Raw genomic sequence first — 117,170 nt, 5'->3', positions numbered from 1 at the left:
ATATCTCTCTTTGCTTCCTCTTCTTCTCTTAGTCTTTCCTCTTATGTTGCATGAAGTCTTGCCTATTCCTTAGCCTTGAGCCTTGCCATGGCTTCAACAACAGCTTTCTTTTGTTCTTCTAGCTGTCATAAAACTTCTTCCTTCCTTTGCTCTTCCGCGCCTCTCTGCCTCAATCACTTTTTGTCTTCTCAACTCCTCTTTGGCTTTAGCCTCAGCTTCTCTTCTCAGGGCATCAACAACTACCTTTGCTTTCTTTTTTCTACCCGCCTTTTGCAGCTCCATTCGCATGTCTTTACTTCTTCCAAAATGATATTTCTCCATCTCTAATCTACCTTTCTTTTGAGCCATTGTCTAGATGACTTCTTGTTTTCAATTCTTTGATACTGCAAATGTTGTGTTCATCTTCCTTTTGCCCATCTTTCTAGTTTTGCTTGTAGGTGATTTGTAGACTCATCCTCGTTAGTTGTTCCATGATCTATTTCTTCATTTATAGAGTAAGAGGTGTAACTTTGTAGCAAGTTAGGTCTTTGGTGACAAAGCCTTTCTTTGTTCTTTTCCTCTAGATGTAACAAAGCACTTTCCTCTAGAGATGGCAATTTTGTTAACCTGTCATGAACCTACTTGGCAAAATTAACCTAATTTCTACGGCTAGTGCTCAATTGATAAGTGATGGTTATAGCCATAGCATGATTGGGATTGGTATCTCTTGTGGGTCCGGTCTTTGCAAAGTTGAGGTATTGCTGATAAAATTTGAGGGGTAGTTCTGTTTCTAACTTAGCAAAAGTCCCCAAATGTGGCTGATGACTTGACTTTTCTCTTGTTTTGATTGCTTATCCAATTGATGGTAACTTAAAGGCTTCTGATACAGCATTCCAGAATTCTCAAAGTGAGAAAAGAAGTGTTCTAGTTAAAAGCTTATTTAAACCTCATTGCAAAGTGGCAAAACTAAAGTCCTTCCTCATCACAAAGTCCCCTCCTGTCTTCCTGTCCTAGCAATCCTGATGCCTCAGAGATACTAGTTTGAGACACATTCACATGGAAGTTTAGTACATTCAAATAATGTGAATGGCCTATATTGCTGATGCACACTATTTATCGCCACGCTTGCAGATTACCAACTTATTATAGATACACATGTTTTGTTTACAAGGGTTAACATTTGTACAAGATTCCAGTGACTTTTGAAATGCTTTCAAGCGCATAGCCTGTGCAAGCGAATTCAACTAGTTGGGGGCTTACTCTCTCCAAACCAGCGCGGAGGATCAAATCCAGATGGACCTGAAATGATTCAAGATAGGTTGAAGAAGATACCCTACAGCCTGTACAAACAACTGCTCTCTCTCTCTCTCTCTCTCTCTCTCTCTCTCTCTCTCTGCCAGCAAAGGGGCTGTATCGTGTACATAAAGACCTCTGGAGATGCACAGTGGCCTATCACCAAGAGGAAGTACAAAAGTGGGCCAACAAGGTGTGAACTATTGTTAGGTGCAGCGGAATGAATGTTTGCGCTTTGCTCAAGATGAGTGCTCCGAACTGTGCTCAAGGTTCCTTTTGTTCTTATGGAAGGGAGAGCCTTCCGTTCTTAATGGAAAGTGCTATGATCACAAACAAAGTGAATGGACACTGTGTGTGCAAGTGTATGAGACTGAGAGATAGAGAGAGAAGAGAGATACGACACCATAGACGTCGTAAAACCCTCCTCCGAAGGCCCCACTCTCGTTAGCAAGAATGGTCTACTATTGATTGCACACTCTGGTACAAATGAATGCAAGTGACTGATGCAAGTCTAGGCTATGTCGACGATGACGATGGGGATGACGAAGTCGACCTAAGGGCTGAAATCTACGATCTTTCTACTACTGTCCAAAAACGCTATGGGCTGAAATCTGCAAATCTTGTATCTGCTGAATTCTGACTGTTATGTCGATGACGATGATGCGATGACGACGCGCTGAAAACGCAGATGCTGAAATCTGCTTTTCCGGGCTGAAACTGTAAACCTTGCGGAAACTGACCATGCGGCGAGGAACTTCTGCGGGAAGGTGAGATCTGCGAGGTTCGGGACTTGATCTGCGATGTCTAACTGCTGAAAACTGAAAACGCTGGTCCTAGGGCCGATTCTGTCGCGATAGATCTGCAAAACGCTGAGGTTGCTTGCAGATGCAAAAACGCTAGGGCTGAAAATGGTGTTTCTGTCGCCGCGCTTCTGCAAATGCAAAAACGCTAGGCTGATCTGCTGGGGTCTTGCCGCCAGGGATCTGCAAGGCAAAACGCAGGCTGATCTGCTGTGCGTTGTCCAAAAACACTAGCCAAGCTGCTGTGGAGCAAAAACGCTAGAAGCCTTTGGGGTCCTGCTGAGAAGGTGCCTGTTGAGCGGTGCTCCTGCTGCCTCTTCTGCCATTGAGTGCTAACTTGGGTTTGCTTATATATTTTCTTAGCAAAATTGCCCTACCTACTTTTGTTGGAAAGTCACTTAAAAATAATAAGTGAAAAATACCAAAAATAGGGAAAATAGGCTAAATGCACTGGAAAATTCCCCTGACTAAATCTGATGGATTCTGAAGGGAATACTGATGATCATGCTGTGTGCAACCAGAGGATATGCATCTATGCTAAGTGACTGGGCTTGCACAGTCTACGAATAGACTCACAAAAAGTGCCAAATCACTTCTAATCTAGACTGACTGGATTGATTGAACCCTGTTATGCTGTAGCTTATCCACAGACACATAGGGCTGGATGTGTCACGTGACAACTATATAAACATCAAGGTGGCCTATATGAGGAATGTAAAAGGAACCACTGTGGGGGTGCATAATGCCATGTCATCTGGCCATGATCTCGACAAAAAAGAACTGACGATCTTGCCCATCTGTGAAGAAAGACGCATTGACGCTGCTCTGCTGCCCTGGAGGAGCCGACTGAAGAATCCCACTGACTATGACGAGTATGCAGCAGCTCTGTCCAAATGGCTGTCAAAACGGTGGACGTAGGGGAGGACTGAGAGCCCAGAATGTGGACGCATCGAGCCTTCCGCATGGTCCAAAGCGTGATGCTGCATATCGTGGTGAAAACCGTGTTTCGGTGGCAGAAATCCAACTCATGACCTGCATTTGGTATCATTTGTAGAGTACCTGGTCTATATCCTAAGGGGGTAAGCAGGAAGACCGGATCTGGCAGCAACCCTTGAAAAGAGGTGTGTGACCCCGAAAATTGCAAAAGCCATGCAACTGCCCCCCACTTCACAAACCCATCTTGGATGCCCACTCTAATCAACAAGCAACAAACTGTCATCCACATTGGCTGCGCATATGGAAAAACCCAGAAATAGTGCCTCAAAGACTCGTGCTCCAAAGTACATCTCGGACAAGTCGGATCACGACCAATGACTGTTGACCAAGTGCCTACAGGCAATCTAGCATGTGCTATCATCCACATAAAAAACATATCTTGCGGCTGATCCAGAAGGTCCAGATGCACGACCAAAACTGTCGTTGGAAAGCTGGAAGGATGCGCTGATCCTGCCACACCTTGGACTGGCGAGGACGATGAGGTGGATGCCAGATTCGTAAAAGAAGCATCCTCCCTAGTGAGACTATGTACTCAAAAAAGGATAGAGGAGCATGATCGTCGCTCAACGAAGGCCAGAGCCACTCTCCAAGATCCCAGGCTAACTGAAGAAGGGGTTTGCCTTGCCAAATCCATAGTCTCCAAATTGGAGCCTCCTAAACAATGAAAACATGGTTGACAAATGATCTCCTTTGGAAAAACCAACTACTCTAACAGGCTGCCAATGGGCAGCTAGCCTCTGATCAAGTGAAACCTCACCCTGAAAGTCCAATATGATGTGACGTCCATGATGGCAAGTCGCAACGATGCTGAAGACTAGAGTCCCCTGTTGAGCAACGATCGGGTCTCTCTTGAGATGGGGTCGAAATACACCCACCATCCTCGATGGGAAGGTAAAGTTGCCTGTCCCTCAATCAAGGCATGCCAATCAGGTGGAATCGCCTCATCAATCTCTCTCATACCGGCACAAACCCCTCGGTGAATCCCGTAGGTTGCTCCAATAACCTGCGCCCCAACCAAGGAAGCATCTGACCAATGGCGGAAAGAGCTTGTCGGCTTGTTATCCCATCTAGCCCAATCAATGTGAGTCCTCTCACCTAGTTGACAGCCTTCTGCATCTATCACATATGCATTCCATACAAGTGGCTGCCTCACTACCTCCTCGATAGGAGAAGACAGGTGTCTGATCAAAGCAAGACGAAAGTCCTTCCAAATCCGTAGTAAGCAGCGCAAAGATGGTGACAAATGGGACATATCCAAGGGTGCATCTGTGAAGATGAATCTCATGGTCGAGCACCAAACACCGGCAGCATCTAGAGATCCAAAACGAGGAGAGGTATGTGACAAAGCATGATACAAAAACTGTTTCCAAGGCTCTGCCGCTGGAAACAATCCACGTACTATGAGCTTCAGAAGCAATGCCTTGCTCTGCATCTCTGGATCAATAATCCCCAATCCTCCTTCCTCTCTAGGCAAAATGACTGTGGCCAATGGACTCGTGGTCAAGCGTCAATAGAGCCATCCATGCCACCCCAACAAAAGTTGCAAACAAGGCGCCTTAAACGCGCCATGATGCACGAGTGAAGAGTCATGCAGGATGTGGTGAGCCAAACTGTCGCAGGAAGAACCTGATTCACCACGAGGACTCTTCCAACTAAAGATAAATGCAACGATGACCAATGACAAAGTTTCTTCCTGATGGACTCGAGCACGGGTGCAAACTGCTGCTCAACGGATACATCAATCCCGACATGGAAACCCAAATATCTTCAAGTTTGCCCTTTAAGTAGCCAAGTGAAATTATCATGTACACCCCAATGACAATCTCTCTCTCTCTCTCTCTCTCTCTCTCTCTCTCTCTCTCTCTCTCAAGACGTTAATATAACATTTCATTTCATTTCATTTCTCTCTCTCGGGTTTGTGTGGGTGTGTGAGTGTGTTGATCAAAAGGCGAAAATGGTACAACCTTTCTATCACCCAAGGGTGGTCGATTGGTTATGCCATTTCCCTCTTGAATAACAAGTCTGGAGTTCAACTGGATAGATCTTTGAGGTCTCTTGGGATAGTTTCCCACAACGTTAAAAATTCTCTTCTCTTTCGCCAATATGTAAGCCCCATACGAAGGCAACCTTTGTGCTTACAAACAAGTGGATAACACAAATGGAAAGGGAGATGAAAGAATGGAAAGTGGAGACGGAGGGATGGTGGAAAGAGAAGGCCAACCTTCTTCAAATGTTTCTCAATGAAGGCGCGCAATGGAAGAAGGAGAAAGAGGACTTGCACGCAGAGCTACAAGCACTTAAGGCAGATTCACAAGCACTTAGAGAAGAGGTCACAGCCCTCAAGCGAGAGCTTGCGAATAGAGTAAGCAGTGGACTGAAGAAGGGGAATTCCAGCCCTCGGTGATAGAGGAGATCAAGGTCATCAAGGAGCATGTACGGATGATCACAGAGGAGGAGAAACAGGTGGTAAAGACGTCTTCGTGGATGGATGTGATCACGAAGACGCAGAAGAAGGCGGATGAGACCGAGAAATGGATAGAAGTCGCTAAGAAAGGAAAAGGGAAAGAAACCACATCCGTCCCCACTCCTACAATCATCAACATGACTCTAGAAGAAGAGCAACGAAGGAAAACTAGAGCCTTGCATATAAGAGTAACCGGTCTAAAAGACCGAGATGATGTGGAAGGGGAAGTCGAAGAACTTCTCCGCATGATGGGTAGTAAGGCTACTCATACAAAGGCATGGAAGGTAGGGAAGAAGACACAAGGACTTCAAAAGGGAGAGCTTTAATCATCCGTTTCCCATCCGTGGAGGCAAAGAAGGACTTCTTGAAGAAGCGCCCTACACTAAAGAAAACGGGCAAATTCCTTGGAGATGACCTCACTCTCACACAGCTTGCACATATGAGAGAGGTAATGCCAGAGATTCAAGCCGCAAGGGAGAAGGGAAAAACGGCTTTCTACAGAGATGGCCGGGTGGTGATTGTAGAGCGACGCTCCACATGACGGTGCGAGACCTATGGGACCACACTCAAAGTTGCCACTTGGAATTGTAATGGATCTATGCGCCTTGATGTGGGTGCTTTTGAGGATAGTTTTACGGGAAGAGACATCGTCTTCTACTCTGAGACACATCAAGCCCCGAGGCAATCTATGCCTCACATTAATGGATATAGATGGGAGACAGCCTGTAGAAAGGAGACACGATCAGAGCACAGAGGGCGGGGCTCAGGAGGAGTGCCAGTGTTATTCAAGGAGGAGTTGCAGCCATTGATACATATAGCTTGGAGGGATGAGCAAGCTAGGTACATGTGGGTGAGATTGAGAGAAGACTCCAGAGACAGGCATATATCTTTACATTGCTATTTGCTACTTTCCCCCGAGTACGTCAGTTTATGCACCACCTAGAGGACAACCCCCCTTCTCTATTTTGGATGATGACATATGGGAGTTCTCTAGAGATGGTGACATCATCATTCTAGGGGATTTCAATGCTAGGACTGCCCATCATCAGACAATATTTTATGATACTTCAAAGGAGATGCCGAGAGAGTTGGATGTTGCAGAGACGGGCCTATCCAGACTATCACAGGATGGAGAACACACTGAGTATGGACGACACTTGATAGCCATGGGGACTGCACATGGATTGGCCATCTTGAATGGCCTACAGAGATTTCCCGCTGCGGGGGGTTTTACATGGTTTCCACATAGACATGGAGCCAGCATAGTGGATTATGTCATGGCACAGCCAAGCCTCATCTCTAGTATCCAGGATCTCACGGTTGCTCTTGTGTCGTTGACCATCTCTTTTTAGTTTAGTGTAGCACACAGGCTACGCGCAGCAGCCCCTACTCGCTACACCTTCACGCGGGAGACGGACTTTGTATACATAGATGGGATCTACAGACGCCTGTGCACAGAGGAGCCAGGGCGACCTCTGGAGGAGCTTACTACTATACAGACACTACATGATGCAGCAGCAGAGGCATACCCACATACCCAGCGTCAGCAGAGACGTCGTTCGGGGAGCATGCCCCAGAACAGTTGGTATGATGAGGAATGCCGGGACACTAGAGCTAGACTTTAGAAGGAGGTGCTTTTGGGGGACATCACTCACAGACAAACACAAATTGACTTCGGACGCCTAGTGCGGCGAAAGAAGAGGGCATTTGTGGCTCACCTAGAGCAGGATCTATACCAGCTATTCTTGAGTCACGACTCACGTGAGGCACGGCAGCTCTTCATGAGCACTCCCCCCCCCCCCCCCCCCCCCCTGCCATCACTTCTACAGAGGCCTGGGGCCAGTATGCCTCATCTCTGTACACAGTTCCTGAGCAGACCCCCCTTCCCGAACCCCCCGATCCATGCCCACACACATGTGCCTTTTTCACCGCTGAGATGGTGAGGAAGGCCATTGACAGGATGAGGACTGGGAGAGCATATGATCATGATGGCTTAGTGGCTAAGAATTTCATGCATGCGAGAGATTTACTAGCAGAGCTTCTAGCAATTATGTTTAACCGTGCCATGTGTGAGGGCTTGCCTGATACTTGGAGCCTATCTACTATTGTACCTATCTTCAAGTTGGGAGACCCTATAGAGCCTAGGAACTATCGCACTATCATGATTGGACACACATTGGCACAGTTGTACGCATCTATTCTTGAGCAACAGTTGAGTAGATGGCCAGAGAGGGAGGGGATACGTGCAGCCGGGCAGGCAGGTTTCAAGAGGGGTTTTTCTACTCTTGACCATATCTTGACACTCAGAGCCATCATTGAGGAGGGCAGATCGCGTGGAAGACGGATCTATTGTAGCTTTGTGGATTTCTGCAAAGCATTTGACATAGTGCCCAGAGCTAGTACCCATAGAGCTCATTTTGGGGGCATGGCATTATACAGGTCAGTAGTGGGGCATGTACGCACCCCAGAGGGTCTATCCACACCGGTTTACTCCACTATTGGGGTGAAGCAGGGCTGCCCGCTCTCTCCTACTCTATTTGGTATGTATGTGGAAGAGGTTTCTGACTACATTGAGAGAGATGGTGATAGAGGTGCACAGCTGGCAGGGACATGAATTCTACTACTGTTATATACTGATGATATTGTGTTGATCTCCGACTCTCCAGAGGGGATGCAACGTCACTTGGATGCTTTGCATAGGTTTGCCCAGGAAAGTGATTTGTCCGTCAACCTTGGTAAAACCAAGGTCATGGTATTTAATACCACCCCACAGTGGATCAGGAGGTCAGCGCCCGCATTCACATACGGCCAGGAGAAGGCGGAGTATACAGATGCTTACACTTACCTTGGAGTGGTTTTTAGTGGGCCAGCATTTTCATTGAGGAGGGCAGTAGAGACTAGATTGACCAGAGCCCAGGCAGCATTGGGTAGATTGGAAAGGATGTGTTCACAGGTTCAATTTCAGGAGCCTCGGACGAAGCTCTGGCTCTTTGACACTTTGGTGGCTTCTGCATTGCTTTATGGAGCTGAGATTTGGGGACCTTCACTCCATCATCACGGAAGGACAGGCCGCATGATGGATGGGGGACATGGAAAAGCCTCTGGTCTCTATGATCTCACGGCTCATTAGAGCCAAGGCTTCAATACCACATGCTATTGTACGAGCAGAGCTAGCTGCCCCCCAACTAGTAGTTGAGGCGCTCACCAGATCTGTCTCCTTCATACACCGCATGTGGGAACTTCCTAGAGACAGATATGCACGCCTTGCACTTGAGTCCTCCGACAGTTAGCCATGCAGGGAGATACAACATGCTGGTATGGGGAGATGACATCATGGTTTCAGGCGCATGGGTTCAGCATAGACAGATTGCCTCCCTTCCAGTACTCACTGGATGCGCCCTCTCTGACTCTTACACAGTCTGAGATCACCACGCTCATTCGCCAGGACTTGACTCAGCTAGACACCAAGAGGACATGGATACAGCCAGCACAGGAGTTGGGCACGAAGATGGCTTTCTACAGAGAGCATCTCCTCCAGCTTACGAAGGATGGTTTTGTGACGAGGCCTAGATACATGGACACCCACTTGTCTCATGGGATACGATGTGCTATTGGCCAAATATGCACATCTTCACACCAGCTGCGGTGTAGCAGGCTACAGTGTCACTTTCACAACACACTTAGTTAGTACAGTTGGTCTGGTCTGGTTCACACTGGACGGACTCTCTGGGCTGGGCAGTGACACGTGGCAGGATACGGACAGTGGTCTAGTGGACATCGTGGCTAGGTCACCACCACCACTCACTTTGGAGATTGGCTTAGGTGGCTGACATTTATGGGTCGTGGGGTCATCGGATCATCTTCTAGATATATGGTCCAGTATAGTCGTCTAGTGTGAGTCTATACACAGAGCACTTATTCACCATCCCTGCACATCTGAGCCTCGACACCCCATTGTACCTATGAGTCCTGGGCTGCAGCTAAGTGTGCTGCCACGCCAGAGTCTGTATCAGTTCTTTGAGATAGTTGAGTCATATGTTCTGGTCTGCTGTTGTGTCTTTGTGAGCTCAATTGATGTCTATCGTTTCCTTTCTTTTTAGTCTGTTTGAGTGAGATTGTCACGCACATTGCATTGAGGACCACCCACTGTAGAGAGCACGGCACATTATCCTCGCTACAGGTGCTCTCATTTTGGCGATCACGATGGGACCTCAACTGAAATCTCACTCTGTGAGGTGCAAATCTTGAAGCTATTTGGGTCTATCTAGCTTCGCCTACCTTGCCTTGCACTGTTCTCCTCTCGCATGGTCCAACTGGTCTAGTCCTCTCTCGCCCTGGTCCAACCTGTCCTCGTCCCTCGTCTAGACCGCCTCGACCCTGGTCTAGTCCTTCTCATTCCTGGTCTAGACCTCCTCGACCCTGGTCTAGTCCTCCTGGTCCCTGGTCCAGCCTGGTCTAGTCACTTACCTGGTCAAGTAGAGTCTAGACCAGTCTTCAGCCAGTTTGAGGTTTTCTTGCCCAAAGCTTGGTTGGATTGGTGGTCGCTGCATGACACATACAAGGCGGTCAGTCAAGCGTCAAAGCGCACTACTAAGTCCTTTGAAGTACTGAAGTACTACAACAGAAGACAACCCTTGGTACCTGTTAGAAGTCCATCAACCTCATCACCCATACCTCCACACGGGACATCCCCCATTCCTCCATCCGGTTCCACATCTTCCAGATCACCTTCTCAAGTAAAGCTCTCTCCTATTCTGCTACACCAAGCTATTGAGCAACAGGCTCAGCAAGGAGCCATGGAGGCGTTGGCTAGTGTGTTGGCCAAGGTAAACATCAAGTTCCCCACCTTCAAAGGACTCTCTTCAGAAGATGTTGACGACCATACAAGGAGGTTCGTATCTCTCTATAGGGACGTGGTCTTAACAGAGAAGATGCTTATTTGGTACTTTTTCCATCCACCTTGGACAACTTAGCAGACAAATGGTACAACCACTTTGCAGAGAACCATTTTGCAACTTGGGCAGCCTTAAGACAACAGTTCTGTGCAGCTTTCAGGCCAGGTGATTACCAAGAGAAAGTGTTGGATGAGTTGGCCAACATGGTGCTCCAGCCAGAGGAGACTTTTGCAGAGCTTATGACTAAAACCAAGACCCTGGTTGCCAAGCTTCCCCAACAACCCGGTGAATTCATGGTTAAGAAGTGGATGGAGAAGGCGCTTCCCAAAACCTCTCAACAAAAACTCCGAGAGAGCCTACGACCCAATGCCACTTTGGAGGAATTCATCGCAGCTGCTACTAGGATAGAGGGGGCTAGGAAGTTGTTCACCAACTCCCCTCAGGTAGAGACCACCTCAGTGTTTTCGGAAAGTCCTTCTGATCCGATAACTTCTTTACGTAGGGAACTAGAAGCCCTAAAGTTACAGAGAGCTCTTCAAGAGGAGACGTCAATCTCCCTCAGACAGGAGAAGCCCCCACATCACGACGCTTTGGATCAAATAAAGAGAGAGCTAGAAGAGCTTAGGTCTCAACAGGAGACTAAGGCTATGGTATCGTGCAACTCATGCTGCTCTCTAGGACACCCTCCACAGGATTGTCCCCTTCGGGTTTACTGTCAATTCTGTGAAAAGTCTGGTCATGAGGACAAGGATTGCTACTACCTCAAGGGATTGTGACAAATACAGCAAAGCCTTGGTCATACTCTTCAACAAGGGGCAGCTCCGGCATCCAATATGGTTTCTCTCTGTGGCCATCCACACCACATGCCACATTTATTGGCAGCCCCTCCTATGCAAGGTATGCAGAGCACTTTTCCCTCTCAGAGCTTTTATCATACCCATGCTCCCTATGCTTCCACCTCCAACTCCATGCACCACGAGCAAGGACCACCTCACCGTTCGACTTGCCCATTGAATCAGCCCATTTTGTGCTACAGATGCGGGGAATATGGGCATTACCAAAGCAAATGCCCCCTGCCAGAAGGGTGACCTCCCTGCCGTCATTGCCCTGAAACGAAGGATCACTACAGTAAGGATTGCCCTGAAGTTCGTGCATCCACGGCTTCGAACCCGAGTCAAAGCCAGAATGAGTTTGCCTTTCCCAAGCTCAATTTGATAGCAGTTAGCATTGTTTCTCAACCGCCCCCTTCTACCCACGTGGTTACCCCTCAAAAGCAGTTGGCACAGGAGCCATTGGGCATCCTCACCCGGGCCAAGAGAGCTTCTCTCGGTCTTAGCATTCCAGCAAGTTCAACTCCACCACACATTCTCACACCAATGGATACCCTGCCTGCAGCTGTTAACAAGCCATCCCCCAGTGCCATGAAGGAATCCAAATCTTTGCTCTCCGATATTGATGAAGCTTTTTTGGAAGCAGTTTCAGATCTACAAAAGATCAAGGTACCAGAGAAACCACTGGTAGAACAAGAAAAGCTTATAGCAGAGACAGTCTTGAAGAACACTTTCCAACAAGTGTCCCTCTATGACATGTTGCGGCTAGATGCGAGTTTCAGAAGTGACACCCTTGCAGTTATTCAGTCACTTTACCCTGGAGCAGGTCCTAGTGGCGGGCACCTTCCAGTGCAACCGTCAGAGTCCTATATGTATTATGATATCCAATCCCGCTGCTCCACTCACTGATTATAGAAGCCCTCGCCTGATAGTGTCCGTTTTGGGTCGGCAATTCTCAGGAGTGATAGTGGATGGTGGATCTGGCATCAACCTGATGCCCGAGTTCACTATGTTAGCTCTAGGTCTACAGCCTACTCACCCTGCTCCCTTCACAATTACATTGGCCGACCAACGGACAGTATACCCAATGGGCATCGTGGACAAAGTGCCTCTTCAGGTACAAGACTTTACTTTTAACTTGGATTTTGTTGTGGTTCGTCTTCCCCAGGTTGAGGGCGGATTTCCTTTGCTCATTGGAAGACCATGGCTACGACAAACTAAAGCACTTCATGATTGGGGAAATGATGCAATGTGGATACATACTTATGGCTCCCCGATGCAACCCATTCTCTTAGAAGGAGGTATGGATCCCGTGGTGAAGCAAGTTTCTTTGTCAATGGAAACCAACCCTGAACAAAAACAGCCTACTACACCAAGGGTCAGATGAAGATCTGTTGGAGTGGTTGGATGCTACCAAATCTAATTATCTATGCCTTGTTATGGAGTCTCTATTCACTCTTTGCCGGAAGGTACACCCTCTTCCAATGTTTCCTTGGTGAACGCCTTTGAATTTGGTACGCCTATGAAGAATCATAGAAGTGGGAAGAAATCACCACTACAAGAGTTCACCCCCCTTCAAACATCAGCCTCAGTGGTGTTTGCTTCTACGACCAGAACGAAGCTCTCCTCTGGGTCTGGCAAACTCCCTTCACAGAGCCCGGCCTGCTTGATGAATTCCTTGCTCATGGTACCTCCTCTTGCTCTCCATCAACTACCGCGCTCTGTAGCCTCTCAACTTTCAATTAGTGGACCATGGAATTCGTCTGCAACGGAACACGGACTCTTCCGGCCATACTTTGCATGGGTGATTAATAATTGCTATCTGCCACCCCCTCACACCCTACATTTTTTCCCCTCGCCCCTAGTCCCCATGCCCACTCACCCTCGCCCCTAAGTCCCTTGCCCTCGCCCCTAGTCCAAATGCCACTCACCCTCGCCCTAGTCCCTTGCCCTCGCCCCTAGTCCCCATGCCACTCACCCTCGCCCTAGTCCCTTGCCCTCGCCCCTAGTCCCCATGCCACTCACCCTCGCCCTAGTCCCTTGCCCTCGCCCCTACCCAGTCCCACCCCTCACCTCTCGCCCCTACCATCTCTCTCCCTCGCCCCTACCCAATCCCACCCCCTCACCTCTCACCCCTACCCACCCCCTAGTCCCCTCTCATTTGCCCTCGCCCCTACCCTCTCTCTCCCTCGCCCCTACCCAATCCCACCCCTCTCATCAGCCCTTGCCCCTATCTAGTGCTATCTCGCCCTAGTCCCTTGCCCTCGCCCCTACCCACCCCCTCACCTCTTGCCCTTACCCTCTCTCTCCCTCGCCCCTACCCAATCCCACCCCCTCACCCCTCGCCCCCCCTCATCAACCCTCGCCCCTATCTAGTGCTATCTCGCCCCCTACCCACCCCTAGTCCCCTCTTATCAGCCCTTGCCCCTACCTAGTGCCACCTCGTCCCTGCCCACGACTCTCACCCCCCTACCTGCCCTTGCCACACATAGCCCAAAAAAATCCTTTACTGCTTCTCATCACCCTATCCCTCGGGTACTTTCACAGTGTCTAACCTCTTGTCTTCAGCTTGAGCCTTGAGAAGACACACCTTCTATAATTTAAAAATCAAGCGGCCCTCTGGCGTTGTTTCCTTGTTCACAGAAGCAGGAGAGCAACACAAAGGGGGAGAGCAAGTTTTCTGTATTTCCTTGTGGCTTTCAAGCATTCACCTCGCGGTCATCTTGTTGCTGTTAATGCTTTTTGTTCCGCAATCATTATGGAGCTTAACCTTAATTGCGGCGGTACTCGGGCTTATGGTCATCCCTCTTTTGGAGAAGAGTGTTGTTGCAATAAGATGCAAGGTTCATCTATAAGCATGGACCAGGTCATCTTTCTATCAGTATGGTTATGGAGGCTAAAGATGCGTTGGATCCAAACCAAGCATATCTCTTTGCTGTGGAGCGTCATTCTGTTTTGCTGATAGGGATTCTTGGACTATGCAATCATACTGGGTTCTGGCCTATGCAAAGGCTTAAGGCGTTGGCAAGCAGTGCAATGTTTTAACTCCACTTTTGAGGCATGTAAGGTTAGGGTTGGGCCTAAAACCTGCTTCACGAAAGATGTACGGACGCGGTACCTAGTGCTTCTCTTTCACAGTTTCAGTATTCCTCTCACCGAGACGGTGAGCAGTCTTGTGGCAGGCAACCTGTAGCAGGCTACAGTGTCACTTTCACAAGACACTCAGTTAGTACAGTTGGTCTGGTTTGGTTCACACTGGACGGACTCTTTGGGCTGGGCAGTGACACATGACAGGATACGGACGGTGGTCTAGTGGACATCGTGGCCAGGTCACCACCACCACTCACTTTGGAGATTGGCTTAGGTGGCTAACATTTATGGGCCGTGGGGCCATCGGATCATCTTCTAGATATATGGTCCAGCATAGTCGTCTAGTGTGAGTCTATACACAGAGCACTTATTCACCATCCCTGCACATCTGAGCCTCGACACTCCATTGTACCTGTGAGTCCTGGCTGGAGCTGAGTGTGCTGCCACGCCAGAGTCTGTATCAGTTCTTTGAGATAGTCGAGTCATATGTTCTGGTTTGCTGTTGTGTCTTTGTGAGCTCAATTGATGTCTATCGTTTCCTTTCTTTTCAGTCTGTTTGAGTGAGATTGTCACGCACATTGCACCGAGGACCACCCACTGTAGAGAGCACGACACATTATCCTCGCTACATGCGGATCGAGACTGGGAGATACAGCGGAGTACCAGTAGAGGCCAGGACATGCCCCTTGTGTGACATCGAGCCTGAGATAGAGTTGCACTACACATGCCACTGCCCCGTCTACTACGAGATACGAGGCCGCTTCCATTACTTGTTCAGAGAGGGCTTTGGACCATTCTCTAGAGTCATGCAGTACGAGGATCAGAGATGCCTGGGTTTGTTTTTGCTCGAGCTGCGCAGACACAGAGAGAGCCTGATGAGAGGAGAGGCTAGCTAGTCTCATAGACAGATCACAGACTTCTTTAGAGCTGCCACTGGACACCCAGAGGAGTTACTACCACAGCAGAGCTCGTTGCTTTACACCAGAGGCATACTGATCGACCGAGCGACTGAGCTTGGGAGATCCAGACGCCCACGACTGCGGAGGACTACACAACATTGACGGAGGCTGCATCAGAGGATTCGGATCACTTTGGCTTGACATGCACGACGCCCGGTCAGACTACTGACCATGGAGGAGATTGATGAGATCCGCCAGCGACCAATGTTGGATCTCCTGTGATCTATCTATCCCAGCTAGCTGTTTAGCTGCTTAGTTCATACCTAGCAGTTTAGGATTTTATTTTGTCATTCTGTCATTTTGTTACTCTGACTTTGTATCAGATCCACCACTTGTAACTTTCTGGTCTCATAGGTCACTTTGGCCTTTTGAAGACGTTAATATAACATTTCATTTCATTTCATCTCTCTCTCTCTCTCTCTCTCTCTCTCTCTCTCTCTAGCGGGCTGCTGTCTGAGCGCGAGGGTCTCTCTGTAGCGAGGAGGACAGCTCTCTCTATGGCGGGCTGCTGAGCGCGAGGCTGAAGGGGTCCCTACAGACAGACAACAACGAATCCTAGCGTATGACATGGTCTGCGCCTAGGGTTCTCTCTCTCTCTCTCTCTCTCTCTCTCTGGCGGGCTGCTGTCTGTCTTGGCGCGAGTAGTCCTGTGGAGGGAACGACCTGCTGCTGTTGAGGTGACGGGTTGCGTGCCAAGGAGGTAACGACCTGCTGCTGCTGATTGGGGATGAGTTGTGCGCTGGGGAGGTGACGACCTACAGTGGAGAGCAACGCGCTGGGCCTATGGGGCAACAAAACAAACCCCTCCCCCCCCCCCCCCCCCCCCCCTCTCTCTCTCTCTCTCTCGCGCGCGCGCGCAGGTCTGCAGGACGAAAATGGCGGGCTGCTGAGCACGCAGCCCTCTCTGTCTTAGCGCGAGCAAGCCTGCAGGAGGAAAATGGCGGGCGACTGAGCACGCAGGTGTGCAGAAACGCAGGGGGAGCAGATCGCGCAGGACTGGACTAGCAGCAGCGCGTGACTGCACAGGGGAAGAGAGGCTTTCAGTGCCAAGGGAACTCAGCCCCCTGCAGTGCCAAGGGGACCAACAGGTCACGCTCACAATCTGCAGCAGGTGGTGCCCGCTAGTGAATAGAGAGGGCACGTTCTCAAGCCGCTTGGGAGCAGGTTTGCATGCTGGCAAGTTTACGCAAAGTAGCTCTCACCACCAGGTTCAAATAGGGTGCGTCGACAAGCAGCAAACCAACAACTGTGCAGCACGCCCTCACGGTAAAAGCAAAGGAAGGGGGACTCGCGTAGACTTAACGCTTGTAGAAATAGAAAACAGTGGCCGTTACGATGGAGGTCATGAGCGCTTTACCAGTCTGCAAGTCCCGCACGAAGGCAACCTTCATGCTTACAAAGAAGCAGATAACACAAGTGGAAAGGGAGATGAAGGAGTGGAAAGCAAAGATGGAAGGATGGTGGAAGGAGAAGGCAAACCTTCTTCAAATGTTCCTCACCGAAGGCACGCAATGGAAGAAGGAGAAAGAGGACCTACACGTAGAGATACAAGCACTTAAGGCGGATTCACAAGCACTCAAAGAAGAGGTCTCAGCCCTCAAGCGAGAACTTGCAGATAGAGCAAGCAATGGACTAGAGGAAGGTGAATTCCAGCCCTCGGTGATAAGAGGAAATCAAGGTCATCAAGGAACAAGTACGGATGATCAAAGAGGAAGAGAAACAGAGTGGGGCAAAGATGTCCTCGTGGGTGGATGTAATCACGAAGACACAGAAGAAGGCGGATGAGGCCGAAAAATGTATAGAAGTCACTAAGAAAGGGAAAGGGAAAGAAACCACATCTATCTCCACTCCTACAATCATCAGCATGACTTTAGAAGAAGAGCAGCGAAGGAACACTAGAGCTTTGCACATACGAATAACCAGTCTAAAAGACCGAGATGATGTGGAAGGGTAAGTCAAAGAACTTCTCCGCATGATGGGTAGTGAGGCTACTCATACAAAGGCATGGAGGGTAGGGAAGAAGACACAAGGAAGAAGACATGGAGGGTAGGGAAGAAGGCACAAGGAAATGGGGACACTTCAAAAGAAAGAGCTCTAAACATGCGCTTCCCATCCATGGAGGTAAAGGACTTCTTGAAGAAGCGTCTTGCACTAAAGAAAACGGGCATATTCCTTGGAGACGACCTCACACTCGCAAAACTTGCTCATATGAAAGAAGTTATACCCGAGATAATGACAGCTCGAGAGAAGGGGAAAGTGGCCTTCTACAGGGATGGACGAGTGGTTATTCTGGAGAAGCGTCCCGCATGACGGTGCGAGACCTATGGGACCACACTCAGAATGGCTACATGGAATTGTAATGGATCTTTGCGCCTTGATGTAGGGGCCTTCGAGAGTAGTTTCAGAGGGAGAGACATCATTTTCTACCTTGAGATGCATCAGGCCCCGGGGCAGTCAATGCCCCATGTGAGCAGATACAGTTTGGAGATAACTTACACACAAGACTCGATCAGAGCGCAGAGGACGAGGTTCAGGAGGAGTGGCAGTCTTATTCAAGAAGGAGCTACAGTCTCTGATACATATAGCTCGTAGGGATGAGCATTCTAGGTGCATGTGGGTGAGACTCAAGGTAGAGACATGCAGATATCTCTACATCGCTATTTGCTATTTCCCTCCTAGTACGTCAGTTTATGCATCACCTAGAGGACACTCCCCCTTCTCTATTTTAGATGATGATATATGGGAGTTTTCCAGAGATGGCGACATTATTACCTTCGGGGATTTCAATGCTAGGACTGCCCATCACCAAACAGTATTCTATGATACCTCAGAGGAGTTGATGCGAGAGCTTGATATTATAGAAATGGGCCTGTCTAGATTATCACAGGATGAAGAGCACACGGAGTATGGCAGATACTCGACTGATATGGGAACTGCACATGGATTGGCCATTTTGAATGGCTTACAGAGATTCCCTGCAGCAGCTGGTGGTTTTACATGCTTTCCACACAGACATGGCGCTAGTACAATGGATTATGTTATGGCTCCGCCAAGACTCATTCCTTCCTTTCATGATTTTGTGGTGGGAACTAGGCCGGTTGGGATAGCAATCAATCATGCTATCTTGTCTTTCACCTTATCGTTCCAGTTTAGCACAGCTCCATCGGGAGAGGCCTCCACACATACTCAGTATACCTTCACGAGGGAGACGGATCACGTGTACACTGATGAGATATACAAGCAGCTATGCACTCAGGTGCCAGGACAACCATTAGATGAGCTCACCCAGATTCTGACAGAGACGCTACATGATGCAGCCTCAGAGGCATATCCCCACAGCCAACCTACACGCAGACAATCTGGGAGCATGCCTCAGAACAGTTGCTATGATGAGGAGTGTAGAGAGAGGAGGACCAGATTACAGAGAGAGATGCTCATGGGTACTACTACGCATAGACAGTCACGGATTTTCTTCCGCCGCCTAGTGCGACGAACGAAGAGGACTTACCTATCTCAATTAGAGCGTGATCTGTACCAGTTGTTTATGAGTCAGGACTCTAGCGAAGCATGGAGGCTTTTCAATGAGCACTCTCGATCGCCAGCCATCACTTCCACAGAGACATGGGGGGAATATGCTACATCTCTCTACACAGCATCAGGGTAGCCACCTTTGCCTGACCCTGCAGAGGCATGCCCAGAAACATGTACTTTCTTTACTGCTGAGAGCGTAAGGAAAGCCATTGACAAGATGAAGACAGGAAGAGCACAGGATCATGATGGTCTAGTAGCAGAGCACTTCATCCATGCCAGTGATATGCTTGCAGAGCCTCTTGCTATGATGTTTAATAGAGCCATGTATGAGGGTTTCCCTAAGACCTGGAGTATGTCCACTATCGTGCCTATCTTCAAGTCGGGTGATCCTATGCTTCCCGGGAATTACCGAACCATCATGGTTGGTCACACTCTGGCTAGGCTATATGCATCAATTCTTGAGCACGAGCTGAGTGGATGGGCAGAGAGGGACGGCATACGGGCAACAAGACAGGTAGGGTTCAGGAGAGGTTTCTCTTGAACCCTGCCTGTCCAGATTTTGACACTCACAACCATTATTGAGGAGGGTAGACACCATGGCAGGAGGATATATTGTAGCTTTGTGGATTTCCCCAAAGCCTTTGATACAATGCCAACGAGCCAGACTCATACGCAGATTGCAGGACATGGGGGTGCCCACAGAGCTGATCTAGGGGATCTTAGCTTTATACAAGACAGTGGTAGGACAGGTACGCACTACTCAGGGCATGTTTGCCATGGTTCACTCCACCATTGGGGTGAAGCAGGGTTGTCCCCTATCTCCAACTCTCTTTGCGATATATGTAGATGAGTTTTCAGGTTATGTACATACGAAGGGTGATAGAGATGCCCAGCTTGCAAGGACATGGATTCCGTTGCTATTATATGCTGATAATATTGTGTTGATCTCCGATTCTCCAGAGGGGATGCGGTGTCATTTGGATGCATTGCATGGATTTGCACGGGACAGTGGATTGTCTGTGAACCTTGGTAAGACCAAGGTAATGGTGTTTTAACACCACGGCGCAGTGGGTAAAGAGGTCTACCCCTACTTTTTTATATGGTCGAGAGACTGTGGAGTATGCAAATACATACACTTATCTTGGGGCGGTTTTTAGTGGTCCAGTATTTTCCCTGAGCCGTGCACCAGATACGCGATTGACCAGAGCCTATGCAGCATTGGGGAGACTTGAGAGGATATGTTCGCAGGTTCAATTCCAGGAACCTCGGACAAATCTTTGGCTCTTTGACACTTTGGTCACTTCGGCCATGTTGTACGGAGTGGAGATATGGGGCCCCTCAATTGATCACCATAGCAGAGCGGGCGGTACTGATGGACGGAGATGTATGGAGAAGCCCTTGATGTCTATGATTTCTCGGATGATTCGTGCCAAGGCCTCAGTACCACATGACATTGTTAGGGCGGAGCTCGCTGCTCCTCCATTGGTAGTGGAGGCACTCACTCGATCAGTTTCATCTATGCATAGCACTTGGGCTCTCCCTAGAGACATATATGCTCGATTAGCACTAGAATCTTCGTGACAGCAAACATTGCAGGGAGATAGATCATGTTGGTATGCAGAGATGGCATCTTGGTTTCAGTTACATGGCTTTCATATGGATCGGCCACCCCCATTTCAGTACTCTCTGGATGCACCCTCCATCTCCCTCACTAGGGCAGAGATTACTAGGCTCATCAGACAGGACTTTATTCAACTGGATACGAAGAGGACATGGATACAACCTACACATGAGCTAGGTAAGCAGATGACTTTCTATAGAGAGCATCTTCTCCAACTCACGGAGGATGGTTTTATGATCAGACCAGGATACATGGACACTCATCTATCCCATGGGATCCGATGTGCTATTGATACGCACATCCTCACATCAGCTAGAGATTGAGACAGGTAGATATAGAGAAGAACCCGTTGAGTCCAAGATTTGTCAGGTGTGCCAGATAGAGCCAGAGACAGAGCTACATTATATATGTCACTGCCCAGTATCCTATGAGATACGACGCCGCTTTCACTGTCTATTCAGAGAGGGTTTTGGGCCACTTTCTAGAGTCATGAGATACCAGGATCAGAGATGCCTCGGATTATACTTACTGGAGATTCGCAAACACAGAGAGGACCTCTTGACGAGGGGCACAATGAGAGAGATCCAGCAACAATGGAAGATTACAGATTTCTTTCAGTCACAGACAGAGGAGTCTGAGCAACCCCAACAGCATAACAACACCAGAGGCATACTGCTTGATTAGGCGATAGAGTTGGGGCGGTCCCATCGCCCACGGATGAGGGGGCCCTCTCGACATCGACACAGACTGCGACAGAGGATCCATAACATACTGGCGCGACTTAGGAGCCGTCCCGACAGAGTGCCTACCTTGGAGGACATTGAAGCGTTTTGGATTGATGTATATGTATATGATGCCTCGACTGTCAGAGAGCTCCATTGTATCAGCTCACCCCTTTGTATTCCACTTGTATCAGCTTTCACCCCACCCCTACCCACTATTTTCTTTTCAGCTCTTTGTACTTTTTGTACCCAAACCTGGTATTAGATTCACCACATGTAACCTTTTGGTCTCATAGGTCATTTTGGCCTATTGAAGACGTTAATATTACATTTCATTTGATTTCATCTCTCTCTCTCTCTCTCTCTCTCTCTCTCTCTCTCTCTCTCTCTCTCTCTCTCTCTCTCTCTCTCTCTCTCTCTCTCTCTCTCTCTCTCTCTCTCTCTCTCTCTCTCTCTCTCTCTCTCTCTCTCTCTCTCTCGTGTGTGTGTGTGTGTGTGTGTGTGTGTGCGCGCTAATGAAAAGAGGAAAATGGTATAACCCTTCTATCACCCAAGTGTGGTAGATTGGTTATGCCATTTCCCTCTTGAATAACAGGTCTTGAGTTCAACTCTCCTCGTCGGCTAGATCTTTAAGGTCTCTTGGGATAGTTTCCTACGACATTAAAACTCTCTTCTTCTCGGGTGTGTGTGTGTGTGTGCGCACGCGCTAATAAAAAGAGGAAAATGGTATAACCTATCACCCAAGTGTGGTAGATTGGTTATGCCATCTCTCTCTCTCTCTCTCCCCTGGTGTCCAAACTGGGTCAGGTCCTAGCAAATGAGTAGTAATCTCCACCCGTGTAAGAGAGAGCGATGGTGCATCAAGGGAGTACTGGAAGGGAGGCAAGTTCTCCATGCTAAAGCCATGTATCTTGAACCATGATGACATCTGTGCATACCAGTATGATGTGTCCCCTTGTAAAGCTAACTGGAGGACTCAAGGGCCAATCTGGCATACCTGTCTCTCGTAGTATCCCATAAGTTGTGCATAAAGGAGACTGATCTGGTAAGCGCCTTTATCTCCATCGGCGGGGCTGCTAACTCCGCTCTAACAATCTCGTGTGACATGGAGGCCTTGGCTCTAATCAGCCGAGAGATCATAGATACGAAGGGCCTCTCCATACCTCTCCATCGATCTGACCCACAGGAGCCAAAGCTTTGTTCGACGCTTCCTAGAATTGAACCTGTGAACACATCCTCTCCAATCCTCCCAAAGCCGCATATGCTCTGATCAATCCAATCTCTGCTGCTTTTTCAAAGAAAATCTTGGCCCAGTGAAAATTTTATATACCTTCATAAGTTCAGAATAGTCTGAACTCACGAATTATAAGAGGGAATAAAGCGCTCATAAAACTATATAAGCAAGGGACACAAGAAAAGAAAAGAAAAACAAAAACAAAAACAAACAAACAAACAAAATCACTTAGTTTGCTACGAAACAAAACTAGATAAAACAAAACATTATAAACTTAAAAATGTTTTTAGAAAAGGCATGTGTAAAATAAGTTGACGCAACTTACTTGGCTTAAAACAAGTACTCAACTTTAAGCAAAAAAGGATAAGACATCTTAAAAACTTAAGCCTAGAAATCAAACATTCCCCAAGATAAGTGTATGCATCTGTGTACTCCATTGTCTCCTGATCATAGGTGAATGTAGGTGTTGATCTCCTTGCGGTGTGGTGTTAAACACCATAACCTTGGTTTTACCAAGGTTTAGAGACGATCCACTATCCTCCGCAAATATATGTAATGCATCCAAATGTCGCTGCATACCCTCACGTGAGTCAGAGATCTCCACAATATCATCAGCATATAGCAACAATGAAATCCATGTCCCTACCAGCTGGGCAACTTTGTCACCCTCTCTGTCAATATAATCAAAAACCTCATCCATATACATACCGAATAGAATAGGAGACAATGGACAACCTTGTTTCACTCCAATAGTGGATTGAACTAAAACAGATATCCCTCTGGAGTGCGTACATGTCCCACCACTGATCTGTACAAAGCCATGATACTCCAAATCAACTCAATGGGCACTCCCATCTCCTGTAGTCTGCGCATCAATCTAGCTCTGGGCACCATGTTAAATGCTTTGCAATTGCCGGATCTATGAGTTGTAAATTTCAGCCTATGATGGCTTTGCAAAAATTCTTGGAGAGTCTGAGGGTTGGCAAAACAACGAGTAGCAGCAGAAGAGTAAGAAGGCCATTGTACTAGAGAGTGGCAGATCGTGGTCACACAGTCAGAAAACTTGCAAGAGACGAGCCTCCTTCATTATATAATCCAAGTAACAATTTGGGGAAAAAAGGGCCAGGGGGGGGGGGAGGATCACTGGCCATGGCTATTCCAATCCTCGGTGTTGTGTCAAGATCTTTATTGTGCTCTTTCTAGTCTTTTAATCACTATCACCCCCTTCCTTTATTTGAGTGTGAGGCTACTATCATTGGACACAACATGATGCAAACAGCAAGGAGCCCATCTCCCACACATTGTCTACTCACTTTTTTGCATTGTGTTCATACTAGTTTAGTGCATTGTGAAACATCATGTAGAACAATCTAAGTACTCACACACAAACAAAATTGTACTAAATAAAAGCTTCCACAAAGCATTTCATCTTGATAACCTCCATGGCTTACCTAAAGGGTTGCATTTCAACAACCTCCATGCAGTCAAGATAGTTCCTTTCAAAACGCCATACTTCTTATATGCTTGCATTGAATACTCACTACAAGTTGGAATGAAACGGCAACTGCTCGGCAAGAATGGTGAGATTTGACCTACATACATAACAGGGACAAAAATACAGTTAGGATCTCTGATCAAGTGAAGTTATATGAACACATTAGTATGATTTATTTACCAAACTAGAAAAGACGACCAAAAAATAATAAGCACAACAAATATAACAAAATCCATTAAGCCTTCATAAAGTCAGAAACGTCTGCCCATAGTTACCCGGAACGGGGAACGGGAACGGCAACATGCATGAAATGCCATTCCTTGTTTCGGATACTCACGTCTAGAACACGGAACGGGAATCTGGAACAGGAAATTGAGATGGGAACACGGAACGGAGACATGAAAATGGCCATTCCTTGTAACTATGACGTCTGGATCTACAAACTAATTTTCACAACAAGGAGGAGCTCACTGCTGGTTGCTGCTCTCTTGGGGCTAATTGGGTGCTGTTTTGGGCTGATTTGCAAAACCCTCTTCATTTCAACCGGTCCTATCCGATTCACGTGCCCAAGTTTTCTTCAACATGGAGACGGGGTAGAGGTTCCGAGAAGAATTCAGTTTATGATGATGTGATGAGGTTTAAAGATGTAATTTTGGACGTTGGTCCTCAACATGTGGTGCAAGTATGCATGGGCTATGCCTCAAAAAAGTTGATTGACCGGGAATGGCCAAACATTTTCTATACTAGATGCACTTGTCACTGCCTTGATTTGTTGCTTGAAGATAATGGTAGTCTTCCATGGGTTTCTCCTTTCATTGCTAACGCAACAAAGATTGTGACTTTTATTACACGAAAGCACACTATTTAGGCTTTGTATCGTCAATTTAGTAGCAAAGAATTGTTAAAGCCATCTACTACTTGCTTTGCATACTCTTTCATAATGCTGGTGAATTTGTTGGATGAAAGCTGCTACGATGGGTTACGAGCCATGGTCGTAAGTGAAGCTTGAACAAGGAAGAGAGATTGTTGAGAATCGCAATAGAAAACATCATTAAATACCTGAAAAATTGAGATAGCATCCATCATTTAATGATTTAAGACAAAGAACAAGCTCCATGTGACGCATTTTATAGCTGGGGCATGCACACGTGCATTAGGAGCTAGGGGCATGGCTTTCCGTGTGAACTGCTGCTCGCCACTTAATAATAATAAGGGCCAATACCAGGGCCAGGTGTCGAGAAAGGGAGTGATATCCCCATGCATGAGGGCGGCGCAAAAGAATGTGACTTTTATATCCCCATGCATGTGGGCGGCGCGAAAGATTGTGACTTTTATTACACGAAAGAACACTATTTAGGCTTTGCATCGTCAATTTAGTAGCAAAGAATTGTTAAGGCCATCTACTAGTTGCTTTGCATACTCTTTCATAATGCTTGTGAATTTGTTAGATGAAAGATGCTACGATGGGTTACAAGGCATGGCCGTAAGTGAAGCTTGGACAAGGAAGAGAGATTGTTGCCAATCACAATAGAAAACTTCATTAAATACCTAAAAACTGAGATAGCATCGATCATTTAATTCAAAAAAGATGCTTATTTCCATCAAGTACCAAGCTCCATGTGACGCGTCTTATAGTTGGGGCATGCACATGTGCATTAGGAGCTAGGGGCATGGCTTTCCGTGGAAACTGCCGCTCGCCACTTAATAATAATAAGGACCAATACCAGGGCTAGGTGTCGAGAAAGGGAGTTATATCCCCATGCACGAGGGCGGCGCGAAAGGAACCATGAAAAGGGGGGGCGGCGGTGCTCCCGGTGTGTGTGTGTGGGGGGGGGGGGGGGGAGGTCGAGCCTGAGCGCATTAGACATCACTTCATTGGTATTAGAGCGATGCTTGCAACCACTTTGCGCAGAGAGAGAGAAGCAGGCAAAGCGTTTCCTTTCTTACGTCCGCTGCTCTGTGTTGCTAAATTGGCTTTATCTGACAGGAAAATAATTTTAAATGAATTATTGGATTTATAAGTGAGGGTTTTTTGGCTTGGGACACTAGGAAAAAATAATTCTAAATGAATTATTGGAATTTTAAGTGACAGGGTTTTTCTTACTAGAGACATCCGAGTACAGTGTATTCCTAGTGCGTCATTCAAAATAATGACAAGAGCACTAAGAACGGGAATATCTGTAAGACCACCAAGAACGGGTACTTCTGATGCGTCACATCAAATGGGTGACAGGGAGCATCGGGAAGAAGTATCCGACCATCTGGGAAGACATCTCTGATGCGTCACAAGGTGGGTGACGGGTGCATCGGAAAAGGAATATCCATAGTCGAGAAGAAATTCTGAACTATGTTAGAATTGTGCACAAGGAAAAGCAAGCACTTGAATGAAGATGGGTTCAGAGAAAACTTTGAGGTGCTTTCTGAGAAAGCAGGTTGCTTTTCGTGAAAGCAGATGCTTTCCCACGAGGAAGTCTATGTCTGCATTGTAACTGTGCATGTGATTGCATCCAGGGACGCCTGGGAAGTGCTATGAAAGCATTGTTTTTAACTTGTAAGGTTTTATTGAGTTTTTGGGCAGATTCATACCATTTTTAACAGTGACCGGCCGGCCACTTAATAAGTGGGCAGCCACCTGGAAAATAAAGCAATAAAAACCAGCTAGCGATTTTTCTCTCTTTTTCTAGCAGAAGAGCAAAAAAAGAAAAAACCGACCGCGATCTCTATGCGGGCAGCTAGCGCTCAGTTATTCTTGTTGTGGCCATGGAGCTATATGATGAGCGCGGAGCGGTGTGTGCAAGTAACAGAGCACGCGAAGAAGTGCAGGGCTTGTGATTTGGAGAGGGGCGAAGTCTTGCAGAGTAGGGGACGCTACAGATCGAAGAAGGAGAGAGAGAGAGCGCTACACGATAGTTGAAGGGAATGACTTAGTGAGTAAAATGACTCATCTTCTTTCTATTAAAAGTATAGGACCAATTTTAAAGTTAGTGGCCAAGTTCAATGTGAACTTGGCCAAAGGTTAATAACCTTTAAACTATACACAAAAGGAGGCCATTTGGGCCTTTAACCCAACAACCTCCCACTTAAAGGAATAAATGGCGCCTTTAAACTACGTGACTCCCACCATCTGTATGCATAGCTGATGTTGTGCTTTGGATAAGCACTTAGTGAGAGCATCTGCTGGATTTTGTGATCTATGGACCTTAACCAATGTAATAAGGCCATCCTCAAGCACTTCTCGAATGAAGTGATACCGCACATCAATATGCTTTGTGCGTGCATGAAACATGGCATTCTTTGCCAAACATATGGCACTCTGGCTATCACAACCAAGCATAGGTGCCTTGGTAGGCAAACCAAACTCACTGAGTAGACGTGCTAACCAAATAGCTTCTTTAGAAGCCTCAGTGGTGGCTGAAATATATTCAACCTCTATAGTAGACAATGCAACGATCTTTTGCAATCTAGAACACCATGAAACAGCACCTCCCGCAAGAGTAAACACATAGCCACTTGTGGATTTCCGTGTGTCCACATCACCAACCATGTCAGAGTCACAAAATCCCTTCAACTCCAATGGTCCTTTACCATAGCAGAGGCATTTGTTTTTAGTCCCTTTCAACTACCTCATAATGGACTTCACTGCATCCCAATGCAACCTACCTGGATTAGCCATAAACCGGCTCACAGCTCCCACTGCATGGGCTATGTCAGGTCTAGTAGCAACCATAGCATACATAAGTGAACCACAAGCTGAAGCATAAGGCACACTTTGCATGTCATTGGCTTCTTCCTTTGATTTGGGACAATCATCCTTGGAGATTTTGACATATGGTTGTAATGGCACACCGAGAGGCTTTGCTTCAGCCATGTTAAATTTGTCCAACACCTTTTCAATGTACTTTTCTTGCGACAAATACAATATGCGCTGGTCTCTTTGCCTTCTAACACGCACTCCAAGTATATGTTCAGCTGCCCCAAGGTCTTTCATTGAAAATGCAGATTTCAGCTTCCCTTTAAGAGCATCAACAGTGCTTCTTTTCTTTGCAGCTATCAACATATCATCAACATAGAGCACAAGAATGATAGGGCTGCCATCCTCATCACGTTTGGTATACAAACAATGGTCTGTATGGCTTCTTTTGTAACTATGTTTGAGCATGAAGCGGTCAAACTTCTTGTACCATTGTCTACATGATTGTTTTAGTCCATACAAGCTTCTATTGAGCATACATACCAAATGTTCCTTGCCAGGAATAGCAAAGCATAGTTACCCGGAACGGGGAACGGGGAACGGCAACATGCATAAAATGCCATTCTTTGTTTTGGATACTCACGTTTGAAACATGAAATGGGGATTCGAAACGGGAAATTAGGATGGGAACGGGGAACGGGGACCTGAAAATGGCCATTCCCTGTCACTATGTCTAAGCAAAGCCCTCGGGTTGCTTCATGTAAAGCTCTTCCTCCACATCACCATGCAAGAAAGCGGTATGTACATCCATTTGGTCCATTTCCAAATCAAGAGCAGCCACTATGGCAAACAATACACGCAAAGTGGTCATCTTCACTACAGAAGAGAACACTTCCTGAATGTCTATGCCCTTGGTTTGAACATATCCCTTTGCAACTAGCCTTGCCTTATACTTGGGTTTTGCATCAACTGTCTTGATTTTATACACCCATTTGTTAGGAATAGCCTGCCTTCCTTTGGGCAATTCCACCAAATCCCAAGTATGATTAGCATGCAAAGCTTTAATCTCTTCCTGCATAGCAAGCTCCCACTTGTCGCTGTGCTCATATCTCTTTGCCTCTTTATACGTAACAGGCTCTCCCTCATCTGTCAACATAATGTAATGCAAAGAGGGATCATATCTGCTCACAGGCCGTCTTTGACGAGTAGACCGCCTCACCCAATGATCCACATTATCCGGCAATGGGTTTACATCAGGTGGCATGATAAAATCATCAACAATGGGCTGCTGTACATCATTTTCAGCACCATTTTCAGCATTGTTTCGTGGCTGCAAATACCCTTAAGGAGCCTCAATTTGCTGTCCAATATCATCTGGCTCAAACACCACTGGATCATCTACATTTTCAACCATATATGGTGCATCCTGAGGGTCAAAAATAGGCCTAACAGGTGGCTGGTCATGCTGAAATTTGATCCTTTTATGGTCATGCTTTGAGGCACAATTGTTTTGAAGCAGCCTTGCCTCATTAAAAACAACATCCCGACTGCGTATAACCCTTTTGAGCTAAGGTAACCAAATCCTATAACCCATTTCGCCTTCTTCACCATATCCCATGAAAAGGCCTTTAATGGATTTGGCATCTACTTTACTCCTCAACTCGGGTCTAACATGCACAAAAGCCTCGCAACCAAAAATGCGTAAGTGATCATATGAAGCAGGCTTGCCAGACCAAACCTCTTCAGGGATGTCACCTTTCAAACACATGCGAGGGGATCGATTGCATATATGGACTGCAGTTTTCAAAGCTTCTCCCCAAAATCCATGAGAGAGATTAGTTGTGGACAGCATGCATCTCACCCTCTCACAAAGTGTCCTATTGAATCTTTCAGCCACAGCCATTAGAATAGGGGTTGTATGGCACAGTAAGCTCCATCTTAATGCCCAAATTTTCACAAAATTTGTTAAATTCAGCACTTGTGAACTCCCCCCCATTGTCCGTACGCAAGCATTTTAGTTTTCTACCTGTTTGGATGGTCACAAATGCACGAAATTTCTTAAACGCAACAAAGGCTTTATCCTTAGACTTAAGCAAATAAACCCAAATTTTCCTAGAATAATCATCAACAAAGGAGACAAAATAGCATGCACCTCCCATAGGCTTAGTAGGCATGCTACATACATCAGAATGTACAAGATCAAGCACACAAGATTTACGAGAGACACCAGAGTAATAAGAACGCTTTACTTGCTTGCCATATTGACATTCATTACAAAAGTCAAGCTTTGTGCCCTTAGCATCAAGCTTGTTCAAAGTACAAAGTTTAGAGAGGCCCTTTTGGCTCATATGGCCAAGCCTCTTGTGCCACAACTCCATGTGAGAGTCAATTTCAGCCAATGCAATAAACTTGCCCAACACGGCCTTTCCATGCATGCAGTAAAGTGTCCCTTTCTTTGTGCCCTTTACAATCAGCCTTGAGCCTTTAGTCATTTTCCATGATCCTCTCTCAAACAAGATGTTGTAACCATGCATATCCATCTGACCAACAGAAAGCAGCCTCTTCTTGATTCCTTGCACGTATCTAACATCATGCAAGACAAGCTCATTTGTGTCATCTATGGAGAGATGCACAGTGCCAATACCCTCAATGGAACATGCATGATTCCAAGGTATACACGGCCATGCTGGCCTGCATCAAAAGTAGAGAAACACTCCTTGATAGGAGTCACATGAAATGAAGCACCGGAATCAACAATCCAAGTTAGAGATTATGCATCATTGACAGTCAACAAAGCATCAATAAGATCACTCTTGGTGATCTGCATGTCCTGTGAATGAACATTAAGAGAGGCATCAAGGTCATAAGCATCATCATCTGACAAGTGGCACACAAGATGTCCTCTACATCTGACAGCTCCTCAATCACAACACTAGAAGCCACATTGGCCTTCTCTTTGTCCTTTGAGCTATCCTGTGCATCTATCTTGACTTCCTTCTTCTCTTTCTTTTTGTCTCCGCCATTCTTTTTCCGTTCTAACTCGACTTTATATTACCTGCAATCGGGTTTCTTGTGACCTTTCCTGCCACACTGATAGCAAGTCACATCACCCTTGCCTTTGCTGGCATTTCCCCTTTCCTTACTCTTACTCTTACTCCTTTGTGCATAGACATTCTTCTTCTCTATCCTGCCTCTAACCATGTTGGCAGAGCTGCCTCCCTCTCCACTTGCTTTCCTCCTGATTTCCTCATTTAAGATAGAACCCCTATCACCATCAAAGGTCAAATTGGGGTTATTGGACAATGAAACCACCAATGTTTCCCATGACTCAGGTAAGGTCATAAGCAAGAAGATAGCTTTCAGCTTATCATCAAAAGGAGGCAAGCCTGAATCCTGTAACTGCGACAAAGTACCTGCGAACAACGACAAGTGCTCTGCAACGCTCTTTGACTCATTTAGTTGCATGCCAACAAGTTTTCGCATCAAATGCACTTGGTTGACAGGCGGCGTATTCTCATACATTCCCTATAACTTCTCCCACACATCAAAAGCACTTGTGAGACCTTTCACACCAATGACTGTCTCATCGGTCATGGCCATTTTAATGTATGTAACAGCCTTCCTGTTCAGGCTAACCCATGCTTCATCCGTCATATTCTTTGGCTTTACCTGTTCAAGTGCCCCTTCACAATCCTTAAGAAATAGGATTCCCTGGATCATGTCTTTCCAAAGGTCGAAACCTGTTCTATCAAACCTCCTAATCTCAAAGAGATTCTTCACATCCGAAGAAGATGAGGCCATAGTTGCACGAATAAGAGGGCTAATACGCTGAATTTTTGGGCAAAATGCACAAAAAACCGGAGTGTAGCCTCACAGAGGTGTGCACTACAGGTCCAAATGGTCACAGGAGCAACTTGGGGCAAAATAGGTCGATTTAGACACAAAAAACAATTTCTGAAATTTATGCGCAGGAAATTTCAGCGAGTGAATTTGTGCTAAAAAACAACAATTTTAGTTGTTTTTAGCCTCACAGAACATACATAAGACTAATGCACAACCTTTAGAAGCATGTATGAGCAAAAGCCCCAATTTGTAGCATCAAATTGCACAAAAATGAGCCACAAATGGTCATACATAGCCAAAACTTGTCAAATGTGCGTAGATTGCATCAATTTGCACTTTCCCCAATGTAGCCGCATCATAAAAACACTTGCAAAAACCTGCATAAATCTGAAATTTGCTGAAAACACCTGTTTTTTGGCAATTTCAGTGTTTTCGAGTAGTGGGGACCTAGCAAAGATGTTCCCACACCTTAATACATGATTTGTAAAACCTGTATTTTGCTGTCATAACCTATAATTTGCTGATTTTGACCTAATTTCAGCCTGTTTTAGGTCAATTTGGCTTGCTAGGAGCTCTATAGTGTCCGAGGACGAGTCCTTTGGTGATGAAATTGCAAAATCTCGCGTGAAAGTTGACCTCCTTGGCTGAAAATCAGCGTTTGCAGGTTTGGGAGCAAACCCTAATTTGGCTCTGATACCGGTTAATGAGCGCGGAGCGGTGTGTGCAAGTAACAGAGCACGCGAAGAAGTGCAAGGCTTGTGCTTTGGAGAGGGGCGAAGTCTTGCAGAGTAGGGGGCGCTACAGATCGAAGAAGGAGAGATAGAGAGAGAGAGAGAGAGAGAGAGAGAGAGAGAGAGAGAGAGAGAGAGTGCTACACGATAGTTGAAGGGAATGACTTAGTGAGTAAAATGACTCACCTTCCCTTTATTAAAAGTAAAGCACCAATTTTAAAGTTAGTGGCCAAGTTCAATGTGAACTTGGCCAAAGGTTAATAACCTTTGAACAATACACAAAAGGGGGCCATTTGGGCCTTTAACCCAACACTATAAAGCATCACACGCCCTCACTCAAAGAAGGAGTTGCCAGCATCAGCAAGAGACGACTCTGCCCGCCAGAAGACGCAAGAGATCGCAAGACTACGAAGCATAGAGGTCATTTTCCCCGGTCAAAGAGCGAGAGGTATCAATTGTGGATTCGCCATACGAGTGTGTTTGCAGGTGTACTTCCTCTTCACGAGGGAGTAGGAGCAGAGGAAGGCATGAGCCTTTGCAGGAGAAAGCGCTCTAAGGAACTAGAGCCAGGTCAGCCCAAAGGTTCGAACCCGAGTTTGGGAAGTAGATCAACGGATCGGAGAGAGGTAGTCTCTCGAGTTGTGATCCAGAAGTGGGGATTCCCAAGTAAGGACTCCGTGTCCGGGACAGCATAGTTGTTCTGCAAGAAGAGGACTCTAGGAACAGAGTCGAAAAAGTGTTGCAGGGATGCCATACCCTGAGTCTGGAAGGTGAGATCCAGAGGCGAGAACCTAGGCTCTCAAGGATTTGGAATAAGGAACGGAAGTTCCTTGGAATAGGGTTTTTCCCTAGGAATAGGAAGCCGAGGCTTCCAGGAACCATCAAGTCTTATTCTAGAACTAACGTGGTAATATGTTCGGTTCAAGTGCTTGTATAGACGTCTCCTCATTAATAAAAATACTATTACGGGGGGGAGGGAGGGAGGGGGAACCAACCCATCTTTTGGTCCCCAGTACTGTGTCGATCTTCTCTCTCTCTCTCTCTCTCTCTCTCTCTCTCTCTCTCTATATATATATATATATATATATATATATATATATATATATATATATTCTCTGGCTTCAGTATTAAGTGATAAATTCTATTTATTCGAATATATTTTATATTGCTATGCGCTCCTGTTTGTGTCACTCTGCCCATAGAGAGAGTGTCACGTACACATGGTTCTGTGTGCCACGTGGACATGCTTCATCAACTTTCAGAGCCAGATTTCCCCTTCTTCGTAGATAGGAGTGTCTAGAATCCTAGGAGGATTAGTACTGGCAATTTTGTGAGCCTGTTCGCAGGACTAGTATGTCCAGACGAGTCCATTAGATTAGGTTTTCCAGTTTTGGAACCCTCCTGCATAAATGGTTTGTACACGCGTTTTGACGGATGTTATTACACTACGGTGGGCATCTCACATGACATGCATGTAGTTTTAGGTTAGAGGAATCCAACAAGCCATTCCCCGCCTCGATCGGATTCCCAAGTGGGTAGATGTGCGACAATTTCACCCAAACTGGAACCCCTTGACCTTACTTATTAATAAATCAATTTATTAACTTATTTGTTGGGTTTGGTTGGGTTTGGTGGATGGATTGCCCTACCTAAGCCTAAATAAATTCTTAAGGCCTATTCCTCACCTATAAAGGGAGCAAGAGATCCCTCACTTGGAGAAAGTTGCAGAAGAAGCAAATAGCGCCAGTGGATGCAAAACAAAGCCTTGCGTTTTTGCATCACAGTTCCTAGCGTTTTCAGCTATCAGCAGAAGGAGTTAGCGTTTTTGCATGGCCTTGTTAGCGTTTTTGCATGGCAAGGCCAGATCAGCCCTAGCGCTACCTTCCCCTGCAGACCCAACCAGCGTTTTGCAATTTTCAGCCTGCAGACCAGCCTAGCATTTTCAGCTTTCAGCCCCTTCGATGCCGGGTGGTGCGAGATTTGCTAACGCTAGCCTTTGCAGATGCGGTCCGGTCCTTCGGCAGCCCATTGAGCCCTCCCCTCGGCCATTCCCTCGCCGGCATTGAGTGCTACATTGTTGTCCATCATCAGCATCGTCGAGATCTGCATTTTCACTCATTCCTCTCACATCGGGAGAGCAATCCAGCTCAGATCTACCCTTTAGTAGCCATCCGCAATCCCACATCGAGAAGGATCCAAAGGTGCATCAAATCAACTTCGGAGGTGCCTCGTCTTGAGGCGTTACCGCCGCGACAGTCATCATTTGAGTCAGTACAATGTGCACTTCAGGTATTGCATGTGTGTACATTCCATTTACGCAATCAAAAGCAAATACCACATCGGCAACGGTGTGGGGGGCCCTTGAGAGGGTTGGTTGGGACCCCATCGAGTGTCATTCTCCTCCTCTCTCTCTTTCTCTCTCCCTCTACACATCTCTACCGCACTCTCTCATTCCCTGTCTTCAGGGACAAGTAAAAGGAATCACTAACACAAGGAAAAGAAGTAAAGGATTGTGGTAGTGTAAAACCTAGATCTTCACCATTTCAATTCCGTTGCATTTGACACACACAAAGAGAGAGAGAGAGAGAGGGGTGGCGCCGCAATCCCCTGCCCTTTTCTCTTCTTTCCTTGTCAGCTACTTCTGTATCTGCTCCTAGGAGGAAGGGCTGCCTACGAGAGCCGTTGCAGACAATGCAACGACTCTTGCCGCAATTGAAGTACGTTGCAATGATTTACTCGGCGCTTGTTGTAGCCGACACACAATCTGTTGATAAGCTATTTAAAATTCACGAAGGGCTTCCCATGTCGTTGAAGACATATGAGGTGGGCACTCCAAGCACAGTAGCTTATCAAACCAAGCACAACAGCTTGTTAAGCTTCACAATTGACAAAGCATAAAGAGTACGTAGAACATTAAAGCTAATTCATCGACATCGACACTTCCAAGACGCGCCATATAGTTGCAATTCCTGAACAAACTAGACCCTACACCCTCGAGATCAGTAACATTTGGGCATTCAGTGTGTTCATTGGGAAATTGTAATCGTCACCAACACGCTCCATCAAAGCATCTTTGGCACCCCTCATAAGGTGTATATTTGTGCATAGCCTTGTTGGCATACTTTTTCGCCTTTTTTCAAAGCTTTAATTTCAAAACACAAAACAACAAGGAAAAAGACCAAAATCAAAAGCATCCTAAGACCGACCCTAATCAAGACCAAAATATGTATGGGATTGAGGACATAGGAGAAGAGTGGAATGTGCCATCCCGTAGGTAGCATGAACTGATAGTACATAGGGAAGAATATTAATGTACAATTGCAGACGCTCCTTGCTGCTCTAGATGGAATCAAGGAGCAAACGACTAAATTGAGTGAGTACATGCAAACGGGAAAGCAGCCAATGACGCATATTTGTGCCGTCTAATCAAAATATGCCTTCCACGTCTAGGGACGGTGGAACCATATATAGAGAGAGGCTACTATAGCTTCTCTTGAAATTTGATACCCAGTCGAGACCTAGAGAAAACCCTCGCCTCAAAGACATGAAACCTCTTCAATTTAATGGTGAAGAAAAGGATAGAAATAAAGATGCTATCTATACTTTCCTACACAAATGGCAAGAACTTTGTAAGTTCAAAAATACCCCATCCAAGTGTCTGTGCAAGCCCTTGGTGCACCAGTAGAAGCCAGAGGAGCAGTGAAGGTGCCTCGCAAGAACCAAGTAGTACCAAGCACCTAGGATGTCATCTTCTCCAACGTTTTCCAAGATCAGCCATCAGCGTTTTCAGCCTTGATCATCAGCGTTTTTGTAGCAGGCTACAGTGTCACTTTCACAGGACAGTTAGTACAGTTTGGACTTTATAGTTGGTCTTTGGTCTGGTCGGTTCACACTAGACGGACTCGCTGGGCAGCGACACGTGGCAGGGATACGGTGCTTTAGTGGACATCGTGGCCAGGTCACCACCGCCACCCAGTGGAGATAGACTTAGGTGCTGTCATTTATGAGCCGTTGGTGGCTCTTTATGGTTGTATATATCAGTACTAGCGTTTTGGTTAGGTCTATCTGGACGTAGTCGTCTAGAGTGAGTCTATACACAGAGCACGTCTTCACCATCCCGGCACATCTGAGCCTCCACACCCCCATTGTACCTGTGAGTCCTGGGCTGGAGCTGAGCGTGCTGCCACGCCAGAGTCTGCATCAGTTCTTTAGGATAGTTGAGTCATATGTTCTGGTCTGTTGTTGTGTCTTTGTGAGCTCAGTTGATGTCTATTGTTTCCTTTCTTTTCAGTATGTTTGAGTGAGATTGTCACGCACATTGCACTGAGGACCACCCACTGTAGAGAGCACGACACATTATCCACGCTACAGGTGCTCTCATTTTGGCGATCATGGTGGGACCTCAAATGAAGTCTCACTCTTTGTTGAGACACAAATCGTGAAGCTAGTTGGTTGTTACCTAGCTTCGCCCACTTGCTTGCATTGGTAGATAGTCTGCTGATCTGGTCCTCTCTCGCCCTAGTCCAACCAGTCCTCGTCCTCATCCCGGGTCCTGGTCTAGTCCCTGCTAGTCCTGGTCCAGTCCTCCTCGCCCTGGTCGAGGAGTCCTCGTCCTGGTCCAGCTAGGCGGTCTAGTCACTGGTCCTGGACCAGGTGGTCTAGTCACTATCCTCACTTGACTTGGTCTAGACCTGTGTTGTTCAGCCCACAGTTAAGGGTCTTCTTGCCCAAAGCTTGGTTGGATTGGTGGTCACTGCATGACACATACAAGGCGGTCAGTCGAGCGTCAAAGCGCACTACTGAGCCCTCTGAAGTACTATAACAGAAGACGACCTTTGGTACCTAGTAGAAGTCCATTAACCTCATCACCCATACCTCCATATACGACATCCCCCATTCCTTCATCGGGTTCCACATCTTCCAGATCAACCTTCTCCAGGAAAGCTCTCTCCTATTCTGCTACACCAGGCTATTGAGCAACAGGCTCAACAAGGAGCCATGGAGGCGTTGGCTAGTGTGTTGGCCAAGGTAAACATCAAGTTCCCCACCTTCAAAGGACTCTCTTCAGAAGATGCTGACGACCATGCAAGGAGGTTCGTATCTCTCTGTAGGGGTCGTGGTCTTTATAGAGAAGATGCTTATTTGGTACTTTTTCCATCCACCTTGGACGGCTTAGCAGACAAATGGTACAGCCAGTTTGCAGAGAACCATTTTGCAACTTGGGCAGCCTTAAGATAACAGTTCTCTGCAGCTTTCAAGACAGGTGACTATCAAGAGAAAGTGTTGGATGAGTTGGCCAACATGGTGCTCCAACCAGAGGAGACTTTTGCAGAGCTTATGACTAAAACCAAGTCTCTGGTTGCCAAGCTTCCCCAGCAACCCAGTGAATTCATGGTTGAGAAGTGGGTGGAGAAGGCGCTCCCCAAAACCTCTCAGCAAAAACTCTGAGAGAGCCTCCGACCCGACGCCACTCTGGAGGAATTCATCGCAGCTGCTACTAGGATAGAGGGGGCTAGGAAGCTGTTCAACAACTCCCCTCACATAGAGACTCCCTCTATGTTCTCGGAAAGTAGTCCTGCTGATCCATTGACTTCTTTGCACAGAGAACTTGAAGCCCTAAAACTACAACGCGCTCTACAAGAAGAGAAATCAATCTCTCTTAGACAAGAGAAACCATCGCATCTTGAGGCTTTGGATTAAATCAAGAGAGAGCTAGAAGAGCTTCGGTCTCAGCAGGAGACTAAAGCTATGGTATGGTGCAGCTCTTGTCGCTCTCCAGGACATCCTCCACAGGACTGTCAGTCTGTCCCCTCCGGGCTTATTGCCACTTCTGCGAAAAATCTGGGCACGAAGACAAGGATTGTTACGATATCAAAGGATTGCGGCAAATACAACAAAGTCTAGGTCCTTCTCTCCAACAAGGGCTAGCACCTGCATCCAACATGGTCTCACCCTATGGCCATCAAAACCCGTTGCCACCTCTGCTGACAACACCTCCTATGCAGCAAGGTATGCACAATAACTTTCCATCCCCCAGCTTTTATCATGCTAGTACTCCCTCAGTTCCCCAAAGCTTCTACACCTCAACCTCCAGCTCCATGCAGCAACAAGAGCAGCGACCACCTCTTCCCCCTTTTCGTCCGTCTAATCGGCTAATCTTATGCTACAGATGCGGTGAATATGGGCATTACCAAAGTAAGTGTCCTTTACCTGAAGGGTCTCCTCCTTGCAGACATTGTCCGGAGTCTAAGGACCACTACAGTAAGGATTGTCCCAAGCAAAGGGTATCCTCATCTTCAGGCCCGAATCAAAACCAACAGGAGTTCACATTCCCGAAGATCAATCTAATCACAGTGAACACTACCCCTCAGCCAGCACCTGCTACACATACAGTCTGGCCACAACAAGTGGAAGAGCCCGCTGGCGTGCTCACTCGGGCACAAAGAGCAGCCCTGGGCTTGCCAACAGGACCATCTCGTCCATCACTTCCGCAACCTGATCAAACTGTCGACCCCTTAAGTGGTGAAAAGAATAGGCCAATCTCTATGCTTTCAGACATTGATGGAGCCTTCCTCGCAGCAGTGGCTGACTTGCAACAAGTCAAAGTTTCCGAGGAGGCCCAGATTGTAGGAGCTAAGCCCACAGTCGAAGCAATCTTGAAGAACACCTTTCAACAAGTGTCCCTTTATGAGATGCTCCGGCTAGATGCAACCCTCAAAAGCGACACCCTCTCAATAATTCAGTCTCTGTACCCTGGTACAAGGCCTAGTGGCGGACACCTACCTGTGCAGCCCTTGGAGTCCTACATGATTTCATATCCAGCTGCTCCCCTCACCGACTACAAAAGTCCTTGTCTCACTGTATCTATTCTTGGGCATCAATTCTCACGCGTCATAGTGGGTGGTGGATCTCGAATCAATCTAATGCCAGAATTTACTATGTCGACCTCAGGTCTGTAGCATACCCACCCTGCTCCATTCACTGTTACATTGGCAGACCAGAGGACAATCTACCATGTGGAGTAGAGAAGGTGCCTCTGAGGGTACAAGACTTCACATTTAGCTTGGATTTTGTGGTTGTCAATCTTCCTCACGTGGAGGGAGGATTTCCTTTGCTGATTGGTAGACCATGATTGCGGCATACTAAGGCACTTCATGATTGGGGAAACGACGCCATGTGGATACATACTCCTGGCTCCCAAATGCAACCAATCCGGCTCGAAGGAGGGATGGATCCAGTGGCTCATCTCAGCTCACTGTCAGTACAGTCCAACCCCGACCCTAAGCAGCCCATCCCACCAGACGGGTCTGACGAGGACATGTTACATTGGTTGGAAGCTACCACATCGATGCCATGCTATGTGGTCTCTATTCAAAAGTCACCTGTGCCGCCGGTAACACTCTCTCTTCCGACTCCTCAGGAGGACACAAATGTCCCAAGTCCTAAGCAGACAGTGGACCAGTCGAAGAAGTAACTGTGTCAACCCCAAATTCTCATGATTCAAATGATCCTCCAATGGAAGCCCTCGGCCTCGGGGAACCTATAACACATCACCGAAGGGGGAAGAAATCTCCTCTGCATGAACTCGCCAAAGATCTCTCCCTTCCTCTAACATCTCCCAGGTCGGACGTCCCACCACTTCAAAAGCACTCTATTATGTCTGGGTTTGAAGATTTAACCTTCGAGGAGCTTCCACCAGGATGGTTACAAGAAGAGTATGCGGAGTTTCCAATCGATCAAACACCAGCACATGATGTCTCGAAGCTCCAAGAGGCAGCTCACTTCTCATCTTCGGAAGCACCCTCTCCAGCTACACCTCCTGACCTGGTCAAAGAAGTCAACCTAGGAGATCCTGATAACCCTCAGCACGTACTCTTAGCAGCTTGGTTATGGGAGCATCCCGCGTTACTCAATCAGGTAGTCTCTTTTATACACTCTTTTAAAGATGTTTTTGCTTGGTCATTTGTGTCCTCCTCAGGAGGACACAAGGATTTGGAGGGGATCCCACCAGAATTGGGTGTCCACACTATACCTCTGGTTGAAGGGGCTAAGCTGGTAAGAGGCCGAGCTTACAAGCTCAACCCGAAGTATGCCGAGGCGGTCAAGTCAGAGTTAGAAAAAAATGCAAGAGGCAGGGATCATTGTACCTGTGGAGCACTCTGAGACCCACGGTGATAGCTCCTAAGAAGCAGTCCAATAAAATCCGTGTGTGCGTAGATTACCGCGCTCTGAATAAGGTAACTATCCCAGATGGTTTCCCCACACCTTTCACTGAGCGTGTGCTTGAAGATGTAGCAAGGCATGTATTGTACAGTTTCATGGATGGATTTAGTGGATACAATCAGTTGGGCATCCATCCAGGTGATCAGTTGAAAATGGCCTTTGTGACTCCCTCGGGTACTTTTATTTACACTAGAATGTCTTTTGGGTTGAAAAACGCTCCACCTTCTTTCAATCGGGCGGTATATCTCATCTTTTGTCCTCTGCTTACGGATCATCTTCGCATCTTCATGGACGATTTTTCGACCTTCTCAGCTGCTCAATGTTCAACCCCAGTGGAAAATCTAGAGGAACACCTTGCTCTGCTGTCTTCCTCAGATGCAGAGAGGCATGCCTAAAGCTAAATCCTAACAAATGTCATTTTTTGGTCACTGAGGGCACACTTCTAGGCCATGTGGTGTCTGCTAAAGGCTTAGCGCCTGACCAAGAGAAAATCGTGGCAATCTTAAAGTTACCACCTCCCATCAGCCCAAAAGGGGTGCAGAGCTTTGTAGGCCATACAGGCTATCATCGCCGGTTTATACGCATATATGCACACGTGGCTCAACCCCTAACCCGCCTAACCAGTGATACTGTTCCCTTTCAATGGTCGAATGCAGAGGCTAAAGCTTTTGCATACCTCAAAAAACGCCTCACTGAAGCGCCTATCCTAGTGGCTCCAAATTGGTCTCTCCCTTTTCATGTGCATACTGATGCCAATCAACTGGCTATGGTGGCTGTGCTGACTCAGCCTAGTAAGGAGTACAACCTGGATCGCCCTGTTCACTATACAAGTCGTCTACTCACCAAGGCAGAGCGCAACTATAGCACCACAGAAAAGGAAGATTTGGCTATTGTATATGCTCTGCAAAAATTTCGGCATTACTTATTAGGGGTCCACTTCACAGTTATTACTGATCACCATGCCCTACGCTATCTGCTCAACAAGCCGCAAGTTGCAGGTCGAGTATGGCGATGGCTACTCTTATTTCAAGAATTTGATTTCGAAGTGATACTCAAGCCTGGCAAACATCATGTCCTTGCCGATCATATCTCTCGCATTCACACGGGTGAAGAAGCAACGGGGGTTGCTGACAACTGCCCAGATAGCAGTCTCTTTAAGATGGATACCACTCCAGAATGGTACGACGATGTTTTGCATCTGCTTTCTACTGGCGTGTACCTATAGAACGCTTCTCCACTGCACAAGAGACGAATGTTGTTGAAGTCTAGGCCATTCACTCTAATTGGGGGCCAGCTATACAAGTCAGGACAGGATGGTGTTCTGAGGCAGTGTCTCCCCTCATGAAGTAGAGTATATTTTGGAGGATGCCCACAGTGGTCCCACTGGTGGCCATTACCTTGGTCATATTACTGCCCAAAAGATTCTCTAGTGTGGCTTATGGTGGCCCTATATTTTTCGGGATGCAATTGCCTATGTAAAAGTATGTGATGTATATCAGCGTTGTGGCCCTAAACCAAGTAAACAGTCAAACCGTCCTCTGCAGGTCTCTATGGCATGGTAGCCCTTTGATAGATGAGGCATTGATTTTGTAGGTCCAATTACTCTCTCCGCCCAACCAGGCAATCGGAAGTATCTCTTAGTGGCTACAGATTATGCAACAAAGTGGGCAGAGGTACTGGCAACAACGGATTGCACTAGCACTACGGTAGCCAAGTTTCTCTACGAAAATATTTTGTGCAGGTTTGGATGTCCCTTGGAAATCACCAGTGATAGGGGTAGTCACTTTGTGAATGAAACGATTTAAACCTTGCTTGCCAACTACAAGATTTTTCACCAAAAATCTTGTTCCTATTACCCTAGAGCAAACGGGCAGGCCGAGAGCACTAATAAGGTTCTGATAGCACTTCTGCGGAAAGCATGTCATCTTCATCCTTCGACTTGGGCTCAAGCTATCCACGGCACCCTTTGGGCATATCGAACTTCTTTCAAAGCCACAACCAATCACACCCCATTTCCCTCACCCTCACCCCCCTCGCCAGCCCCTCGCCCTCGCCCTCGCCCTCACCCCCCTCGCCAGCCCCTCGCCCTCGCCATCCCCCTCACCCCCCTCGCCAGCCCCTCACCCTCACCCTCGCCCTCACCCCCCTCGCCAGCCCCTCGCCCTCGCCTCTCGCCCTCGCCCCTCGCCATCCCCTTCCTCTCACCCTCGCCTTTCCTCTCGCACTCGCCCTCGCCCACACTGCTACCGCCCTCGCCTTCGCCCACCGGGCTCTACAAGAGAGCATATTAAAATAATTTGAAACCCATACTTACTTGGCTTTAAATTAAAGCTCAGCGTAAAAATCAGCCTCACTTTCAGACACAGGAAAAAATAAAATTCAGCGGCCACTATTCTCTGACGCGTTTTTAGTCGGGCGTTCCTCTAGGCATTCTATCTCGAGGCTCTCTCTCCATCGCCAACATGCCTCCAGCCTCTCTCCATCGCCAGGTGTGCCTCGAGGAGTTCTCTCTCCGTGCTCCGTGCTCCTTCACCAACATAAGTTGGATAACACTTGAAGATGGCAGCTTGAATTAACCTCGCTACATCTATTTGGTTGTGGTCGCAACATGTATCTCAGTATGGGTTAGAGAAATTGTTAAGAGTGGTTTACTGTGGTATATGTTTCAGTGAGGACTTAAGAATATAGGTTTTTAGATTCATCACTTGAAGATTCTCGGGCATATTTTATCAAGATGGTTCGTACTTGGAATCGAGAGCAGCACTTACAGTCCGAGGAAGAGTCCTCCGCCTCCTCTGGGGATAGCTCCGACAATAAATCAGACTATACTCCTAGTTCAGAGCAACTTTGAGGAGGAAGATTCACCCCAATCAGTCACTGCTGGCAAGGTCACCACTCTCCAAGTGCCTCGCCCTTCTGGTGCCATCTCAAAGGTACCCTTACTAATGATCTATCATTTACAGGCGCCAAACCCAGCACTCAAAGATGTGTTCTCTCAGCAGCAAATGATACACTTGGGTCTCCAAAATTTGGCTCAGGCCGATTTGTCCTGCACAATCTCCAATGCCAAGCTAAGCGCCCTCTCGCTTACTTTTCCAAAGCTAAATAGAATTACACTTACAGTGGAGGATATCGGACAGGCTATGGGAATATTGAATGTGCTAACACCTTTCCCCGCCACCAAAACCTTCTCGAATCTCTCCCCAGAAGACACTGCAAATGCGTGCCAAGAACTGTTGCTGCACTCACATGCAGACTATCATAGGAAACAACAGTTGTATTCAATTTTACAGTATTATTTTTTACTGCGCGCACCGGAAAGAGCAGTAGTTCCATCTTCTCCAGGTTCTCCTGGAATATGCGATGCTTTTTTTTGTCTCTACCACTGCCTGCTGTATCCGTTTCACCATCTGCTGTTTAAAGCGCTACAAGACAGGGCAGAGCGATTTCGGACTCAACGTAAAGGGAAAGCGGAGAGGTTCAATTGCTATGCAACCCCTATTATGTATTGGGTAGTGCAAATTATGCAGCAAAAGGCAGATGCAACCACTGTTCTCACCCTGCAAGATGAAGCCAAAGAACCAGAACAAGGCCGTTCCAAAATGGCCAAATGGAAAGGCACCTTGCGCAAGAGGGCAAAAGTACAAAAAGATTCGACTGAGCAGCTAGCAACACTACCTGTAAGGTGCAGTGGAATGAATGTTGTTTTTTCTCAAGATTAGTGATCTTTATTGCTCAAGGTTCCTTTTAGTTCTTAGGGAAAGAGAGAGCTTTCCGTCTTATGGAGAATGCTGTGATCACGAACAAAGTGAGTGGATATTGTGCGTGCAAGTGAATGAGATTGAGAGAAGGAGAGAGAAGAGATGCGACACCCGAGAGGTTGTAAAACCCTCCTTCGAAGGCCCCACTCCCGTCGGCGAGAGTGGTCTACTTTGATTGCACAAAGGTGTACAATGCGTATGCAATGGACTGATGCAATGGGACTATGCCGATGACGACGACGACTTGATGGCTGAAATCTGTGATCTTCTAATCGCTGAATTCGGGGACTGTTTCGGTGGCTGAAAATGACTGTTTTGGCTGCGTTTTCTTGGGCTAAAGTTGGGGGGACTTCTGCAACCGTCTTGGGATGGTTTTGCTACTGAGTCATAGGCTGAAAACTGCGAGGATCTGCTGCTGTTTTCGGCTGAGAATTAAAAACACTAATGCTGCCTTTCTCATGCCAAAAACGTTGGCTGTGGGACTTCTTTGGCTGCGTTTTTAGAGAGGTTTGCACCTGCTGAAAACGCTGCATAGGCTGAGGTGTCCAAGCTGTGGAAAACGCTGGAATAGGCAGCAGGGTCTAGCGTTAGTGAATTGCTGACAAAAACGCTGAAGGCTGAGGTGATTCTATCGCGGGAAAACACCGAGGATGGGGCTGATCTGCAAGGATCTGCTAACGCTAGGGTACTGTGGTTGATGGCGAAGACTGCAAGAGAGGAAACGCCAATGATGGGGTTGGCCCGGCAAGGATGGAATCCAAGAACGCTAGGGGTGCTGGGGGGTACTGCTGAGAAGTTGCCTGTTGAGCGGGAAGCTCCTGCTGCCTCTTCTACCAGAAAGTGCTTAACTTGGGTTTGCACATATATTAACTTAGCAAAATTGCCCTACCTACTTTTGCTGGAAAGTCACTTAAAAATAATAAGTGAAAATAACCAATAAATAGGAAAATAGGCTAAATGCACTGGAAAATTCCCCTAACTGATGCTAATGGATTCTGATGGGAACTCCGATGATCATGCTATGTGCAACCGGAGGATATGCATCTATGCTAAGTGACTGAGCATGCACGGTCTACGAATAGATTCACAAAAGTGCCAGATCACTTCTAATCTAGACTTGATTGGACTGATTGAACCTTGCTATGGTGTAGCTTGTCCACGGACACATAGGGTTGGGATACGTCACGTGACATCCCCTCCTTTTCAAAGTGAGGTACTGGTACCGAACTGTATGGCGTCGAGGGAGATCGCCAACAGCATCCGGAATCCTGGAAGAGACTCTTCGCCGGCCCACTCTGCTGTGTGGGTTGAGCGGTACTTGAACTTCATAAAGGTGTGCAACGCTTGCTTCTTTGGGCCGCGCCGAAAGCGACTCAAAGTCTTCTATAACTCCTTCGATGCTTCAACTTCGTATAGAGACCTGCTTCTTTCGTCTTCAAGAATCTCCATGGCTGAAAATTCCTGAAACCATCTGCAACACAAAACCATGAACATACCCATTCCATGTAAAGTGAAGGAAAAAAATCTTGTCTTCTCTAAAGACTGTGTATGCAATGTAGATGAACATAGAGATGGAGTGACAACCCGTTCATCAAACACATGCAAACAATGCGATCGAATGTTTTCTGTTTGATCGAAATCAATCAACTGTGGCAAATCACAATGGAAATGCCCATGTTTGGTGCTCATACTATCATGTGCTCTTTCAGAAACTGTGTCATGCCACAGAAGAGACATGGAATGTGACTTCCTGACATACAAACTTTTCAGCTTTTCATGAACAATCCGCATACATTCGTGTTCATCCATGAGAGAAACGTGCTCAACATACAGTATGTCATGCCTAGGAAAAGGGATCACATAACGATATTGACTAAAATACAGGAAACCGTCACGAATGAAACACTCGAACAATGCGTGCGTATCAATCATGCGAACACACAATACTTCCTGTGATGACTCTTGGGACCAAGACTCAAGAGCCAAGATCGCTTCTTCGTGATTGATCGAATCTACAACGAGGTTAGCTTCGCTAGGAAAAGCATCCACTAACTCATCATGCTTGTGAACAATCACATCTTCAACATGCAAATCATCATGCTTGTGAACAATCACATCTTCAACATGCAAATCATCATGCTTGTGAGAAATCACATCTTGATCATGCAAATCATCATGCTTGTCATTGTCATCCAAATCATTATGCAAATCATTGGCATCCAAATCATCATGCTTATCATTGTCATTCAAATCATCATGCAAATCATTATCAATCAATTCATCATCATGCTTCACACAATCATGCAAATCCTCTCTATCATGCTTTGGAGAAGAAGAGACTGAGAGAGTCTCCGTCTCCTGAATCTCTTGCATCTGTGTCGGCACGGGATACAAGAGTCGCAAGAACTCTTGCATGTGTCGATCGCGTCGTTCTTGTCTTGCCTTTCTTTCGGCTTCTCTTTTTGCTTTTTCTTCAACGTGTCTGCGTTTCATTTCTGTCATTCTTTCCATAAACATCTGCTTTAACTCCTCCATAGGAGTTAGTGCAATCTTTGTCGTACATGGGGAAGGGTCAGAAAAACCTCCTGGTGGGGAAAATTCTTCTTCGCCTCTCTCATGCTCATCACCTCCAAGAGAAGTATCCAAGCCGCTTCGAGTGATGATCATTCTGAAGTCGTGGGTTCTTGTGGTCTCGGTTCTTAAGTTCACGAGGAACTTGGGTTCTTGAGGCTCTTGGATTCTTGAGGTTTTCTTTCGCTTGCAAATTGCGTTGGAGAAGGATCTTCTCTTCACCCAAGTTCTACTCTTTTCTGCAGGCGCACCCCTTGGCGGCCTTGCACTCACACCAAGGTTGCTTTTTCCCACCTCACGTCGATTGGCCGGCCACTAAGTGCACGGTCCACTCTCAATGAGTGAAAAGAGACACAAGGGGAGGCTCAACAAGCCCTTCTTTCTTGGGATTCCTGTCACTCTTCAACAAAACATGATTAGGAGAAAGTTTGCAAGCTCGCTACTACTGCTCGCCCCCCCCTTGCTGCGCCATCGCTACCCTCCCCCCCCCCCCCCACCCGCTGCCCCTGCGCGCTAACCTCTCCCCCCCCCCCCCCCCCCCCCAACCCGCTGCCCCACAGCCCGCCCGCTGCCCCCCCCCTGTTTTCGCGCTGCCCCAAAGGCTGCCCGCTGCCCTCCTCTCGCGTTGCCATCCCCACCCCATCCCCCCACTCACTGCCGCTTGTGCACCCGCACATTACCCGGCTGCCCACTTCGCCCTCGCCGTCCCCCCATCCCCCCCCCCCCCCCCCCCGTCCTCTTCGCTCCCGAAGGTCTTCTCCACCAGGCTCGGCATCGCTTTCTCTTCGGACAAGTGCTTGGCGTACTCGTTCGCAGATTTTCTTCACCGCCCGCTTCTTCGACTCAGCAGTAGACACAGATGGAGGCTCCAGCTCCACCTCAGAGGGACTCGCCTGAAACCCCCTCGCCCGACCCCGCTAAGCCCACCATTCGACTTGCTCTTTCGCCAACAGAGCAAGCGAGCCTTGCCGCAGAGGTAGAGCGCTTGCAGGCGACTTCTGTCATCTGCAAGGTTCTCGGCACCCGTCCTAGCAGAGGAGAGCTGCGAGACCTTCTCCAGGCCCGCCTCCTCGCAGAGGTGGGCAAGATCTTGGATGTCCAGATTCTCGGACGGGGATACTACCAGATTGAGTTCGAGACTTCCGAGATGGCCTCCAAGGTCATAGCTATGAGTCCATTGGCCATCCGAGCATCACGCGCCCACTTTCGACAGTGGCGACATGGTTTTGACCCGACTTCGGATGTGCTAGTAGAGGAGGCGGACATCCCCATCTCAGTCTGCTTTCCGGGTTTACGGAGGGAGTACATTCCACTTCTCTCCAGGATTGGCTCCGCCATCGGGATTGTCCTGGAGACACCTCTTACGGCAGCATCAGTAGCTGCCAAGGCGGCTGGCATCCCTTCAGTTCGAGTTTTGGTCAGAGATACCCACACGCTCCCGAAGGTCATCCTTCTGCCTCGGGTGAGTGGAGGTTGGTTTAGACAGAGTGTGGAGTACTCGGGTCTCCCGAACCAGTGCTTCATTTGCAGACAGATGGGCCACCTAGCGAAGGCCTGTCCACGGAGAAGACCACGACCCGCACCTCAGCCTCAACCCCAGCCTGCCAAGGCTGGGCCGCAGCCACAGCAAGCGACAGCGCACAGATTCAAAGCCACCCTCCGAGCCTGGGGCTCCAGCGCAGGAGGGGTGGCAGCACGCCTGTGGCCGTCGACACCAGGGGCCACAGAGACAGCCTGGCACTCAGAGTGGCCCTCAGGTGCCTACTCAGCAGCAGTGGGTCCCCACGGGGAACCGCTTTGGTCCTCTTGAGCAGGAGGAGCCCCCTACGCCAGCCTCCACCTCCGCCTCACCCTCGCCAGCCGCTCCGCCCTCCAATTTCCCCTCCTCCTCCTCATCCCCTCCCCCGCCCTCTGCTCCCGCCCACTCCCCACCTCGCCCCCCTGTCTCTGTCGCCCCACCCCGCTTCTCTTCTCCTCCGCCCCCCCTCAGCTCCTTCTCCCCCTCCTGCTCCAGCACCAAAGTCGACTCAAGAGACTGGTCCCTCGCCGGCGGCTAGGAGATCTCTTGGCAGCGCCTTTGCCACGAGTCGCCTAGCGAGAGAGGGTCAGCCCTTCTTGCAGCCCCCTCTACAGATTCAGACATCTTCCCTTGCAGCTATCCCTCGTGGTCTGATGAGCATTGACCTCCGACGCCATTGGGATTTCTTCGATTACGGGTTCACTCGCTTTCTCGGCGATTCCGCAACAGACCACAAGGCAGCCTGCTTCAGGGTCCACGCTTTGTTCCTTGCCGCTAGGGGGACAGAGGCCTTGGACTCAGCAGTTGGTTTCTCCTTCCCCCTCTGTGGTAGGACTGAGACAGAGTGGTCCCTCGACTCAGTGGTGGGATGGTTGCATACACAAGTTCTTGAGTTCTCTCACCACATGGGAGAACTTGGCTACAGATTTGCTACAGACTTTGTGGCCACTGGCCAAGTTTGCGGTGACACCCCCAGACTCAGCAAGATGTAGACACATTGTGGTGTACTTTTTTGCTGATACACAGTGTTTGCCTTGCTATGTATACATTCATGAGGACTCCTGGACAGAGGAGGTTGCTTTACGCAAGGCTCGCTCTGCTTGGGCTTGGACCAGGGACTCACTGCAGTCTCGCCTATCTAGAGGGCGCTCGGATGCAGATTACTCCCCATCCAAGCCAGCCTCGAAGATAGCCCGTCTTACTGCTGCGGCAGCATCTGTTCTCTCTCGCTCCCCATGAGGATCGTCTCGTGGAACGTGCAAGGACTAGGTGGGCCCCAGTTTCAGCGACAGAGGGGCCGATTGCGTCAGGAGCTTCAGCGTTGCCTTGTGGGAGGAGAGATTGATCTCCTTATGCTTTAGGAGCACCACTTGTCTGAGAGCCGCATTCGGTGATGTGGTCAGATTTTGCGTGGACGCTATGATACCTTTTGGTCAGCTGCTTTCGGACCTGGAGGCATCCAAGGTGGGGTATGTATGACTATTGCGGACTCATTGCAGCAAGCCATTGTGGGCAGAGGGATTATTGTGCCAGGAAGGGCTCAGTGGATTACTATGCAGGTTCAGGGTGGCCTTGTGGGTTTCCTGAACATCTATGCGCCCAATGTGGCGAGTGCTCGTGCAGAGTTTTGGTCACAGATTGTTGAGTCTTTGCCACAGGTTGACCAGTGGTGTGTAGGAGGGGACTCCAACATGTTGGGAGGACCCTTCTGACAGGATCGGAGGCAGCCATGCTACTGTGCATGGAGTCGAGTTAGCAGCTTGGGAGAGGTTGTGTATGACTTTGAAGGTCTCGGACACATGGCAGCATTCTGGCTTTGTGAGGCCTCCAAAGAGTCTTGCCTTCTCTAGATCGGACCACAGAGTGGGAGGAGTGAATCTATCGCGCATAGATCGCTTCTACACTAGTGACCACTTCAGTGACTTGGGGGGATCAGTGGGCATCCTGGCAGGGACATCCTTCTCGGACCATGCACCAGTGATCCTCACAGTGGCAGACAGGCACAGGAGTGGAAGCATGATGCTTCGCATCCCAGAGTGGGTCTTGTTGGACTCAGCACTCAGAGAGAGGGTCGAGGCTCTATGGACACAGGGCATGGACAGCCAGGCTCCACCTGCAGACAGAGTGGCCTCAGGCCTAGCTCAGCTTAGCCACTTCTTTCTCCAGGAGTCTCTGGCTCGACGGGCTGCAGCGGGAGAGGAGGAGCAGCGTCTCAGACGAGGCATTGCTTCACTACAGAGGATGCAGGAGCAGCATCCAGACAGTCCATGGTTGGAGGAGCAGTTACAGCACGCTCGACAGGAGCTTGCTTGCACAGAGGAGAGGCACCATGAGTTTGCCTTTCACCGACAGGCATCTCAGTGGACTCAGGTGGGTGACAGAGTGACAGGTGTTTTTTTTGAGACAGTGGGACCTCGGCACTCGCATGCCAAGGTCAATCAGTTGAGGAGACCCGATGGGTCAATTGTTTGTGAGCCAGAGGATATGCGTACAGTTGCTACTAACTTTTACCGTGAGTTACTGTCGGCTGAGCCCGAGTCAGAGAGACAGGATGCATGCAGGGAGCAGGTTTGGGCATAGATGCCTTGTCTTGTGACTGAGGAGATGCGCCAGAGGCTAGAGATACCTCTTCAGCTTGAGGAGCTGCACACGGCTCTTAGGGCCCTCCCTCGTGGTAGTTGTCCAGGTGAGGATGGGCTGACTCCCAGCTTCTTCTTGGAGTACTGGGACCTGCTTGGCCCAGATCTTTGTAGTGCCTTTCAGTACATTTTGCACACAGGAGTGATGCCGGATAGCATGAGTGAGGGCCTGATTTACCTCATTCAAAAGGAGGGTGGCTCCTTGGATGAGATTCGACAGTGGCGCCCCATCACCATTCTCAACTCAGCCTACAAAATTCTTGCCAAGGCTCTGAGTTTGAGGATTCAGCCACTTTTGAGAGCCTTATACATGGGACTCAGACAGGTTTTGTCAAGGAACGCAGTATCCTTGACAGCATCTTCACTTTTTGGGAGGCTTCTGCCCTTGCACGGCTCCGTGGGGAGGACCTTGTGATTCTTCTTCTCGATTTTGAGAAGGCATACGACAGAGTTGACTGGGACTTTCTAGAGGGCACGCTACGCAGGATGGGCTTCTCAGATGCTTGGATCAGAGGGGTGTCAGCTTTGTACAGACAGGCTCACAGTCAGGTGCTGTTGGCAGGAGGTAGAGGTGAGCGCTTCATGCTCACACGTTCGGTCAGACAGGGTTGTCCTCTTGCCCCTTTTCTCTTTCTGTTCTATGCAGAGGCGATGAGCAGATTTTTGGTGTCACAGCAGGTTGGCTTGAGAGGCTTAGCACTCCCTATACGGGGAGATGAGCTTCTGGACGCTGAGTTTGCCGACGACTCAGCCTTGTACTTAGAGGGCCAGGAGGCCAATCTACACAGATGTGAGCAGGCTTTGGAGACCTTCTGCTGTGCATCGGGCGCATTGATCAACTGGAGAAAGACAATGGCTTTCTCGGTTGGCAGTGCTCCTGTGCCAGATTGGATGCCAGGAGAGGGTTTCAGGTGGATTCCTCCAGGGACTGCAGTTCGGTACTTGGGTTGTCACGTTGGTCTGGACTTGTCCCCCGAGCAGCAGATTGCTCCTCTTCTCCTGTCCATCAGGAGAAAGCTGTTACATTGGAGCTCAGCACGACTTTCGCTGGCTGGTAGAGTAGTAGTTGCCAACCAGGTGTTGTTGGCGACTATGTGGTACATCACTTCTTGCTGGATCTTCTCGAGTTCTTGTATCAGCCAGGTAGAGAGGCTGATCAGGAACTTCCTTTGGTCAGGTCGCGATACTCAGATTGCCCGAGCCAAGGTGGCTTGGTCGGTCATCACACTTCCTTGTTCTCAGGGAGGGCTTGGGATCATTGATCCTGCACAGCAGAGCAGAGCCCTTCTTGGGAAGTTTGTCGTCAGAGGACTTCTTCCAGGCGAGGAGCCCTGGAAGGAATTCTTGTTGCAGAGGCTTCGTGCCAGGGTGCCTCAATCAAGAGGCCCTTGGCAACCTTCAACCAGATGGATCTTTTCAGAGCTGCGCCAAGTTGGTTTGAGCAGGAGACTGGAGGACAGATTCGCTGTGAGTTTGCTTCGATCTTGGGAGCTCTTACGGCGTGGCCGAGAGCAGAGACAGCCGACGTGCACGGAGGAGCGCCTACGGCAACCCCTCGTCTGGAACCCCATGGTTAGCACTCACAGAGGCCACTTGGTTGGGAGTCGGCCTCATGTTTCTTGGGGTCCCATGGCGGCAGGTCCAGCGCGTTCTCTAGGTGACTTGCTAGAGTTCACAGGTTTGTCAGAGGAGGTGCAGGCTGTCCAGCTACAGGGCATGAGAGGGGTGCAGAGCATGTGTCAGGACATCTCAGAGTCAGTTCTAGCAGAATGGCTCACGCCTCTCGAGCCTGTAGCACCCCGGTGGATGGGAGCCTTCACACGACTGGAGGTTCTCATTTCAGTCAGGGCTTGCTCAGAGACTGTCCCAGCCCTGTTCTTCGAGCTTCAGGGTGGGGGACGATTACAGCGAGTTGCAGTAGAGGCCCCGCAGGTAGCAGAGTGCTATTTCCACACGATCCGAGTTGTGGGCATCTGTGGAGGACTTGCGTCATAGACCCTGACCCAGCAGCTCTTGAGACTGGACACTGGAGGCTATGGGCTTGGGAGTGTTGTCCACAGGCACGAGTACAGTGGGATCCTAGTGAGTGGCTATGGAGGGACCCCTTCTCTTCTGCCGACCGCCCAAGAGTCCCCTTCTTTCAGTACACTGTTCGGCTTGGACGTCATATACTTGCAGCACACAGAGAGGCCCGCCCCGCTGCAGCACGTCATTGGCAGGAGGAGGACCTCACAGTCGAGTTCTTGGCAGCTTTTTGGCAGAGGCTGTGGGACTCCAGATAGCCGAGGCGAGTCACCTTGTTCCAGTGGCTAGTTGCACACAGAGCCACAGCAGTAGGGAGTTGGCTTGTGGATAGTGGTCTCTCGGCCGCATGTGCAGCCTGTGACCAGTTGGTGGAGAGTCAGCGTCACTGTCTTTGGGACTGTCCCTCGGCCCAGCAGGTGTGGCTACATGTTCTTTGGCTGATGCCTGCCCTCTCCACGGCTCGACAGTACACTTGGGGGGCAGCGGCTTGGTCCACCCTCACGGACCCAACACTTCAGTTTGAGCTATCTTCCACCAGCAGGATGATAGTGATACAGGGGGGGCGACCTACACTCCAGCCTGCTATAGAGATTACTCCACAGGAGTGGTGCAGTGAGAGAGAGGAGTGTTGGGAGCTCATCAGCGGCCTAGCTATCTGGTTCATCTGGCGGACCTGCTGTTTCCGCATCTTTGAGGCTCGTCCTGTGCCACCAGCAGAGACTGTTCGTGACTTTTGGCTAGAGCTGATCCATACTCTCAGAGGACAGCTTGAGGGACTACAAGGCAGCTTCGACAACATGCGGGAGCGCCGCGAGGCTTTTCTTCGACTCTGGCGCCCTGGGCCTTTCTACACCATAGTCCAGGGGGTGCTCAGATGGCACTACTGTCCACCTGTGTGGCTCTTCCCTCCTCCCATCTCTTGATTTAGCCTCATTGTATATATGCTGTTTTTTCATTGGGAGAGTCTCCCCATCATGCTTGTTGTAGCCCTCTCTCGCAGAGGTGGATGTAGCCCTATGGGCAGTCTTCATTAACTAATAGAAGGATCTTTTTCTCGAAAAAAAAAAAAAACACGATTAGGAATCGCCACGCCCAAGTAAACTTGGGTTCGTGAAATCGCAACAAGCAAAAAAAATTATTGTGGTTCTTTCCTTGAGTAATGCAGAACACTTCCAAAGCTCCGATACCAATGTAAGGTGCAGCGGAATGAATGTTGTTTTTTCTCAAGATTAGTGATCTTTATTGCTCAAGGTTCCTTTTAGTTCTTAGGGAAAGAGAGAGCTTTCCGTCTTATGGAGAATGCTATGATCACGAACAAGGTGAGTGGATATTGTGCGTGCAAGTGAATGAGACTGAGAGAAGGAGAGAGAAGAGATACGACACCCGAGAGGTTGCAAAACCCTCCTTCGAAGGCCCCACTCTCGTCGGCGAGAGTGGTCTACTTTGATTGCACAAAGGTGTACAATGCGTATGCAATGGACTGATGCAATGGGACTATGCCGATGACGACGACGACTTGATGGCTGAAATCTGTGATCTTCTAATCGCTGAATTCGGGGACTGTTTCGGTGGCTGAAAATGACTGTTTTGGCTGCGTTTTCTTGGGCTAAAGTTGGGGGGACTTCTGCAACCGTCTTGGGATGGTTCTGCTACTCAGTCATAGGCTGAAAACTGCGAGGATCTGCTGCTGTTTTCGGCTGAGAATTAAAAACGTTGATGCTGCCTTTCTCATGCCAAAAACGCTGGCTGTGGGACTTTTTTGGCTGCGTTTTTAGAGAGGTTTGCACCTGCTGAAAACGCTGCATAGGCTGAGGTGTCCAAGCTGTGGAAAACGCTGGAATAGGCAGCAGGGTCTAGCGTTAGTGAATTGCTGACAAAAACGCTGAAGGCTGAGGTGATTCTGTCGCGGGAAAACACCGAGGATGGGGCTGATCTGCAAGGATCTGCTAACGCTAGGGTACTGTGGTTGATGGCGAAGACTGCAAGAGAGGAAACGCCAATGCAGCCCTCTCATTGCAAGATACCAACGGTCTGCATCGCGCTGTCTATGACAGTATGCAAAGGGAAGCGTGCAGCCATCTTCAACGAGCGATGGATAGGGACATGTTAATTGCTACGGTTCAAGATCGCATAAAGGTCCTCACTCAACACATAGTGGACCTCAAACATATTGTCCACACTCAACAAATACAATTAAAAGAGGCAAATGATATGGCCGCAGTTCAGGACCTCTCTCCTGTGGTACATACAATGTGTCCCTCATGTGCCAAATACAAAGCTGTAGCCATTTCACAGACAGCTACAGCCCCGGTTTCTACGCAAGTTCCTGCTATGGCAACACAGATACAGACGGATGTTTCCAAAGCCCATTCAGGGAATTCTCAAGCAGCAGAGAAAACAAATCCTACCACTATGGAGTCTAAGCCAGCAAGATCGGCTTCATCACAGTTTCATGGACCCTCTATGGCCTCCCCCTCCCAGTCCACCTCTTTCCCTCAGCACTTGTACAGCTTCCCTGGATTCCAACCACCTGTTCCACCATCTCAGCCTACTCAATCTTTTCCTGGGTTTCCACCTGTCCCACCTTCTCAGCCTACTCAGTCTTTTCCTGGGTTTCCACCTACTCACCCTACTCAGTCTGTTGTGCTGCTCATGGGGTGGCCACTCCATATCCAATGTACCCTCCTCATGGCCACTACCCCCCACCATACACATGGCCTGCATCTCCTTACCCACCTTTCTACCAGCCTCCTCCTCCTCCTCCATCATCCGACAACCAAAAGTAGATTGCCGATCTTTCAGTTCTTCAGTTCCGCTCTCCGGGACGGGAAGCGGTCTTGTGGCGGGCAACCTGTAGCAAGCTACAGTGTCACTTTCACAGGACAATTAGTACAGTTTGGACTTTACAGTTGGTCTTTGGTCTGGTCGGTTCACACTAGATAGACTCGCTGGGCAGCGACATGTGGCAGGGATACGGTGGTTTAGTTAACATCGTGGCCAAGTCACCACCACCACCCAGTGGGGATAGACTTAGGTGCTGTCATTTATGAGCCGTTGGTGGCTCTTTATGGTTGTATATATGAGTAGTAGCGTTTTGGTCAGGTCTATCTGGACGTAGTCGTCTAGAGCGAGTCTATACACAGAGCACGTCTTCACCATCACGGCATATCTGAGCCTGGACACCCCCATTGTACCTGTGAGTCCTGGGTTGGAGCTGAGTGTGCTGCCACGCTAGAGTCTGTATCAGTTCTTTGAGATAGTCAAGTCATATGTTCTGGTCTACTGTTGTGTCTTTGTGAGCTCAGTTGATGTCTAATGTTTCCTTTCTTTTCAGTCTGTTTGAGTGAGATTGTCACGCACATTGCACTGAGGACCACCCTCTGTAGAGAGCACGACACATTATCCGCGCTAAGTTTTCAGCCAGAACAGCCAGCAGATCTCAGCATGTCATCGTCCTCGGCAATAGCATTCAGCCCTTAGCCTCGTCATGGTTGAAGAACCAAGCCATTGACATGGCTAGCAATTTTAGCATTCAGCCATAGCCTCGTCGTCGTTGTCGTCGTCGACATAGAACCCATCAATACCTCGTCGTCGTTGTCGACATAGAACCCAACAATACCTCATCATCGACATAGAACCTCATCGTTGTCGACATAGAACCAAGCAGTACCTCCTCGTCGTCGTCGTGGTTGTCGTCAACATAGAATCCATCAGTTGTACCTCATCGTCGTCGACACGCACCCCTCAGTACCCCGCAGTACCTCAATACCCCTCAATACCTATTAGTACCCAGCATTAGTAGCATCAATACCAATTAGCATCAGCATCTCAGCGTTTAGCATCATTGTATCAATATTTGTGCAAGAAATAAAGCACGTACTTGCTCTGACGACAGAGCAAGGGGGCCCTTGAGGGTGGTTAGGACCTGACATGCCGTGTCTCTCTCTCTCTCTCTCTCTCTCTCTCTCTCTCTCTCTCTCTGTGTGTGTGTGTGTGTGTGTGTGTTTAACAGACTTGGACACTCCAAGTCAAGAATCAACCGCGACAGCACCAAATAACCACTTCCAAACAATTCACAGATCACAATAGATTTGCATTGGCCCGGCGGAGTTCCGTGCCTAGAGATATTGGCCCCAAAGACTGGCGCCCCTTTCGGTATTTCTTTTTATATTAATCAATCATCAAAGTACAAGAGAGCGGTTAGGGTTTCACTCTCAGACTCTGCGTCCAGATGCTCTGAGAAGTGAGGCCCTCAACACTAATTTAAAGGTTACAAGGGATGCCCAAAAGCAGAGCCCCAAAAGCTTTAAAAATCAAAAGCATCAGTTCTCTCTCTCTTAGAGAGAGTCTCTTTTTTTTTTTAATTGAAAAAAAAGCAAGTTCTCTCTCTTTTATGCAAAAAGCAACGCCCAAAAGCTGCCAGCACAAATTGCGGCGCAATTTCCGGAAAAATCCGTACACCCCTGCCACGTGGCACTGGCGCCAAAAATTAGGGTTTTAGCCAGAAGTTAGGGTTTCCAGAAATTAGGGCTTGCTACGAATTAGGGTTTCTGACAGTTTTTAGGGTTTGCAAGAATTTTAGGGTTTCTGGCAGAAATTAGGGTTTCTGCTGTCCGCCACGTCATCACTTTGTGGCATACCCCTGTTAGTACCTACGTACTAGGAACACACATCTAGCACATGTACAAAATCAACAGTCACATCACACGACATCACATGACATCACCAGACATCACAGGACATCACATGACATTCAACATTCATTCGGATCTTAGACCATGATTTATCGGCAATGTAGCTAGCAATCACATCTAGGTCCAATCGGGACCTCATCGATGTCCGATTGACTAACCCCTATTGCAACCATGTCTATTCGAGATCAATCAGACCAAAATGCTACAGTCATTTCGGCTATCAATTCCTGCACTCACAGGAAGTCAAGAACAAATCAGTATCATAATCAGGAATTCCATTTCATAAAGTCATCCAGTAGAATACTGTCAGCTCTCAGTATCCCTGAAGCTCAAAGAGACATCAGTGACTTTAGTATCAAAATCAAGGCATCTGTTGACAAAGAAGCGGAGTAACTCCCCTCTTGTGCATCCCACTGCACCAGATCTTCGGCCAAGCTGAGTTTCTGGGTTCCGTTTGGAGTAGACTATGCTAAACCAAAAGATCGAGGTAAAGTTTCACAATCTGAGGAGTATCTGCTAGGTCCTCCTCCTCCATCCACTTCGCATCAAGTGCAGGATGATTCTTGAACTTAACCAAGAACCGCCTTCGGACTTCACCCTTATTCTTCGTATCTTTATGTGACAAAATCTATTCAAGAACAAGGATCTCCTCGTTTTCTTCCACTTTGGGTTGCTCATCAGGCTCCCCATCATCAGGCACATCACCCTTAACAGGTTTCAAGAGACTCACATGCAATGCATTGTGAATCCTCCAAGTATCTGGCAGTTTCAATCGGAAGGAGACATCATTTATCTTGTCAGTAATCTGGAAAGGTCCGTAGTATCACATACTAAGCTTTGGAAAAAGCCTCTCCTTTCCCTTTTTCTTTCTTAGGCGTGCCTTCTCAAAAGTAAGAGCACCCAATCATCCTCCTTCAGTTTCCAGTCGCGACGATGGCGATCCACTGCCTTTTTCTGTCGTTCTTGAGACTTCTGCAAAGTCTCGCGAACCTTGGCAAAAGCCGTATCCAAGTCTCGCGAATATTCATCCGCTTCCAATATCTAATCTTTCGTGCTCAGGAAGGATGGAACCTTCGCAGCACTTTCAACAATCTCACATGGCGTCTTCCTCGTCGAAGAGTGTATCGTGTTATTGTAGGCAAATTCCACCAAAGGTAAGTTCTTTTCCCATTGAGTCTTCTGATGCGAGATACAAGACTTCAATAAATCTAAAATCACTGAATTGGCAATCTCAGATTGCCCGTCAGTCTGCAAGTGGAACGATGACGAGAACTGCAACCGCGTGCCAATGTTCTCCCAAATTGCCTTCCAAAACAAACTCATAAATCTGGGGTCTTTGTCGGAGACAATCGTCTCAGGCGTGCCATGTAATCGGAAAATCATCGTGATCATTCTGTATTCTCGGGAGATCAAAAAAAATGAAATCCATTTCAATATTTTCCCAGGGGCGGGTGGGTATGGGTAAAGGCTGTGACAATCCCTGTGCCTTATGCCTGTCAAACTTGACCTTCTGGCATACCAAGCAACTGCGCACAAACTCTTCCACATCCTTCTTCAGTCTCCGCCAAAAGAAATCTCTCTCTACCCCTTTCATGGTGGTAGCAATGCCGCGGTGACCCGAAAAAGTTGGACAGTGGCAATCAGTCATAACCTTTTCCCTCAACGGCTGTGTAACGCACAACATAGTCTTTTTCATCAAGTAGCCTTCCCGAAGGGAGTATCCAGCTACTATCTCCCCATTCGGTATCCGTGTGAAAATATCTGCAAAATCTGTATCTGTGGCACATTGATCGACCATATCCTCGAAGCTCCTATGATGTATCGCGGAAATAGTCAGAACCAACGCTTTTCGAGACAAAGCATCTGCCACCACATTCTTCTGTCCCTGCACATGGACAATCTGGAAGTGGAACTGTCTGTTTTTCCGAAAGCTGCTTCTGCGACAAGAAGTAGCGCAAACTCTGATGGTCTGTAAAGACAGTAAAATCCGCTCCAAGTAGGTAATGCCGCCACTGAGTAAGAGCATGGATAACCGCCAAAAGCTCTTTCTCATAGATCTGTGCTGTCATCTCCGGCCTAGAGAACAAACGGCTCTCGTAAGCTATGGCATGGCCTTCTTGCATCAAGACCGCACCCAAACTACGACCACAAGCATCACAAAATACTTCAAATGACTTCTGCAAGTCCGGCAAAGTCAAAATAGGTCCCGTAGTCAATTTCTCTTTCAACGTCAGAAAGGCAATCACCTCTGTGGGTCCCCACGAAAAAGGTACTCCTTTTTGTGTCAAGGTATGCAAAGGGGAAGCAACCTCTGCAAACTTTCGTATGAACCGCATGTAGTACGAACACAGTCCCAAGAAGCTTCTAACTTCATGGACATTCCTCAAATCGGGCCAATCACGGATAGTCTCTATCTTGGCCGGGTTCATTTGCACTCCTGTTGTTGACACATTGTGTCCCAAAAAATGTATCTCTGGTAGGAAAAATTCACTTTTCTGAGCATTAAAAGACTTGAAGCAGATGATCTCTGTGTTCTCCCTCATTCTTGGAGAAAACAATGATGTCAAAAGAAAGTGCCAACAAATAGCCTGTACTCTCGAAAAATCCTATCCATCATCCGGTTAAATGTCGTAGAAGCATTGGTTAAGCCAAAAGGCATCACCAAAAACTCAAATAACCCAAAAGTCGTCCGAAAAGCTGTCTTGTAGACATCTCCTTGCGCTATCCTGATCTGATGATATCCACTCTTCAAGTCAATCCTGCTAAAGCACGAGGATCTCTGTAACCTGTCGAGTATATCATCGATCCTAGGAATCGGAAATCTGTTCTTGATGGTGATTTCGTTGAGAGTGCTATAATCGATGCACATTCTCCAAGATCCGCCTTTCTTCAAAACCAACAACACTGGAGAGCAATACGGCGAAGTACTAGGCTGGACAAGACCCTTTTCCAAGAGGTCTTTCACTGAGTTCATAATCTTTTCATTCTGTACTCGACTCACACGATAAGGTGGCCTATTCGGTGACATGCTTCCAGATATCAGATCAATGGTATGATCTTCAGGCCCTCTCAAAAGCAATCAGCATGAGCGTGGAGAAAAAATCTTGGCGTTCTTTTCTTCAGGTCAAAACATATTCAACTTTTATCCATCGTTCAGTTCTCCCAAAAGAATGAGTAAGAAAACTGAAGTTCATCAAGTACAATCTCTAAGCCCTTCATTTATCAAAGTCGCTTTCTCGGCCCGGTAGTCAACCACGGCGTAGTTCTTGTGGTACCAAGGGATCCCGAGTAGAAGGTCACTCGCGTGCCCTGAACACCCCTGTCATTGCAAACAAAGTTTGCCAATGCTCGGTGTAATGGCAACATCCCATCCGGGTGCCAGTCGAACTACCTCCGCCTGTGGCGTCAGTCTGTCGGGCGTAGTTCCAAATCAGGCCGCCAATTCCAAGTGAAAAGAAGTTGGCCTTGGCTTCTTCAAAAGAGCTTCCTGATCCTTCACTTTGCCCCGAAAGCGGCCACCTTCCTTAAACTCTCGGACTTTCTTGCTTTTATCTTCGAGAAAGTCATACTGGTTGGCTTTGTAAAAATTTCTCTTGTTTGCATAAAAGTTTCCGTTGTCAGAGTCTGAACTGTCCGTAGACGAGTCCTCTGTAGAAGTGTCACTCACTGGGCGAGACTTCGATTTCCTTGCCTTTTTCTTGCCCTTTCCGAAGCGTTGTTTCTTGCTTCGCTTTTTGCTTTTCCAGTCTTCTTCGCTCGAGTCTGAAGAGCTAGAAGAACTGTCAGAAGAAGAAGAAGAACTGGGTAGGTCTTCAAATTTGACGCGCTTCTTCAGTTTCTTTGCTTTGTCGAATGTCGACTGACGACCCAAATATCCCGGAAAGTCAGTACCTTTGTTCTGCTTTTTGCCGTGCTTTTTGCCTTTCTTTTGCACGTCGAAAAGCTGAGCAATCCGTGCATCAACCACGTTCTCCAGTTCCTTCTCCGTATATTTCTTGGAGGCAGAAGGTTTCTTGAGAGCGGGTTTCGGGAGTGGTGTTGTGGTTCTCTGCCACTCCCTCTGTACCTCTTCCAAAGAGGTCTAGTTCATATATTTTGCCATCATCGGATCCTTGGCAAAATTGAGCATCATCTTTGTTGCATCGCCAATCAATTGACGACGCTCCATCTCTCTTTGCTCCGCCTGAGTAGGCCGAGGCGGGCCATACTCTGTCTGAATCTTCGTTGTGATCCCAGCCCGCATCTCCAGATGCAGAGGGAGTCGACTGATCATTGCCTGAAGCCATAGGTGCCGCGGAAAAAAAATTCGGGAATCGGATTTCCCGTAGAAGAGAAATCGGCCATGCTCAGCAACAGTCCCTTCGCTGTTCCGACAGGCATTCCGAATAGTTCTCATGGAGCCTGACTTTGTCGTTTTCGTTGTTTTTGACCCCATGGATTATTGAAAACGCTAACTATTTGGCCTGTGGATAGATATACTACAGTGAAGGTTGCTTACTTCTGTAGAAGTTCAGCATGGTAAGGGCAATGGCAACCCCCAAGCTCAGCTGAGTTTCGTTATCCTTTTGCATTAGATGCTTGCTCTCAAGTTCTGCACGAACACATGAATTTGTAAAGTGTGACAACCTCCACAGAAATGCAAAGCAAACAATTGAACATAATGCATGCCTTCCTCTTTGTAAAGAGGCTCCTTAGAGCAATGACATCGCACTTGGTATGAGCCCCTCAAATCCAGGCAGAGTGTTTTCTTTGAAGGGGATACGACTATCTGCGCTGATACAGATCAAATCTTTCAAGAGATTGACTAACATTGCAAAACTTGGAAAGGCAAACATGCATGCATGTCCAGCATATTGCTCGGAAAGCTACAAGAAAAGTTAAAATGTCTGATATATTTTGTTGACTTGGCTTGTAATAATCAAAATATCTCTTAATGCAGCAAACAGGTAAGAAACCAATGAAATCAATAAAAGGTTGCTCTGACTACATCTGCAACCATATAAAACTGACTTTGTGATATGAGATTCGCACCAAACGAATATGTCCCTAGCAGTAGCTAAAGTGGATGAAGTAGCTGAACAAGAAACTCAGACACTCCGACAGTACAGTACCGCATCATCACAGCAGAGAGAGGCGCGGAGCACATGGCATTGTCCTTTTGAGCAAGAATTGGAATGGACACCTGCTTGAAAACGGCAGAATTCAGCAATGTAACATGCGAAATATTTGATGCTTGAAGCTTCCGACGCACCAGATGCCCGCATACTACAGACCTGTTGGGCGGCGGAAGGGGTGAGAGTGACAACCCGCCAGGGAGACGTGTAGGCAGGCCTCTGCTTCTCGACATGTAATCATTTCATTTATCGACTACCACACAATGCCGCGGAGAGTGTGAGACAATGTAGGAGAGGTTTTCTAGTCTCCATTTGCTACCTAGAGGTTAGCAACGCTTAAGATGGTGAATCCCGATCCCAAATTCTATAGCTTCTTAGAGTCAATGCAATAATATGTGAGAGGTCAAATCATGAATACCCAATCTCAGAAAAATTAAAAGGTATTCTTAATTGGTTTTAAAAAAAGTAGAAAGTATTTATAATTCAAAGATTCCCTCGACAAAAACAAAAACGAACGTTAGTCTATAGCATGCAACAATGGGCAATCATGAAGCATGTAGATTTGCATAGTATCAGCTTGACGTGAGAAAGACGGATACAACATTGCATGAGAGAGAGAGAGAGAGGACACTTTAAAGAAAAGAAAACGTTAAAGGGGAAATAAAAGAGAAGAGAAACACAAATATAACAATGTAAAGTAAACCACCTCTTTATATGGACACAAAAGATCTTTTGACTTTCCACTTTCATATGTTTTTTGTACACGACTTTAAAAAAAATGAATCAAGTGAGATCCGATGTCGGCCGATGCAATGGCTCATTGGGCAAGATATGGTGTGTTTCTCTCTCTCTCTCTCTCTCTCTCTCTCTCTCTCTCTCTCTCTCTCTCTCTCTCTCTCTCTGCCCTAGCGCGACAGCCCTCAGCCTAAGCCTAAGCTTGCGCCATCTCCTCTCCCTGGGTGCAGGGCAGCGCCCGAGGGGGAGGGTTAGTGCCTCAGCCCTGCCCGTCCTTCCTCCTCAGTTCATGGTCGCGCGTCACTGCCGACCTCTTCCACTGCTCGCTGCTGTCGAGCCACACAAGAGGTCCCGAGCTGTGAGCGCGACAGAGCCCCGCCAAGGTCTGCTCGTTGTCTTCCAACCAGAGCACGGGCCTCCCATCTTTGTTGTGAACGAGATAGAGTCTCCCTCATGCCACTGTTCCAGCAACCCGCTACATTGTCCAAGGTATGTCTGCAGAACCAGACAAGCTAAGTAGTAACTCAAAGTTTTTGACACCGCGGCGACTCCGCCTGAGCTTTGCCACCGTCCTTGCGACACCAAGCAAAGCGGATCGCATCGGGCAACTCCAGGCAACCCTTGACAGGGTGATGGAAGAAAACCGTGACCTCAAAGCACGTCTCAGTGTGCTTGAGGGGCGTTTCGACACCATGGTTGGGCTCGCCACTAGCAAAGTGAAGGAAGTTGAGGCCAAGGTTACCCAAAGCTCACACAGTGGCATTGACCAAGGTCGAAACCTATGTGAAGGCAGAGCTCTGAGAACGACACCTTAAAGAAGCAAACACACTCAAGGTTCGCATTGGGGGCCTACCCCAAGCATGGGACAAGTGTGAAGACGATTTCTCTGAACGCATCAACTTGCTCAACGAAACTCTCAAGCCAATCCATGTGGACTACGACATGATCGAAAGCATCACCAACAAGCTCAACCACAAAAATACACCAAGCGGACATACCATCATCGAGTTTGAGAACAAAGAAGGACGACTCCGGCTACTCCAACAATCACGCCTCCTCAAAGGCACCAGCTTTTGGATTGCCGATGAGCTCACCACGACACAACTAACACAAAGGTAGCGAACTCAAAAAAGTACACGCAGCAAGAGCCCAAGGGAAGTGGGCGGTATATCGCGGAGGAAAGGCTCTCATACAGGAGTTTCGGTCTCCCAAGCCTCCTATCACACCGCCGGATACCACCCCCTAGCCCCATAGTTCCCATTTACCCTACTTTATTTTGTATTGCATCCTAAGGTTGTCCCACCTATCCACTAGATCTTACCCTAGCCCTACCGACCCCTTTTTTTTGGTCGCACATGCTAATGTAACAACCATTACCCTCTCCTTGATGAGAGGAGATACCCTTTGTATGCATGTTTTGGTCCCATGGGTCATATTTGACCTCCGAGGACGATAATGACATCTATCTATCTATCTATCTCTCTCTATCTCTCTCTATCTCTCTCTCTCTCTCTCTCTCTCTCTCTCTCTCTCAAGCAATTACTGCTTGCATCACAAAAGGATCGCCATCGCCCAACAAAGTAGAAATCGCCCATGAGAGATGGAGCACAAGAGAGGATGCCATTTCCGGACATGTAGTACTTTCTAATATATATTTGGAGCATGCAAAGAGCAGCCAGCTTCTATGGTAGGTTGGTGTAGATCGTCCATGATAAAGTTCCGTTCTAGAGTGTTGGAGTTCGATTCTTGATAACAATTTTGGAGATAGTCAAGTAGATCAAGCTACCCACAATCTTTCTGTACATGGTAGCATTCTCAAGTACTTGACCTACATCATTTTTCAACTTCAAATTCTGAATAAGGGCATTGCAATCGGCTTACAATCAACCATACCATACTTTTTCAACATGTCCAAAGCATATTGTTTTTGTGACAACCATACACCCTCTTATGTGCGAACAATTCCAATGCCCAAGAAATATCGCAAGTCTCCCAAGACTTTCATCTCAAACTCTTGCATAAGTAGAGAATGCACACTCTCTACTTCAGCCACATTATCACCTACAACAATAAAGTCATCCACATAGATGCATATCACCACAGTTCCTGCTTCAATCTTTCGCACATACTGAATGATATGCGTCAGACATCTCAAAGCCCAATGAAAATGAGGAATGCCACAATCCTCTCATACTAGGCTCTAGGTGCTTGCTTCAGCCCATACAAAGCTTTCTTCAACCTGCATACAAGGTCACATAGCCTCATATATTGCATAACCTTGTGGTTGCTCCATATACCTAAGTCTCCATTCAAGAAGGCATTGTTTACATCCATTTGTTTCAACACTCATTTTAAAGTTGCAGCCATTGCAATAAACACACATGAACACTAGCCATCTTGGCTACGGGGATCAATGCCATAAGTGTGTGCATAACCTTTGGACACAGGCCTGGCCTTGTATATGCTCACACTACCATCAACATTATGCTTTATTTTGTAAACCCACTTACATCCAATTACTTTATTTTCCTTTAGTAATGGCACCAACTCCGATGTTCCATTTGCATCAAGGGTAGCCATCTCTTCATCCATAGCTTTCCATCATTTTTCATCTTTAATAGCATCCTCAAAACACGTGGGTTCTACCTCCTGTGTAATCTTCTCCATATACGCACAATGACGAGCTACATAACTGTCATAAATCAATCTCTGCACATGATTTCTTACTCTTTTAGACTTGTGTGGTCCAGGATCACTTTGAGGCACGTTGTTCCCTGCTTGCATCCTCCTTGTACCTAGATACTTCACGGAGGGTATGCCAAAATCCTCATCTGAACTCTGCTCATAACAACTGCTATCACCATCATCCTAGCCAACAGTCAATTTTGGCAGCTTAAGGGGTATCATCACCTTTTTCCTTCCCTTTCTTTCACACATTTGAAGAGTTAGCAAGACTCACTCTTTCACGCAACCTGTCACTCCATGGCTTCTCAACATGACATGCACTAGGTGACCCTTGCGGCCCACTCAAGACCTGTAATTGTGCACTTGTATTTTTTGTAGCCACATTCTCTCTTACATCAACCCCTAAATCATCTTTCACATCAGCATACCAACTTGCCATTTCATAAAAAATAATATCTTCGCTCACCCTTACTTTACCAGTGATAGGATTTTAACACTTGTACCCTTTTTACTCAAGATCTCGGGGGGTGCACTATGTAATCATGTTAATGTATAACGTGAGCTATATAAGCAATACAACCGAACACTTTACAATCTGACACATCTGACTTTTACCACAAAACTTCTCTTCTGGTGTCATGTCATGTACTACAGCAATAGGAGTCCTGTTCATAACAATGAGGCATGTTCTTCTCGTTCATCAATGCTCTGGCAACTTCTACAATGTGCTGGTTCTTTCGCTCAGGAACACCATTTTGATGTGGAGTATATTTGCATGAAAACTACCTCTGAATTCCGTGATTTTTTAGAAAACCAATGAATTCATTGGAGATATATTCTCCCCCTCCATCTGACCCCAGGCACTTCAAATGTTTCTCAGTTTGTTTTTCAACCATAACTTTGAAATTCTGAAAGTGCATAAACACCACACTTTTCTGCTTCATGAAATAGACTTATATCTTCTTTGTATGGTCATCAATGAAACTCACATAGTATATGAATCCACCCATAGATGCAATCTTTGTTGGACCCCATACATCTATATGCACTAAGTCCAATGCATTCCTACTTACATGCTTATCATGAGGAAAGGATGCTTTTGCCTGCTTTCCAAATTGACAAGCTTTAGAAACTTATTGCATTTCAGTAACTTTAAATGTGTTACTATACACATGTGGTAGTGATGTGTGTGAGCACGCTAGGACCGCCGGGGCATTTTTTTCCCTCTTTAGGAAGTTTTTTCCCCCGTGCATTGTATATACACCCATCACTCTAGGGCTATCTATCTTTCCATTGAACACTAAGTAACACACTCTATATTGTGTGCCTTGAGCTTCCTTCGTCTTCTCCAAGCTGTGTGTGTTTCCTCGCAACCCTAATTCCAACAATTGGTATCAGAGCAGGTTGCGTCCTCCCAGGCTTAGTCACCAGCTGCTCCAGCACACGCCTGCTCACTTTCTCCGATTTCAGTGAGGTTTGGCGAGTGTTCACAGGTTGACAAACAATTTGGGCAAACTTGTAGAGCTAAGTTTGCTCAGATTTATGATTCAAGCTCATTTCAGCCTCCGTTTCCACTACAGGCAGGTCTACACAGGCAATTTCGTCATTTTGTGCAAAATTTTTGTTAGTGCCGTTTTTTGCATGACATGTACCTTATAGTCTTCTACGGTTTGTGCTATATAGCACGTGTTGTTCTTACTCCATTTCTCCTCTTTTCGGGCAGTTTTCACATCAGGTGCAACATTTATCATGGCTGACAACAACACAGATGTCTTCAAGATGTTTGCTGCTAAGGACAGGTTGGATGGGGACAATTACCCTATGTGGGCTTATATGATGCAACACGTTCTTGTGTCAAAGGGCGTCTGGAATATTGTGCAGGGTATTGATGTACGTCCTGGTTCTGAGGATGTAGGCGATGTTGAGGATGTTGCAGGTCTTGCTACAAGGATTGCTGCTATTAGAGTTGTTTTGCCTACGGTAGAACAATCTCATTGGGATGTAAAGGATGTGCATGCTCATGCATTGATTACGTTGTCTGTGAAGCGCACCATTGTTCCTCACATTTGTTCACCAAAATGTGCAAAACAAGCTTGGGATATTCTAGCAGGTCTTTATGCAAGCCGCAATGAGGCTAAAATTGCTTTGCTGCGTAAAGAGCTGGAGTCGAAGATTATGCATGAAGAAGATGATATGGACACTTGTCTTGCTGGTGTCAATGATATCAATGAGAAACTTATTTCTGCAGGTGAAGTCATTTCAGACAGTTCCCTTGTGCAGACTGTTCTTGATGCCTTACCAGATTCTTACCAGACTTTTGCTAATACTTAGAGACTTATGACCCAAGGAAATCCTGAAGTTGTCAAGTTTGATGCATTATGCACATTGCTGTTGCAAGAGTCACTTTCCTAAAATAACAGGACTAGACAGCGTTTAGTTGAACAGGCTTTTATTGCTTCTCAAAGAAAGGGTGGTAACAACAATGCAGCCACTTCCTATGGTTCTGCTGCGAGTGGCAAAACTTCTGTTCCCAATGCTTCTGCTGGCAGCACGTCATCTGGAAATTTTGGTGATAAGGGAAAAAAGAAGATGCGTTGCCATTATTGTAAAGCTAATGATCACTTGATGAAGCAGTGTCCTAAGTTGAAGGCAAAAGAGGCTAAGAAGAAAGAGGGTGGTTCCACTACAAATGCAGCCATTGTTGAGTCTTCTATAAAAGGAGACTGTAATGCTGATGTTGATGCAGAATGGGCTTTTAGTGCAGAGCGCACTTACAATCCTACTGTCCATGATGCATGCATGTCAGTTGCTGCAGATTCACATGTGTGGTATTTCGACAGTGGTGCTACAAAGCACATTACCTCACATCGTGAATTGTTCACCTCTCTCGAGTTTGTCCCTCATGGGAATTCAGTCACTTGTGCCAACACTGCCTCTTATCCGGTTCAGGGAGTTGAAAAGATTGTGCTTACTGCTACAAATGGCAGTTCTTTTACACTTGTTGATGCACTTTATATACCTGGGATCAAGAAGAATCTTTTGTCTGTATCTTCACTTGCTATACTTGGACTTGTAGTCAAATTTGTGGATTACAGATATACAGTTCATGATTTCAGTCTTGGTGATGAAATTGTTGCATCTAGGCTTTTGTGCCATGGGCTGTATAAGCTCACTTTGTATGACAAGTGTGGACAAAATTTTCCAAATGTAGTTGCAGATTCAAGGGCTATTTCATATGCAAAACTTTGGCATGCACGTTTTGGTCATCTGAATTTTGCCAGTTTGTTGCGTTTGCAGAAATCTGATATGGTTGCTTCTTTGTCGCCTCTTGAAGCACCTATCAAACATGTTTGTGAAGGCTGTATTTTGGGTAAAATGCAGCGTTCTAACTTTCCAAAGGATGGATCAGTTAGGGCCACATGCAGGTTGCAGCTTGTGCATAGTGATGTTTGTGGGCCCATGCAAACTCCGTCCTTGGGCAATTACCTTTACTTCGCAACTTTCATTGATGATTAGTCCAGGCATGCATGGGTATTTCCGCTTAAAGCGAAGTCCTAAGTTTTTATGTGCTTCAAACAATTTCTGGCTATGGCTGAAAATGTCTTGAAATGTACTATGGGCACCCTCCGTTCCGATCGAGGGGGGGAGTATATGTCTCATGAATTTAATGCATTTTTGGCTAGTCGTGGGATAAAACACCAATGTGCAGTGCCTTATACACCTCAGCAAAATGGTGTTGCTGAGAGGCAAAATAGGTCACTTACAAAAATGGCACGATGTATGGTCAAAAGTCAAGCTTGCCGCATTCTTTTTGGCTTGAGGGCATCATGTGTGACACTTATGTACTAAACAGGTGTCCTACGAAAACTTTGTAGTCTATTACTCCATATGAAGCATGGCATGATAGAAAGCCTTTTATTGAGCACATGCATGTTTTAATTGTTTGGCATATGCTTTGGTGCCACAAACACAGCGTAGAAAATTGGATGATAAGGCTGTCGATTGTATTTTTGTTGGTTATAGTGCTAAAAGCAAAGGTTACAGGTTGTATCATCCACAAACAAAGCGTATTCTGGTTTCACGGGATGTAGTGTTTGTGGAAGATTTTGTTCAGCCCTTGCTGTCATGTACTAGAGATAGTAATGTAAGCTCACATGATATTTATGACACTTTTGTTGCCTCTTTTCAGTGGTGGAAGTTCGAATGTAAATTCCAATGAGGCAAATGTACAACCTATGGGGATTTATGAAAATGTTACAGATCATCCTTTTACTGATGCAGATGTACATGATGTACTTGATGAGGAAAGGGCTGAAAATGAGCAGGCTAGAGGTATGCCAAAATGGCTGGTGCATACATTGCGGGCAAGTAAATTGGATGCACCTTTATCTAGTCGTACTTGTTCAAGCTCTCGCCATGCATCTTATGCATCAGATTGTTATGCTTTGGCTGTGTCTACCTTACATGATGTTGAGGAGCCTCTGTCTTTTGATGAAGCACAGAATTCAAAAAATTGGATGGCTGCCATGCAATCAAAATATGATGCACTTATAGAAAATGACACATGGACTTTATGTGATTTGACTCCTTGCAAAAAGGCCATTGGTACAAAGTGGGTTTACAAGTTGAAACACAAGCCGGATGGTGAGATCGATCGCCATAAGGCTCGACTTGTTGCAAAGAGTTATGCACAGCAAAAAGACATAGATTATGAAGAGACTTTTGCTCCCACTTGTCGTATGACTACTGTGCGTTTTTTATGTGCATTGGCAGCTCATTTTGGTTGGGATGTACATCAATCAGACATTGTTACTGCTTTCTTGAATGGTGACATATTTTAGGAATTTTATATAATGCAGCCTCGCGGTTTTGTCAAGAAAGGACAAGAGGACAAAGTGTGCAAATGTAACAAGGCTTTGTATGGGTTGAAGCAAGTGCTTGGTATGAGAAAGCTGGCACTCATTTGGTCAAACAAGGCTTTCGTAACAGTCCAACAGAAATCACATTGTATGTAAAGCGTGAGGGTGATGTACTTCTCATTGTGGTTCTTTATGTAGATAATTTGCTGATCACTGGACCAAATGAGAGACATATTGCTGAATTTAAGGCTGGTTTGAATGCTACTTTCAAGATGAAAGATTTGGGGCTATTGCATCATTATTTGGGCATACAGCTTAAGCAGTGTGATGGCGGTATTGCCTTGTGTCAAAAAAGTTACATAGAGACATTGCTATGTAAGTTTGGACTTGAGGATTGCAAACCTATTGCCACTCCCATGGAAACAAGTTTAAAATTGAGTCTTCATGATGCTGTGATCCTATTGATGTCACTCTTTACCAAACTTCTGTTGTATACCTCATTTATGTATGCAACACGAGGCCAGATATTCAGTTTGCAGTCTCACAGGTTAGCAGATTTATGCATAGCCCAGGGTCTAAGCGTTGGCAGGCTGTCAAGAGGATTTTTTGCTACCTTAGTGGCACTTTACATCTTGGCTTGTTTAAACCCAAGGGGGGATCATTGCCGGCAGACTTACATGCTTTTTCAGACTCAGATTGGGCTGGTTGTTTTGACAAGCGAGTGTCCACAAGTGGTTTTTGTTTCATGCTTAGCAGTTCATGTATATCATGGTTGAGCAAGAAGCAACCTACTGTGGCCACTTCGAGTTGTGAGGCTAAGTACAAGGCAATCTTCACAGCTACGGTTGAGTGTGTATGGCTCAGATGCCTTATGGCTGATTTGGGTGTTGGATAGGACACTGCCAACAGTATCTACACTGACAGTCAGAGGGCATTGGCAGTTGCGAGGAATCCAATTTTTCATGCTCGCACAATGCACATTGAGGTGCATTACCACTATGTCAAGGAGAGGCTCTCAGTAGGAGAGATCAGCTTGGCTTATGTGCCAACACAGAACAACCTTGTAGATCTTTTCACAAAGCCATTGTCTCGTGAGAAGCTCGAAGCTTTCCGCAAAGCTTTGGGCTTACTCCTCTTTGTGGACTGATCATGTCCTCAGGGCATGGCACTTCCCTTTACTCATGTGCCAGCTCTCGTTCACCGCATCACTCCAGGGGGGGGGTTTGTTACCATACACATGTGGTAGTGATGTGTGTGAACACACTAGGACCGCAGGGGCATTTTTTCCCCTCTTTAGGAGGTTAATCCCCCTGTGCATTGTATATATGCCCATCACTCTAGGGATATCTATATTTCCATTGAACACTAAGTAACACACTCTCTATTGTGTGCCTTGAGCTTCCTTCGTCTTCTCCAAGCTGTGTGTGTTTCCCCGCAACCCTAATTCCAAAACAATGTTGTTCCAACCCCACAACCCTAATCTCTTTAGTTTGCCTCAGCTTCAACCTCTACAAATTTACATGACCGATACATTTGTGCAAATCTCAATGTCTCGAACAGCTTGTGCAAACATGGCAACGTTCACCTTGGACACATTCACATCCAAAGTAAAAATTCTACCTACTTTCTTTCCTTGTGCAATGAACCTTCCATTCTTCTTATGCTCTTCGACAATGAGACCATCAGAGTTAAACCTGACTTGGAAGCCCTGCTGAACCATCTGCCTAACAGAAACCAAATTCTTTGTGATATTGGGTACATGCAATACATCAGCCATGTACGTTACCTTACAATAATTCATAGATAATGGTACATTTCTTGTATGCATAATGGGATATGCAGTGTCATCCCCAGTCTCTACATAACCAGCACTTTGTAAAATTTGCATTTCCTTAAACCACTCACCATGACTGGTCATGTGATTCCATGCATCAAAATCCACATACTAGACATTATCACGAGATTCTACCACATTTCTGGACACAGTGCTTAGCATGTGCTGCACCACAAATAGCCTCTCAAGATAATCTACATTCCTGCTAGTGGTTACATAGTTATTTTGGTGCCCCTTGTCTGGACATTCACGTTCAAAGTGCCATGTCTTCCACAATCCCATCATGCTACATTTTTGTGTTGACCTGTATTATTACGCTACGCATTTCCACGACCTGTTGGACTCCCCCTGTCTCAAAAGTTTCCTCGACCACATGTATTCTATCTTTGATTGTTATTTTACTGTTGTGATTGGTGGTTAACTCTTCCTCGACATCCTCCATGACTTGTACCATGTCCTCTTCCTCTTTCTCTGTTTTTGAAAATGACATGTTCAGAGTTGCTTCTAGCCTACGTATAGGAGTTTTCCTCAAGTTCCTTCTTTTCCACAATTAGTAAGGATACCAAATATGTAAATGAGGGAATGTTCTCTCAAAGTTGGATACTAGTTTTAAATTGTTTGTATTCTGGACCCAAACCTCGCATACATACTTTCACTTTATCATCATCGTCGAGTGTAACATCAATCAATGCAAGTCACTCACATATGTTCTTTATCTTCAATGAATAGTCATTCATAGATAGGTTTTTCTTCTGCATTATATTTAGGTCAGTCTTCAACACTAGCTTCCTTGCCCTTGTGTTGGTCACATCCAACGACAGTAAAGTGTCCCAATCCTCCTTAGGGATGTGAGCATCTTATATGTGTCTGATCATAGTGTCTTTCACACTCACAGAAAGTCATTAGACAACTTTCTGAGCTCCTTGGTTCAAATCTTTAAACATCTTTATCTGCGCAACACTTGCATCTTCCTATAGTAATGGTGGTGTTGTCTCATGCTCTCACTTTTACCTATAAGAAAATTGGTCATTCTGAACTTCCAAGCATGAAAGTTGTTCTTGTCCAGCTTCTCACTAACAAAGTCCATCATTGTTGGACGACATGTTTCCACAACCCTTCACTAAGTCTCTGAGCAGCCTGCTGTGCGCTCCTTGCCGCACTGTCGAAGCAAGGGACTTGCCAATACACCGTATGCGAGCCACAAACGGCTCCAAGCACACAACAAGCCTAAACTAGCAAGCTCAAGAAAACAAAGGGTGTGTCACTCACCGCTCTACGCTCGCCTTCGTGGTGGATTCCTCGCCGCGATGAAGAAGAAGCTGCAGTCGTGCCACGCTCAACCGCTTCGCCGCCGTCGTGCCTTCGTAATGCTCGATCGCACACACACTCTCCCTCTCTCTCTCTCTCTCTCACACACACACACAAGGAGGTGAAGAAGAAGAAGATGGAGATGGAGCAAGAGCACTCTTCAATTGCACAAATGAGAGAATGAGTAAAAATTAGGTTTAGTTGGCTTTTATAGGAGCTCACCCCATTCACACTTGGGCGCCCATGCTTAACCAACTAATCCCTTGAATGTCCAAGTTAAAGTGCGCCTCTCATCGACGATCACTCTATCTTTCCTTATTGGACCGACAAGCCCGGTACCTGACTCTACCAAATACATAATACACGTCCGTCGTAGGTGATGGGGTGTCCGTGAGCCGTGAGGGTTAACATGCCCCCCTTCCTGATGTAGATTCCGTCCTCGGAAGCTATTGAGTTGAAGCTGGATCGTCGAGGTGGAAGAGCATTTGAGATAAATGTCCTTAGCCTTCTTCAGTCACTGCAAAATCAAACAACATTGGCACAGTAATTGCATTCTCTTAAAAAGCATATGCAGTTTTAGGTAGACACATTGATTGGAAAAAGAATTTCAAACAATTTGTCAGCAATGAACATTAAATTGCAATGTAATCAAATGCATAAACAGATGTAAAGGTAGAAAATTAAACAAGTATGGGGTCACTAATTTGACGGTCGAAAGGCACTAGAGATCAAGTATTAATACCATGGGTAAGCTTCTTAACTTTCTGTGGTCAATTAAGTTGTTTAATCGCGAGAGCCAAGTATTCATGTTCAAGGGCTGACTAGAGGCTATATCTAGAAAACCTTGTAGTTAAGCTACCATAAAAGGAATTTCTCATGAAATCATCGCCTGACTGATTACTTTTTCTTTGACCCCCCAAGGTCTTTTCACAGTGATTCAATTATGATGTGTGTGCTTATTTTGTATGCCTTGGGTTTTTTGCTTTTCAAGGAAAAGCGCCCACACTGGGAACCTCTAGGGCTCTAGTACCATAGGCAATACATGTGAGTGAAGTACCAAATCAAGCTGAGATTTCTCTTCCAGCTTAAAATTTTACATTGTGGCACTTTGATTTTTTGCTTGTTCATTTTCATCATTTTAATTTTGTAACTTTGGGGGGTCATATAACACTGTTACACTCCCCAGGCTCATCACATTAGTAAACTCCCTTTATAATACTTAAGCTAAAGGTCACTAGTGTTAAGCCCACTAGAAAGCCCTAGTACATTTCATACAATGCTGCCTAAATCGGATTAAAAACCTAAGTAACCATTGTTTATTAGGAAGGCATTCCCCATGGTATTAAGAGAAGATTTCTAATACCTAGCTTGGTCAAACTAGCTTAGTCGGACTGCTTGATTTTTAAACCTAGACAAGTGATTATGACAAAACATTACATTGAATTAAATGTTTGATACTAAGCCAATGCGCTGAATATTATGCTACCAATCACAATCAAAGCAGACAATCATAGATGCAAAAAGATAAGGGCAATGCTAATGGACAAGAAACACCTGTTTGTGTTGATGGTCGCGCTTGATTTGAAGTGTGAACGAGAGAAAGGTTCCATGAAGGTCCAAATCCTATCAATAGCAACACGCTCCTGTACACACTAGGAAACAAAAGGAATACCTCCAGGAGGCACATCAGTGGGAAAAGAGAACTTCGCTAATCACTCAACTCTAAAACAGAAACACTCCTATCGTACTAATCTTACTTACCCTCCATCACTCAAGTGATGAGGATCAAAGGTGTTTTATGGCATAGGTTTCTGTTTCACTGTACCAGATGTGACATGTGTAGGTCTGAGTCAATGTTTTGACTTTTAATGTGCATACTTGTTTGCTAATTGCTCTTGCTCTTTTTTTTTTTTTTTTTTTTTGAGTATAAAGCTTTATATGTACATTCCCTAAGATTGGAATTGAGAGGTCAGGGAAAAAGGTTGAGAGGGAAACAAATGAATGAGGACTGTCAGCAAACACTCCCCCCTTCCTTGGGTAGATCATACCTTTTGAAATGAGCTTGTCACCCTTTGAAACCAATTGTTCCAGTTGGTAATAGGTGAGGATTTTTGCCAGTAGTTTGCTATTACCCTAGGTGCCTCGTCAAGCTGCGACGGTGGTAAGGTACTCTCCCAGGATCGAACTTGAAGTGGTTCATTAGGTGATTCTTGAACACTGGGAGGTGTGGATTCTTTTGTAGCTTCATGGAGGTCCACTACTATAGATGGAGGTTGTGTAGAAGCTTTTACCTCTATGGATGTATTACACGAGGAGCTAGAATCTTCATGGGACTCCCCCCTTCCTGAGCTAGGTGGAACAAATCGTTCTTTCTTTGGTACCCAAACTAGCTCTAGAACGGGTGTGTAACATTCCATGATTTTTTCCTTTGCACGATCATTGATTCGTTTTGGAGATACGGGATTGGGCTCACTTGGGTCAGGTGATAGGTAAGAGTACAATCTACGTTTTGGCACCCAGATTTGATCATTTCCTTCATAGTATCCTTGGGCTTCCAATAGTCGTTTAGGAATCCAACGCAGCGTTTCTTTACATTTCTTGGAGTGAGTGGTACGGTTCTTACTAGGTTTCCGTTTTTTTGCATCAACCATGCTCACTACAGAAGCTTTAGGGACCCACTTGTATGTTTTCTTTGTTACATTAGGATGAGTCTTGTCAGAAGCGATATGCATTGCTTGTAGCATATTTAAGGGTATATGCATTTCATCCCCCTCAGGTGTTACCCAGGTCGTCCCCCTATTTCCCCAAGTGTCTATGGTTGATGCTAGGTGGACCCAATCCACATTGTCTGATTCCGTCATACCCGGTAACACATCCATGTAAGGAGAATCTTGGCCAATGTCTGTATCCTTCTTACAAGTGTAACAATATTGTAGTGGGGTCGAGTGAACTGTGGTGTCAGAGCAATGATCAATAATGGTTTTACTCCCTAAGGGGTGTACCTTACCAGTCACCAAATCCACTCTAAGGACAGAGTCTTGGAATTGCAAATAGACATGATTTTTAGACCAATCGTGAACCATTTGTGCTTCCCTCATGAATGGTCGTCCTAAAATCATTTCATATGACATAAGGTGTTTAGAGAAATCCATTACAATGAACGTATGTCGTACCTTGTGTCCTAGAACTTTGATCTTAAGATCCTTGAGCATCCCCATAGGTTTGGCTATGGTACCATTTGCCATCTTTACCACAATGTTAGTAACACTGAGGCGGGGTTTTCCCATGGATTCCCAACAATCTTTTGTAACGATGCTAACTCCTGCACCACCATCAAGAATTCCCTTTATAGTTAATCCCTTGGTAGTGATGGGTAGGGTCGCATTAGACTCGTCGCCTTCAAAATACTGCCCTAATTCGTTAATGGGTACCTCGATCACAGACTCGTGTCCATCTAAGTCAAGTGATTGCACATGATTTTCCTCATCAATCATAATCGAGTCAGGCCTATTTGGTTGCGCAAACTGCGGTAATCTCGTTCGTAGCTCTCCGTTAAGGAATGCTCGAAGTGCAAGGAATAACTCAGGATCTCCATACAGCTTTGCTATGATCGTGGTTCGGACCTCAGAAGACATGAAGTCCACTAGTTTGGCAACATTCATTGGCGTTTTGCAGGGTGTAGGTCCTTGACTAGGAACTGGTGAGGATGGAATCTCATATTCCTCAATGGGATCAGGTATTCCTTCGTTAAACATCCTTTCCAACAAGAAGGGTGTATGCTCACTTTCTGATGTCCTGTCCTCACTCCCTTCTTGGATGATACTAGATATGGCTAACGGTCTATGGTTCATGTGGGGTGGATGAACTTGCGTGGGAAACACTGTGTCATGAATTTTGACATGCATGGGTTCTGGTTCTAGTTTCCTTTGAGTCTCCTCCACTAAACCTCTTAGATGTTTCACTTGCTTAATCTCGTCTACTGGGTTTGGGTACGTCCCAATCTTCTTTTTACGATTCTTCCCTTTTTGCCCCTGCGGTTTATCTTGGGGGTCTTGGATTGGATTTGGAAACACTTGTGGTGTTTTCAGAGGCTCTTTATGATTTTCTCTTATTCAGTTTCCATTTGGTTCCATGTTACGGTTTTCTTTGTCGGTCTTTCCCTTTGTGGTATTGGTTCTAGTCTCCATTGTGTCGACTGAATCTGAATCATCCTCGAGGTCATTCATATACACGGGGTCATCTCCTGTTCCTATGTTTGTTTTGGAACTTGGCTTTGAATTTTCCGTATTCTGCGACTTCTTCCTTCGTGTCTTCTTTTTCTTTGCTTGGATAATTGACGCGGTATCTCTCTCTTCGAGGATATGTCCTGGCCCTTGAAGCATGGACCGTGTAATCGCATAAGCGGGTGTGACGGGTGGTATTGGTGATGTCACAGTAGCAATTTCGACCAAATTCAGGGGTGTGATTTTAGGCGCATTTGGGTTATAGGGGCATTGGGCAATCAAGTGATCTATGCCACAACGATTACATGTGAGTATTGGCATTGCAGACGTGCTCCCTTGATTCATTTGCATCTGTGCAGCATTCTTTTGCAGCCTAATAGGGCACTCCGCTACTCGATGTGGTCCACCACACTCGTAGCATTGAAGAGGTGGTCTCCTAGCCTGGGTGTTGATATTTTGACCTCTGGATGCGAGAGCAGCAGCTTGATAAACCGGCTTGACTTGTCCCCAACAATCTTCCATGTAGTATATAGGACATTCTTCCAATGTATCAAGTCCGTAGGCAATACTAGTGTCTATTTCCTCCTCACAGCCATCTGGATAAGCATTTGATGGCTCGCAACCCACTTGGTTCATAGGGGCGACTCTTGGATGCGGGGGCTGCGGTCCTAGCACAGGAGGTGGTAGCGGTGTAGCTTGTACAACATTTTGAGATCTAGGGACCATGTGTTGCGGTAGTTGCTCAATAGGTGGAGTAGGCATCAATACAGGAGCTCGAGGCGCATCCGTCCAGGCTACAGGTGGTCTATTTGCCATCATACGTTTGATCATTAAACAATCCTTAGCTTGGTGACCATACCTACCACATGCGTTGCAAGTTCCATTAAATTTTACTCTAAACGTAGGGCACTCACTAGTGCTATGTGGACCTAAGCAAATGGAACACCATTGTTGCTCCCTTCTTGGATACATGTGACTATTTTGAGGGGGTCGATTATCCTTAAGAGACTCTTGGATTGCCTTGGTGAGGTCTGTCAAGAATGTCTCAAATACCTTTGGCTCATTGGCAATGGGCTTTGCAGTCATGGGTTCATACTCAATGGCTTGTGAGCTAGTGGATCTCGTGTCAGTAGACACCCTCATGCCTGCTATCATCAAGTTGTCCTCTAATTGGATTGCATTGGCAGTGACATCTTCCCAGGTTGTGATACCTCTAATCACTAGTCCATTATAGATTCCTTCATTCCTCAACCCTCGAATGAATCGATCAAGCAGTTGGTTATTGTTGAAGCGCTCATTTACAGGGCAGCGAGAGTTTAAGTGCTTTAGACGACTAATGAAGTCCCTTACTGACTCTCCTTCCTTACGTTCGGCCTTCTGTAGCTGAGATGCTACACCCCAAAGCACACCTTCTCGTATGTACTCCTTTAGAAACAACCTTCGAAGGGTAGGGTAGATTGTTTTCTCGTCCACCCTTAGGGTCCTATACCAATCTCCAGCCTTCCCACTTAATGTCAAGCTTAAGGCATTGCACTTATGTAGTTCGTTGCGTTCCCCTAAGGAATCACATACTTGTTCAAACACTTCAATGTGTTTCCTAGCATCTTCGTCCCCATTGAATTTTTGCGTGAGTTTGGCAATTTGTACTGCCTTACTTCTAGGCTCTCTATCAGATGCATGACGCATATTTTCCGCGATAGATCGACCTATGGTTTGAGCAAAAGCTGCCAAGTCACCTATGTGAGGAGGTAGGGCCGGTGGAGGTACTCTTGGAATCATATGTGGAAGAGGAACGGGTACCGGTCTTGGCATATGTGTAGATGATGCAGGATATGGAACATAACCGGGCATAGGTCCACTCGGATAAGAGCTAGGGAGCGGCACTCGAGGAGCATAAGCAAGTGGTACAATTGGAGGTGTGGGGGCCATGTGTGCATAAGGGGCTAGAGGCACATATGGTCGAGGCCCCATATTAGGTACTACGACACTAGGTAGTGGCACTGCGCTAACCGTAGATGTCATCGGTACATTCTCTGTCAGGCTTATCCCTGGAGTGAGCACTGGGTTTTCCTTAATAGAGGGTTGAGCCAAGTTAGGGAAGCTAAAGTTTTCGCTCGGAGGCGCAGATTGCATAGAGACCCCAGGTGAAATGACGTAAGATGGGTCCATGGGACTCATTAGAGGAGTCTCCATTTGTGATAGAGTAGGCTGTTGAGCCTTACTCGTATCCAGAAATCTCATGGGGCCCGTTGAGAGTATATTTACCCCTCGGTTTTGCCTTTCTAATTGAATAATGCCATGGATAACATTACAGATCATTTTCTGTTGATCTTCGATGCTCGTGGCACTAGAGGTGGATTGTACAATCTCTATCCATCCTACATGGTAGGCGTGGCCAGAGTGTAGATCCGTCAACACCTCAGTGTGGAGGTCGTATGTCCAATGATCATTAATGAACAATCCTTCTAGTGTCGACGTGTTAACGGTTTCTTGTGAGGTAGAAGCAATGTGGCTCCCCGTGGTTTTACTTGCCACCAACGGTACTCTAGAGGGAACTTCTGAAGGAGGCAACTCAACAGGGCCTTCTTGGTAAGAAGTTGGTAGGATATCCACATGGACACTCTTTGGGGGTGTGGGGTCCACGTGCGATGTGAAAGGAGATTCCACTTCCCCACCCCCTTCGCGTGCTTCATCTGCATCAGGTTCCGAGCGAGTAGCTCTACCTAATGTTTCCATGAAACGGCTAAACATACTAGTACTAGGCTGTGGAGCTTCGGGAGGTGCATGGCCTTCTCTCTCAGTGTTTTGGGTAGGGTATGCTTCCATGATTTCTGAGTCGGAGGAGGAATCACTAGCGGCTATTTTAGGGTCTTGGGTGGTGCTACCTTGTGTCCCCGCTGAGGGTCTAGAGCTTATCGTGGATGGGTAATGGGTGTCCGTATGAACAGAGGCACCCTCAATATGCTCGTGTTCTAGCACCCGCCCAGAGCGTAAGTGCATGTGCTTTTGATACCCTAAGGTGTCAAAAAGCTGCTCTAGGAGGCCTTGTGACTAGTTTTTAGCGTGTTTTTTGTTTGTTTTTTTGCTAGATTTTTTAGAGCGTGTCGTGGAATGGGCCGTGTGATAGCTCAAAACGAGCGTATCGGTCAGAGGGTCGTGCCGTGCTTTACAGCCCTCCGTTTGGTCACTCTATGCCCTCGGAATCCCTAAAACTGTCAATTTCCAGTAGGGAACTAGGCCCAAACTAGAAAGTCTAAGGGTGCAAGTGGGAAGAGAAAGGAGGAGAGTGGAGGACTTGTCCCACATGCTCTCATTCTCTCTTGAGGGAGTAGGGTATATATATAAGAGTGAGTCTAGTATATATCATAAGACTGAGGACTGAGGCCTGGGCCTGGGCCTGGGCCTGGGCCTGGGCTTGGGCTTGGGCTTGGGCAAACGATCCCGATCTATCTTTTATACAAACCAACCCGTCCGTTTTAAGAGTCACGGTTTTTATTTTCGAAAAATTTCGCCGCCCGCTCACTCGCGTTTTTTTATTTCCGAATTATTTTTTATTTTTATTTTTTTTCAAAAATATATATATATATATTTTGGAGAAAAAATAAAAAACTTTTTTTTTGTGCAGAAAATACAGAAATTAAAAACGTAGGTATGCAAAAAATACAAAAATTGTAAAAAATGCAGAAATTGCAGGAAAAAACGCAGAAATTGCAGGAAAAAACGCAGAAATTGCAGAAAATGCAGAAATTGCAGGAAAAAACGTAAAAATTGCAGAAAATTAAAAAAACGCAGAAATGCAGAAAATTGCAGAAATTGAAAACGCCGAACTTGAAAATGCAGAAATTGCGGAAATTGAAAAAACGCAGACAATAGCAAAAATTGAAACTTGACAGCAATTGCAGAAAACGCAAAAAACAGAAATCTCCACACACTCCTTCCCTGCCTTTCCTATGATAGAAATTGCACCACAAGGAAGCGTAAAGTGCTAACCGAGCTTAGTGTAGGGCATATCCCCGGCAATGGCGCCAAAAATGTGCGCTCCTTGCCGCACTGTCGAAGCAAGGGACTTGCCAATACACCGTATGCGAGCCACAAACGGCTCCAAGCACACAACAAGCCTAAACTAGCAAGCTCAAGAAAACAAAGGGTGTGTCACTCACCGCTCTACGCTCGCCTTCGTGGTGGATTCCTCGCCGTGATGAAGAAGAAGCTGCAGTCGTGCCGCGCTCAACCGCTTCGCCGCCGTCGTGCCTTCGTAATGCTCGATCGCACACACACTCTCCCTCTCTCTCTCTCTCTCTCACACACACACACACACACAAGGAGGTGAAGAAGAAGAAGATGGAGATGGAGCAAGAGCACTCTTCAATTGCACAAATGAGAGAATGAGTAAAAATTAGGTTTAGTTGGCTTTTATAGGAGCTCACCCCATTCACACTTGGGCGCCCATGCTTAACCAACTAATCCCTTGAATGTCCAAGTTAAAGTGCGCCTCTCATCGACGATCACTCTACCTTTCCTTATTGGACCGACAAGCCCGGTACCTGACTCTACCAAATACATAATACACGTCCGTCGTAGGTGATGGGGTGTCCGTGAGCCGTGAGGGTTAACACCTGCTAAAAATAGTCAGTTACCACCATTAACCAAAGTATGCATACATACATATGTTTCACAATACCAAACAATATCTATGAGTGTTGCAGCAAAACTAAAGCTCTCTGCACCTCCCAAACGTATATTTGCAGAATCCCAAACCTTAGTGCTTTTGCATACGAACACACTCTAACTCCAAAATGGGGGTCAAAACGCACTCGAAATGGAAATTTGGTTGCACGGTCGCAATCCAAAGTACTACATCGAACCTTGAGATGCACAATCTCCAAAAGGAAGCACCTCAATCGAAGATCATTTGATGATGGCTCTCGAAAATCTCGAGACTGCTTTCTCTAATGCTCCCTCTTGCTACTGCAAGTTCCTCAGACACAACCAGGCTTTGATACCATGTTGAGAGAGAGAGAGAGAGAGAGAGAGAGAGAGAGAGAGGGAGAGAGAGAGAGAGAGAAGGAGAGATCTTGAGCTCTTGCAAGCATACACACACGAAGATGGAGGCAAAACCCTGTTCTTCTTCTTCTTCACTAACTCAAGATAAGAGGTCTACATAATATAGGGGAAAATAAAAACATAAAAGGAAACTAATACAACAGTCTAGTATGAAGCATTAGTGAGTGAGGTGAATGTATAAGTGTGTCGGTAGACCAACTTAGTAGAGTACAACTCTAGTATCACTGGCAAAGATATGTGTATCCACCAAGGCGCGCTAGTGATCATGACTATCGGTGATAGTCATCCAAGAGTTGTACATGTTGAGATTGACATCTCCACATTAGTGAGGGTGTGCAAGGTTGATGCAAGGCTTCCCTCTTCTATTCATGTGGGTGTTATCAAAGAGAATTACGTGTAGTAATAACCAAAATTGGAGAGCGTGTGCATTCTAATATGTGAGTGGTAGAGAGTGTATGATTGAGGAGAAGAAGATGTATTTCCCTATACTCTCCATTGCCTTATGAAGTCATCTTCCCCATTACATGCTACAAGATCACTCACCTATCATGAGTAGACTCCATGCATTAGTTAGGTTGAATGGAACATTGGGTTGACACTTTGAAGATTGTTATGTGTTGACTCATGTCATCCATTGTGCTATGACAACCACACAAATTCAAGTTTAATGAAGCTATGGTTATCTATCCTATTGATAAAAACAATTCACACCTTCATTGGTTGGTTAAGCTATGGTTGCCGATTACAATAGTCATCACTTCTCTTTTTGTCTCTTCTCACTCCCTGAATAGAGATTTTGGAGTCATATCATATAAATGGAGAAAAGATTGATTGATTCACACATAGAGCGTTATAACCACATGCTTGCCAAGCATATGCTTGTATGTGATGTTTTAGATCAGCTTGTTAAATTTTTTGAAGGGAGTAATGGAAGCAATGTCAAGCAGGTAAGCACACACAAAGGGAACAAGGAAAGAGAAGGCACACACATTTGGCAGTACTCACACACACTCAATGTACTAGTGTGTGAGTATAGTTTTTTATATGGATAAAAGAATGGTTGTACACATGGGACACGTAGGCCTTTAACCCAAGACTATTCCAGTTAAAGGCAATGTGCCTTTAAAGTGGCTTATGTACAGAAAAAGCCAAGACATACCCATCATTGATCTATAGTGTGAAAACTGTTGTGAGGCTAACAGTGAGTATGTAAGGGGGGTCATTGTCAATATGTCCCTTGACAAGCTAGATGCGCTTCTCCTCTAGCACCTCTCTAATGAAGTGATACCTCAGATCAATGTACTTTTCACATGGAAGATAGGATTCTGTGCCAACGGTATGCCACTTTAGCTGTCACAATGTAATGTGGGAGCATCTGCAACCATACCAAGATCCACTAGTTGTGAGAGACTTCTGTGATAGCCATATACTCAGCCTAAGTAGTGCTCAAGGAAACGCATGGCTATAAACATGATGCGCAAGAAATCGATCCACTTGCAACTATGAACACATAGTCTACAATAGACCTCCTAGTGTCTATTGACCCTAAGGCGACATATCCATACACAGACATATCCTGCCCACCAAATAATAAGGGCAAATGTGAAGTCCCCCGCAAGTATCTAAGAATACCTCTCACTGCATCCCAATGATGCTTGCTTGGATTAGACATGTACTTGATAATTACACCAATTGCATGGGTAATATATGGACAGTAGCCACCATGGCATACATCAAAGAATAAACAATTGAAGAATAAGGAATCCGAGACATCTCGATAGTCTCTGCATCTGTCTAAGGGCATCACCATGACTGAATTTCACATATTTAGACAATGGGGTACTACTCGGCTTCCCCCCTACATATGGAAATTCTCATGAACTTTATCAATATACTCTTTTTTGGCTCAAAAAGAATAGCCAACTAGAACGATCATAATGGTTTGCATACCCAAGATATGATTGGCATCCCCAAGGTGCTTAATGGTGAAGGTCTAATATATCCTCTGCTTCAAGGCATCCACATCCACAATTGAATGCCTTGTGACCAACATGTCATATCAAAACAATAACAATACCATTTGCAGCACAACAACTGTAGAGGTAGGGGTCTTGATGACTCCATGTGTGGCCCTTTGATTGTCAAATTTAGGAGGGGTAGTCATTTTCTCGTTCATCGAAGGTACAGAGGGAGTGGAGCATTTTTTGCCATCATATACATAAATCACTCTGCAAACGGAATCTCAACCAGTTGGCAATCTGCTGCCATGAAGACAAGCTAGGTTCGATGTCTTGTCTATTCTCCTTTAGCAAATTGCCTCTCCATTGTAAATGAGCTCAACGTAAGCTCCAGCATCAGATTTTTTCATAGGGGCCATTTTAAGTCTCTTAACAAATAGCTGCACAAAGATACTGAAAAAAAAAATGCTTAAACTTCTCTCTCTCTCTCTCTCTCCCTTGCATAAACTTTTTACTCTATCTTGCTCTTTCTCTCTTTCCCTTAACTCTCCGTTTCTCTCTCTCCCCCTTTGTCTCCCTCCATATCTCTATCTTATCCTAAACCCTCCCTCTATTTGTCTCTCCCCTTACCCCCCCCCTCTCTCTCTCTCTCCCTCTTATCTCTCTCTCTCTCTCTCTCGTCACTTTCACTCCTTCTTTATCCCTCTCTCTCTATCTCTCTCTGCCCTCCCTTGGACTCTCTCTCTTTCTCTTTCATCCCTTTTCCACTCCTCTTTACCTCCCTGTCTATCCGTACTCCTTTGCTCTCTCACTCTCTTTCATCCTCTTTCTCTCCCTCTTTATTCTCCCTCTCTCTCTCTCTCTCATGTCTGAACTGGGTGCTTAGCGCCTAGTTCAGACATGAGAGAGAGAGAGAGAAGATGAAAGAGAGGGGGAGAAAAAGTTTTACCTTAAAAACGTCCAGTAACTTGAATTTGCAAAGTATCACACATGAATCCCTCCATGCCTTTATATAGGCATCCACCTCTCCCCCTTGATCTCAATATCTCACTCTATCTCTCTTCTCAACTTAACGCTAGAGAGAGAGAGAGAGAGAGAGAGAGAGAGAGAGAGAGAGAGAGAGAGAGAGAGAGAGAGAGAAAGAGAGATTTTATTATCATTGGAGGTCAAATATGATCTATGGGACCAAAGTTACATGGAGAGAGAGAGAGAGAGAGAGAGAGAGAGAGAGAGAGAGAGAGAGAGAGATATTTTATTATCATTGGAGGTCAAATATGACCTATGGGACCAAAGTTACATGGAGAAAGACAGAGAGAGAGAGACAGATTTTATTATCATTGGAGGTCAAATATGACCTATGGGACCAAAGTTACATGTGATGTAGTATGTGTATGGCTGATGAGTGACTCTCGATGCTCCAAAATTGTGGTGATGAGAGTCGCAATGGAGAGCCCACATTGTGGCTAGGAGAGGAAAGTATGTAGGTCTAAGTTATGGCTGAAAATGTGAGAGAAGCAAGTTCGGATGTGACCAAAAGTTGAGCACTCTAGTAGTGTATGGTACTCAAGACTCTCGAACTTACAATGAGCATAATGTGCACTATCGATTTGACTCTTCTCCATTGCCCCAACGCCCTATCTTGCATCGAAGGAAATGGGAGCTGAGTCGAATGGCTACGATAGTGTGTATCGCCGACAAGGTGATAGGCTCAACCATGTAAGTGTGAGTACGGTTTCCTCTTTCAGCGAAGAACATGGTTTTGTAGTTGGGGGCAATATGGGTGGTGTAATGTATGAAGCGTGACCCACCAGATTTCTCCCAAGCCGTAATACATTAGCATTGTAGAAAAGTTTCATTCACTTGGGATTCAATTGAAGCATCATGTAGAAAGTGTAATGCATCCCATCTCCCAAACCACTTCTTTATGTCTTGCATCCATCCCATGCTCAAGATCTTGCTTTTATGCATCTTTTGAACTTTTTTGCTTGCTTCCCATGCAATTGTAGGAAGTCGATGTGAGGGGTTTTGACGCATCTTTATCATGTACTCCACAACCCTTTCCATGTCCATAACCTCAATTGGAAGAGATCCCGACTCAAGAAGTAGGAGCATATATGGTGTTTTTGTCTTAACTTGGAGAAAGTTTGTAAGAAAACGCTTTTGGACATTCTCAAACTCTTTCCAAGTAGACTTTGAGATGCTCACGTGGTGTGAGTGGAGGTTATAAGTGAATCTCGATGTTAAAAAATGGCCGAAATGAGCGTCGCAATAGAGATTCCACATCGTGGTTGGGAGAGGAAGGTATGTAAGGAGAGATCATGGATGAATATATGGGGAAAAGAGGATCTAATGTGGTCAAAAGATGAGCACTCAAGTAGTGTGTGGTACTCTCTCGCACTTGACGAGGGCATAAGGTGCAAAGTCGATGAGACTCCTCTTCAATGCCCCAACGTCCTGTCTCACAACGTAGAGAATGGAGCTAAGACGAATGGAGGCAATGGTGTCGATCGCACTCAACGGGACAGGCTCAAGGATGTAGGGATGGGTTCGGTTACCTCGTTCGGAGAAGAAGAGAGATTTTGTAGTTTGGGGCAACGTGTGTGGTGTAATGGTTGAAGCATGGATTTTCATCATTGAGGGTCTTTACAAGCATAACCTTGGTTTTGGATCCATTCACGATCAGCCGGCTATGTAGGAAAAAGCATTCCAAGACACTCAGAAGCTTTTGTGCATCTTCTAAAGTATGTGCCAAGAGCACTACATCATCGGCATAAAGTAAAAGCATGATCACCGCATTTCCAATATTGACCTCTTCTATGCCTTCTTGTTGCATAAAATCAAGAACCATGCATTCCAATTCATCATTAAGTAGCCCAAAGAGGGTTGGGGAAAGTGGGGCATCCTTGTTTGACACCAATGGTGCTTGCAAAAAATTCTGAAATTCCATCTCCCATACATAGTCAACATATCACTTTTTGGTAGATGTGAAAAACTGCATGCATAAATTCTCTCGGCACTTGAAGGCTTTGCATACGCTTCCAAAGATTTCCTCACAGTACCATGTCAAAAGCTTTTTTGAAATCCACAAAACAACAATACAACTTTTTTCCTTTCAATGGGGACGCTTCCATAAGAACTCGAAGAGTGACAAGGTGATCAATAGTGCTACGATGCTTTCAAAAACCTGCTTGGCCAAGCACACGTTTGTCGTTATTTTCATCCCATTCACTTATCTTCATCTCCATGATACATCCAAATAACTTTGCCATCAAAGAACCAACCGCTATAGTGTGACAGTTGTTCACATTGTTTACATCTCCTCCTTTGTGCAAAGTTTTGATCCAATTGGCACTCCAATAATGAGGCATGCCATGTTGAAGTGCAAGGTTAAACATATCGCGTATCCAATATTGTGTTTTCTAGCTTGTCCATTTAATCATTCCAGCCTTGACACCTTGAAGGTTCCTTGTCTTACGAGTGGCAAGTTTCTCAAGCGCGCGGCATACATCTTCAATGGTAAAGAAGGGAGGCATAAACGGAAGGGAGCTACAACACTCCATCTTATCAACATTGGGTTGCTCATAGAGGTTCTTGCAATGCGTATCAAGAGTCAAGTCATCAAAGCTCTCAACATGCTTGCCTTTTAGATTTTGCCAAAACTTGCCACATGCATGTGCTTTCTTTTGCGCTAAAAGAAGTTGTTTTTTGACTTCCCACCTGCTCCTGTTTTTTTGAACAAGTGCTTTGTATGTGTGTGAAAATTCCAAGTAACCTTCCTTGTCTTTGCTTGCATTCAAACTTAGCAAGTGTTTTCGGACTTGACTATATTTCATGTCAAACCATTTCTTCTTAGTGCTACACTTCTTAGACCTTTTGCAAGACATGTGTTCCACCGAAAAGCATTCCTTCGCACAAGAGCAAATTACTTCTTTGAAAAATTTCCACTTGCATTCTAATGTTGGGCTCTCTTGATGCTTTATCATGCTTAACATTTGGTCCACCATATCAACATATATAAGTGCTTGTTTGAAGTCTAGATGTAGGTACAAATGATTTACATCATGATTGGAGGCTACATGCTTGGGTTTATTACCACACTTGAGGTCAATACATAACATTCTATGATCCGATTCCGGATTCCATTCACCAAGTGTAAAGCTTTGTATGCATTCTAGAGTGGCTTCTGAAAACAACATATAGTCAATCACGCTATCACCATTGTGCTTTCTACATGTAAAGTCATTGGTGCCTTGCCATAAAGATACACCGTTTGCAATAAGCATTCCGGTACTACTGCACATATGTAAAAGTGACTTTCCATAGTGATCCAATTTTTTTGTATCATTAGAACTTCGATTATACATGTATAAGTCATCCATTCTTCTTGAGACATGCAGCATGTCGACTTGTTGTGTGTAGTGTTGTAACGTATTTGTGCGAGCATTCATGTCTCCAAAGACAATGACTTCACCCTAGTCTTTGTAATGAGCATTGTCTTCCTCTAGTTCAACAAAGGGCCGATCTCTATCCATATCCAAGCGAGCATAAAAGTTGGAGTCATAGTGAGGAATGTAGGAACCAGCCACAAACATGAATTGACCATTTGGTGGACTGATTTTCAGCCATAAGTAGCGTTTACACTTATCTTCTTTGACAATGGAAACATCTTTCAAACCCTTTTTGATCATACATGCTACGTCTCCTTGGCCTCTACAGTGCTTTGCATTTTTGGTTCACGTCAAAGAATGCGCATCATATTTGTCAAATCCAAGAATTTGTTGCGTATCACGCTCCCATGTTTTGACAAGAAGTATCACATCGGAGTCATTGGTAAGCTCATCAATGCCAATTCTCGCATTCCATGGATACCCATTACAGTTCCAAAAGCTTATTCACAAGCGTGAGTTGGTCTCATAGATCATGTATCCCACACACACACACACACACACACACACACACACACACACACACACAGAGAGAGAGAGAGAGAGAGAGAGAGAGAGAGAGAGAGAGAGAGAGAGAGAGAGAGATTTTATTATTTTCCTCGAAGGTCAGATATGACCAATGGGACCAAAGTTACATGTGATGTAGTATGTGTATGGCTGATGAGTGACTCTCGATGCTCCAAAATTATGGTGATGAGAGTCGCAATGGAGAGCCCACACTGTGGGTGGGAGAGAAAAGTGTGTAGGTCTAATTCATGGCTAAAAATGTGACAGAAGCAAGTGGATGTGACCAAAAGCTGAGCACTCTAGTAGTGTGTGGTACTCAGACTCTCGAACTTATAATGAGCATAATGTGCACAGTCAATTTGACTCTTATCCATTGCCCCAACGCCCTGTCTTGCATCGAAGGAAATGGGAGCTAAGCCGAATGGTTGCGATAGTGCATACTGCCGACAAGGGGATAGGCTCAACCATGTAAGTGTAAGCATGGTTTCCTCTTTCAGTGAAGAACATGGTTTTGTAGTCGGGGGCAATATGGGTGGTGTAATGTATGAAGCGTGACCCACTGGATTTCTCCCAAGCCGTAATACATTGGTGTTGTAGTCCCAAAGAAAACAACGTAACAACAAAACTGCCACTTGAATTCTTTCAATTCCTCCTACAATTACAATACAGTTATAAGAGAGCAAGTTTCTCACTTCACCATTGCATGCTGCACAAGCCTTACGGATCAAGAGATAAAGTGAATGCATAGAAAAAGCTTGGAATAAAAATAACCAGAGGCAACCAAAGAGGAAGCCCAAATCTCTCTACAACCTTCAATCAAGCAAACGACACATGAGTTTCGAAGACCATCACATTGCTTAGAATAGGAAGCCTCGCTAGCCAATAAGAAAATTGCTTATACCAACATCTTGCACATCATAAATTTTTTCCATGCATCGACTGTGTATGCATAATAGGGCTATATTACAAGGCCTGCATTGGCACAATTTTTGATTGCCCAAGCATAGCACATACCCTTGACGATACCTTGTCGTACAAGAGGACTCCAAATAGGGGGGCGGAGGGGAGGGGGAGGCATTCTAAATTCTAACCTAATATTATCAATATTAGAGGGCAATATTTTGTGAATTGCATTGAATTTTTGCATTCGATTGTCATAATTTTGTGACAAAATTCAGAGTATATGCCCTCATAATAGCGTTACAGGAGGAGTACGGGGACAAAAGCCATATATGAGCCCCTAGGGACATGTGTACAGTGTACATAGCCTTTAGATTCTATTTGAATGATTTTGATTTTTGGTTTTATTTAGTTATTTTTTGAGATTTTCTTTAAAATAAATAAAAAGAGAGAGGAAATAATCCATAATGTAGATGAAGAAAGAATGAAGAGATGCCTGAGCAGTACAACAAGAAGAAGATACAAGAAAATGAGGACACTTGACGAGGAATGTCTCAAAAGCCATATGCACAAGGCTATAATGTGAGAGGTAAGAAAATAATGTTGATCATTCTTCAACAACAATATGAGGCCAAACATGATTGAAAATGATCATAAAACTTTGGGATGGCCCACAAGGACAAAGAAAGTTGGTGATGCAACTAAACAAAAGCACCCATCAAGTGAAAAATTGCCTATCAAACACTTCATGTGACTATAAGGTCATCTACAAGAAGTAGATCTTTACAATGTAAATCTTCTATCTTGTATGTGACTTAATGAAGCCTTACAAACAAAAGAGACTTAACAATAATGATAAAAAAAGGGACAAAAATGAACATTTAGTCATCTATCACGATAGATGTCTATAGGAGTAACCAAAGGGGGATGGGAATAGAGAGAGGTTTTTGAGCAAGTTTTATAGGGAGCTTTTTTTTAATTTTTACTTGCAGTAGCAAAAATAGAAAAAACGCTTCCTCAAAAAGCTCCCTCAAAAAGGCCCTCACCGAGGGAGCTTTAGGAGCTCTCTCTCTCTCCCCTCCCTGTCTCATACACACACACACACATATATACATACATACGTACATACATATATATACATACACACACACACATATATATGTGTGTGTGTGAATATATATATATATATATATATATATATTTATATTTATATACTCTATATTTCCCTCCCCCCCTCTCGTTACCCTCTCCCTCTCCCTCTCTCTACCCTCTCCCCTCTCTCTCTCTGTCTCTCTCTCTCTCAACCCTCTCCCTCTCCCTCCCTCCATGAGCACATGCTCATGGAGAGAGACTAGCGCTCACTCTCTCTCCATGAGCACATGCTCATGGAGAGAGAGAGAGAGAGAGAGAGAGAGAGAGAGAGGGAGGGTAGGAGGGAGAGAGAGAGAGAGAGAGGGAGAGGGTAGAGGGTAGAGAGAGGGGGTAGGAGATATAGTATATAAATATAAATAAATAAATATAAACATATATTCTCTCTCTCTCTCTCTCACACACACACATATAGAGGAGAGGGTAGAGAGAGGGAGAGGGTTGAGAGCGAGAGAGAGGAGGAGGGGGAGAGAAATATATATATTATATATGTATATATATAGATTATATGTAAAGTATGGAGCTTGATTTACCCTTGTAATTTTCTGTGGTAAAAGCGCACATTTGTAAGGCCCCCATTATGAGGAGAAGCCATCGTGCGTGAAGGAAAATCACTCACCGGAAACCAAAATTTTCACGGACAAGAATCAGGGGCAACTTTAAAGGCCTCGGGGGCGGAGGCCCCCGGAAACTTTTTTTTTCGCCGGAATATTATGGCCGGAAGGCGGCCGAAAAGTGGTCGGAAAACAACCGGTCGGTTGGCCGGTGGCCTGTAGTCAATGGCCGATGGCCGGTGGTCGGAAGTCAATGGCCGGTGGCCGGTGGCCGAATTCAAAAGCGAACTTGTCTTCTCAAGGGCATCCACACATGGGCGGATTGGAGGGTCCGATTTGGACTTATTCGCACAAGGGCGGCTACACATGGCTGTCTCTCATAAGAGAGGGCGGCCCTTTTGGCCTATAAAAGGAGGCCATTTCTACACACATTTCATAGTGTGAAGTTGATGCAACAAGGTGAGTGTGAGGTGGTGAGAGTGAAGCAAGGCGGGAGCTCCATTAAGGATATAATCCCTTTGTAAACTACTTCTTGTTTTGAAGTACTAAAGCCATTGAGTGGCTGCTTTCCCGTGGACGTAGCCCACATTGGGTGAACCACGTATATCGTGTGTACTCTCTCTCTCTCTCTCTACTCTATAATCTCGTGTATATAAATCTGTCTCTCTCCATTAAGTAATCTACTCAATTATCTATTTAGCTACGTCTTATTTCCTAACAACTGGTATCAGAGCAAGGTTTGCTCGTAGCTAAATTATCTCAAGGATAGGATTCCTTGAATTGAGTGGGAGTTATGGCGGAGGAAGGGAAGCTCAAGATTGAGAAGTTCAACGGCAAAAACTACCAACATTGGAAGATGCAGATTGAATTGAGTGGGAGTTATGGCGGAGGAAGGGAAGCTCAAGATTGAGAAGTTCAACGGCAAAAACTACCAACATTGGAAGATGCAGATTGAAGACTATCTCTACCAGAAGGACCTCTATTTGCCACTAGGCGGTCTTGCGAAGAAGCCCGCAACAATGGAAAATGAAGCATGGATTATCCTTGATCGAAAGGCACTGGGAATATCCGGTTAAGCTTGGCGTCAACGGTGGCCTTCAATGTTTCGAAGATGAAGACCACGGAGGACTTGATGAAGTCACTTGACGACTTCTACGAGAAACCATCGGCATCCAATAAGGTATTTCTTATGAAGCGCTTGTTCAATCTAAAGATGGCAGAGAATGGTTCAGTTGCAGAACACCTAAATGACTTTGACACAAACATAAGTCAACTTCGATCAGTGAAAATCAATTTCGATGACGAAGTGCGAGCTCTCCATATACTATCATCTCTACCGGATAGTTGGGACAGCCTTGTGATGGCTGTAAGTAATTCTATCTCTGGCACAAATACTCTTAAGTTTGATAATGTTGTGGGTGTTCTCCTAAGCGAGGAAATGCGAAGGAGAAGCACAGGAGAATCATCAAGTGCTGCACTATCAGTGGAAACAAGAGGAAGGCTTAAGGAGAGGTTCAAAAACCAAAAGGGTCGTGATCGCTCAAGGCGGAGCAAGTCACGCACAAAGCCAGTTCTTGAATGTTGGAACTGCGGCAAGAAGGGCCACGTCAAGAAGGATTGCTGGTCCAAGAAGAAGAAGGAGACAGAGTCTCAAGACAACAAGCCAACATCGGAGGCCAATGTGGCACGTAAAGTAGAGCAAGATGCTCTAATTCTCTCATTAGACAATGTGTCTAATTCCTGGATAGTAGATTCCGGGGCTTCATTCCATGCGACACCACACAAGCAACATTTCCAAGACTACACCAAAGGTAATTTTGGGTATGTATACTTGGGAGATGATGAAGCTTGTGAGATTGTCGGCAAAGGTACAGTTTCTGTCAAAATTGCTAACGGAAATGAATGGAAGCTTAAAGATGTTAGGCATGTTCCTTCTCTTCGCAAAAAATTGATCTCTATAGGACAATTGGACGATGAAGGTCACAACATTGCATTCGGAAACAAACGGTGGAAGATCTCAAAGGGATCTTTGGTGGTTGTCAAGGGTGAAAAAGTCGGTACACTTTACTTGTGTACTGTTAGCACGCAACCTTCAGCTTGTGCAGCAACTACAGAAGTTGACAGTGCGGTGTGGCACTACCGACTTGGGCATATGAGTGCCAAAGGAATGCAAATCCTTCAAACAAAGAAGCTTCTACTAGGTTTGAGAGAAGTGGACTTAGAGTTCTGTGAAGATTGTGTTTATGGTAAACAAAAGAGGGTAAAATTTCAAAAATCAGGAAATGAAAGAAAAAATAAAAAACTTGAGTTGGTTCATTCTGATGTTTGGGGTCCTGCAAGTACACCATCACTTGGTGGCTCATTGTACTATGTAACATTCATAGACGATGCAACTAGAAAAACATGGGTTTATGTCATGAAGAATAAATCCGATGTATTTTCCATATTTCAAAGGTGGAAAGCCTTTGTGGAGAATGAAACAGGTACCAAGGTTAAATGCCTCAGATCCGACAATGGAGGCGAATATTGCATCCAAGCTTTTGAAAGCTTTTGTGCTAGCAATGGCATTCGGAGGCAAAGGACAACCCCAAGGACACCTCAACAAAATGGGATTTCAGAAAGGATGAACAGGAAAATCATGGAATGAGCACGAAGCATGCGGCTACATGCAGGCCTACCGCTTGAGCTTTGGGCGGAAGCTGTAAGTACGTCTGTGTACTTAATCAATCGGTCACCCTCAACGGCATTGGATGGAGGAGTTCTAGAAGAGGCATGGACAGGTAAACCGGTGAATTATGCATTTCTCAAAGTGTTTGGGTGTGAGGCTTTCATGCACATAGATAGAAGCCTAAGATCAAAGTTAGATGCAAAGTCCAAAAAGTGTTTCTTCATTGGCTATGGAGAAGGAGACTTTGGGTATCGCCTATGGAATCCTGAAGATGGTAAAATCTTAAGGAGTAGGGATGTAATTTTTAATGAACAAAATATGTACAAAGATTACTTGGAAAGAAAACAAACAAAAGAAACAGGTGATGAGTACATGGAGCTTGAGGATGGTGAAGACTCAAGGACTGCAAACGGTGACAATGTGCAACAACGTCAACCAAATGAGGAGCCTCAACCTATTCCCCGAAGATCTACAAGAGCAAAGAGACCTCCAGAAAGGTTTGTTCCTTCCTTCAACCATCTCTTGATCTCAGATTCTGGAGAGACGGAATCATAGGAAGAAGCTATGCAACATGAATCCAAAGAAGAATGGACGAAGAGCATGCAAGTGGAGATGGACTCACTACATCGCAACCAAACATGGGAGTTGGTTGAGTTGCCTAAAGGTAAGCGGGCACTTCAAAACAAATGGGTGTACAAGCTAAAGGAAGAAGAAGGTGGGAAGAAAAGGTACAAGTCTAAGCTTGTGGTAAAAGGTTTTTCTCAAAAGAAAGGTATTGACTTCAATGAAATATTTTCTCATGTTGTAAAAATGAACTCAATTAAGCTTGTCTTAAGCCTTGTGGCTGCTCATGATCTAAATCTCGAGCAAATGGATGTAAATACGGCATTCCCTCACGGTGACTTAGAGGAGGAAATCTACATGCTTCAACCAAAGGGGTATGAAATAAAAGGTAAGGAGAAAATGGTTTTCAGATTAAAGAAGAGCTTGTATGGTTTAAAGCAAGCATCAAGACAATGGTACTTGAAGTTTGATCGATGGATGTTGGATCATGGATTCACAAGATGCAACTCGGATCACTGCGTCTACACGGAGAATTTGGGAGATGGGAAATTCATCATCCTAATGTTGTATGTTGATGACATGTTGATTGCAAGTGCTAACATGCAGGACATCAAAGACCTAAAAGAGGAGCTGTCCAAATCTTTTTCAATGAAAGATTTAGGTGCTGCAAAGAGGATACTTGGTATGAAAATATCAAGGGACAGGACGAAGAAGACAATAAAGCTATCTCAAGAAGATTACATCAAGAAGGTACTAGAAAGGTTTGCAATACAAAATGCAAAACCAGTTTCTACACCTTTGGCTGGTCATTTTAAACTAACGAAGGATATGTGTCCAAAGACACAAGAGGAGATAGCCTATATGTCTAAAGTTCCATATGCTGTAGCGGTAGGTTCTCTAATGTATGCTATGGTCTGGACAAGGCCAGACATTGCACATGCAGTGGGAGTTGTGAGTAGGTTCATGGACAACCCAGGTAAAGAGCATTGGCAAGCTGTGAAGTGGATACTTAGGTATCTAAAAGGGACAACAACAAATGCTTTGTATTTTGGAGGAACTGATATTTTTCTAGAAGGGTATGCTGATGCAGATATGGCAGGTGACAAAGATACTCGAAGGAGCACTACTGGCTATGTGTTCACGGTTGGAGGCACAACAGTAAGCTGGGCTTCAAAGCTGCAGAAAGTGGTTTCACTTTCTACCACGGAAGCAGAGTATGTAGCAATGACGGAGGCAAGCAAAGAAATTCTGTGGCTTCACAGATTCTTAGAAGAGCTTGGATTCAAACAAGACAATTGTGTCTTGTACAGTGATAGCCAAAGCGCTATCCATCTTGCGAAGAACTCAGCCTTTCATTCAAGGACAAAGCACATTGAGGTGAGATATCACTTCATACGCACTTTTTTGTAAGAGGGACAACTAAAGCTAGGAAAGGTGCATACAAGTGAAAATCCTGCAGACATGTTTACAAAGGTGGTCAACAAGGAGAAGTTGAGCTTTTGCTCATCTTCAATCGGCATTCAAGGATAAGAAGCCAGAATGGAAAGCAGTCACAGGTTTGGTATGGAGATCAGTCTCCAAGTGGGAGATTGTTAAGTATAGAGCCTGATTTACCCTTGTAATTTTCTGTGGTAAAAGCGCACATTTGTAAGGCCCCCATTATGAGGAGAAGCCATCATGCGTGAAGGAAAATCGCTCACCAGAAACCAAAATTTTCATGGACAAGAATCAGGGGCAACTTTAAAGGCCTCGGGGGCGGAGCCCCCCTGAGACTTTTTTTCACCGGAATATTCTTTTTCGCCAGAATATTATGGCCGGACGGCGGCCGGAAAGTGGTCGGAAAACAACCGGTCTGTTGGCCGGTGGCCGATAGTCAATGGCCGATGGCCGGTGGTCGGAAGTCAATGGCCGGTGGCCGGTGGTCGGAAGTCAATGGCCGGTGGCTGGTGGCCGAATTCAATGGCCGGTGGCCGAATTCAAAAGCGGACTTGTCTTCTCAAGGGCGGCCACACATGGGCGGATTGGAGGGTCCGATTTGGACTTATTCGCACAAGGGCGGATACACATGGCTGTCTCTCATAAGAGAGGGCAGCCCTTTTGGCCTATAAAAGGAGGCCATTTCTACACACATTTCATAGTGTGAAGTTGATGCAACAAGGTGAGTGTGAGGTGGTGAGAGTGAAGCAAGGCAGGAGCTCCATTAAGGGTATAATGGGTGAACCACGTATATCGTGTGTACTCTCTCTCTCTCTCTCTCTCTCTCTCTCTCTCCACTCTATAATCTCGTGTATATAAATCTGTCTCTCTCCATTAAGTAATCTACTCAATTATCTATTTAGCTACGTCTTATTTCCTAACATTATATATGTGCGTGTGTGTATACATACAAACATATATATATATATATATACACACACACACACACACACACACACACAAACACACACATACATATACGTACATACACATATATATATATGTATGTTATGTGCATACAAGTAATTGTTAGCATCGTGGCAACATAAGCTACGCATAGGTACTCATAGATTTCAGTTTTGGGCACTTCCAAAATTCAGATATGTCTTCATACACGTTTTCTACAGATGGGTCTAGAGCGAGGGTTTTGAGTATAGAGGCTTTGGGATAGGTGTATCCTAGTGAGGGGATAGTATTTCTTAAGTTTTGTATGATTCTGGTATAGTTTGGTAAGTTTCCTTTTGTTTGTGTGTATGTGGGTTGGGTGGCGTAGTTGAGAGGAGTGAGATCCATGATTTTGGTTTAGTTGGCCTTCCAGAGTGTTGTATGTATGGGATGGTCTCAACCTGACAAGCTATAGAGATTGCCTCCGTGCACCTATCATGTCATTTGTGCCCTCGATTGACATTATGTTGATCTAGGTAGTGTTGCATGCACTTAATAGGTGGTGTGATTCGCTCCCGCAACGGTGAGGCTGAGTACATGACAGTCTTCATAGCTACGGTTGAGTGTGTATGGCTCAGACGCCTCATGGATGATTTGGGTGTTGGAAAAGAACCTGCCAACACTATCTACATTGACAGTCAGAGCGCATTGGCACTTGGGAGGAGCCAGTTTTTCATGCTTACACAAAGCACATTGAGGTGCATTACCACTATGTTAGGGAGAGGCTCTCAACATGAGAGATTAGCTTGGCTTATGTGCCAACACAGGACAACCTTGCACATATTTTCACAAAGGCATTGTCTCGTGAAAGGTTCAAAGCCTTCGGCAAAGCTTTGGACTTACTCCTCATTGTGGACTAATCATGTCCTCAGGGCATGTCACTTCCCTATACTCTATGTGCCAGTTCTCGCTCACATTGCATCACTCTCAGGGGGGATTTGTTACCATATACATGTGGTAGTGATGTTTGTGTAGACACGTAGGACCATTGGGGTATTTTTTCCCTCACTAGGAGGTTCCCCCCCCCCCCCCCCCCCCACCCCCCCGCCCGTGGATTGTATATACGCCCATCACTCTAGGGCTATTAGATCTTTCCATTGCACACTAAGTAATACACTCTTTGTTGTGTTCCTTGAGCTTTCTTTGTCTTCTCCAAGCCATATGTGTTGAGAGAGAGAGAGAGAGAGAGAGAGAGAGAGAGAGAGAGAGAGAGAGCACGATATACGTGGTTCACCCAATGTGGGCTACATCGACGGGAAAGCAGCCACTCAATGGATTTAGTACTTCAAACAAGAAGTAGGTTACAAAGGGATTATACACTTTTGGAGCTCCCACCTTGCTTCACTCTCACCACCTCACACCCACCTTGTTGCAACAACTTCACATGCCAAAATGTGTGTAGAAATGGCCTCCTTTTATAGGCCAAAAGGGTTGTCCTCTCTCATGAGAGACAGCCGTGTGTAGCCACCCTTGTGTAGACAAGTCCAAATTGGACTCTCCAATCCGCCCATGTGTGGCCATCCTTGAGTATACAAGTCTACCTTTGAAATTGGCCACCGTTCACCGGCCATTAACTTCCGACCACCGGCCAACCATTTTTTGACCACTTTCAGGCCATCGTCCGGCCATAATATTCCAGCGAAAAGGAACATTGGTGTGAAGCCAGTCTCGAACAAAGCTGAAGACTGCCTGGCCGTGAAAATTTTGGTTTTCGACGTGTCATTTTTCTTCGCGCATGATGGCTTCTCCTCATAATGGGGGCTTTATAAATGTACATTTTTAATACAAAAAATTACAAGGGGTAAAGCAGGCTCCATACTTAACAATCTCCCACTTGGAGACTGATCTCCATACCAAACCTGTGACTACTTTTCATCCTGGCTTCTTATCCTTGAATACCAATTGAAGATGAGTAGGAGCTCAACTTCTCCTCGTTGACCACCTTTGTAAATATGTCTGTAGGATTTTCACTTGTATGCCCTTTCCTAGATTTAGTTGTCCCTCTTCCAAAAGTGTGCACATGAAGTGATATCTCACCTCAATGTTCTTTGTCCTTGAATGGAAGGTTGAGTTCTTTGCAAGATGGATAGCGCTCTGGCTATCAATGTACAAGACGCAATTGTCTTGTTTGAATCCAAGCTCTTCTAAGAATCTATGAAGCCACATAATCTCTTTGATTGCCTCCGTCATTGCTACATATTCTGCTTTCGTGGTAGAAAGTGAGAATCATCACTTTCTGTAGCTTTGAAGCCCAACTTACTGTTGTGCCTCCAATTGTGAAGACATATCCAATAGTGCTCCTTCAAGTGTCTTTGTCACCTGCCACATCTGCATTAACATACCCTTTCAAGAAAATTTCAGTGCCTCCAAAATACAAAGCGCTTGTGGTTGTCCCCCTAGATACCTAAGTATCCACTTTACAACTTGCCAGTGCTCTTTATTTGGGTTATCCATGAAGCTACTCACAACTCCCACTGCTTGTGCAATATTTGGCCTTGTCTAGACCATATCATACATTAGAGAACTTATCAATGCAGCATATGGAACTTTAGACATATAGGCTATCTCGTCTTATGTCTTTGGACACATATCCTTGGTTAGTTTAAAGTGAATAGCCAAAGGTGTCGAAACAGATTTTGCATCATTGCAAACTAGACACATTGTCTAATGAGAGAATTAGAGCATCTTGCTCTACTGTACCTGCCACATTGGCCTCCAATGTTGGCTTGTTGTCTTCAGACTTTGACTCCTTCATCTTCTTTGACCAGCAATCCTTCTTGACGTGGCCCTTCTTGCCACAGTTCCAACATTCAAGAACTGACTTTGTGTGTGACTTGCTCACCTTGAGGGATCACGAACCATTTGGTTTTTGAACCTCTCCTTAGGCCTTCCTCTTGTTCCACTACCAGTGCAACACTTGACGATTCACCTGTGCTTCTCCTTCACATTTCCTCGCTTAGGAGAACACCACAACATCATCGAACTTAAGAGTATTTGTGCTAAAGATGGAGTTACTTACAACCATCAGAAGGCTATCCCAACTATGCGATATATATGATAGTATAAAGAGAGCTTGCACTTTGTTATTGAAATTGATTTTCACCGATTGAAGTTGACTTATGTTGGTGTTAAAGTCATTTAGGTATTCTACAACCAAACCATTGTCTGCCATCTTTAGATTCAACAAGTGCTTCATGGAAAATACCTTATTGGACATCGATGGTTTCTTGTAGAGGCCATCAAGTGACTTCATCAAGTCCTCCGTGGTCTTCATCTCTGAAACGTTGAAGGTCACTGTTGATGCCAAGCTTACCCGGATTGTTTCTAATGCCTTGCGGTCAAGGACAATCCATGCTTCATCTACCATTGTTGCGAGCTTCTTTACAAGATCGCCTAGTGGCAAATAAATGTCCTTCTGGTAGAGATAGTCTTCAATCTACATCTTCCAATGCTGGTAGTTTTTGCCATTGAACTTCTTGATTCTAAGCTTTCCTTCCTCCACCATTACTCCCACTCAATTCAAGGAATCCTTTCCTTAAGATACTTTAGCTACGAGCAAACCTTGCTCTGATACCAGTTGTTAGGAAATAGGACGTGGCTAAGTAGATAATTGACTAGATTACTTAATGAAGAGAGATAATTTTCACATACGAGAGATTATAGAAGAGAGAGAGAGAGAGAGAGAGAGAGAGAGAGAGAGTGCACACGATTTACATGGTTCACCCAATGTGGGCTACATCCATGGGAAAGCAGCCACTCAATGGATTTAGTACTTCAAACAAGAAGTAGGTTACAATGAATTTATACTTTTTTGGAGCTCCCATCTTGCTTCACTCTCACCACCTCACACCCATCTTGTTGCATCAACTTCACACACCAAAATGTGTGTAGAAATGGCTTACGGCCAATCGGCCACATGATCGACCACTTTTCAACCACTTTTCGGCCGTCATCCAGCCATGCGACGAAAAGGAACATTGGTGCGAGCCTCTACAAGTTGAGTTTGTTGCACCTCTTTAGATCCACTTGCGAGTCTCTATAGGTTGAGTTTGTTGCACCTCTCTAGATCCACCTGCGAGCCTTGAAAAATATACAGTGACATCATAGGGATAGACCACCCATACAACCATAGATACATTCTTAATATGATACAACCAATCATCAAAAGTGGTGTAGAAGCCATTGGCTGGTTGAAGCCTACGCAAATCTCTCTCTCTCTCTCTCTCTCTCTCTCTCACACACACACACACACACACACACACACACACACACACACACACACACACACACACACAGCCTAATCCTACTTGGATCTTCTACTTAGGCTCTTTGACTTACTTGGTCATAAAATAATCCTCCAGCCTCTTTCTCACTTGGGAGCACCTCCCTTCCCTTGGCAAAATAAATAAAATAAAAACCTCATGTGGAAGCTATCATTTTTTGGTAATTACATAAGGATAACACCCCACTACTTGTTTGCATGTCTTACCATCTTACCTTCCACCCCCGGCTGGCAACTCTCCCACTACCCTATGTTTCTTGTTAAGGGGGGACTCCACCATTCCACCACCTTGTGTACGAGAGGCCATGGCCTTAAAAGAGGTGATGTTCTGTGATCTAGTGCAAAAAGAGACATACTACTTGAGAGTTGTCATGCATGATATCAAGAATCTAGGATTCTCAGAGAAGCTGCTTGGACATTACTCCGACATACACAACAAGCCGGCTATGGAGGGCTTTGCTCAAGTGTTCTCATCAAAATATCTTGAAGGCCCTTTATTCTATGTGCTTAGGGTGGACATCTATGACATGTGGGTTTCTTTTTTGACTCCTACCTTCCATCGCATAACTTCTTCTCTGGTTGTTGGCTGTGATGGTGGCAGGTATAATAGGAGGGACCGCTTGTGCATTCAACTTTTGTGCTGTTTGAACTCAAAACTGTTCCTACTTGATCTCATTTGTGTTTGTCCTAACATGGAGGAGGCTTGTCTAGAATTGTTCCGTATGGTAGAAAAGATCTTATCTGAAAAGATTATCATACTTCCCCCATTGCTTGGTATTTATAGCATTCATGCATATTTCTTTGAATACTCTCAAGTTTGGTTGCCCATTATACTCTGACTTAGATATGAATGTTATTTTCATTCTCTCAAGAATAGGTACTTGATTACCTGCATTGATAAAGCCCCTAACAACCAACTTTTCACTTGTAAGTCTCTCATTCAAACAAACATACTAAAAAGATTGTCTATTCTTGATTTCACCTTATGTTATGAGGATCCCGCTAAAATAGTGGATACAATGCTTAACAGGATGAGCTTACGCAACTCTTTATCTCTCCCCTTCTTGATGGCATCTTACAAAATCCATAAAAGGGGTTTTAAATGGTTCACTTGTGGGGCCAAAAATGCTTATTTGGATTTATCCTTGCTTATGGATTGCATCATAAAATTTTATCTCCCAAAATTGAAGGAGCTCTAAGGAGAGAGCAAGAATGCTTAATAAAAAGCACTACTTTGTGATAACATTCAGCTCCACTCTTGGTGCATTCTTTATGATTGCATTCATAACCTTCCAAAAGAAGCCTCTTCCTTGTTCTCAATAGACACTAAGAAATGCTATGAGAACATCCTTTATTATGGTGAATTTGGGTTAATAACCCCTGATGAGTGACCTTATCACTTATGCCTTTCAAATGCCTTTCAAATTGTTGCTACTAAGTTTATTTCTTTCACTAGTTTCCCTCTTACTAGGAAATGGGTTTGGTCCAAAATAAAGTATAAAAATGGGCTTTCTTTCCATCTAGAGGATGTAATTGATATCAATACCTGGTTACTGAACCATGTAGATTCAATGCTACTAGACTTCCTATAAGCAAACAAATGGAATCCCAATGGGGTTGGCTTGCTCACCCGTTTGGTGCAATCTTTATCTTCATGCCCTTGAATATATCTACCTTAAGAATATGCTCTTGTCCTCTCACAATAGGGAGAGATTGGTAGATCTTATTTAGCCCTTCAGATATTTCGATGATATTTTTTTGATAAACTGCCAAAATCCTAAGTTTGTCACATATGGCAGGAGAATCTATCCTCCTTAGCTCATCATTGAAGGACGAAAAACAACCCATACCACCTTCCTCAATCTCATGTTGGTCATTAAACATGGGGTAATTCATAATTTTTGGCCACAAAAGTCGAGCTATTACCCTGTGCTCCTATAAGATACATTTATAGAGCTAGCAATAGGCCTAACAATTGGGCCCATAAGGTAATCGTTTCCCAATTGAAACCTATCCTATTTTGCAATAGCAACACCCTAGATGCTTGTAAAGATATCTAGCATTTGGTAAATGCTTTTTGTGGAAAAGGTTTTGAAAGGGCAAGTTGTGGAGACTTATTAGGCAAACCCTAGTTGGGTATAGTTCCTCCCCTTTCACCTGTGATTCAAAGACATTTTGATACACCTATCTCTTGGTGTTGGGCACTAGAACCCTGAGAGTGGGCCTAATGCCCCCTCTCATGGCTCTAGTGTGGGCATGGATGGAGGGATATACACATTAGGCCTAATCCTACTTGGACCTTCTACTTAGGCTCTTGCACCTTCACTCACCCTTGATTAATTTGGTCAAAAAATACCCGTCTAGCATCTTTCTCACTTGGGATCACCTCCCTTGCCTTGGAAAAATAAATCGAATAAATTTTTTGTGTGGAAGCTATTATATTTTGGAAATGTCATTAATTATAATCCCCCACTACGTATTTGCACGTGTTACCACCTTACCTTCCACCCTCATGGCTGAGAGCTCCCACTACCTTGTGTTTCTTGTTAAGGGGGGCTCGCCATTCCACCACCTTGTGCATGAGAGGCCTTAAAAGAGGTGATGTTCTCTGATTTCGTGCAAAAAGAAACATGCTACTTGAGAGTTGTAGTGCATGATATCAGGACTTTAGGCTTATCAAAAAAGCTGCTTGGACATTACTCAAACATACACAGAAAGCTGCTACTTGAGAGTTGTAGTGCATGATATCAAGACTTTAGGCTTATCAAAAAAGCTGCTTGGACATTACTCAGACATACACAGAAAGCTAGCTATGGAGGGCTTTGTTCAGGTGTTCTTATCAAACTCTCTTGAACGCCCTCTATGCTATGTGCTTAGGGTGGACATCTATGACATGTGGGTTTCTTTTTTGACACCTGCCTTCCACTATCTAACTTCTTCTCTGGTTATTGGCTGTGATGGTGACATGTATAAGAGGAGGAACCCTTTCTCTAAGTGCTTGTTTGAACTCAAAACACTTACTACTTAATCCCCTTTGTATCTCAAAAGCCTTATAAATGATAATGATCTTTGTTCTATTATGTCTTTACTCCTTGATGCATCACTATTGTTGGCAATTATGAGTGAAGCTTTGATAATCTACAATTTGCAACCTACACACGCACACACAAACCTAAATTCTAGAACTTGTGTCTCACAAGTTCTCTTTTTATCACAAACATACGTTCTCTCTCTCTCTCTCTCTCTATGTGTGTGTGTGTGTGTGTGAACCCTAGCTTTATACCTTATCTCCCACTTCCACAGCCCCCCCTCCCCCCACGGTGAGGGTGAGGGCAGCCATGTTGGGGGACGTTAAGGCTCAACATAGCCCTGCACTTCAAAGCTCAAGACCCAACCAACATTAGTGTGAGCATGTATAGGTCAAGATCTTGTAGATTTGCTTGCAAGCCTCTATAGGTCAAGCTTGCTGAAACTCTATAGATACTCATGTGGGGTCTTGGAAAAAAACAATAGCAAGCAGTCTTGGGTGTCATATGTCCTGTTCTTTTTGTGTTTCAATAGTAGTGCGTTTTGTGTAAGCGAAAGTATTCACACGCTTTACAAAAACAACCCTTGTTGCGTGTGGCTTAAATGAGTGACAAGATCTTTAGCTCTATTAGACAAAAGCAAAAGATTCAAGTTGGGAGGGTTTGAGGTAATGCACAAGTATGCCAAGTGTGGTGTTACTAACCAAAGATCCATTGAAGCTTCAATGTCTTCCTTTGGTACTCTAATCTCTAGCACACACGAGAGTTTTCTCGCGGTGTTAGTTCCACCAAGGAAGGACCCCATTGTTCACCAAGAAGCAAAAGATCTCTTTAGCTCTATTAGACAAAAGCAAAAGATTCAAGTTGGGAGGGTTTGAGGTAATGCACAAGTATGCCAAGTGCGATGTTACTAACCAAAGATCCATTGAAGCTTCAATGTCTTCCTTTGGTACTCTAATCTCTAGCACACACGAGAGTTTTCTCGCGGTGTTAGTTCCACCAAGGAAGGACCCCATTGTTCACCAAGAAGCAACGATTGTAGCCCTAGAGGTCAAATCCAAGAAATCATTGGGAAGAATAAAAAACGCAAGCAACACTTTCGTATTGAATATGAAGGAAATAGAGAGCAAAGCTCTCCTTGCAAAAGCACACGTAGTTGAAGCCTCCCTCATTGAGGCTGAAGGAATAGTTTTTGTTGTTCTAATGATTATGCTAATATTTTTTTTTTTAAATTTCATAGTTGAAAGCAAGAAGGAGGATGTGTCAATGGAAATTACATGGTCGTTCTTCTCTGGTAAATTGGATTTGTTTCCTACACTCTTGTGGGGCTAAGAAGTCCGTGCATGTGCGTGCGAGAAGGGAGAAGGAGGAGAGGAGAGGATAGAGACTCACTCTTGGGGAAATCCAACACACTAGGAGGAGTGTGGACTTGTTTATTTTTACGTATATGAAAAGAATACAAAGGTTAGTGAGTTAGTGAGGGAATGGGGTGTTTGGACGGCCGACCATTGGGCCTTTACCCAACAATCTCCCACTTAAAGGCTAATGTGGTCGTAAGTGGAAACTAAAGCTAGTATGTACAACCATGAAGCATGATAACTTTACTCTTGTACAAATCTGTTCAACCTACACCTATTAACTCAATGCAATGTGCAAACCACTCTGTAGATAGGTTCTTGTAAGAGCATCTATTGGGTTGTCATCAATGTGGAATGCTTATCCATCAATGCATCTCAAATGAGATGATACCTCACCTCAAAGGGTTTTGAATTGGATTCAAACACAAGATTCCTTGCCAAAGCAATGGTACTCTCACTATCACAATGCAAAACTGGAACCATTACTAACTATAGCTCGTAGGTACAACCATGAAGCACGACAACTTCACTCTTGTACACATATGTTTTCCCTACACCCATTAACTCGATGCGATGTGCAAACCCCTCTGTAGCTAGGTTATTTATAATAGAATCTATTGGGTTCTCATCAGTGTGGACCTTGACAAGCCCCAAGCGCTTGTCTGCCGTCAATGCATCTCGAATGAGATGATACCTCAATTAATGTGTTTTGATTTGGAGTGAAACATGAGATTTCTTGCCAAATCAATGGCACTCTGACTATCACAATGCAACACTAGAACCTATTGAATGTCTAGATCTCCTACTAAATGAGCCAACCATATAGCTTCCTTGCCCGCATCTAATGCTATGACGTACTCAGGTTTTATAGTAGAAGAAGACATACAATCTTGGAGAGATGATCTCTAAGAAATGGCTCCTCTTGCAAATATGGAAATGTTGCCAAAAGTAGATCTCCTATTTTCTCTGCAACCCATATAGTGTGCATCCTTGTAACCAACAATAGATACATCATTGTTACTGAAGCATAAACACCTGCTTGTTGTACCCTTAAAGTATCTCAGGATATGTTTCACCGCAATCCACTGCATTTTTCCAAGATTAGCCATATACCAACTAACCAATCCCACTTAAATGCAATGTCTAGCCTTGTAGCTACCATAGCTTACATAATAATGCCTAAATCTAAAGAATATGGCATAATTGACATTTTTGCTCTCTCAACATTTGAATTTGGAAAATCTTCCTTGCTAAGTTTTAAATATGATGGTAGTGGAGAATTCATTGCCTTCCTCCTCCTCCCCCCCCCCCCCCAACCCCCTACATATTGGATATAGGAGTCTTGAGATAGCTCAAGAATGCCCCTTTTCCTATCTCTCTTGATACACATACCAAGAAAATGATTTGCTTCGCCCAAAATTTTTCATAGCAAAGTTTTTGTTCAACATTTTCTTTAACTTAGCAATCTCTTAAGTCGAGTTTCCTGCAATAAGCATGATATCTACATATAGAATGAGAATGACCAAAGAACCATCACTGAGTTTCTTTGTATCCAAGCAGTGATCCTCTTGACTCCTTTTAAAACCATGGGACCGCATAAAATCATCAAACTTTTGATGCCACTACCTTGAACCCTGCTTTAAGCCATAAAGTGCTTTCTTGAGTTTGCATATAAGCTCCTCCTTGCTGGGCTTTTCAAAACCTTTAGGTCGCTTCATGTAAACATCCTCTTCTAGATCCCATGTCCTCAATATCTACTAGGCCAAGCAATGTATGCAGTGTAGCCATCTTGACAACGAGGTAAAATATTTTGTCAAAACCAATTCTCTTATGATGCTTGAATCTCTTAGCAACCAATTGAGCCTTGTACTTAGGTTGTGGATCATCAATTGCAAACTTTTTCTTGTAAACCCATTTGCAAGGTAAGACATGCTTGCATTCTGGCAATTCAATCAAGTCTCATGTTTCATTACCGACAATCTAGGTGTACTCAAATTGCATGACCTTATCATCCATTTGCATGACTTCTTTGTAGCAAGATGGCTTACCGCAATTAGTTAGTATGACAACCCTGGCTGAAACCACTCAGGTGGATGCAAGGATCTAGTAGGATGTCTCAAAGAATGACTATTGCTCTTTGCCCTATCAATCGGAACATTGCTAGTGGAAGATACATCACTAGGCCTTTAAATTTTCAAGGATTTTGTGGGAATGTCCTCCAATGTTACTTTTCTATACTCATCCTCTTTGATATGTTTCTTGTGCATTTTTGACTCATTGAAGATAACATGTGAAGAATTTTGAATTACTTTGTAAGATTCTGGGTGCCAGAGATGATATTCAATCTCTCCATCTTCACCATAACCAAGAAAAATGCACTTGTGTGGCTTTCTGTCTAGATTTGTTTAATATGTGCGTAACATTGTTTTGCAGATCATTTTTCCCCTTGTAGAATGCAGATTAAATTTTTTTTCCCATGATTCCACCATTTTTGTTTTCACATAGTCTGCGAGTTTGATGCATTTTTGGAAGCACGACATATGCTTAAAGTTAGGTACAAAAATTCTAAGCTGAAAATGCAATTTCAGCTTGTGCAGAGCTTGAGGTTTGAGGGTTTTATGTAGATTTGGGTAAAGAATCACGGAGGAGTTTATACACCATTGAAGCGGTCTTTTGAGAGATGTGATTTTTTGAGCACACGAATGGAGCTTCTTTCACAGTTTTTTCATTGGACACTTTGGTAGAGATTTTGTGCTTTGGTTCATGGTCCTTACAGATGGATTTGCATATGGTTATGGTGCACATGGTTGATGCCCATTGTACATGCATTTTTGAAAGCACTTTTGAGTGTTGGTGAGCTCTAATGAGGGCATTGTTTTTGCATCAAATAGTTTTCTAGATTGCACCTCTTTTGGTGCTTCTTTATGTGCGGACACTCTGTAGATGTGTGTTGAGTGTGGATTGCCATTGTATGTCACATCATGGAGCCACTTTGGTGTTTCTACTCATTAATATTGAGTAGTGGTTTTGATTTATGGTTTTGAGTCTTCTTTTAGAGACTATAGTGATCAAGGTTTACTCTCACTTTGCCATACATTTTGTTGACGACAGATTTTGTCAATTTGTAGTGGTTAAGATATTCTTCCACTTTGGCATCTTGGATCGGTTTATGGTTTGAGAGATTGCATTGAGATTTTGCTCATTTTTGTAGGGGAGACTCTGTTTGATTTTCCCTAGATTTTTCGCCATAGTTTTGGATTGATTGCTATATACTCTTTAGATACATTTGCAATCATTGGATTGAGACGGTGATTCTCTCTTGTTGTGGTTGACTTTGTTCCCACATTGACGAACATATGGTCATGTTTGGACATGAATTTGTGTTTTTGTATCCACTCATGCAATAGTGAGATTTGTGTATGCTTGCAGTGGCTACATGTAGACTTATGGTATGCTGTGTTTTTGCTTGATGAATATTCTGATTGTGAGTCTACTGTATATAGTATACATGTAGTCACTGGTTATAGGTTCCATGTACTTTTGACAATTGAGACTTGAACTAGTGTGACGATTGCAACGCATAGTGTAGTTACAATACTGGCGAAGATTTTATGCGTTGATGCACTAGAGTATGATGAGTGCTAGTGAGCTCTTTTGAGAGTGTTTTCTCACCACAAGGAGCTCTTTTTGTTCCAGGTTTGGTGCACTTATCTTTGGGATTGGTTTATACACATTGCCCTCGTACATACTATAGAGCCATAGCTTTACTTATGGTAGTTGATATGTGTGATAGTTTTTGAGTCTAGACGATGACCCATGTGAGACATCGGTCTCGTTCACGTGATGTTGGCATTGTGGTCACACAAGACACATTCAACATCATTGCTTTAGATGTATGAGGCAGTGGCACAGATATATGCATGATGCAATGATGGTTTTGACATAAACTAGAGAAGTGGCTTCATATGCTACTGATTGCATGTTTACCTCTAGTATTCCTCTTACTTTTATATTTGATAGAGATGCCATTTTCTCTCAATGGCTGCTAGATGAGTATGCACTGTTCCACGTCACATCATGTAATGAGTGGTTGAACATTTTTGCTAGTGGGAGCCTTGGATGTGTGCATTTAGCTGATGGATCAACATATGACATAGAGAGTGCAGGAGATGTATGCTTGTTATTACCCAATGGTGCATCTATATGCTATGATATGTATGTTATGCTCCTGCGATGGCACAGAGTTTGATCTCGTTGAGACAGTTGAGAGACAAGGATATCATGTACTGCTTGGAGAGCAGTTCTTCTAGATGCGTTGCGGTTCACTAGTCATTGCAAGAGGAGCGAGGATTGGCTTGGTCCACCCTATGCATGCATATGAGATGTGAGACGACATAGTCTCAATTACATCACAATCATGTTAGGGAGAGACTAGACATATATATTCGTGGATGAGCTCTAGAGTGCTGTGTACGACATGTCCGTAGATGCAGAGTTAGAGCAGCCATGCTTTAGCGAGACACTGTAGATTGATCCTCTCAGGACAAAGATGCCTTTTACCATGGAGATGAGTGATATGGATTTCCTTGATATATTGATGCGCTAGAGGCTGATATGGAGATACCAAGACATGATGATGAGGGAGTGACGACTATCCCGTAGTCAAGATTGACGCATCTATGCGTGACTAGTTCTGGTGGTGATGCATTGAAGATTGAGATACCTAATGTGAATAGATTGGCAGAGGTCACTACACATGGCATTGATGTGATATGCATGGATATGTTGAGAAAGATTATGCATTCGTCATTAGCCTTCGGGACTCTCATGAACAATCTCTTAGTGTCGAGATGCACCATATGAGCTGTAGTGAAGTGTTTGAAGTTGGGATTGTTAGTTGTGCAATGACTGACAGTAGCATGATGTATCATAGAGCAGTGCATGTCATTGTAGGATACCTGCAGGGTTTGCATCCTAACCCTAAAATTTCAAGCCAAAAACAACTCTCAAAGACTCATAAAACACATAGAAAAACTCACAGAAAAACAATGACAGAGTTTCCTTTGTTCCAAGAGTAAAAACTCAATTCAAGTGATGCATAAAACCAACTCAAGAGAGTAAATTTGGGCATAAATTTTCAGTTGTCAATGACAAACGACTACCATACGCAACGTCAAGTCAAATATTTGATCAGATACTATAGGGGGGGCGTTGTAGCACGACCTAATCACAACCCACACAAAATTATCAAATCCATGGATCCGACAACCCAGCTAGGGCATGGAAGCACGAACATTGGATGAATGGAATAGAGGATTCAAGAGATCAGCTCTCCAATGCAAGTAGAGATTAGCCATGGCAAGACTAACTCTAAACATACTCTAATCACTAATCTAACAACTCCTACGCACATCAAGTCCACCGAAGTCCGACTTGCCATAGATTAGAAATCCCAAGCATACTAATGATAAGCACACACTAATTACCACATGTCAATTACGACACTTCATCAATAGCTTACATAGACGAGGTGAATGGTGCTAGAGCTTCATAAAACCTATCTACACACAAGCAAAGAATAAGTCACACACACAAATTACAAGATTAAGACCCAACTTAATCAACCTAATTTGTGATGCTAAATATCGCAAATCAATTACTCGTAGAGAGATAAGAGTGGTTACTAGGAAGAAGTACATACATCTCTAAAATTTAGAATAATGAAAGTGTAATACTACTTCATGACAAGATGAAATGTAGAGAAGAAGTAGACTAATGAGAAAATAAGAATTAGATTAATCAAGAAGAGCTTACACTAGTTACAGTGGTTAGCACTAGCCTCTCAAGCATGGGCATTAAGCTCAAGGCTAGGCCAAAGAGTGAACACTCTAGAGAGAGGGAGCTCTTAAAAGTGGATCCTCAAGAGTGGGTACTCAAGAATGAAGCCTCCTTGCATAAAAGCTTCCTTTTAAGGGCTTTCACCACAATCCCTTCTACTATGGGTTTGAGCTCGAGCCCTCAAACTACCACATACAACTTTGGAACTCCAAGTGAGCCCAAGACTTATACAAAGTGAGTGGAAATATTATGCACAACCATAGATATCTCTCACTTGATGCATATTCGGTGTAGCCTGTGTTAGCCACTGCTAACATTCCCCCCTTCCTAATTTGGCACACATCCTTGTGTGCCGGTGAAGCAAGACACAGTGACATGATAGAAAGCAAGTCCATGGAAGAAATGTTGAGCTACAAAACGTAAGAACAAGTAATGAGCATCAAAGGCCAACAAGGATAAAAAACATGAAGTACAATGAGCAATCATGCAAAGTGAATTTTTTTTTGCTTCCAAAAGACGGATGAGTCATAGTAAAAAACTAGACAACATAAAGCAAAAAAGACACCTAAACTATCGTGAAGATTAAACCACTTGAAATTTTAGTTTTATGCATGAAAACACAAGCAATCAATTAAAACCCTAGGCTAATGCAAATTCATAAACTTAGTAGCCTAAAAACTATGTGACCAATATTAATAAATCATTCAAGTCTATCATGTCTATGGACTATAAAAAAGCTCCTAATCTATTAGTACATTGTCAAAGCTTTTTGAAGCTCATGGAAGTTTTGTTTTTGTCATTCATTGAAAAAATTCAAGCCCAATACAAGGCTACCACCCCAAGGCAAGTCTAGGTGCGACTCTCGGCTCCTTGAACCCTCAAGAAGGTGTTCCAAAAGCCTACTAGCCTACCAAGGTGACGGCTAACCCCTATCAGCCTAGGGCATCGGTTTAGGGCTTTGACCAAGCGAGCCAAGGTGATTCCCGTCGCCTGCCAAGTGCTAATAAGGCACTAGGCCTCACATAGACACAACATAACATAAAAATTTTAATTTTCATGTGTCTAATAGCATTTTTGCTACTTTTTCTTAACACTTTTCTGCTTCATTGTTTCATTTTTTTAGCACTTTTTTATTTCTTCCAAGACAAGATGTTTATGGCAATTGGACTAAAGAACTAAAACCTAATCATAGCTCTACGTCATGTTAAAAATGAATGGAGTATTAAAACTATCATTAAGAGTCTAGGATTAATGAGAAATGAACCTACATTAACCTAAGGTCAATGACAATTACTTATGATTAGCACACATAGAACCTAATTTTTTGAGTGAGTTAATATTCACTAAGCAAAGTGTTGAAATTTTAGGATGCCTAGATTTTGAACATGAAAAAACGATAGCTTAGAAGCAAAAATTACTTAAGCCAAGCATAGAGAATGGAGAGATAAACAAAAGAGCAAAATCATGGAAGGATTACACCTATTCATGCTCTTTTGGGCATCCTTGAGCAAGCATCCCCTTTGTAGAGAAGCCTCTTGATCTTTTTATTTGCAAAAGAAGCTTTTTAAAGCTAAGTGTAAACACGAGCTACAAAAGCCAATTATTGAAATCCAAAAGCACATAAAAAACATTAATGAAAACCTAAAGCTAGGGTCTTGCATACCCGAATTTGCCAAAGGGGAAAAAACCAAGGGAAAAAAATGCCCGTGGTTATGCACATGATGTTCTTTGAAAGCAAATTATGCATACACATCAACAATGAGAGATAAAATGAGCTTCTACATAAGCAAATTTTACAATTTTTACAACCTCTCATGCATGGTTCAAAGTTGATTACTTTCTAGCTCAACAAAATATGGAATTAAAAACAAGCCAAGAGCTGAAAATAATGCAACTTGAATGAATTTGAAGCGGCTTTCGATAGCCAAATTTTACGATTTAAAGCTTTTCAAAAAGTTGGCTAACAACTAGCTCACATGAAATTTTACATTTTTTAGAGCAATCTATGAGCTAGAGATGACTACAACTTGATGAAATGGAAATGAATAGCTCTCACTAGCCAAATTTTGTACTTTGAAAGTGCTCAAATAAGTTGGCTAAACACTAGCTCAAAATGAAAAAATTTAACTTTTGACCAAGCTATGAGCTAGCATATATACAACTTTTTATCAAAGAATTGGAATGGCTCTAAGTAGCCAAATTTTGCAATATTTTGCAATCATGACCCCTTCTTGGATCATTTGAACACACGCTTCATCCACATCCCTTAAAAAAAGACTCAAATCATTAGTGCTATTTGTGACTCAAAAAATGCCTGTGCTCTTTGTGGCATCCATCGCCAATGATGGAATTGACTATTTAGCTTTTGTGGCAATAAAAGCCCAATGAATCTCATTCGTTAGTGCATGTTTGGTAGTCAAAGTAAGCTTAAAATTTACCATGATTAGTGACAAACAAAAAATTTAACATCATTTCATGGTCATTCATTTAAAATGAATGTTCAATTTTAACATATTTGGAATTTCCGAGCTCAGGGCAAAGATCAAGGGTGGGAATACCCTCCTACCCCCTTTTTATTTTCATTTTTTCATTTTAATGCAAAAAGTAAGCTCACTGTTGGGGCCGACTGATCTGAGTGCGGGGCCGCCAGAGAGAGAATTGGGAGCAGGGCGCGACTCGCGACAGTGTGTGTGTATGGGTGGGATCGGCTCTTGTTCAGCAGGTGCGCCAAGTGACCTACAAAAGTGTGTGTGTGTGTTTGTAGTCCAAGGCGGGACCAGAGCCTGATTTCCTGCATTGCAGCTTTTTCAACAGAGTTGCTGGTAGTATCGCAGTCAACGGTGCCCGCGTGTGTGTTGTGGAGTTATCACCATAGCTGGAGAGGCAATGCCTTTTGAGGCTTGTGTGTATGTGTTTGTGTGGCAAAAATGCCAAGCCGAATAAAGGGCTGAAATGAAGGAGTACGAGCGGAAGTGCGACGCGAGAGAGAGTGCGAAAAGAAGAGCACGACGATATGGTGAACTCGCTCTACTATAATGTGTAGAGCATAGTGAGTTCTTATTAGGTTTTTACAAAAGAATATGTGTACATACCTGGCGGCCCGCCCACTTACCTGGGCGACCATATTGGGCTTTATACCCCAACAACCTCCCACTTAAAGTCCAATGTGGTACTTTAAGTGTGAGAGAAGCTACTATACAAGCTAATATACAAGAGATGTAGAGAAGTGATGTACTACCCTACACCTAACTGCTTGCGAAAATGCGCAAAGCTCTCTGAGGGAAGTCCTTTTGTAAGTAGATTATCAGGATTTTCTGTGGTGTGAACTTTGACAAGCTGAAGTTGCTTATCCTCGAGCATTTCCCTGATGAAATGATACTTCACATCCACATGCTTTGTCTTTGAGTGATAAACTGGATTGCGAGCCAATTGTATAGCACTTTGACTATCACAATATAACACAGGCATCTCTTCTTTGATTCCCAAATCTGTTACTAGTCGATTAAGCCAAATTGATTCTTTGCATGCCTCTGATGCTGCAACATATTCAGCCTCTATAGTAGACCGAGTAACACAATCTTGTAATCTAGAACGCCATGATACTGCTCCACCAGCCAATGTAAAGACATACCCTGACGTAGACCTTCGGTTGTCTAAGTCACCTGCATAATCTGAGTCTGTAAAACCCTTTACACTTAGCTCATGACTCCCATAGCATATACGCATACTCTTTGTAGCTTTCAGGTATCTCAATATTCCTTTCACTGCCTCCCAATGTTTCTTGCCTGGGTTTGACATGTATCGACTTACTACTCCCACTGCAAATGCAATGTCTGGGCGAGTAGCAATCATTGCATACATCAAACTACCCACTGTAGACGCATATGGAATCTTATCCATTTTAGCTTGTTCTTCCTCAAACACAGGACAATCTTGTTTGCTAAGTTTCACATATGGTGGCAATGGAACACTCAGTGCCTTTCCCTTCTCCATATTGAAACGTTGCAAAACCTTGTCAATATACTCTGTTTGAGATAACCAAATCAACTTCTTTGATCTGTCTCTCTCAATG

General features: G+C 45.2%; 1 protein-coding gene across 2 annotated transcripts; it reads right to left on the bottom strand.

The window, feature by feature from the left end:
- Positions 1 to 887: 887 nt before the first annotated feature.
- LOC147446655 (membrane protein insertion efficiency factor) lies at positions 888 to 63,076 on the bottom strand. 2 transcript variants are annotated; one of them, XM_086525846.1, is made up of 6 exons: positions 62,880 to 63,076; positions 62,718 to 62,788; positions 62,275 to 62,374; positions 62,105 to 62,197; positions 23,956 to 24,006; positions 888 to 1,278 (listed from the first exon to the last, which is right to left on the bottom strand). In XM_086525846.1, the coding sequence occupies exons 1-6, from the start codon at positions 62,959 to 62,961 to the stop codon at positions 1,220 to 1,222; spliced, it is 456 nt and encodes a 151-aa protein (XP_086381972.1). In that variant the 5' UTR covers positions 62,962 to 63,076; the 3' UTR covers positions 888 to 1,219. The 2 variants fall into 2 exon arrangements, with proteins under 2 accessions (XP_086381972.1, XP_086381971.1); XM_086525845.1 differs by having other exon boundaries at positions 1,031 to 1,278; positions 23,866 to 24,006; positions 62,880 to 63,064.
- Between the last annotated feature and the right edge of the window lie 54,094 nt (positions 63,077 to 117,170).

The sequence above is a fragment of the Adiantum capillus-veneris genome, chromosome 12, assembly GCF_014529385.1.
Source record: "Adiantum capillus-veneris isolate H3 chromosome 12, ASM1452938v2, whole genome shotgun sequence".
Taxonomy (NCBI): domain Eukaryota; kingdom Viridiplantae; phylum Streptophyta; class Polypodiopsida; order Polypodiales; family Pteridaceae; genus Adiantum; species Adiantum capillus-veneris.
Note: the sequence above shows the minus strand (reverse complement) of the source record. Positions and strands in the feature narration are given on the sequence as shown.

Coding starts and splice junctions, on each gene's coding strand:
- LOC147446655 (XM_086525845.1), bottom strand. CDS start 62,961: ATGATTACATGTCGAGAAGCAGAGGCCTGCCTACACGTCTCCCTGGCG. Junction 24,007..62,104: donor CATGCTGAACTTCTACAGAA/GTAAGCAACCTT, acceptor TTATGTATGTAG/GTCAAATCTCACCATTCTTG. Junction 1,279..23,865: donor GTTGAAATGCAACCCTTTAG/GTAAGCCATGGA, acceptor GAATCATTTCAG/GTCCATCTGGATTTGATCCT.